This window comes from Panulirus ornatus, chromosome 47, assembly GCF_036320965.1.
Source record: "Panulirus ornatus isolate Po-2019 chromosome 47, ASM3632096v1, whole genome shotgun sequence".
Lineage (NCBI taxonomy): Eukaryota > Metazoa > Arthropoda > Malacostraca > Decapoda > Palinuridae > Panulirus > Panulirus ornatus.
In genome coordinates, this window is record NC_092270.1 from 3,449,635 (window position 1) to 3,577,784 (window position 128,150).

General features: G+C 38.1%; 4 protein-coding genes and 1 long non-coding RNA gene across 13 annotated transcripts in view; 3 read left to right on the forward strand and 2 right to left on the reverse strand.

Moving 5' to 3' along the window:
• Positions 1–23,499: 23,499 nt before the first annotated feature.
• On the reverse strand, positions 23,500–121,684 carry Fcp1 (RNA polymerase II subunit A C-terminal domain phosphatase Fcp1). Of its 2 annotated transcripts, XM_071689478.1 has the most exons (12): positions 121,561–121,684; positions 118,672–118,754; positions 118,341–118,406; positions 50,198–50,355; positions 48,947–49,100; positions 37,219–37,344; positions 36,201–36,442; positions 33,469–33,683; positions 29,948–30,921; positions 27,384–27,546; positions 26,830–26,976; positions 23,500–24,282 (listed from the first exon to the last, which is right to left on the reverse strand). In XM_071689478.1, the coding sequence occupies exons 5-12, from the start codon at positions 49,058–49,060 to the stop codon at positions 23,969–23,971; spliced, it is 2,295 nt and encodes a 764-aa protein (XP_071545579.1). In that variant the 5' UTR covers positions 49,061–49,100; positions 50,198–50,355; positions 118,341–118,406; positions 118,672–118,754; positions 121,561–121,684; the 3' UTR covers positions 23,500–23,968. The 2 variants fall into 2 exon arrangements, with proteins under 2 accessions (XP_071545579.1, XP_071545578.1); XM_071689477.1 differs by lacking the exons at positions 118,341–118,406; positions 118,672–118,754; positions 121,561–121,684 and adding an exon at positions 52,107–52,260.
• On the forward strand, positions 56,858–91,980 carry Tmx3 (Thioredoxin-related transmembrane protein 3). 2 transcript variants are annotated; one of them, XM_071689480.1, is made up of 13 exons: positions 56,858–56,920; positions 60,813–60,901; positions 62,435–62,598; positions 63,973–64,156; positions 66,050–66,127; positions 67,914–67,980; positions 76,351–76,478; positions 78,043–78,113; positions 78,366–78,389; positions 85,064–85,117; positions 86,733–86,925; positions 88,659–88,848; positions 90,644–91,980. In XM_071689480.1, the coding sequence occupies exons 1-13, from the start codon at positions 56,887–56,889 to the stop codon at positions 90,667–90,669; spliced, it is 1,302 nt and encodes a 433-aa protein (XP_071545581.1). In that variant the 5' UTR covers positions 56,858–56,886; the 3' UTR covers positions 90,670–91,980. The 2 variants fall into 2 exon arrangements, with proteins under 2 accessions (XP_071545581.1, XP_071545582.1); XM_071689481.1 differs by lacking the exon at positions 78,366–78,389.
• On the forward strand, positions 93,406–102,309 carry LOC139763442 (uncharacterized). Its single transcript, XR_011716151.1, has 2 exons — positions 93,406–101,015; positions 101,069–102,309. It is a non-coding gene; the product is annotated as an uncharacterized lncRNA (long non-coding RNA).
• mRpS17 (mitochondrial ribosomal protein S17) lies at positions 106,982–113,201 on the reverse strand. Of its 2 annotated transcripts, none has more exons than XM_071689483.1 (5): positions 113,163–113,201; positions 110,352–110,428; positions 108,895–109,011; positions 108,157–108,277; positions 106,982–107,144 (listed from the first exon to the last, which is right to left on the reverse strand). In XM_071689483.1, exons 1-5 carry the CDS (start codon positions 113,184–113,186, stop codon positions 107,076–107,078), a joined length of 408 nt encoding a protein of 135 aa, XP_071545584.1. In that variant the 5' UTR covers positions 113,187–113,201; the 3' UTR covers positions 106,982–107,075. The 2 variants fall into 2 exon arrangements, with proteins under 2 accessions (XP_071545584.1, XP_071545583.1); XM_071689482.1 differs by lacking the exon at positions 113,163–113,201 and adding an exon at positions 112,651–112,866.
• A 4,835-nt stretch (positions 121,685–126,519) lies between the features above and the next one.
• The window catches only part of LOC139763443 (bumetanide-sensitive sodium-(potassium)-chloride cotransporter-like), a 65,276-nt gene continuing 63,645 nt past the window's right edge, over positions 126,520–128,150 (forward strand). For 3 of the 6 annotated variants that reach the window (XM_071689488.1, XM_071689485.1, XM_071689486.1), the window contains exon 1: positions 126,535–127,178. In XM_071689488.1, coding sequence (XP_071545589.1) covers positions 127,055–127,178 — 124 coding nt within the window. In that variant the 5' untranslated portion in view covers positions 126,535–127,054. Of the gene's footprint in view, positions 127,179–128,150 lie in introns of all 6 variants that reach the window. The other 3 variants (XM_071689489.1, XM_071689490.1, XM_071689484.1) reach the window with 2 other exon arrangements.

Here is a 128,150-nt window from a genome sequence, read left to right on the forward strand (position 1 = left end):
TAGATATCCCCCTAAAAAAATCATGCGTATTTTCTAAACCTCAACATCGTCTTCCAGCGCAACTTACAACCCTCGCAAACATCTCCGGGCACACATCAATACCCCGCGCAACCTTTAACGTTGTTTTCCTATGCCACATCATTACCCTGGCCTTCCTCAACATTACCCAGCTTGCACAGACATCTCCCATAGCCTTCACACACCATATCTTGGCCTACATCAACATGGCACACGTCATTCAACCACATTTCCCGGGTATTGCACCACCGCCTTCCAGCCGCCGAGAACACGCACGCACCCCTGCCAGGCCACCATTCACCCTCAAAAGCTTCCCGAGCCCTTGAGTCTCTCTCTCTCTCTCTCTCTCTCTCTCTCTCTCTCTCTCTCTCTCTCTCTCTCTCTCTCTCTCTCTCTCTACAAGGGTCACCTCCGCTCAGCTCGTCAAAACACCATCGCTGACGCACTCGAGTCGATGACAACCCACTCGACAACACCGGAATCAAAACAGCATTCAAGGTCCGGCAGGGTCACCGAGGTGTAAACATGCTCCCTGTTCTCTCGACCTTGGTCACCGTGGGATGTTGATACACGAACCCTGTATCTCTGGTTCAAGTAGCTTATGAGAATGCCTCGATGTCAACAAAGCACATATGGACCCCAGCTCACAGTCGTCCTCGGTCACGCAGTCACATCCAATTCTCGCCTTTATTTCCTACGAGACGAATCAACCCGACTTCGGATCGTAAAATCGCAAATGAACCCAGTCTTCCAGACACACCAGAACATCCGTCTGCCACCGACCAGACACCAAGTAGAGAAACAAAGTTTACGATCGTCTTACCAAAGCAGTGTCGGAGTTCTCGACGGCCCAGCTTACACAGAAGCACAGTCTTCGACCGTCTGAACACGTGAGTGAGTACCTAGTCTTTAAACGCTGGCCCTGGCGCACACGACTCCAGATCTTCTTTCGCCACAGCGAACAAAAACCTAACGTGCAACGGTTCTGGCGCATAAGAACCCAGTCTTCTGTCTTCCAGGCGTACATGAACGCAGTCTTCGTCGTCTAGGAACATCAGAAGCCAGCTTTCTCTCCCAGCACTGAAGAGCTCTTCGCCCAAGTCCGTATATGTGAAACTGGCAGCTTTAACATCAGTTAATCATCATATGTAGGCCACTGGGGTAATTAACATCAAAGAAACACCACGACAATCAGAGCAAACTATATATCTCGTAAATCATTTCTACTTTAGAAATAATCCTTTGTGTATACATCCACCAACACCACTACCTCAACGTGAAGGAGTTTTCGAAAAGTAGAAAACAAATAAAAAAGGGGGGAAAATGAATGCTCCTTTAAGGAGTCACCATGAAAAATGTAGGATGAAAGAAGAAGAGGAAGCAGATGGTTCACTCTGAGAACCCTGGAGCAAAGAAGCACAAATGGACAGCCAGCTGCGACAAAGACAGTGAACCCGGGCTGCTGAGGGAGCAAATACACTAAAACAAAAATCTGTCCGCGGCAGACACGTCGTGCCCGCCCGTGCAAACGTTATCCAGGTCGATCTCTTGAGCACGACAGTGCGACCCGACGCTTCTCCTGCACGGCAGTGCGACCCGACCCTTTACCTGCACGACAATACGACCCCTGAGCACGACGTACCTCACACATGGGTATGGTGACGTGAAATAGATGGATAAAGAGACAGACAGACAGAGAGATGGAAATAGATAGACATATAGATAGATGCAGATAGACACAGATGGTTGAATCGTTCAGCCATAAAGATAAAGACAAATAAAGATGAGGAACAAAGAGATAAACAACCCGGGTTTAGCCACATCAATATACCTCCAGTTCTCGCTAAGACACACACACACACACACACACACACACACACACACACACACACACACACACACACACTTCGTCACTGTGACAATAAAGTCATTTTTCACACGAGACAAAACGCAATATATTCCACGGCCGCAGGGGCGGTGTCCAACGCAAGAACACCCTCTTCTGACAACGGCCACATCTCAATAACACTCACCCAGAATAACCAAGCCAAAGCGTCACGCTGTGCAGTACTCAGTATAGAACTGTTCAGTGTAGCAGCGTTCAGTACAGCAGGGTTCAGTGTAGCACAGTGCTCAGTATGGCAGGGTTCAGTGTAGCACAGTGCTTAGCATAGCAGCGTTCGGTACAGCAGGGTGCTCAGTGTAGCACAGTGCTCAGTATGGCATGGGTCAGTGTAGCACAGTGCTCAGTATAGCAGCGTTCAGTACAGCAGGGTTCAGTGTAGCACACTGCTCAGTATAGCAGCGTCCAGTACAGCAGGGTTCAGTGTAGCACAGTGCTCAGTATAGCAGGGTTCAGTGTAGCAGTGCTCAGTATAGCAGGGCTCAGTATAGCAGGGCTCAGTATGGAAGTGTTGATAGTAACAGTATTCCTCGTCTTGTATACCGTGGGAGAGATGATTCACTGCACACCAGCAGAGCGGGAGGCGGCACAGAGGGAATGAACCAGAGGAGGAAGAGGGGACGAGGGGGAACGACACAGCAATCTATTCCCTACAGTTCTTCTCCATTTTCTCTTTCTCAAATACAATCTGATGCTAAATTTACAATACAACGCAGCCTATAAACATGACAGACTCTTACGACCTATGATATTCCCTTAGAGTCACTTGGCGCCAGAAACCTCCAAGCAAAGATGAGGCGCCAGAAACCTCCAAGCAAAGATGAGGAGCCAGAAACCTCCAAGCAAAGATGACCAATATAGACCACACGGTAGACTGAAATACCTACCTCTGATATACCATTTAAAACAAGACGAAAAAAAAAAGAGGTGGACGAGCCACTGTAAAAAGAAAAGAAAAAAACAAAAGGACGAGCCACTGATTTAAATAAATTCCACCTGGCCTCCATCATCTCCATGATCCTAAAATTTTCCCCAGCCTGGCCGAAACCTCCAGCCATCACCAGTGTGTCTGCCAGCCTCACACCTAATACGGTAACATGACACCCACACTACGTCACGATCTATGAAACTCATACTATATATATTTTTCATACACTTGTATACACGAATAACTTTAGTCCCGCGCCATTATAAGCGGTCTGGACTATGCTAATATTTGCAGTTTTCAACGTGAAATGTGCAATAATAAATTACTGTGTTTAGTTGTCAAACATTCCTCTTAAAACTTCCCCCCTCCCTCCCCCCCGTACAAACATGTCTTCCTGTTATGAAAATACAAGCAAAGATTATAATACGAAAATAATGCTCGATAATTATCTCATGTCTGTGCGTACACCATGATCTTTGCGACAATAGAAACTATGTTACAAAGGGTTAAAAGGAAATCCAAGTGACAGTCAAGTAAGTCTATAAATCCAGGAAAAGGTCTTCGTCACACACACACACACACACACACACACACTCGAGGGCCAACGATAAGACCCCCTGGAAATGATGACGTGACCTTTGACCTGACCCTCGAGGTGTCAATCTGATTTAGATATATGTAAAAAAAAAAAAAAAAGATGAACGAAGAATGACTGGAAAAGGTGTCATACGCGTCAGATGAGTAAAGGTGAGGAAGATGCTGAGAAGATGGAAGGAAGGAGTGGATGCTTTTGAGTTATCACGGCCTGAACCTCCACTACGAGGGTGAGAGAGACGAGTACAGGATAAAGAAAATTGGAGTCATGTGGTATAAAGGGGGCGACGTGCGGTTTAAGGGCTGAAAACGTGGCACGTGAAGCGGTACAGGAAATAAAACCACGGAATGGTCCGTGTGGCTTCGGTACAATAACCATGAGGTCTATTGAGTGCTTATGAGTAAGTTAGACAGCTGTTCGTCTATTCCCGGCGCTATCTCGATAAAAGCGGGAAACAGCGAACAAATACAAAAGAAAAATAGAAATACATATGCAAATGTAAGGGTTCAGGCAAAGATATATATATATACAGCATGTCAATTTCCCTAAGGTACATTTTCATTTGCAACAGTTTGCATTCATTATGTTGAATGGCCACGTATATGCTGTTCAGTGGACAAATCCAACGTTCATTCAACAAGTATAATGTCCGGCGAGAAACGCCATCCAACAATTTTTGTATGACTGGACGTATAGAATGTAAAACGAAAGGTTGGGGGAGGGGAGGATACTTAAACATGTCTAATGGAACGACTCGCGCACGCTCAGTTCTCCAGCGGGAGGGTAGGAGGAGGAGGAGGAGGCAGGGTTGCTGGGCGTTTGATGCATAATGATAATTATTCTGACGCACGTATGATAATGATAAATTGTTTCCATTATCATAAACGAACACATGGTAATTGAATCACATCAGTAAAATAGGAAATGTATTGTGACACGTTAAAAATGAATTTGTATGGCTTATCCACTGATATATATATATATATATATATATATATATATATATATATATATATATATATATATATATATATACACACACACGTGTGTGTGTGTGTAATGTGAGGATAGTCACTGGACCTGGAATCCATCCATTAGAGTCATGATCTTACCACTTCCACATATCTCTTCAACATGTTCACCTCGATCACCAACACAAACGTACCTGAACCAGGTACACATTAACCTACATACAGGGTCAACAAGTTCTCACAGCCTGACCTCAGAATGACGAGAATTCTCCCACTTGAGAAGTAAGTGACTGACTCTTTGTGCAGACGTGTCTTAATCCTTTAACCACACACGAGCGGTACGACCAACGAAACTAAGGGTCGTGCCGTCGTCCTATGTCGTGATGCTCATGGGTCGTACCGTCGTGCTTAAGTAAGCCAAAAGTGGGCTTACAAAACTTGCGGTTATATAAGCAAGACAAGGGACGAGCCAGGATTGCTCTATGACAGCCCCTCAGGCTAAATATCAGGAACAGAAACAACGAGACGCCTTCCCCTGAAAGACTAATATGCACATCACATTCCATTTCCACAACAGAGCACTACTATGAACTGCTGGGTTCGAACCCACCCCCAACCACCATCCTCCCATCCAAACAAAAAATATAAATGATAGTAATAATAATAATAATAATAATAATAATAATAATAATAATAATAATAATAATAATAATGATTAATAATCATTGCAACAAACTATGATATCAAAGAGACGTGTCCTCCTGCCCGAAAACATACTTACAAATCACTGAAGCTGTATGACCTAACCTGAGGTTTACCGTCACCACAATAATTGAACCTCCTCAGCGGAACTTACATTAAAATGATGAACCATCCTCATAAATCCTCATCAAATTAATCCCCTTTCAAATTCACCCTGTTCGAATGTCGATGATCGCCAGTAATGATCACTTCCCAATGTGATTTTTTTTTTTTTTGGAACCCTTGCTGCAGATAACTGTTTGGCTGTCTGGATATATATGTATATGTATATATATATATATATATATATATATATATATATATATATATATATATATATATATATATAAATATATGATGACCAGTTCCATGTTGCCCATGGAGGTAGAAGAGTAAATCAACTGTCAGTGTTCTACGTCAGTTTTAAGAGCCAATCAGCTGGGTCTGTGATCTGCGTGTCCCCACTCATAATCATCTCCTCACACTTCTCTTGACAATACGTCATTAAGGCAATGACGTCCTGACGCGGAATGTGTCTTTAAACCACTTGAGAACAAGAGTAAGACCCTTGAGAACGCCCACACGACACTTTGACCGCGACCGATACCACCCATGAGCACATCACATTGACAACCCTTGGGTATGATGAAGGTCACGTCTTCAAGACGTGAGCCTTGAGGGGCGTCGCATCGCCGTGCTCAAGAGTCGTACAGACGTGCCCCTGGGGGATGCATGATCCTAAGGGACTACAATATTTGGTCTCTGTGCCAAAGGCAGCTCGAAAACCCGGACCTGTAAAGTGCCAGTCAGTCAAGTGGTGTGTGTGCGTGTACCTTGCTGTAGGTCCGGTGTGTGGGCCACTGTCAACAGAACAGTTTTGGAGTTTGATTAAAGCATACGGCGTAAAATATCTGTTCCACAGGCGGTTTTCATATGAAGATTTTTCGCCACTGGATGGCAGAATCTGCATTCAAATGAAAACATAGATCCCAAATGACGTACAAAAAGGGGGCATGGAGGACGTAAACCTTCAGAGAGTTAACAGAAAAGTAGTCCCTACTGAAGGTATACAGAGAGTCGGTGTCACAAGGCCCATTTGCCCTGGTCGGGAGAAGAGGAAGCTAGACAGCTCCATGCACAAACGCCAAAGATTAAACGCTGAAAATTGTATGAGCGGTAATTTTCGAGTGAGATTACAGTGCTCGAGTAATTGTTAGTCCACTCCTCCGTGAGTACTGGCCATCATGCCGGACATAAACTTCCCAAACATCACAGTTTACTATATTTACTGCATGAGGCTGGGGAGGAGAGAGGAGATGGGAGAGTTAAGAAGAGAGATGGGGGACGGGAGAGTGTGACAGTCTAGGCACGTGAAGGGTATAAACGGGAAGTTAAGGTGAGAACCAAAATAATATATCTCACTGTCCCACCTGCGCTGACCAGCACCGTGTGGAGGATACCTGCTACACGTGCCACACCAGGTGACCTCACCCACTCCACCCTCCCCACACTCGCTACACATGCCACACCAGGTGACCTCACCCACTCCACCCTCCCCACACTCGCTACACGTGCCACACCAGGTGACCTCACCCACCCCAGCCTCCCCACACCTGAACACACATCACAAACATTCATCTCTTCTCCCTGCGGCATTCTTAGGTACCTACCTCCGCCTCGCGTTATACCATCCTATTCAAACTCGGGACGTAAATATTTGTTATCTTGAATACAGTCATTTTTCTTGTCATTTAATTATGTTTCCCTGCCTGACTCCACCGTCCTCCACAACCTGCACAACAAACGCCCAGACTCGACTTTGCTTTGACGACAATCTATTTCAAGCTGACCTCAGTTTCCAGCTCCTGTGCAGACTCGAGCAACGAGAAGTATGCACACCACCATCCACAAACACACCAGTCAGTACCTCCCACCAGTTTCCCCCGACATGAGACACGTGCATCACCATGCAGTATGTCTGCACACGTCTCCCAAAGCCTCTGAACACAAGGTCGACCCAGGAGTTCCTACGCATCCTGGTGAGCTTCGTCCCACGGCGGTGTGAGGCACACGGACCCTAACCAACCAGCGTGCCGACACACAATGACCACAAACGCAGCGACACCGCAACTTCGTACACCAACGTAGCGTCACAACAACCGCAAATGCATCGATCCTAACTGCCTTAACCAACGTACCACCACAACAACCACAAACACAAGAGACACCACCTTCCGATCTACAATCCTGTTCCTGCCACAGTTAATATCAGGACTGCAGATACCCCTAGTCATGAACGTTAACTCCCCTGTTATCACTCCTTCCCAACGACCAAATCCTCCACCACTGGACGGGGGTCCCACAAGGCGTCGTCCCGTCACCAAAGCTATTCATAACTCACACCACACTGTGTCTCCCCTGTGCCACCCTCTGGCAAGCTGCTACGTGCTGCTTGCACCTCTTGACTCCCCTCTCCTCATTGCCCGTACTTCTCGAACGACTTCGGTCACAAGGAGAAATAACAGGATAACGCACTGGGTGTAACGCTTCCCTGTGGATTACCACGGGTGATAAACACCAGCGGATATTTGCTACTGCATACGCACGCTGGAGTCAAGGTCTGGAGGACCTGACCTGCTGGCCTCCTCGCTCCGACTCGTATTGATGACAATTTCTACGAAAAAAAAGAATCATAAATGTAAATCTAACAGAAATACACAAACCTACAAAAGACCTACAAAGACACACACATACTTCTCAAAATGAAGTTTGCATATCCTGGTTCATCATGGGTAATGGTTGCTTTAAATATCTAAAAGACAAGTTCCTAACTAAAGCAAATTTTCTATCCGATAAATTGGAAGCTACAAGGGCGGTGGTAAGTCTGTCAAAGTTACACGAAACCTCCAAACTGGACATCTGGAACTAAACGAGTGATTACAAACCCAAATTTCATACAAAGTCCAAAGATTACAGTTCTGTAACCCCTTGAGCACGTCGGTACGACCCCTGAGCACGACGGTGCGACCCTAGAGCACGACGGTGCGACCCCTGAGCACGACGGTGCGACCCTTGAGCACGACGGTACGACCCTTGAGCACGACGGTGCGACCCTTGAGCACGATGGTGCGACCCTTGAGCACGACGGTGCGACCCTTGAGCACGACGGTACGACCCTAGAACACGACGGTACGACCCTTGAGCTCGTACGACGGTCCGATCGCGCTCAAGGAGTTTAAAAGTTTGGATCGCGCACAGGGACACGGAAAAGGAAAATATAGATATACACACGTGAATAGAAGGAAGAACTGTCTGAAAACCATCATATTCCGCCCCGCCGGCGTGACGTAACATCTAATCAAAATATGACACACTCAGACTATTCATCACGGTTTATGATACGTGGCGCAAAACCCGCCCTTGATTATGATAGAAACGGGAGGAGGATGGTGGAGGGAGGGTGTAGGCAATTCATGCGCGGGCTGGGTTTAGTGTTGGCGCGGTGGTAAAGTCGTTGAGAACCCCGGGTTAAATCATTCTTCATCAGTCTGCGTGGTTTGTTTTGGCCTCTGGTCGGTCAAGTCCCATCTCCTTGATTACCTAATTAGCGGGCGCCAAGAATTGGCTAATTGATTAAGATTAGTTTTCCAAAACATTTCCCCTAGAGATTACCGGAGCTGCAGGCCCATGATTGGCTTGTTTCCAACGTGTGACGGTGTGTCGTCTCTCTCTCTCTCTCTCTCTCTCTCTCTCTCTCTCTCTCTCTCTCTCTCTCTCTCTCTCTCTCATGACGTTGCCTGTTGCTAAAGTGACGCTGTAACACCTAATTCCGTAGCCCTAAGACTGCCTGTTGCTCATGTAACGTTGTAACACCTTAGAACTCCAGTTCGTGACGCCCAGCTATTACTCAACGTCACCTCGTAACTGCCTGGCGCTACCGTGACGCTGTTACTTTACCCCCAAAGGGGACGCTGCGCTTATGCCACTGTGTCAGGCGCTGTGACGCGATACCTTGCGTCACATGGTGACGTGATACCTTGCGTCACGTGCATCTAGAAGGCGATGAACATTTTTGCTGGCTTCAGCGCTCCGTTCACTGTCCCTGTTGTCGTTCTTATGATCATCCATCACGGATACGTCCCGTCGAACTCGAGGGCTTTGCTGTTGTGCTCAATAGTCACACTGTCGTACTCAGGGAGCGTACCGACGTGCTCAGGGGTCGCGCCGACGTGCTCAAGGGGCGTACCGACGTGCTCAAGGGTCGTAACGACGTACTCAAGAGTCCTCATACCGTCGCGTTACGTACTGGCAATGGGATATAAGCCCATTAGTGTTGACCTGCCGGTAAAACAACGCGAAAACATTTTCCAAGCGAGACGCACAGTAAATTACAAGAGGAGAGGTCGGCCCACCCAGCAACCGGAGTCCACTACACGACCTCCTTCCCATTAATTCCCTTCCGTCTGACCAACTATCCCGGCTCGATCTATCCCTTCCGTCTGACCAACTATCCCGGCTCGATCTATCCCTTCCGTCTGACCAACCATCCCGGTTCGATCTATCTCCCTCGCGTTATTCCCTTCCCATCCCGGCCACCAGTCCCGTCTCTTTTGCCCTCCTGAGCACGACTTAACCCCTTCAAGCAGAACGAAATAACCCCTTTCATTTCGACGACTTATACCTCCTTCAGCATCGAACTAGAGGAGGAGGAGGAGGAGAAGGAGGAGGAGGAAGAGGAGGAGGAGGGGGGCCTTAAGTCGTCGTACTCAAGGGGGTTGAGTCGTCGTAATTGTCAGAGGGAGGGTTGAGACTGAGGCGGGACACGAGAGAGACAATGTGACCCCACACACACACACACGAGAGAGAGAGAGAGAGAGAGAGAGAGAGAGAGAGAGAGAGAGAGAGAGAGAGAGAGAGAGAGAGAGAGAGAGAGAGAGCAATATCAACCCACATCCCTCCCTCCTACCCATCCCCCATCATCATCCACCCTCCCCCCAAAGCACCGACTCCCGGCCAACAGGCAGAGAAACTTTCCCCGGTAAATTGTTGTTTGAACCCCCCCATCTCCCCCTGTCTGCCCTCCATTCAGCCAGCACGCTAAGTTGATTGAAGTTCGCCGGGAAAAACATCAGTGTCTGACGATTCCCCCTGTCCCTCGACAAGGAAACCGTTTGATGTCTGTTGCTCCGACCCTCTACACACGACACTCTCTCTCTCTCTCTCTCTCTCTCTCTCTCTCTCTCTCTCTCTCTCTCTCTCTCTCTCTCCAAGCTCCTCGTAACCTCTAACACGTCCTTGAAAACTCTCTGCCTCTCCCACAACCCTCAACCAACACCCCTTTAGCCTCCTGAAACTTCCAAACCCTACAACCTCCTACCTACAGAACCCATCACAACCTTCAACCCCTTCCATAACCTCCAACACCTTTCGCAACCTTCAACCTTCCCTGATAACCTGGTGCCTTATGCTTACCTATCCCGTGTCTGCTACAACTAAGATGACAACACTGATAGCCTAGCCACGGGACATCAGGCCACCTGTCAACTGTCCTTCCCATGTTCATCCGCACCTCCTTCCCAACTCCCATTCCTCATATCTTACTACAACTTCCTACCTCTTCCATAGCCCTCACTGTCCCTCCCACATCATGAAACTTCTCTTGGAAAAAATTCCTCGTAACCACTTATACTTCCTACACATTAGTTCCCCTGACTCCAGCCTCGAACAACTGCCTGTCCTACACATCAACTCCAATTTCTTCCTCAACTTTAAAAACCCCTTCATAATTTCCCACCTTTCTTACACCCACACAATGTCTTTCACAACCTCTACCACGTGCAAGCTCGTAGCACGTGACGATAATGTACGATCTGCGAGATTTCGGAAGACACCATAAGATTTATCAATCTTCTTTCTTTTCTTTCATACTATTCGCCATTTCCCGCATTAGCGAGGTAGCGTTGAGAACAGAGGCCTGGGCCCTTGAGGGAATATCCTCACCTGGGCCCCTTCTCTGTTCCCTCTTTTGGAAAATTAAAAAAAAAGTGAGAGGGGAGGATTTCCAGCCCCCCGCTCCCTCCCATTTTAGTCGCCTTCTACGACACGCAGGGAATACGTGGGAAGTATTCTTTCTCCCCTATTCATAATCATCCATAACTAAGCCATAAAAATCTCAAAATTAGATGACCTAAGTGTAAATAAAATCATGAGTACATTATTTGTTTTAGTCATTATCATCATTAATTACTATTATCATTATCATTACTATCAGTGTCATGATTAATATCAATATTTCAACGCAATATATCAATGTTATGGGACCTAGAAATCTAAGCAAATCTAGTTCTCAAGCCCTGCTCCACCACCTCCAACAGATTCCACTTCCAACACTCAATATCCAGCCTACCGCACCCTATTCCACATCTCCCCAAATCTATAACTACCATCTGCTTCCACCAACCTCCTGCCTTAACTTCCAACAACCTGTAGCCCCTCATAAAACGTTATTCTCCTCCCCTCCACAAACTCAAACCTCTCCAGAGATTTCAATGCTCTTCTCGACCTATTCAACCTCAGACAAAACCTTTTACCTCTCCTTCTCCCTGAAACAAACCCAAACCACCTTTCCAAAACCTTCAGCCTAACCTACGCACTCTTAACATTTAAATTTCTACTCCTTGAATTTAAAACCCTCGTCATCTGCCGACCCCTGGGTGACACAACTTATAAACATCATATGGAAAATGCAGAGCACAATTACCAAGGATTATCTGAATGAACATTCAATGATCACAATGCAATGCCGCATACAAAAGATCAATTTGGATCCATTGAACATTCACAATGAATGCGAAAACCATGAGCTTGTATCTGAACCAACATTACCAATTTACCGAAAACAGCATTATAGAAACTTTATATATATATATATATATATATATATATATATATATATATATATATATATATATATATATATATATATATAAACACTAGCATGCATTGGCATACACCGGGAACAAAACGAAGAAACTCCGTATCCGAACATTCGAACACTAGTGTCGATCATCCACAAAGCCAATTGCCATGTGCGCCATCCGTCCCAAACTAATGACCAGACGCGCATTCGCTGACCCACCATTGTGTGTGTGTGACTGAAAATCAAAACAGTGGACAGTTACCAAGAGTTAATGCCAGACCTAACGACCTCCTGCAGGTCGCTCGCTGTAGATTCATTCGAGGAGGCAGCCGACTGCTAAACGTGGAGGTGAATAATCCCAGAAGAGCTGTGTAGCTACGAGCAGGACACCAAACTTTTAACTGGCGAAGTATCTCAACTACTGTGTTCAGGTATTTGACTGAGGCATATGTTTATTATGACCGTAGACACGGTAAATGAAAAAAAAAAAAAGGTATCTTACCATTGTTTATGTAAAATATAACGAAACCACAGAGAAAGTATTTTGAGAGGAGCCCACTGATCGCCTAGCTTTCATGTTATTGTAATATAACGATTGTTAGCGACATTTCCTGTCACTGCCATAATAAATATCACATTGATTTCATATTTTTATACTTCTACTGAAATAATTATAACGTGGATACGTTGAATTAACAGGAAATGTCTCGTAATCACAGGAAAACGCTAATTTTGTAGCCTATGCACCACGACCATGTACATTAGAGGAATAACATGGTAACGGAGACACACCACCTCTTATACTATTCGGTAACAGGTTCCTGCAAGCCATCCTATATTTGTAGGACAAGTACAAAGTTTCAGGGTTACATCCATATTGTTAGTGTGTAATCTTACGATTTTCTTTAACATCTGAAGGTGTTACTATTGACGAAGAGTTGTTATACCTATGCTCAAACGACCAACGAGTTATCCAAGCGGATAAGCATTCGCACACAGGATACACCGTCAGAATCATATAAAATATGCGTAAAAGGGTTATATAGTCTAACGCTAAATATTCGTGCAAACGCTATATTGTAATAAAGCTATATATTCATATATACTGCCATTGTATCATCCTGTTGTACGATAACATCCTTGGTCAAAATCGTTGCTTTGGTTTATCTCCAGGTAATTCTCGTTTGTCCAGCTTTATGTCAGGCATTCACTATGGTAAATGACGGTCTCTCCAGTGCTTCAATGTAGTTAGAAGGTCGGTCTGGGTGACGTTAGGTCATCAGGAACATCGAGAACTGAGGGTCGTTTCAAGGGTAACGTAATTCTTTTGGGGGTTTAGAATCATGTTTCTGGTGACATAACAAAAACACAAGCGCAACGCCTAAGTCAATACGGCCAAGAATGGGTTTCCTCAGCAGGGAAACCTAGTCGGGGTTTGTAAAATCCTCTCCCAGATAACCTTGGTACTGAGCTGCGATGTGTGTACCCAGGCAGACTTAGACCCCCTCTCAGATTCCAAACCCAGGATTCGGATTCTCTTTCCGAGACCGAAAGGAACTTTTCGGTTCCAAAATCTAAAATATATGTAACATATATGTTTCAGTGCCTCCTTTACAAATAAAAGCTCCTGTACCATATTTCTATAATTTTACTTTTCAATTTTTTTTTTTACAAGCAGCAAAAATGGCATCCTAAATGCCGAATTTCAAAGTTCCGTAAAAAAATATTGTTAACTTTATCATTCTGTAAATGGATATGCATTGTTAAGGGGGACGTGAAAAAGAATTTCGAGTCCATTCACCGCTTATCCCTTTAAGATATTATCTCATTCATCTTCTCACGCAGAGTACATCACATTCAATCACTCTTACACACGAAATATCTCTTCTGTTCACAATGCAATCCTGGAAATAACGCTCTCCTCCATCTTTTCACAGGCACTCGTTCAACTTCTTTTTCTTCAGAAATGAAAACTTTCAAACTAAGTACTCTTATTACTTCTAACACGTTATAGAGTAAAGCGTAATAAGTATTTGATTCCAAAGTTCACCTCTGTCTTGCGAAGCTTCAAATCTTAAATGTCAACATTAACCTAGATGGATACTCGAGTGAGTGTTGTAATATCAAAGAGGCAGGTATGAAAAACTTTCTGTATCAAAGTACGATGACTAGTAGCTTTGCCGAGGGTCATTATCAAGAGAAATTTTATGTCAGTCCCACCACCCCGTCCTAGACTTGATCAATCCCCTTCCCCCACCTTTCAGAGCCCTACATTATCTCCAACCTACTTATCCAAGCCAGCTTGACCTCTCCCCTTTCTAGCCCTCCCTCAGCCTGGCACACTTATTACCTGATTCTCCAGAATCCTTCCCAGCTCTAACCCCTGTAACCCTCTACACCCTAGCCTTGCCCTCGCAACTTTCCTCGAGTTCTATCCAAATTATAAGATATCAAATATATCAAGTATAAGATACCTTCCCTTAATTTCCTAACCTAAGATCTTTTTAGGGCTCCTGCAATGCTCAGAAAGCCAGCCATGTCCATCAAGTGGACCACAGGTCAAGTGGTGATGTATGAATGTCTTGGTATGAATAAAATCTGAACTCTGCTTATTCTTCATAGAATCAAACCTTTACAGTTGAACAATACCCATATTAAAAAGTGAATACTTTCAAAGTTATACGAACCTCAACAAACTTATAAAAAATATCTTCCCAGCATTCTTAAACCAAGACAATGTTTAATGCAAAAGCAACCCAACCACATTAACTTTCTCCAACTGTGCTATTACCAACAGTTTTGAAAATATATTATCTTTTCACTGTAAGATTGTCTGTTTGCTGGTCTTCATGCTGCACACTTGTGCTTTGATTGTAAAGCTTAAATTAACATACACCATATCAGCATGCATCAAAATAAAGCTAATCACATTTCAAATGGAAGATACTTTGACTGTTAATCATACTGTGGTATCAAATATTGCATTGCTGTAATCAAAAGGTGGTGCAACAAAATAAAATGACAAGATTTTAAATGCTCTTGCCAACTTCAAAATGCAATTACCTAATCAAAGTCTGCAACTTGAAAGTTTTCATCTTTATCACAAACAAAAAATACCAAATTTAGTAATAAATCAAGGACTGCAGTGACATCATGAGGACATGCATGATTTGCATCTACTGATAAAACTGATTCTACTGAACAGAAAGCTTAACCTACACCATCTTTTGAAATGCCACCAGCATGATTGTTTATATATCAGAAGTTAAAATGGAGATATGTTCTTCCCTTCCTATAGAAATCAAGATTTCATGTTAAAGACTGCTCCATCAAATATTGTTCCCAAGTAGATGTACATATAGCCTACAAAAACTTTCAACTCGAGCATCTAATGGAGGACTCTTGTAATCAGACATAAGCCAGGCAGGATCTTTCTTGACTGAACGGACTGTCAGTTACGGTAATCAGTGCTAGTTCATTTGTTCGTTTTGGTTTATAAAAGGTGAATTTCTGCTTATTTGTACCTTTCAGGAACAAGACCTCTGTAGATAATGTAATTTTATAGCTAACAGAACATTCCTCCTCCTATGACTGTACATTTTCCATACGCTACTAGCATTTCTATTAAAGACCATTTTAATGAATAACCACTGCAATCCCAAATATTAGGAAAATACAAAAAAATTTCTGCTGTTACTCTATGATGACTGAGGCAAGTAAAGCAGAAGACACATTTTCCCCAATAAGGTACCTTATATTTACCTCTGGTATTTCGTCAGCCACTCTCTACAAGTTTTCTTTACTTCAAAGAATCCTAACAAAAAACAGATGGTTATATAGTCTCTAGCTGTCACGTGTAATGCACCAAAACCACAGCTCCCTATCCACATCCAGGCCCCACAGACCTTTCCATGGTTTACCCCAGACGTTTCACATGCCCTGGTACAGTCCACTGACAGCACATCAACCCCGGTATACCACATCATTCCAATTCACTCTATTCCTTGCACACCTCACCTTCCAGTATGTTCAGACCTTAATCGCTCTAAATCTTTTTCACTCCATCCTTCCATCTCCAATTTAGTCTTTCACTTCTCCTCGTTCCCTCCACCTGACACATATCTCCTCTTTGTCAATCTCTCCTCACTCATTATCTCCATATGTCCAAACCATTTCAACACACCCTCTTCTGCTCTCTCAACCACACACTCGTTACTTCCACACATCTCTCTTACCCTTTCATTACATACTCAATCAAACCACCTCACACCACATACTGTCCTCAAACATTTCATTTTCCAACACATCCACTCTCCTCCATACAACCATATATATAGCCCATGCCTCGCAACCATATAACATTGTTGGAACCACGATTCCTTCAAACATACCCATTTTTGCTCGGAGATAACATTCTCTCCTTCCACACATTCGTCATTGCTCCCAGAACCTTTGCCTCCTTCCCCATCCTGTGACTCACTTCCACTTCCATGGTTCCATCCACTGCTAAGTCCACTCCCAGATATCTAAAACACCACTTCCTCCAATTTTTCTCTTCACACTTACATCCCAATTAACTTGTCCCTCAACCCTACGGAACCTAATAACCTTGCTCTTCACATTTGCTCTCAACTTTCTCCTTTCATACACTTTTCCAAACTATCACCAACTTCCACATTTTCTCACTCAAATCAGCCACTAGAGCTGCATCATCAGTGAACAACAACAGACTCACTTCCCAGGCCCTCTCATCCCCAACAGCCTGCATATTCGCCCTCTCTCCAAAACTCTTGCATTTACTTCCCTAACCATCCCATCCATAAACAAATCAAACAACCATGGAGACATCACACACCCCTGCCATAGATCGACATTCACTGAGAACCAATTACTCTCCTCTCTTCCTACTTATACACATGCCTCAAATCCTTGGCAAAAACTTTTCACTGCTTCTAGCAACTTGCATCCCACACTATATACTCTAAGACCTTAAATAAAGCATCTCTCTCAACCCTATCATATGCCTTCTCCAAACCCATAAATGCTACATACAAATCCATCTGTTTTTCTAAGTATTTCTCGCACATATTCTTCAAAGCAAAAATCTGATCCACACATCCTCTACCACTTCTGAAACCCCACTGCTCTTCCCCTATCTGATGCTCTGTATATGCCTTCATCCCCTCAATCAATACCCTCCCATATGATTTCCCAGGAATACTCTACAAACTTATGCCTTTGTAGTTTGAAAACTCACCTTTATCCCCTTTGCCTTTGTACAATGGCACTATGCATGCATTCTGCTAAAATACAGATAAAAGAAAGAAAAGTAATGGTAAAATACTTTACAGTGTACAGCACTAATCAAATCTGAGAAATACTGCTCTCTTCATGTTAAGGAAGAGAAATGAAAAGAGAATTTTAGTTCAATGAAACAATACTAGTAAGATCAACAGCACTCGTAGAACTGTCAATAGTCTTGAATGCACTTAAGCAAATGAATATTAACACTCGCTGCAGCAATCCTAATATCACAATACTCTACACTGTGTGAGGGAGATTCTCAAATACCTAATAAAATATCTCCTTGTCTTTATGATGATTATTTAGAACAAAATTTTCTTATAATACTGCACACTAATCAACCCAGTGAAACAATGTTTACATATGCTCTATGCTTTTTGACTTACGATGGGTTTATCAGAGCGTAACACCATTGTAAGTCAAGGAGCATCTGTATGAGCAATTTCAGTTGTTCCACTAATAATTTCATGCACAGTAAAATGAGATGTCAGTAACCAACAACATCTGTTCAGTATACGTATGCTGAGTACACTGACAAGTATAATCACCAGTTTTATCTCCCTTCTTTAAAAAGTTCTTGAAAATCATCCCACCACCTTTACCAAAGTAGTAAATGCCGTGTTATACTAACAGAAAACAGTTATCTGGAATCACTTTTGTATACCCAAAGATTCTACGTTCCTCTTCTATGCTCGACATTTGTTTGTGACCTCTATTCATACTGTATTAGATACACTTATTTCCTTTAGTATCACATAACCCCAAGGACCCCTTACCCATGATTCCTGCAGCTTCAAGGCTGTACTGGAATCAGCAAAAGGGAAAGGTTTATTGTGAGTACAAACATAAGACACTCTCTAGCATATGACACAGTCATGGTGAAATACTTGTACATCTGGTCTCTGAGGTTACTGTTTCTAACAGTGTGAGCACCAACAACCCATCCAACTCAGTGTGTCTCAAGCTATCTTGAGGGAAGGATATTCTTTCTCTACTCTTATTGGCTGCCACTTCATTTAGGGAGTTTCACTTCTAGCAGCTATGTTTCTTCTTTCAACCTGTGCTTCGAAATGGTTGGCTCTTACCTTCACAAATTCTCACCTAAAAGCAAGGAAATGTGGGTACACGAGATTTCTAGGCACACAGGGTGCTCAGAACACACAATCAGGAGGCTGCTTCTTGCAACACTTCATCACTGCCTTCCCTCATTCAGATCAAGGCCCTATGGATCCAAAATATAGACCTATAATACCTCAAGTACCTTGCTAATTCCATAGTAAGATATCTGAAGATGGTAATCAGGGCCACAGGAGAGATAAAGAACTAAAATGTTAGTGTGACTGCAACTGAAAATGTTTGGTAAGGTGGACAAGGTTTTTGGCAAACATTGTAATTTGTTTTATCAATCTAAGGGTGTAGGGTCTAGGGTCATCTACCATAAGAATCAATAAATTCATAACCAGCCACTCTGAGATTCACAGAGGAATAACTCGTTTAGACAAAATATTCTGATAATACGGGAAATGTACATATCAACTGCATGTCTTTGTCATGCAGTTTTCACTGTCATCAAAGAATATGGAACTATGCAGTTTAAACAGCCAAATACATATAATTGCATTCATTAATGGGATTGAAATTATTTTTAACAAACATTATTTGCTCCTGGTAACTAGTCAAAACTTTCTTGTCGAAAATTTAATTAGTGTTTGATTCTATCTTAGTATTAAACAATCTTTCAAGAAAAAATGTTTTAAACTACAGGTTATATCTTCCTCTACTAATATATATATATATATATAAAGTTCTGATGTAATACCAGTATCAAAATTTCACTTATGACACACCCGACTGTTGGGTAAAGATATGTGCATTTCATGGGACAGCTGCAAGATTTTTACTCTGAATAAAATGCATGTGTAGAAAAGGTTCTGGGGATCAAGTTCCAATTTTCTTAACCACTAGAAAGAGAAGGTAGCCATGTTTGGTAAATTTAGGTCGGAAACCCTAGACTGAGAAACTCAAGAACAGTATCGGTTCCATACTCTCATATCTGGGTCTGAGTTATCTACCCAAGATGTTCAACTCCTACACATTAAGTGGCCGGAATAAGCATAAAAGTTTGAAAATAATTCTTCTCAAACTAGGTAATGATAGTTTACAAAAACTAATAATCAGGTTATGCACAAATGTCACAGAAAATTATGAAATTAAAATGTAATCAATAACATATAAACTGTAAAGAGCTCTAATATAATAATCCTGGGGTTAAAATGCTACCACCCATGCTATCAGCTGTTACATTCCTTGTACAAGAGAAAGTAAAGTCTAAAAGTATTTCTAGTTGTTACAGTAATTTAGATCCAATCACCAGCAAGAAATTAGCTCTTAATGATACACCAGAAGCACTGCTCTTAAAACTGAAACAAAATATAATGTACCGAGGTACGAGCTCAATAACAGAATTCTTGGTTTGTTCTTCTTAATTTCTCTTCACTAAAGTACAATTAAGCAACAAGATTACCTGCTGCTCACAATGTTGATATACTGTTACCAAACAATTACAACTCACCCGTGGGAATTTTTTTTTTTTTTCACTTCTCTAACACGTCATTCTAGCTCTATAAATCGTACTAAACATGATATTCCAAGAGAATGGTAGATGTTCTCTTATTAACTGGTGCAAACTTAATATGCACGTCAGCTCGCTCTCCTGCGTACGAAGGCAGGAGATCGGCTGACCAGGATTGTATTACAAGTACCGGGAAAGAATCAGGACACGCTATTGTAGGTCCATAATTCCCCCTATTTAAATATAAGAACTCGTTATTCATGGCACCAAATAACTTACCTGTTACTTTTAATTACTTCTTGATACGTCTGTCGGAAGAAAATTAATAGAACTGAGGAGTGGGCGGTGGTCGAGAAAAAACGGTCACACAGTTCTTGCTATTTTGTGACCTAAACTTTAAGTTTTCACTATAAATATTAGTACGAAATTAACTGTGGGTTCATATAAGAACACTGTATCGATGCTCACAAACTGTCTTGGCTTTATTTACGCTTTTTCACTCATCATATACCTCTAAAACAACTCAAACAGGTGTTCATATGAGATTCAGGATGTTTGTCAACAAAATCACTGCGCCTGCCCAACAGCTGATCGCCAGAGCCAGCTGAGCGGCGTTGTGCGCCAGATATACATACATATGCATACATACAACATACAAATACCCATAAATAAAGTCATAGATAAAATCGTTACACAAACTTCAGACAAAGCATACACACAGAACATTAATCTGATAACTAATAAGGATAAATTCATGCGGCGTAACTTAATAGCCCTCAGCTGTTGTATAAATATGTATATATGTATGTAAATGTGTGTATGTATATTTTCTGTATATGTATGACTAAGTACATGTATGTACTTAGTATACGAGTGGATGTGTTTTTGTTCGTCTGTTTTCTGGCGCTACCTCGCTGACGCGGGAAACGGCGATCATGTATAATAGATAATAAATACCACGTAATGCCTTCCAACAGCAAGAATTCGCACCCAGGCATTGTGTTCTACGAAAGTGCGCGTTCATATGGACTATATATATATATATATATATATATATATATATATATATATATATATATTCCTATGAGTCCACAGGGAAAATGAAACACGATAAGTTTCCAAGTGCACTTTCGTGTAATAATCACATCATCGGGGAGACACATGAGAGAAATATAAGTCAGTTGATATATTTGTCTCTTGTCCCTCCACTGGTCCCTCCACTGCTTTCAAGTTATGGACAGGAAATGAAAAATAGCATGACCTCTGCAGTGAAAACTGTGTTCCTAGCCTTGAAGGTATAGCTGTGGTGATGGTACATGACATCAACTGCTGGGGAATGATACTTGTTCATCTAAAAATCTCTCACACAGTTCAAAAGTTATGGAGCAAAACCCAAAAATATAACCCCATATGACTTGGGGGCTGAGCAAGACGCACCATGTGGTGGAGTATCATTTTGGTACATCATTATCTAAATACCCTAACTGGTTCACAAGAGTGTAACAGACACAGATGATTACTTTTGGGCAGCTGATCTTCAAGCAGGGCCCTGATAAAGAGAACTTTTTCAATTCCTTCCCATCTTCTAGCTTGACAATTCTCCATCTTTCATCAAAGAATGTTTCTTCAGATAATGTTTGATGAATGTCCTTCAAATAATGGTGGAAGCAATCAGAGATGTAAATTGACTTTAGTATCTGGAAGATTGCAGTGTATAATGCAATTTTATCATTCTAAATTTGCATTGCATTACTTTCCATCATGATACATACATGGTACTATGAATAAACACCAGTAGTTTTCGATAATGCAAGAAAAATCTGAGGAAGTTAACAGCTTAACAATACCAGGTTTTGGTTCAGTTAATGAGGTTTTGATTCAGTTGGTGAGACATACTGACAAGCTTGTAAATATAAAATCGACTATAATTGAAATTTACTATTGTCCAAACAGGATGTTACAAGTAGACTCTCCAAACACAGTGTACCTAGAAACAATTTTGTGCAGATACAACAAATATAATTTCAGTATTTGCCAAGGAATTTTCAACATTAAGTTTGCTCTCCATCTTTTAGAAAGTGAAATACGTAAAGGGGTTTCCAGTCCCACACTTGCACCCCTCTTAGTCACCTTCTATGACACACAAGGAATACAAGAAAGGAAGAATCCTGTCTCTCATACCCCAGGGATATGAGCAAATGAAGCCATTCAACTGTTCTTGACAACATGGGAAACAGCTAATAGGTATGGAAAAGAAAAGACTTCACTCCATAGATCTGCTGTAAAATGCTAAATACAGATATTGAAGTAAAAAATTAAGATAACTACTGGCATTGTGTCCACAAATGTACAATCTCTCCTTGTCACAAATAACAACACTTGACTCGCACAGCTCATTCTTCGTAAATCTAAATTTTCCTATGGTGAGCACTATGTGCTAGCCCAGCCTTTTGGCAAAATAGCAAGAGCAGTAAATAGAAGTGGTAAATAGGAGCATTCAGGCTGAAGCATTAGGCAGTAGTAGTTGGTAAGAACATTGGTAAGAGGTTGGAACATTAGGAAACACATTAGGTAGTAGTAGTAGTCACTAGATAGGAGCCTCTACAAACTGTTAGACTTGCCCTCTGCCAGAGGCCTGTTAAGGGGGGGAGGCACTGGAGTTCACTGATTATGAAGATGTAATTGCTGTGACCAGCCCCTCTAGGGAGTTTGAGGAGGGAACAGATCTCAGAGATATAGGTAGAAAATTGAGATAACTCAGATAAGAAAAGGTTTAGTTCAGCTACAGTCATAAAATGACATGCTTTTCATATATTTGTCTACATTCAGTGTTATCAACTGTGTTCTGAAAAGGATGTCATAGGTAGAATCTCCCATCAGTAGTATACCACAAACATACATTTGTGCAAATCAAACAAAAATCATCTAATCACTTGCCTAGGAACTCTGAATGTTAATTTTGCACTATCACATGACATAACACATTAAATACAAAATTAAATTGAACATCACAATAACCTTCATACGAAAATAATGCAGTATAAACAGGGAGCAAGAAAAGACAGTATTGAGCAAAAGAATAATCAAGTCTGAAAATGTGAAGCAATGTTCATCTGCTAAATGTTCTTTGTTCAAACTTTGTCATACTGTACCTAACCAAGCCTTTGCTAAACCTTGGTAAGGAACAAGACAGGGAGCAAGAAAAGAGAAAGATGGAGAAAAGCATTATACTAACCGTAAGTCTTGAGAATGTGAAGAAGGCCACTATGTTTGTCTACCAAATGTTTATTCAACCTCAGTCATACCTGATTGAGCCTGGGCTAGAGAAGCAGTTCTAAATACACTTCACAAAACCTTGAATAGGGAAGGGAAGTTATGATTTTTTTAATTTTTAGTTCATTTCATCTATGCAAATAATTCAAGTTTCCCTAAAACAACCCATAAAAAATATTTTTTTTATTTCTAATGTTAAATATTGACACTGAAAAAGTCCTGAAAGGAAAAGGTCAATATTTCCCATAAATCAACAGGTAATCATTAATAAGAAATTTCAATTCAGTAAGAAATTTTCTTTCATTGTTTCAAGGTAAAACAACAAGTCATATAAAAAATTTACTACTTTCCTAAACTACAATCATATTTTCCTTTCAAAAAGAAAAGAAAATACATCTTTTGTTAAGTTACAAAATCAGGCAAAATATGAATTAAGATCAACAACAGCATATACTCTATATGTAAAAATAATGTATCTCTACAATTAAAAAGTATCAGTGAATACCAAGCGCAGGTAATAACTACTTACAACAAAAATGATGTAATTGAATTTTGAAATACTTCGAAGACTGTTCTGTCCAGAAAATGACACAACAAAGTCAAATAATATTTCACAAAAGTTCACCCAATAGAAATAATGATAATCATGTCCCTGAATTTTTGTTAAATCTTTTTTTGAACTTTCAAAGGTTGCGGGCATTTTGTCCCAATAAAGTCATGTATATTTGTACTGTCTTTTTCATGCTAGCTTAATAGGCTTTCAAGGTCAGCACCCATTCTGCTCAAGTCCCCTTCATCATCACTCTCACCATCATCACTATCATCACTTGGCAGACCACCCCCTTGTCTAAAGATAACACTTGGAAGTTCATCATCATTTTCCATTTCTTCTCCCTCTTCCAGCCTTTTAATCCATCTGTCATTGGTACTGCTGTCTTGATCTTCAATCCCTTTAAACTTTTTTCTTCGAGGACCTTCGTCTTCATCCTCATCATAATCATTCTCGTTGGAATTAGAATCAGAACTAGAAACTTCTGCATCCTCTTGATCGGATTCATCTTCATGAAGTACATGAAAAGGAAGAAAATGCCTTTTTCAAAATCAAATATTCAGCAAGAAGCCCATTCATCACAGAATATCTCAGTGCCTGAGAACTCATGAAAGCTTGCATTGTGTCATGATATGAAAGCAAGGGGACAAAAACGAATGCTCAAAATACAGAGGCATATATATGTCTATTACTTATTTTTTGTAAGATGCATGGTTACTGAAAGGAGTGCTAGATATCTCTGGACACATCTGCTTTGAAAAATAAGTGTGAAAGACAAAGAAAAGGATTTGTCTGTGACATTCATAAATCTGCATAAAAGTATGATAGTGTTGAAAGAGATGCCTTGAAGGTGGGGCTAAGAGTATATGCCGTGGGAGGAAAGGTAATAGTTGCAGAGAAGTTTCTCACATGATAACAAGGTATGTGTGCAAGTATGAAGGGGGAGGGGCATGTGGTTCCAAGTGAAAGTGGCTTTGCATCAAGGGTGTGATGTCACCATGGCCATTCAATCTGTTTATGGACGGGATGGTGAGGAACTTAAATTTGGGAGTCTCAGAGGGAGGGGAAAGTCTACAGTATGCTAGGGGTGGGGACCTGAGAGGCAAGTCAGCTGCAGTTTGTAGATGAAACTGCTGTCATGGCAGACCCAAGTTAGAAACTGCAGAGGCTATTTCCTAAGTTTGAGAGTATGTGAAAGGAGAGTATTGCAAGTTCATGTGAATAAAAGTAAGGTTATGAGCATGGGGGCAGACAAGATGGTCTGAGTTTGAGTTTGAAAGCAGAGAACCTGAACATGGCAGCAGATGGAACTTGGGAACTGAAATAAACCATAAGGTGGATGAGAAGGCAAAGGTCCTGAGTGCATTACGAAAAGCAAGGAGGGATAGCTCACTATCCGTAAGGGCAAAGATGGGTATGCTCAAAAGTATACAAGTCCTGCTTGTGTTGTCTGAGTACAAGCCTTGGTCCCTAGAGACAAGAGAATGGAAGTGGATGGATGTGTTGAGAATAAAATGCCTAAGGACAACAAGTGGTGTGAGTAAGGCTGATACTGTAAGAAATGACAGTGAAGAGTGGTGTGGTTGTAAAAGAAAAATACAACTGAGAGCTGAACAGGGTGTGTTGATACTGCTTGGATATATGAGAAGTAGAAGTGAAGGAAGACTGACCAACAAGTAATACGTGTCAGAAGTGTGGGGAGCAGGGAAGGAGAGAGACCTCAGAGGATGCATGGATGGATGAGTGGTTTTGAGTTATGGGAACCTGAATATGCAGGAGGGTAAGACACAAGCATGAGGTAGAGAGACTTGGAGTGATGTATATTGGGTGTGATAAACTGTCAGAAGGAACCAAAGCACATGAAGTGGTAATGAGTAACCATAAAATACTGTGTGGCACTTGGCTGCGGAGGAAGAGCCCTGGTTTCGGTGCATCACACAAGACAGATATGGAGTGAATGTGAAAGTGTGATGCCATTCTTTGTTCCTGGGGCCACTTCACTGATGCAGGAAAGAGCAAACAAATGTGATAAAAATATTAGTTTCTTAAGCAAAAGTATATACTGCAGACATCTTAATAGCAAAAAGCATAGTTTTTATAATTTTGCCGCTAAAGTTTGTACACAAATCATAATTTGGAAGTGCATCTTAGCATATGTATGTGTGTGATTCTGAAACTTTATAAGTCTCCAAACAGCAAATTCTTTTCAACTGGACAGATGCCACGTCTATTCTATGGAAGAAGTGCATATTTTCCTTACAGTTTTGATTATTATAGAATTTTTTGCATTTTAGTAAAATAAAAATGCTAAGTCCTATAACAATGACATTTCCTGTAATTCATAAATGTAAGAGCTATTCAAAATTGGTTTTCATTATATTACACTTAATCTCTGTTTACTGTGTCAGCGAGGTAGCGCCAGGAAACGAAAAGAGTGGCCCATCCATTCATATACACTAAAATGCCCATACACGCATATATACATACATATACATTTCAACATATACATACACAAACATATACATATATACACATGTACATATTCATACTTGCTTTCCTTCATTCATTCCTGTTGCTACCCCGCCACACAGGTAATATCATGCCCCCCCCTTCAGTGAGGTAGTGCCATGAAGACAAAACAAAGGCCACATTCATTCACATTCAAGAATGGTTGTATACATAAAAAGGGGTTTTCCTGAGTAAGAATATTTTCAAGTATCAAAATGGGGCATTTCTATGAAATAGTGAGTATGATTACATAAAACCTTTCCTACTTAACATGTTCCTATCTAAACTTCACCACTACTTTCAAAGAGCTCTATCCACAACAGAAAATCTTTACCTAAGCTAATTATACATTTTTCAATGGATACGCAATTTGCCTATCCTCGGCAGACTTTCTGAGTCACCCTCCATCTTTGTTGAATATCCTACCCATACCAATCTAAGAAAACATAATTCAGTGAAATATAGAAAAAAATTACACTTTACATTTTACTAGAAAAACCCCTTATACTCCACAGTTTACCAGATAACACTATGCTCTACAGCTTACCATCATCATCATCACTTAAAATTTTTTCCACTTCATCAGTCATGTTATTCTTTTCATCTGGACTGAAGAACATTAGAGGATTCACATCCTCCAAAAGCTGTCCACTTTGTGTTCTGGTTCTCCTACTTGGACCAGGATCAGTCTGCTCTGCAATGATAGTTTGAAAATCAGAAACATATGATAACACTTTTGATCACAAGAATTATTACTTTTCTTACTTAGGTTGCATTGACATGTGATAAGGCTGATATATCAGATGAGACACAGCCAAATATCATTTAGTTTTATCCTCATCTGACTAGCATCTGAACTCTGGTACAAAAACAGTCAAGTAATTCACAATGGATTATCATGAAAAAATAATCTCCGAGTCTCTTTCAACAAAAACAAAAAAAATGGAAAAGGGAAAATAAAAGCCACAAAAAGCCTGCTGCAAAGTGGGCCATATAGATATGTTATCTGCAAATGCTGAAGAGTGAATATTTTTGGAAAACATATTTCAAATAAAAGATCAATTACTTTTCACTTAGTGATTTAACTTAAGATTTTCTTACCTGCATCAGAATCATAACTTAACAATGAAGGATCAGGAGAGAAGCAGTGGTGTGGTGGAAGCCGTTGGATTTCCTTCTCTGTTTCCTTGTTCAAAGGAAAAAGGCGCTCTTCTACATGTTCCCATCTCTCAGCACATTTCCACAGCCAGTTTGGAGTGACAATCTATGTTGTAAATGGTAAAATGATATTAAGGAAAGAAACCATGAGTTACTCTGTCTTAAATAAAATATTGTACATGATTAGTAAGTGATGAATAAACACACATTTCTTAATTATCCATCTATATCACATGGGCAATTGACCATTTAATAGCAAATCATATCATGGAATAACTCCTTAAAGTATGCCGGAAAATCTCTACCACCCTATTCACATATCCAAGAATTACACAAACATTGCATGCTTCTACTAATTTCCTACTCGATTTCCATTTCTCCACGCACCAAACTTTGTATTCATTTCCATTGAAATATTCTTAATACTATGTTTTTTCTTCAACAGTGAACAACATGAGTTTTTGTTAATCTAATAACCATTATTTTCACAATACCAATCCTAAATTTCTGATCTTTTCACAGTATCACAGTATTCCACTCAAGTAATAAAACAACAACCTTGCTGAAAATCTTCAAATGCCTGAACTTTACTTATAATTTCAATAATAACTTCCCACACAGTAATTGCATACGATGAAGTGGGATGCATCACTTTCAGCAAAATGTCATCGTAACAACCTCCTCAAATTTACTCTGATTTAATTTTGAAAATTTCAGCAGTGTCTGATTTTCATTTAATACTCACTGTATCTTCAGTGTTCATTCCAATGCCTAATATTACAAAATTTAAACACTATTCTCAGAACATTTATTGGTTTTTTAACTTGTATATATGCTCTGATATGAAACAAAAATTTTTACTTTTAGCACTTGGTTAATTCAATGACAAATTGATACATTCTTCAAAATAATACAATAATGTAAGGATTTTATTTCTTTAGTATTTTCAAACGACACTTTTCAGAAATCACTGAAAATATTAGGAAAATGCTAATAATTTTTTTTACATATTTGTTTACTTCCCACATTAGCAAGATCACCCTAGAAACAAAGAATGACCTCGCATACACCATTCCACACATTATTCCACTCATCTTCATGTGTTTTTAATTGCATAAATGCCTTCCTTTCCTGAAAAAAATTCCACGCTGCTTCTAGTAGCTTTCGTCCTACATCATATAATTTTATAGCACCTTCCACAAGGCCTCTTTGTCAACAGTATCAAGTGTTTTTGTCTGGTTCACAAACAAATCCCTCTCTTTCTCCAAATCTTTTGAGCAAATACCTAGTTCACACATCCTCTACCAACAGTGAATCCACAATGCTGCTCCTGCCTAATGCTCTGTGCATGCCACCATTCTCTTAATCACCACCTTCCCATACAACTTGCCAGGGAAACTCTATACATTTAATCCTCAGTACACTGACAAGTGAAAGTTTAACCCAAGTAAGAAGAATCCAAGTAAGAAGAATGTAATTCGTGAATCTGCAAAACAGAGTAAAGCACATAATTTTGCAAGATAAAGTAGCTAAACAAAATATTAAGGGTAAGATTGGAAGAGAATTTGGAGGAAGTGGAGTGTTTTAGATACCTAGGAACAGATGTGGGCACAAATGGAGCTCAAGTGAGCCATTGGGTGAGCAAAGGGCAAAGGTCTTGGGTGCACTAAGGAATATGTGCAAATAAAAAAGACAAGCGTGTGTTGAACACAATAACAAAGTATGGAATAAGAATGTGTTGGAAATGAAATGTATGAGGACAACATGTGGTGTTAGTAAGTTAGATCCAATAAGAAATGATAGGGTACAAGAGAGTTTGTTACAAGAGTAATATGAATGAGAGAGGATAACTAAAAAAGGATACATGTTAGAAGTGGAGAAAAAAAGAGAAAACACAAGAAGGAAGTGGAAGGATGGAGAGAAAAAATACTTTACATGTCGAAGGCCTAATAATGCAAAAGAAAGTGAGGCATGCACCGGGTTAGAGAGAATTAGAGCGATATGATATAAAAAGGGGAAATGCTGTCAGAGCTGAACCAAAGCAAACAAGCAAATCAGGAGAAAACACAGAAAGGTATGTGGGGTGTGGTTGTGGACAGAGGGCTCTGGTATCAGTACATTATACATGCTAGCTAAAGAGTGGATGTGAGTGAATGAGGCCCAATCTATCTGTTCCTTGTACTACCTCAAAAGTGCAGGAAACTGCAAACAAGTATGAAAAATCAACCTTAAACACTCCTTGCAAACCTCTACATATGATTTAAGTTTACAAGAATCCCTTGTTTCCAATATGCACTGTGGATGGGAGGGATGACAGGAAGAGAAACAATTCCATGATTACCAGTTTGAATATGCATGGCACTAGTTTCAATAAACTTTTGTGCTTTTCTAGTAAGTAATAGGACTACCTTCAACAGTTTCAATACATTTCAGAGAATTCTCCTGCACTTTTCAATCTAACCTTAAGCTAGACCTCAAATGACAAACATTTCATATTACTTTCATACCTTTATATATTTGTGCTTCCGAGCAATATTTACTTTCTCAGTATGAAGGTTTGCAGCAACCATGTGTGTTGTATACATGTTCTTTTTTTCAACATTTTCAGTATCTCCTTTGGCCCTTAAAACTAGTCTCTCAGATACTGATGACCCCAAGCTTGTGGCAATGTGGTAAGCTTTAGAGTCTCTTAACTTCATTTGCTGTGGAACAACTCCTGAGAAGACAATATTGACGCCATTAAAAACCTTCTTTCGAACTGCAGGGACAATTGTCTTTAAGTCAGGCAAGGTTTTCATTACTTGTTGTTGAGATGCATCATACTCGACAAAAAATCTTTTATGAATTTGTTTCAGGATGTCTTCCAGGTACAGTAAATAATCATCACTGTCTACAACATCAAATACCTGACCTTCACCACCTGTTTTTGACTGAGCTATAGTTTTATCTGATGGCTGATTATTGCATTCCATTTCCTCATCTTTTCTCCTGTTGGATTCTCTGATATTTACTGCTTCATTGTCAGTTCTTTTACTATTAACAATTTCATCCACATCTTTCATTTGTATCTCTTCAATGCTGGCATTTTCATTTTTCTTATTCATATTACATTGATCACTTTTTTTATTTGCATTCTGAACATTTTCAATTACCCCATCATTAGTTAAGCCATCCTTTGCCACAGAATCAGGGGACTGTGTACTTTCATATTTTTTTTCATTTTCTTTGTGATCAGGACACTGAACACTGTACATTTCATATGTATTGACTTTTTCATCTTTCCTATTCTCTTTTACATCACAACCAACATCTGAATTGTTACTGTTTTTACACGAATCTAAATCACTACCAGATTTAGTCTCAGGATTCACTTCTTTAGAATCCTTATCACTGTCAGAATCTGAACTGTAATTCTTTTTGTCTTCATCATCATCATCATCTTCATCTTTTTCTGCTACAGTAGTATCTCCAGGTCGAAATCCTGTGAAGAGAAAACGCTTAAAGAAATATTATGAATACCTTTAAAACACTCTACTACATCTTCATAATGGTTACTTTTCATCTCAAGCTATGCCTCGCTTTTTGGTCATGTAAATCATCCAGGACAATGTAAAAAAAAAATAAATATGACCCAGAAATGACCCAGAATAATAAATAAATGACCCAGAACCAATTTCTAAGAAAGAGTCCTTGTGTTACCCAATGATACAGCCTCACCAAAGGAGACTTTCTACCCACATATAACCTCAAGCAGGCAGTAAAAAAAATCTTTTAGGTAGTTCTATACTCTTGTAGTAGAAATAATATTTGAAGGATAGACAGAATGAAAAATAAACATGTGAGGAAGGTACATGATGCAAAGAAATCATTAAAAAGTGCAGCAAAGATTAAAGTCTTTTAGAATGATATGGTCATGTAGAACAAGATCAGAAGATACAAGAGAATGCAGACTGTATAGAGCATGGCCTGTCTTTGTCTGTTCCTGGCACTACCTCACTAACACAGGAAACAGTGACCAAGAGTGAAATACATATATATATTAGGTTCAGCAAAGCTGAGGGACAAGCTAGTTGGCATGTAAGTTTGAAAGGAGAAAAATGGAGGAAGTGAAAGGTTCAGCAAAGTTAAGGTACAAGCTAGTTGGGACGTAAGTTTGAATGGAGAAAAACGGAGGAAGTGAAGAGTTTTAGATAACTGGGTGTGGCTTTGGCAGCAAATGGAAGCAGAAGCGAGTCATAGGGTGGGGGAAAGGGCAAAGGTTCTGGGAACGATGTGGAAAGAGAGAACATTATCTCTGAGCAAAAAGGGGTAAGTTGAAGGAATATAGTTCCAATAATATCATAAGGTCGCAAGGCTTGGGCTATAGATAGAGTTGTGCAGAGGAGGGTGGATGTGTTAGAAATGAAATGTTTGAGGACAATATGTGGCGTGAGGTGGTTTGATCGAGCAAGTAATGAAAGGGGGAAGAGAGATGTGTGGCACTAGGAAGAGTGTAGTTGATAGAGCAAAAGAGGGTGTGTTGAAATAGTTTGGACAAATGGAGAAAAAGAGTGAGGAAAGGTTGACAAAGAGAATATATGTGTCAGAGGTGGAGGGAACAAGAAGCAGGAGACCAAAATGAAGGTGGAAGGATAGAGTTAAAAAAGATTTTGAGAAATTGGGGCCTGAACATTCAGGAGGGTGAAAGGCATGCACAGAATAGAGTGAATATGAACAATGTAGTATAGTGGGGTCACATTGCTGTCAATGGACTGAACCAGGGAATGTGAACATCTGGGGTAAACCATGGAAAGGTCTATGGGTCCTGGATGTGGATAGGGAGCTGTGATTTCGGTGCATTACACATTTCTCCATATGTTTTCTGGCACTACTTGCTTGCCTTGATCCATTCCTGGCGCCAACCTACCCTGCAAGAAACAGCATTGCCAATCCCGTGTCAGCTAGGTAGCACTAGGAAATATACAAAGAAATGCCACATCTCACATTCGTTCTCTCACTGTCACGTGTAATGCACTGAAACTACAGCACCCTATCCAGATCCATAAATGAGATGGCCTAAATTAGGGCATTTAGTTGCCCATGTCATCTGAGCCAACATAATTAAATGTCATCCGATGACTCAACATTGAGTACACAGGGAACTAGATGCTCTTGTATTGTTGAAGATGTTTCCTTCATAACACTCTGTAAATTTTATTCATCTTGTACTTTATTTGTCATTACCTAAGGACTAATTTAAACATAATATAGGGTGTTATCCTGTGCGAAGACATTCCAGGGGAGGAAGAAATCTAATGGAGATACATGGTTCACAGATTGTTGGTTGACAATAAGAAAGGGACTATAATGCACAGATATGGGCACGCATGATGGAAGAATACAAAATGACTCCTAATAAGTATGTATATCATACAGACAGAAGGGACTCCTGGGGCAGAACGTCCATTAGTAAAGATGGAAGGGAATGTGCTACAGGACTAAAAGATAGTTTATCAGATGGCCCACTATGAGAAGCTAAAGACAGAGTATGAGTGAAGGGTAAATTGGTTAAACTCTATTGTAAGGAAACGAAAGATTGAGGGTTGCTCTTGATCAAACATGGTTCATTGTAAATAAAACCAAAAGAAGGAGCTTAGGAAAACCAAATGAGGATATCTTCTTTAAGACCCAGTTTATTCTTGATGCTACTTTGCTAATGGAGGAAATAGTGAACAACTATGAAAGAAATTTCAGTAAAGAAGGAAATTGTGGTAATGTGACTCAAAACAACAAGAAATTAGGAATATAATCAACTGGTTGTGGGCTATTATTAATAAGGCTGAACTTGGGAAGTGACAAGAAGTTTTAAGTAACGTACAACAAAATGCCCATATGGCCAACTTTGACACAAAAGACGAAAGTTATCCAAAAGGCAATTTACCATGTGAAAGTGAAAGTTCTAGTAATTCTTTGCAAATTCTTTGCTAAATATTTCAAACAAGACTGATAAAAAATCATATCTAATATTAGATTTCAGTCAAAAACTTACCAATGGTTTTGATATTTTCTTTTTTTATATCTTTAAAATCTATGCCTTCTCGGTCATCATTTTCTTTCTTCTGAAGACCTTGTGGAGCATTTATATCACCAGTGTGTCGGAAAAAATGGTATGGAAGGACTTGGACAACATTAGGGGAGTAATTCCAAACATCTGTGCGATCATCAATGATGCAAACGAGATTATCTCCACATGGGAAGAGAGAGCTGAGAACAGAATAATACAATTTGATGAAATAAGTATATAAGCATCACTGCAATTTTATACTTTACAGTCAATCCCATTTCCCATCTTTACAAGGAAGCACCTGGAACAAATAAGTGAGCTTTCCTAGAAAAATCCATACTTGGTTCCTGTATGACTTCCAGAAAGTGATATATATATATATATATATATATATATATATATATATTTTTTTTTTTTTATACTTTGTCGCTGTCTCCCGCGTTTGCGAGGTAGCGCAAGGAAACAGACGAAAGAAATGGCCCAACCCACCCCCATACACATGTATATACATACGTCCACACACGCAAATATACATACCTGCACAGCTTTCCATGGTTCACCCCAGACGCTTCACATGCCCTGATTCAATCTACTGACAGCACGTCAATCCCGGTATACCACATCGATCCAATTCACTCTATTCCTTGCCCTCCTTTCACCCTCCTGCATGTTCAGGCCCCGATCACACAAAATCTTTTTCACTCCATCTTTCCACCTCCAATTTGGTCTCCCACTTCTCCTCGTTCCCTCCACCTCCGACACATATATCCTTTTGGTCAATCTTTCCTCACTCATTCTCTCCATGTGCCCAAACCATTTCAAAGCACCCTCTTCTGCTCTCTCAACCACGCTCTTTTTATTTCCACACATCTCTCTTACCCTTACGTTACTTACTTGATCAAACCACCTCACACCACACATTGTCCTCAAACATCTCATTTCCAGCACATCCATCCTCCTGCGCACAACTCTATCCATAGCCCACGCCTCGCAACCATACAAAATTGTTGGAACCACTATTCCTTCAAACATACCCATTTTTGCTTTCCGAGATAATGTTCTCGACTTCCACACATTCTTCAAGGCTCCCAGGATTTTCGCCCCCTCCCCCACCCTATAATCCACTTCCGCTTCCATGGTTCCATCCGCTGCCAGATCCACTCCCAGATATCTAAAACACTTTACTTCCTCCAGTTTTTCTCCATTATATATATATATATATATATATATATATATGGAAGATTTCCAGTTCCTGCTCCTACCCCTCTTAGTTACCTTCAATGACACACAAAGATAAGTAAGCAATAAACACTTTCTCCCTATCCCTATGGATAACATACAGTTATTTATATATATAATCCCAAGACCTCTTTTATGGGGATTCTGCAACTTTAAGGCTGTGCTTTTTATGCTGATGCAGGTAAGTGAGCTCCTATGGGGTGGGAAAGTCTTCAATGACATTGGTTGGTCAACTCTCTCAATCAGACTGGGCTTACTATCATAACTCTCTCTTGCACTCTCATTCCTTACATGATCAAACCACCTTACACCACATTTGTCCTTCAGCACTTCATTTCCAACACATCCATCTTCTTTCCTTTGTTTACATTCAAGGCTCAAGAAACATTTATAAAACACTTTCAAGGCAAGGGATAATACAAAAAAGTTTTTGTTATGGTGAAAAAACTACTTATCTATTTTTGACACTACATATAACTTTCTATGACAACTGGCATTGGAAAAGTTGCACTCAAAAAATGATCAATAACTCAGTAATGGACTTTGGGTTGTTTGACTTTTGATCTTTTTTTTTCTCTATACAGGTTCAACAGTACAAGGGTTTATCTACCTTCTGACACCAAGTCTAAATTTCTGGGATAACTTTCACTTAAACCAGACACTTAATGAACCTGTCTGGGCAAATGTGGGAACTGGGGATCAGGGCATTCAGATTTTTAAGTAGGAAAACAGACTAAAATTGTATATCTTTTAGAGCAGTCTTATCATAGATGGATACACAAAGACAAGCACAGATAAAGCACTTGCAAATCATTTATAAGCTAAGCCAATATACTGGTGTAGCAGTTAGTATTCCTGACCAAGATGCATTCACAGGCCGCCCAGGATCGAGCCCATAGGTTCGAATCCTGGGTGCGGCAGTCAGTCCACGGTCATCCCATCTGTTCATTCACCCCTTGGGGTTGGTTCATAAAATGGGTACATATTAGCCATTTTCCACATTAGCAAGACAGCATTAAGAACAGAGGACTGAGCCTTAGGGGGAATATCCTCACTTGGCCCCTTCTCTGTTCCTTTTTTCTTGGAAAAGTAAAAAAAAATCTATTAAACGAAAATCTACATAAATATTTCATAATAGTGTATACAGCAACCTATTTTACTATTGCGTAAAAGTTATCCTCTTGGTTTAAAACTAGAAAGAAAATATTTTCATTATCACAGTCACTACAATCACAAACTGATAAGGTATCTTTAATAAGACAAAAGTCGGAAAATGAATAAACGGCCAACAAAATCCCTCACTCTATGACATACTTGTTACAATCTTTTAAGAAAATTCTGAAACTAGCATGACATGAATGACACATACCAAACAACATAAAAGGGATATGCCTGGGTTGTCAGTATTAAAAAAAAATGAAGTGGGTCACAATGTATATAAATTTCTTGAATATAATATTAAAATGGCAATATCTTACTCTAAATTTGCCTTTTTTGACATCACATCAAGACATTCATTTCTGGAAAGGATCCGCTGACCAAACAACATCCGATCTGGATCCAAGAAATGGGCTATGTGATGAGCATACTCCCTCACACCAAAGGTACTGATGTGTAGCTCGTAGTACATTGATATCTTCTCCAGAAATTCCTTGGTATGCGGTCGCAGTCTAGCATGATACCATGGGCCTCCATGGCTGATTTGGAAATGGTAAACATCCTGTTAAGAGAAGAAAAAACACACATATATACATATATATATATATATACATGTATATAAATGGCTATAAAGTGGACAACTTTGTCTTATGCCAAATTTGTGAACAGTTTCCTGTCCGGAGTACCAACAGAGTCTTAGCTCCACCTCTCTTATAAAGTAACTGTTCTGAATCTTCTATCTTATTTTTGTATCTTCCCTGAAGTTATAAACTGACACAAAAGTGCACTCAAGTCTTACTGTATTTCATTTTTCGTCAAGGTTATCAGCAAATACTCTATCTCTCTCATCAACATAACCTTACTGCAATACCATACTATATGGTATTTTTTTAATGCTATAATACTGATAATTATTCTTGCATAACAAATAATTCTATAATACAATTATCACTATAAGTCTCAGTGCATGGATAATATATGAAAGGAAAGAAAATATTTCCATCAAAAATCTTGTTTCTAATTTCATTAGAGGATATACACTTACAGCTGTTTCACACAAGACCATAGGGATCCTCAAAACAAATTTACAGTTTCATGAGAAACGGAAAACAGACATAATCATCTCATAATTGCACTAGATCCTTCTGGTACTTAAGTGTGGGAAAGCAAAGTAACAATAACAGACTCCAGTTCAAAGGAAAATTATATGATGAATATATGTTTACTTAAGGAAGTGAGTGAGTTAGTATGCTTCTTTCATTCTGGGAAATTAGTGGTTGATGCTAAAGAAAAATTTCTTGAAAAAATATTCTAAATAGACATTGTACAAAGTCTTACCTTTAAATCAGGTGGAATATTATCATTTGTAGTGTGGATCAGCGTCTGATCTAAATCAACCAGCAGCACCAGTTTCCGTTGCTTCAATAGATTATCTATATCTTCTTTGCCTAGCTTTTGGGCCTCCTGTTATGAAGCAAAAATCTTATTTCCAAATATCACTCTGCTTTCTGACCAAAATATACATGAAATATCAGTATTTACTAGAATCAACTCCCTAACATAAGATATATACTGCATATTATTCTGCTGCACATTATGGCAATTAAAAGCACTCTTTTCTTTCTCAATGTCTCTCTGCATATTTGCATGATTTGTCAACAGATACTAAGATTTCCATTTACACCACCTATCTGGCTTTGAGTTTCTCTGCAAAGCAATATTCACCAATGGAAATTTTAGGTTGTTGACCGGTAAATGAGTAAAATTTGTTAAATCAAGTTCACAGTGAATGACAATAAAACTAAGCAAAATGACTATTGTAAAAAGTGCAATACATTCCAAAAATCATATATCGGCATTATGAAATATCTAAAATTAATAGAAAAATACTATATACAATATGTTTAGGTTTCATCGACTTTCCCTTAAAAGTGTCATTTTCCCATGGATAGGTATGTCTGAATTCGGCCATCTTTCTTGCATGTCCAATTCTAAATAGCTAAAAAGTTTCCTTATCTGGCATTAAAATTTCTAATACAATATTTCCAACAGATATTTACATTTTTTTATGAGAAAATTAGTAAAATTTCATGAAAATGGGGTTTTTAATATATGACAGTAAAGCTGAGCAATAAGTGAAGGAAATGTATTTCAAAAGCATGAATTTCCATTTTCATACAGAATAATAACATTATCAATATAAAGTACATCATGTACTATATAAGTGTCAGTATTAGCAGAAATTCATTCATTTAAAAAAAAAATAATTACTTGCAGAGTCTGGCTTGATGCTTGAAGTATCTTACTATCTCCTCTGCAGTAACATATCTCTTTCTCTACTGACTCAGTCCACAGTCAACCCAGCTGTTCATCCTCCCTTAAGGGATGGTCAATAAACTGGGTACCTGGGATAAACCATGGAAAGGTCTGTGGGGCCTGGATGTGGATAGGCAGCTGTGGTTTCAGTGCATTACACATGACAGATAGAGACTTGATTGTGAACAAATGTAGCGTTTTTTGTCAGTTTTCCTGGCACTACCTCGCTGAAGCAAAGGGTAGTGATGCTGTTTCCTGTGGGGAGGGGTAGTGCCAGGAATGGATGAAGGCAAGCAAGTATTAATATGAATATGTGTATATATGTGTGTGTCTTTGTATGTGTATGTATATATGTATATGTGTGTGTGTGTATATGAGTGGATGGACCATTCTTCGTCTGTTTCCTGGCACTACCTCACTGATGTGGGAAACAGCAATTAAGTATGATAATAATGTGGAGAGAGAGAGAGAGAGAGAGAGAGAGAGAGAGAGAGAGAGAGCATATACGAGACAGCCTTGAATATGGTGTTTAGTTACCCATGTCATCTAAGATACCATATAAAAATTCAAGGGGAAAAATCACACACATCTATTAATTACAAATTCTTTCTATTATCAAATATGCTATATATGTAATAAACTTACACTTTTGATCATAAAAGTACTGTGCACATATCTTACTTATATTCTAATGAAACTATAGAGAAATGTATGCAGTCACAAGAGGTGTTGCTTATTTACATTCACACTTCCCAACTTCCCTAACAGCACTCTGCACTGTTTAGTGGGCATTCAAATGGCTATGTGAGACGTAGTGATTTGAGCAGATTATGAAAACTTTCTGGATGCCACAGGGAAACAGCAATATTTGTAATTAATGATAAAAAAAAATTCTCAATGGCATACATATAATTTTCAAAGCAAATGGGTTAAAAGATTCATCCATGCATCTTTGTAAAGATTTTTCTTACCACACATCCTTAACAAATCCCAAGCATACTATTTACCAATTTATAATGATCTTCTTTTTTCAGATCATTAACTAGATATACACAGCTTTTACATCAATATAAGACATCCAGGACAAGTACTCCATCATGCACGGAATCCTATTACCATCCTCAATGATCATTCTTCTTTCTTTCTTTTCTTTTAAACTATTCGCCATTTCCCGCGTTAGCGAGGTAGCGTTAAGAACAGAGGACTGGGCCTTTTTTGGAATATCCTCACCTGGCCCCACTCTGTTCCTTCTTTTGGAAAATTAAAAAAAAAAAAAAAAAAACGAGAGGGGAGGATTTCCAGCCCCCCGCTCCCTCCCTTTTAGTCGCCTTCTACGACACGCAGGGAATACGTGGGAAGTATTCTTAATCCCCTATCCCCAGGGATAAACTCATTTATTGCTTCTAATTCTTCTCCAACCAAAGTGACATTGCCCTGTAACTGCCCATTTCTATGGAGGAATTTTCCTCTCTCTCTCTCTCTCTCTCTCTCTCTCTCTCTCTCTCTCTCTCTCTCTCTCTCTCTCTCTCTCTCTAGTTGGAGGTTCCAGTCATGGACAAAAGTCCAAATAAAGGCCACGCCTTGACTAAAGTATGGAGACAGTTATGAAAGGGAAAATGAAGAGACAAGGAGAAGCATCTATGAATTTTGGAAGTGAAAAACACAACTTCTAAAATGTGCAAAGTTGTATTTGTTGAAAAAGACATGAGAAGGTAGAGTTCCAAAGCTTCAAAGTGTAGGGAAAGAAAATTTATCAAAATGATCCCCCCCCCTCACATTTACTTTCAACATCCTCCTCCTATACACATCATCAATGCTACCTAGCATCCTTCCAACTCTTCTTACTATTTTAGCCAACAAAACAGCATCATTTACTGAAAACAACAGGGGCCACTTCCATTCTTTCCCATTTTGGTTCCGTAATACATCTCTGTTAGCCTACCTCACTCTCATTTCTCGAAACCCATTAAGAAAATCATATGGCATAAGTAATAAAGCAAATCTATATGGGGCTCCACACAAGGAACACAACAAAGGGAACACCTCCTATGAATAAAGAGTTTATGTGTGAATAGTCTAAAAAGCTTCTATTCCAGGACATTCTTTTGCAAATATCCTTTAAGTAAAATAAACACTGGGGTTTGATTACCTTTGCATAATGTTGCATATGATCCAGCCAGATAAAGGAGGTAAACAAATGACAGCTACATAGTGTATGTGCTACCTCACTAAAGCAGGAAAAAAGTAGGTTTGGGAAAAAAAATCTACCATAGGTAGAACTCATCCACTGATCCAACAATAAAACAGTAACCCATTAAAAACTGAGTCACTCAGTAGTAATGAAGTTAAACAAAATGCCAAGTAAACTCACCACTCACTAACCCTGGAGTCTGTGTCAAGGGCCAGTTACTATCAAGACTCAGGAAATTATTTTGGGGGGAAAGGAAAGCAGGGAAGAAAGAGATGGGAAAACAACTGATGTTCATAGAATTCTGCCTACTGTAAAACAATAGTTTTAGTACTTCAAAGCCTACATTTCTCACCTTACAGAAAAGCTCATCTGCGAGCATATACAAATGAAAAAGATAAGAACTCAAGAAAAAATTCAGGGAAAAAAGAGGAGCCTTAGGAAAAACCTTTAGCAACAACATGGCCTTTGTTATGGATTGTATTCAAGCAAGATCAACCATGTCTTAACATATGTTGCTTAATACAGGTGGTCAAAAACCAAACAATTACTTTAATAATTTCAACATAAAATTCTAACAAAAAGCCAATGCACATACTACTTACCTTACATCATAAAACTAAATTTTGGACCCATCATGAATATTTCTTGCTAATAAAGGCCTAAAGGCATTTGGGAAATCAATCAAATTTCTCATAAGTAACTTCCATGAGACAAGGAAAGCTTATTTCAACAAGAATTTAGATTTAAAAAGATTTACCCTAAAGATGAATTACCTTTAGAAAATTCAGCCTCAACATTGCATGGATTGCATCAACATTTTCTACCCCAACCTCAAAACTATATTCCCAAGAAAACCAACCAACAGGTAAAGACCAAGGACAAAACAGAGCAAAAATTCTCCTCTAGGATCTCAAGTGTCTTTCCCCAACACCCAGAAGTACAAACTCAAGAACCCACAAACAAAGGTTCTTGCAAAGCATTCCTCTATAATGCTAGAGTTCTGGTTTTCCCTTATTATGAAACACTGCTACATAAAAAGCTAACACACTGACTAGGTAAAAACAAAACCTTCAGATTCCCTCAGAAAAGTCTAAATAGATTACAAAACAGACTGGTACAGAATTGCCTCCAAGGGGAAAACAAATAAAAGTAAAAGATCATTTGCCAATCAATCTCCATACAGCTGTTTGAAAAAAGCTAACATGGAAGTCTAAAAACATAAAGTTTTGAACCTGGAAATCCTTTATAAATAAAATAATCCCAAAACCCTTTAATGAGCTCTCTTACTGCTTCAAAGCTGCACTAGATTCAAAATAATCATGGCAATCATATAATTTCCAATAATATGTTCCATTATATGGTATACTGGGGTTGATGAGCTGTCAATGGACTGAACTGGGGCATGTGAAGTGTCCTGGGTAAACCATGGAAAGGTCTGTAGGGTATGGTTGTGGATAGAGAGCTGGGGGTTTAGGTGCATTACATATGACAGCTGGAGAATGGATGTGGTAACTGCAGCCTTTTTTTTTTTCTTTCTTATTTTTGTCTGTTCCTGGTGCTACCTTGCTGAGAAGGGAAACCACAATCAAAGTAAGGAAAAAGTTTCATCATATGTAGAAATTTATATACATCATCCACCTAAGTCTACATATGCTTTTTGCTTTGCAGTACAAAAATGATGTACTATTCTCCACGTCACTCTGATGGTCACTGACAAACTTAGTTCAAAAAACATGAGCAAAGAATGTGAAAACATTGCCTCAGTTACCAGTAATTGATTTCTGTCTCACTACTGCATCCATGACTTTTAAATGACCCAAACCACATACTACACACTCATAGTCAACTGCTGCAAACAACCCATGCCATTTCCAGCATATGAGTACTTAATGGTTAAATATATATTTCATACAACTAGAAAAATTGAGATTCACAGCATTAGAGAGGAGAGCAAACTGAAGAGTTAAGGGATTAAGTTATGATTTGCAGGAATGCATTGCCAACATTAAGCAGGGACCATGTGTACATACTTTTACTTGTCTGCAGTACAAAACATACATTACACTAATTTCCAGGCTGTGAAAATGAGTTATTTGAGAGAAACATGTGGTATGACCAGATGAAATGAAAAAAATGAAGAGGGGTAATAAAAGATATTTGAATTAGCAAGGAATGCAATGGGAATGAATTGTAGAAAGGTAGAGTGGATGAAACAAAATACTCTAAGATAGTTTGGGCATATGGAAAGAATGCAGGATGAGGAGTTTCCAAGGAGAGTGTATGATAGTATGATTAAAGGGGCTGGTGAAAGAGAAAGATCACCAGCATCATGGGAAACAGATCTGAAGAGTACTGGAAGAACAGGAATGTGGGAAGAATGTGTGGAATGATATATGCAAGGGAGGAATGTAAGGACAGGGATAAGTGGTGCCTCTTTGGCCATGGTGCCACCCTGTGACTCACTTCTGCTTCCAAGGTTCCATCCACTGCTAGGTCCACTCCCAGATATCTAAAACACTTCACTTCCTCCAAAATTTTCTCCATTCAAACCTACATCCCAATTAACTTGTCCCTCAACCCTAATGAACCTAATAACCTTGCTCTTCTTCACATTTACTCTAAACTTTCTCCTTTCACACACTTTTCCACTCACCAACCTCTGCAGTTTCTCACACAAATCAGCCACTAGAGCTGTATCATCAGCGAACAACAACTGACTCACTTCCCACTCCCTCTCATCCACAACAGACTGCATACTCGCCCCCTCTCCAAAACTCTTGCATTTCCCTCCCTAGCCACCCCATCCACCTCTGACACATATATCCTCTTTATCAATCTTTCCTCACTCATTCACTCCATGTGACCAAATTGGAGGAGGAAGGATGGAGCAAAAAAGATTTTGAGTGATCAGGGCCTAAACATACAGGAGGGTGAAAGGCATGCAAGGAAGAGAGTGAATTGGAACAATGTGGTATACTGGGGTCGACATGCTGTCAATGGATTGATCCAGGGCATGTGAAGTGTCTGGGGTAAACCATGAAAAGTTTTGTGGGGGGCCTGGATGTAGAAAAGGAGCTGTGGTTTCAGTGCATTACACATGACAGCTAGAGACACTGTGATCAAATGTGGCCTTAGTTGTCCTTTCCTAGTGCTACCTCGCACATACGCAGGGCCAGGGGGTTGCCATTTCATGCGTGGCAGGGTGGCGATGGGAATGGATGAAGGCAGCAAGTATGAATATGTACATGTGCATATACGAATATGTCTGTGTATGTATATGTGTGCATACGTTGAAATGTATAGGTATGTATATGTGCGTGTGTGGGTGTGTATGTATATACATGTGTATTTGGGTGGGTTGGGCCATTCTTTCATCTGTTTCCTTGTGCTACCTTTCTTTTTGTACCTTTTTTTTTTTTTTTTTTTTTTTTTCATACTATTCGCCATTTCCCGCGATAGCGAGGTAGCGTTAAGAACAGAGGACTGGGCCTTTGAGGGAATATCCTCACCTGGACCCCTTCTCTGTTCCTTCTTTTGGAAAATTAAAAAAAAACGAGAGGGGAGGATTTCCAGCCCCCCGCTCCCTTCCCTTTTAGTCGCCTTCTACGACACGCAGGGAATACGTGGGAAGTATTCTTAATCCCCTATCCCCAGGGATATATATATATATATATATATATATATATATATATATATATATATATATATACACATATATATATATATATATATATATATATATACACACATATATATATATATATATATATATATATATATATACACATATACATACATATACACATATATATACATACATATAATATATATATATATATATATTTTTGTACCTATACACCCAAAAAGTTAAATACTTCCTACAATATTGTTGAATGGAAACCTCAAGATGAAACTGGCATCACTTGGTCACTGCCTGTCAGTTTAGATATGCATGTGCACGGTCAACAAATGCAAAGACAGTGTCCATGTTCTCTCACTTCCGCATTTTGTAGTACGAATGCCTGTCTTATTGCAATTAATTATGACATATGAGAGGGTGTCAGTGGTGTACATGCCAAGAGGTCCAAGATCCACCACAGCATTGCTGAGAAGTTGAAAATGAGTGAGCAACATGAGTGTGGGGAGGGTAGCTCACACCTCATGCAGGACTTTGGGCTCAGTAAGAGCATGACTTCCACCCCATTTCAGACAAAGTGATGCAAATGACTCCAGATCCATCCAAGGAGCCACTTGCTTCTGATTCAGAGTAGCCTTTGGTTCAACCTGAACACCTCCAGCCTTGGAGTTACTAAAGAACACCACATCATCATCAGACCAAGGTAAGATTTTACATTCACAGTACATACAACAAACAATACAGTGTAGGAGAGTAATTACCAACTTGAACTGTACAGAAAGGGAGTTACACTTGCAGGGCCCTATCTACTATCAGCTTCTTAAATCTATGTATGCATTCTGCATTAACCATATCCATGTCATCCTCCACTATTATATTATAAAGTATTTCTTTTCATCCTTTTAAACAAAGTTCTGACAATTATATGTTTGGTCCTGCAGTATAGTATCATCATTTACAGTGTTTTCATGTCCCTATCAAATGCTACAGATGACTACCAGACCAGAAATGACTGGATATCATATTAAGTTATTATTTTCCTATTGCCCTAAGGAAAATTTTGGGATGTAATAGAATCCAGCACCTAATTTTCCCTAGATTGGTCTGTCAGAACTACTTATCAATTTACTCTATGTTCTGGCACTTCCCTCCTCAACAAATCAGGACCATGAACTGAACCTTCCAGAAAAAATACTCTCTAATCTTAAGGCCACACAAATCTCTTTTATGAGTAATGGTCATTCTCTATTGTATTCACTGAAACCGTTCTTGTATCTTCCTCTAAAAATGAATATTTGTTAAAAACTCAGTTTCTATGACTATTTCTAAAACTTAATAATATTTGTTTACTAATGTTATAATATAATATCGACCTTCTGAAACTCAGTTAAGGTTTAATCCCTGAATTTCTAAATAAGAATTGGGCAATGTTCATCCCCTTTAAAGCCTTTGAATCAAGATTCCTTTGTCAAACTCATCAAATTTATGAGTTAATGATATCAAGGCACACCCATAGTGGACTACTTTGAAGTAACTCATTTGGGTCTGGAAGCTCCCGAGTGGTTAATGAAACAACTCTTAAATCCTCAAAGTAGAATTTCATAGCAGTTAAGAGAAACTTTTCGACCTTACAATACCTAGAAAAAACCTGCAGAAAGTTTTTAAGCCTGATCAATTACCACTAAGTGCCTTCTCTTAGACTTCTAGATGCCTGGTTGCACTTGGAAAGATGCCTTAAAACAGAAGAGACATAGATTTCCTGCATCTATAGCTTCCTGGATTGCATCAGTAAGATACAGGTTTTACAAAAAGGGCAAAGAACAAAAATTATAACTGTTTCATCTACCTACAAGGCCAGAGCTTCTCTTTAATATTCCCTTCCTCACAGGTCCTTGATATTTGTGGCAGAGAATGCCAACAACTTTTTCTCAAAATTCTAAATTCAATTTAGCACATTCTTCATCACGGGATAAAAACTTACCCTTGGTAAAGATTCCAGCAACACATCCTACAATCTTATATAATGCGAGATAAAAAAAAATAAATAAGACATTCACGTCCCCTGTTGATCAGCCATTCCCCTTATGTCAGCTACTTAGTTAACCAAATCAAAAGAAAATCTTAATCTTTTCTCATAAAGTTGTCAAGATTTTCTTACTAAATTCTCAGCTACCACCAAGAAGAAATCTAGACTAATTTATATACATGACTGTTTACTGTTCCTTCATCTCCCTTCAAAGCTTTTGGAAAAAAAAGTCCAAAAACAGGGCAAACTAAGCCCCCTGCAGAATGATGTCCAATTATAGCATGCTGTTCTCTACGAAACAAAACTGAAAACAGCATATAAAGTATCCAAGTCAAATCTGTGATCCAATTCGATGTTATCAAACCTTGACTCTGAAATCTGGGGCATAAGAGACAACCATATTGCTTTAAAAGGTAGCATGCCCTGGTATGCTAGAATCCTTTCAGGATTCCCAGGAAAAGGCACTCCTGAGGAAAATTCAAGACAAGTTACAAGTTGTTGTCTGACTAAGACTGTCACAGCTGTGATACTTTACTCTTACCAAAACTGGCATCCATTCTGCTACCAACCTGAGGAAGGAAGAGCAAGGAGTGGGCTGCATGCCATCTGCCTGCACCAGGGACTGAACCCTGGCCTGCAGATCTGAAGTCCATAAATAGAGTTATGTTAAAATCCATTCAAATTTACCAAAGTCATCCCACAACCAAAATTAACCAATCCTCTGCAAGATGACCTAATGAACACATACATTTTACTCATCAATGATATCACTTGAAATTAAGTCCATATAAGTCTGCAAATAAAGTTATCCCAAAATCTGTTGAGATTTCTTGAAGTTATTGTTCAAATACATAACTGTCCCTGCCAGATGCACTGTCTCATGAAAAGCTCAACTGACTTTAATTAGTTGAGCAAAAACTTGAGTAAGTCTAAAAAATAACCACCAAAACTTTACAATTACCACTGTGCTTCTGTTTGGTTATACTTTATTTGCTAGTTTCCATAACAGAGTGTGGCATGTGGCTTACACAGTTAGAATAAGAGAATTTTGCAGACAACAGTGCACAAGGGAGTAATGTGATTGGCATGAAATCTGATAACCTTTGATATCCAATCACATGGACCTGGTACCCATTTATTGCTGGATGAACTTGAACACCTTTCAAAATAGGTCTGAGCAGGAATTAAACTTTTAACCTACAGTTTAGTACCTGTATATTCGAATTACTCAAATATAGTGCTGCCATCATATTCTAATTTCTATAATTTTGGCTAAAAAGATTTACAGACCACAGAATACTAATGAATAATTAAACTCAATAAAAATAAATAAATTACAACAATAAATCAGTAATTTCTATCAGATCAATCTCAGCGTATACAAAAATGTCACTGTATGTTTCACAGTTCTAAATGTCAGGGTCACAAGTGGCAGATGATTACAAAAATTAAAGAACTAGTTACAAATAAACATACCATACAAACATCATTTACACAATTCCTGTGTGCAATGTTCGATTTAAATTTCTTGTGTCTTCTAATTTTGGTCTAACACCTACATCATTAGTACCTACAAAATACAAAACTGTATATCTTTATATTCCACATAACTTTACATTGCTCCTATATAGTATATGACATGGCACAAGCAAAATATTTCCCAAACATGGCTATCTCAGATGAAGGGGAAGTAGTGTTTGAGAAAAAGAATGATGAAATAAATCAGACTTCAGGTGTCTGTAAACTGACTCTTTAAGGTAGAATGGTTATAGAAAGAAGGAAAGAAGGTAAAGAATTCCACAGCCTCACTGTTCAACAAAACAAGGAGGTATCATATGCCAGTCTTTGTATGGCTAATTTCCACAGAAGCTATGTGAAGCAACAACTAGGTTCATGCCACAGGTTCAAGCATTAGTGGCAGGGACAACTTAAGACAGCTCATGAGGGCTGTGGCTGACACAGCACCCACAGAACAGAAACATGGCATCAGTATCACAGCAGACAAAAAGGGATAGTTGAAGAGAGGTGACAGATGAAGAATTAATGAGATGAAGGGCTTCTGATTCCACTCTAGCTAAGAGAGAGATGACAGGAAAGCCATCCTAGAAGTGAAAGCAGCACTCCTTATTGGGATGGATAAAACCCCTATAAATAAGGAATAGCTGCTCACAAAGAAAATAGGGCACTTGCACAACAGCCCTAAATTACAGAAAGATTTGTGACATTGATTATATGAGATTTCCATGGCAAGGTATAGGATATGGTTGAGCTCATTATGTTTGTTACAGCAGGAAGAAAGCTGCAATATTCTTTAGTTTAACAAAGAGAAACATGAGATTTAGATAGGGATACATGCAGAAATTGTTTCTGCACAACTCAATTTAAACAAGTTACTGCTTTTCTATTCCAAGATGCTGCAAAGGTCTGAACAAAGAAAGAAGATAGGTCCAGTGCAAGAATGAGAACAAATTTTAGCATTAGGAGTTGAGAAAGTGAGTTGAAGAATGTAGAGTGGAATCATCAGCATATGTGTAAATAAGATTAAGAGGTTGAAGAGAGATCATTCATGGTAAGAATAAAGAGAGGTGATAAGACAAAACCCTGCATGACACTAATGTTGATAGGATAAAAGGAGGGAGTCACTCCATCAACAACTACCACATTGGACCAAATATAAAACAATCTTGATATTAAAGAAATGAGAAGAAACACCACAGCGAGGAAATTTAGGAAGCAAAAACTTATGTCAAACCGTGTCAAATGCTTAAGAGATGTTGGGGGCCACAAGATATTCACCAAATTTCGTGAGAGGAGGACCAGATGTAAGTCACATTGGAAAGATCACCCTCTTGATGTGTTGCCTCTAGATCATGACATACTCACACAGGAAACTTACATTTCTGGCAATCTTTAGGTCAGGTACAGCATGAAGCATACTAACTGCTTCTGTCTTTGGGATGTCTTTTTCTTCGAGAAGAACACCACAGTCACAACAGATATTGCCCATCATAGCAGTGTGGGTACAGGCTTCAAGTTCAAGTATGTCACACCTGAAAGGACATAGAAAGATCATGCGATATATAAAATCAAGGTACTGTATCCATAAATCAATTTTGCAGTTTCTCCTCACTACTTGATGTGCTCTAGCTCTGACAAGTGTCACTACATCATCTCCATATACACCACACTGCTACAATTCGCTCCAACCTTTGCATGCCTCTCACCCTTTTCAATAATTAATCCCCAGCAACCCAAAACCTCTTTCACTCCATCCTTCCACTTCCTCTCGAGTCATTCTCTCCTTTTCTTTCACTCATTTCTGCCATATAGATCCTCTTTTTCAGTCTTAATTCACTAATCCTCTCCATATGTCCAAACCATTTCAGTGCAAACTGTCCAGCTCCCCATCAGACTGTGCTTAATACAACACAATGCTCTTAAAATGTCATTCTTTACTTAATCAACCCTCCTCACACTTCATGTATTTCTCTGACATTTTATTTTGCATTCAAGACCCAGTACTGAAGCACCAACAAGGGGTGGGCAGAAGGGGTCAGTGCTATGGGGCCCAAGGTCTATTGAAAGGCCTAAGCTGAGTTCCACTTTTTTAAATCCCACTTAGTCCTATCTCAAATAACATAAAGAAAACACCTTGATCTCATATGCCAAGCATTAACAAACTGAGCATCTCTAAAGAAGAGTACTCTATAACAATGCAGGACATGCACAAGAGTCTGCAAGAGTAAAATTCAATAAGATGGTTCGAAGATAAACTACAAACTTCAGGTGTTCTATCTCATATCAAGAGAACCATGATCAAAGCAGAATCCTCAAAAGAAATAAAGTGAGTTAGCATAAAATATTTATTAATATGAATGACCAATCTGGAAGTGCTTGTAACAAGCCTACTATGCTAAAGTCTGACATTATGAGCCATGAAAAGTAACCACACCTTTTTGTAATGTTTAATTTCTATGTTATTTTCAATACATTTCTGAGCTACAATATCGATTTTTTTTTATAATAACCATGTTTCTGTACATAAATCTGGGTTTCAAAATGTGCTGTAAAACACATAAGGAGTAAGTACTGCAAATACTACTCAGATACAATTGCATATATACCTCCTGACAAGCTATGAACTTACCCATCTCCAATTTTGTCATCTACTTTCACCAGTACTTGGGTTACAATGCCTGAGTTCTTGGCTTTAATAACAACACGTTCACCAGATCCAGACACAACCTCACAAAGACGCCTTTTAGGGAAGATGTTGGTTCCCTTTTTTGTGTATATCTGAACAACCTGGAATGAAAAGTACCTAATCATTAAGATCATTATCATCATCAGTAATAAGAATACATATGTTCAAACACACTTACATATATACAAGTGTACATACATACATTAAAATCATCATAAAATAATATCATCATTAATATCCCTTCTCCTGGAGTTCCTGGAGCTTCAAGACGGCACTACAATCAGCAGCATGAAAATGTAAACTTCTTCGAAACAAGAAATTCTTTGATAAAACTTTACACCAACAATACAGCTTCATTAAAAGTGGATTTAACTGTTGCTATAGATAGGGTAGTACAGGGAGGGTGGATGTGTTGGAAATGAAATGTTTGAGGACAATATGTGGTGTGAGGTGGTTTGATTGAGTAAGTAATGAAAGGGTAAGAGAGAAGTGTGGAAATAAAAAGTGCAGTTGAGAGAGCAGAAGAGGGTGTGCTGAAATGGTTTGGGCATACAGAGAGAGTGAGTGAGGAAAGACTGACAAAGAGGATATATGTCAGAGGTGAGAGGAACAAGGAGAGGAGATCAAATTGGAGGTGGAAGGATGAAGTGAAAAAGATTTTGAGCGATAGGGGCCTGAACATGCAGGAGGGTGAAAGGCGTGCAAGGAATAGAGTGAATGGAACGATGTGGTATACTGGGGTCAATGTGCTATCATAAACCATGGACAGAGAAGTGAGTCATAAGAAGGGCGAGGGAGGAAAAGTTCTAGGAACGCTGAAGAATGTGTGGAAAGACACCAAAGAGGCCAAAAATAGGTGTTTGAAGGTATGGTAGTCCCAATAGCATCATACAGATGCAAGATGTGGGTTACAGTAAATATGGCTGTGTAAAGGAAGGTGAATGTGTTGAAAACGAAATGTTCAAGGACAATATGTCACATGACGTGGTTTGTTCAAGTAAGAAATGGAAGGGTAAGAGATACATGTGGCAATAAAAACAGTGTGGATGAAAGAGCTGAAGAGGGTCTGCTCAACTTTTTAGAACTACATGCAACCTACAAGGGTGAAGGAAGACGACACTGAAGGAATACCTAAAATAAAATACTAAATATTAAGGTAAGCCTCAACCCAAATATAGGATTTTCAAAAAATCTGATGGTTTCTACCACTATTTTCATTTACTTATACCTCACATTTCACATATTCATCAAAGTCCTTATGTCATTCTTCACAGGGGAAATCTTATATAACAAACCCAGATTCAGGTCACTTTTACCAAATATAAAGAGTCCATTACTATGTTTTATTTGGAAATTAGTGTAATATAATGGGTGTCTGTCATTCGGTATCCTCTCCTAAATCCTTCCCAAAAGATTACTGCAAATTCCGATGCATATGAAATTTAATTCTAATGAGCAAAACCGTCAATTTTTCATTTCACAAATGACAGCGGTACTATTAAAGAGGTTATCCATCATCATATTGAACCGCCAAGTGTCGCGTTAAAGCATTAAAACTTCAAATTTACTTAATTCCCAACCAGACAGCTTCAATCTCAGGCCCCTCAACCCAAATCTACATCAATGTAACCTAGACGTAGAAAATAGCTCGAATACACCGAACTATTGGCGTAAAGGAAAATAAACAGATGTAGACATAACACTGACCAATAAGTCATAATTCATAGATGTGCCAGCCTTTACGAAAACATTATCAAGCTTCTTTATCATCCCCAGCTCAAGCTGTGAATTGGGATCAAAAACCTCACACATGACAGCTCATGTTTTTCATATTCCTACACTCAGGACCTACCTTGTATTCTTGGCCGCAGCTTTTAGTAAGGTCTAGCTCTCTAAAAGTTTCTCTGGTGGGCAACATGGTTGATAATTCACTAACTAGCAATAGTACATGCAAGAAGCTACGCTGTTTGTTTTGCTTTGCTTAGAGTAAGCTGGAATCCACATGAGATTTTTAAAGAATATTTTCTCAGCGTCTACACTTCTTTTTCTGAGAAAACACTCGTTAATTTTCACTTTGATTGGGAGTGTATAAGGATTATAAGCAAATAGAAGTTATAATAAGGATAAGGACGCTGCAATAATTGGCGCGAAATTTTATGGCAGGAACATCAAGGTCCCCCAAGGAATACAGGACCAACGCCGATTGTTATGTAAGAAGATGGCTATGAACAAAACTTTTATTCTTCATGGTAGGCCAGAAGAATAACAATATAGTTAATAATCATGAATAAACCATGATGATTATACATTTGTTTCCTTGACGCTTTCTCGTATGTGATGACCTTCAGATGCGATGGAAAAAGTTACAGAAAAGGGGGGACTAAAATATTTTGATTATTTTTCCTTTTTTCCCCCAGTTATCTTACCAACACTTATGGGTTTCTTCCCACCTTAATCTAGAGTGGTCCTGGATCTTAATGTGCTGCGTATGTGTGTAGTAGAATGCAAATTGGCGGTCTGTCGAACGGCTCTGAGGAGAGCGCCTAGAGCGGTGTACAGTCATTAGAAAATTCGCTAACAAAGGAATATTTTTTATACATTTTGCATGATTAGTTCTGTTCATGTATACAAACCTGCCAAGTTCGTCAGAACACGAAAATATGATACATCCTGCTGAAAACCAAGGGATAGAGGGCTGACGCGGAAGTATGGCTGTGGGTATGGTGACTGTTAGTAGCGACAATACAGACAATACATGCCATCATTAATCTTAAAGACCTGCAGATTCACAATGAAATCTATCGTCATGTCCATGGCTCAAAGGTGCAAATTACAGTAATTTCATTTTGTTCACAAATTCCTATCGTATCATTGATAGACGTTTGCAAGTATGTACGTTCTGACAGTCTGGCGGAGTTCGGAAGTGTGTGTGAAAGGAAGAAGTTGAGAATAAATCAGAATAAAAATAAAGTTGGTAGATTTAGCATGGCAGAGGGACAGGTTATTTAGGGTGTGAGTTTAAATGAAATATGGAAGTAAATGTTTTAGATACCTGGGAGCAGACATTATCTAGCGAGTGGAACCATGAGAACGGAAATGAGTCATAGGGTGGATTACGGGTGATGCCTCTGAGAGGACTGAAGATTGTGTGGAAACAGAGATCGTTATTTGGGGGGAAATGGGCATGTTGAATGTTAGTCCCAACAATGTTATGTGGATGCTAGACATTGGTTATCCAGCATACGAGGATGCGCGGAGGAGAGTGGATGTGTTGGACTATGTTGTGAGAGGGTTTGATCCAGTAAGCAATAAAAGGGTAAAGGAGAGGTGTAGTAATAAGAAGGCTGTGGGTGAGAGAGCTGTAAAGGGTGTAGTGAAATGGCTTGGATATATGGAGGAAACTGAATGAACAGAAGTTGAGAAAGAGGATACGTGTGTCAGAAGTGGAAGGGAAGAGAATGGGCAGACCAAACTGGTAAAGGAGTGATGGAGAGTAAAATATTTTGAGTGGTCGGGGCCTGAACATACACGAGGTGAAAGGTGCGTACGAGATAGAGTGAATTGGAACGATATGGTATATGGGGAGAGACGTGCTACCATTGGACCAAATCAGGACATGTAAAACGGCCGGGTATGTGGGGGTCTGTTTGCTGATAGAGGGCCTTGGTGTCGGTGCATTACACATGACAACTGGAGAATGGATATGAGTGAATGTGGCGTTTCTTCGTCTGTTCTTGCATATATATATATATATATATATATATATATATATATATATATATATATATATATATATATATATATATATATATATATATATCCACGAAGAAAAATAATTTCTTTTATATTAGCTGAGACGGCACTGGCAACTGAAGTCCTAGTCTCATTAACGTTATATATATATATCACATAATGTGTGAGGACATTATGTGATGTCAGATGGTTTGATCGAGAAAATAATTATAGAGTAAGAGAGGTGTGGTAATAAAAGGAGTGTGAATTAGAGAGCTGAAGAGGGTTTACTGAAATTGTTTAGACATTTAGCAGGAGTGAATGAGGAGAGGTTGATAAAGAGGGTATATGTTTCCAAAATGGAGGGGACAAGGAGGAAAGGGAAACCTAAACATGCAGGAAGGTAAAAGGTGTGCATGGGAAGAAGTGAATTGGGACAACATGGTATATGGGGGTCGACATGCCATCAATGGATTGAAACAAGGCATATGAAGCAGCTGTAGGAAACCATGGAAAGATCTATGGGGCATGGTTGTGGATAGGGGCCTTTCTTTGTCTGTTCTTGGCCCTTTCTTTGCTAATGCAGGAATAGCAGTGAAGGATGAAAAAAGTTTAGAATAAGTTTTACTGAGAGTAATTTGCATGCGAATTAATGTTGATGATGGTAGTAGTTCTGACTTTAGAGTATACTGTTAATATGTACTGCAATGTAGATTGTACAGTGGGTAGTCTTATACTTCTCTTTGTGTAGAATAGTTCATGTGAGTTTACACAGTGGCAGAGAAGACAATGTGTAGAGAAGGAGCATATTACAGCTGTAGATGTACTGAATGATATATTTAGTATCTATGATGTTTTATCCCTGGGGATAGGGGAGAAAGAATACTTCCCACGTATTCCCTGCGTGTCGTAGAAGGCGACTAAAAGGGGAGGGAGCGGGGGGCTGGAAATCCTCCCCTCTCGTTTTTTTTTTTTTTTTTTTTTTTTTTTCCAAAAGAAGGAACAGAGAACGAGGCCGGGTGAGGATATTCCCTTAGAGGCCCAGTCCTCTGTTCTTAACGCTACCTTGCTAACGCGGGAAATGGCGAATAGTATGAAAGAAAAAGAAAATGAAAATATATATATATATATATATATATATATATATATATATATATATATATATATATATATATATATATAAATATATATATATATATGTGTGTACAGTTAGCAGTTTTCCTTCCACACCACATATTCTTAACACCTTCTACAAGGTATCTCCATCAACCCCTCATGTGCTATCTCTAAAAATGCCACATACAAATCCTTGTTTCCCGAAATATTTCTCACAAATATTCTTTAAAAAACACCTAACACAAACATCCTCTTCCACCACTGAAACCACATAGTTCCTCCCCAGTGTGGTGCTCTGTACATACCTTTTGCTTGATTATTCTTTTAGACAACCTATTCTTTTAGACAAACTTGCATTGTAGGGGGTTTGTTGTGAAACGTGGGTTCATTACCCGTAGAGCTATGGTTGCGAAGCATTAATTGTAATTCCGTAGACTTGCAGCATCGATTTTTTTTTTGCGAAAAGAATTTTCAGTGGTTTGAAGATTTATAATCAACTTTATGTCAAGATTTAATAGAAATCAATTTAATCTAGATTTGAGAAAACTAAAAATCATGAACCCCCCTACTTTCATAGACACAGCGCTGCTCCTGGTAATTTGTCATCATTTGGTCATAAATACAAAAAAATATCCAGTTATACATATAAAATCAAATTCCTTACAAAACTAAGATATATGTGTTGATCTTGAAAATCCCATTATTCTATACCCATCGGCTGATTATGTCACACATAACGTCACTGAATCTTTCTTGATTACTAATACTAAGAGCTTTAATTTGTCCCCAGGCAATTTTAAAGCCCGTCCTAGCTTTCACCAAATCATTATGAGAGAATTGACAAAACACGAAAATAAAAAAGAAAAGGTGTTCATGACACACACAGCTACCCAGATCAACCCCCGCCACCTGACCCTCCTTAATCACTCTCCCTTACAAGGGTTACGACCAGACATAGCCGACAGTGCTGGGCCTAGATAGATCATTATTGTACGGAAGGAATCAAGTGTGATGTTGGGATTTAAATAACTTTGTTAAGTACTGGCACCTGATGAGGTGGACTGTCTCCACGAAACATGTGCCACATGTACAGAAAAAGCACGTTAAATAGAATTGTATGAACTTCTACTGAAGTGCGATCTCACCTTCATGCGCTATATATATATATATATATATATATATATATATATATATATATATATATATATATATATATATATATATATATATATATATGGCTTCATTAAATTGTTAGAAATCTTCCAAGGGGTAGAACTGGAAGAACACTTTGATCCCAGGGCCATAAAATCATTATTGAGATAAGTGATCATTATATTCATATACCCATAATAGGAGCAGAAAGGACTCGCGAAAGAATATAGGCATAATTCTTTTCCTGTTGCTTCCTTACTAGACGAGATAAGCTGGCAGTCACATATATATATATATATATAATATATATATATATATATATATATATATATATATATATATATATATATATATATATATATATATAAAAGGGAAGGGAGCGGGGGGCTGGAAATCCTCCCCTCTCATTTTTTTTTAATTTTCCAAAAGAAGGAACAGAGAAGGGGCCACGTGAGGATATTCTCTCAAAGGTCCAGTCCTCTGTTCTTAACGCTACCTCGCTAATGCGGGAAATGGCGAATAGTATAAAAGAAAGAAAAGATATATATTGCAAAATGTTTGCTTAAGCAATTTCAGGGAGCGTGTTCAAAATTCCCGTTTTCTGTGGCGGCTGAGCAGCAGAAGATAACAATATGGACGTCTTACGACTCTTGGTTTTCCTATCAGGTAAAGCAATTCAGACTTGTAAATAACATTAGCACTTATTTACGATTTGAAGAATTTAATTGAATATTCTGTAACATCATACTGAAAGATATATGCACGTTGTAGGTAAATTTACCGCATACTGATTGACTGCTTTATGTATCAATTAACCTTGTCTTGAGCTGTCATATATCAAATAAATTCCTCGAGAGAATATCAAGTTTTAATCAGCTGTTCTTATTATATGTATGTATAGATAAGTAAAGTTGTAGTTTGGATCTGCTACCTTATTAAGTGCAATTTGATACCGGTATCTCATGTGATGGTAGGATATATTGTGAGGAGTAAAGTAATTATATTTTCCCGACAAGTTAGCGCAAATGAATCCAATGCAATTTGATGAATTACTGGTTTGTAGGTTCTTCAAAAATCACTTCAAGATTTTCATTAAAACCATATCAGTGGACTCAGTCAGTACCTTGTTACTAAAGGTGACTTAGGCCAAGGGAGCCAGATGTGTTAATATATTTTTCCTTTTATAATTGACATAAGATATATGATGATTATATAGAATATTAAGAATGAATATCTTTAATATAAATAGATAGAAAGGTAAATTAATCCATTTACGAATGCAGGTGTTTAAGTTGATTAATGTTTAATAAAAATGTACCTCTGAATTTCATACAGTACAGAAACCCCTGACAAACCACTTGGGATATGTTCCTGGAAGATCCAATGATTGGAAAAACTGTGGTTGGTAAGGTATAGGGCTTACGGGAAACGATGGACCAGGAGAAAAGCTCTACCAGTGGTTGGCAAGTCATAGGGCCTACGGGAAAGAGGGAATAGGAGAGAAGCTCTACCTAAGTCCTAAAAGGAAAAACCATAATATTGAAAATTGGAAAGCTACATTTCATAATCAACATGCTTATTCCAAACAAGTACAAAAGAATCATGTACAAAACTGTAAAGATGTAATATGAAGTCAGTATGTTAATCATGATGCTATGTCTCCTTATACCTTCAAGCTCCCAACCAACTACATTGCTTTTAATGCTATCCTGATGCTCAACCAAATAACACCAGCTGGTTATGACTCTCCTCCAGCCCCTCCCAAGCAATGGTGGTCTACTGGGCTAGTCTACAAGCAACTAGGTGTTTGGAAAATATTTTGGTGATTTCATGGAAAATCATGATTACTTAAAACTTAATACTGTAGTTGGTGAAATGGTATACATTACTCTTAAGTGTTTATACTCAAAACTGTGGTTGGCAAAACTGTGGTAGGAAAGGGACCTCTATATGGAGACTTGATGTAGAGGGTAGGGTATTAGGTTTAGTACCTCCTACTCAAACAACTTCAAGTTCTTTTGAAGAGGGCAGGGCTTTGAATTAATGGAAAGTTGTGGAACAGAATTACTGTACTTCATCTCCTGTTGAGAATGTGAGAACCTAATAGTACCAACTTCATCAAAACCTGTTAGCCAGAGCAGAAGGGATACATATAGTTCATGAGGACATTCACCAAGTATGGTCTTAAGGATGGTTGAAAAAAAAACTCCACCTAGCTCTTGTTGGAATTCTCTTTGGTTTGTAGGTCAGTACATAAATGGAATGAGGCAATTATACATCAATAAAACTTGCCTAAGGGGTCTAGAGTTCCCTAATTTTTATATTATTGATGCATTGCACAGAATTCTGCCATGCATTGTAACATTTGAATTCATCTAAATCAAAGTTTTTCAGATATGTAGAGGGAACTCAGGTGTCTGTAAAGGTATATGAATTTAATTACTGTTTAAAAGGTCTTCCATACTAAAGATCAAATTTTGATATTTTTATAGACATGAAACCAGCTAGTATTTATCTCCCACACCACATGATCCATGGTGCCACTGAGTGGAGTGCCTATTTATAGATAAGAATGCAATTTCACTAGTAGTAGAACCCAATAATATGTAGTGTAAAAACAGGCAACTTATTTTTGTGTTCTTATTTTCATTGGTATTTTGCATTTCTAGATTACTGTCTGTCCCTACATTTCCCCTTTTCTCTTATAAAATACAACTAATGAATTATTTTATATTGAAATATAGGTTATTAGAATAAAAAAGGAAAATCCCACTCTCTTTGGTCACTCTTCACAATTGCAGTAATAATTCTATAAGAGCAGAGCACAGATCATAAACCTAAATTGATAAATTACAAACAAAAATTTGGAAAACTTTGTCTAACCTCACAAACTCTGGAGCCAAGATTTACCTTAATGTTCAGTATCATAACAGAAATATACTAAGACATGTCATCTTCCTTCTGCCATGTTGGTTACATGCAGTTGGAATTAATCACACTTAGCATTTAACTTCTCAGCAATTGAATGCAAGTTACTTCACAGCATTCACTTTTTTTATTTCAGAAATATAGTAAATTTAGGTTGCCATGGAAAGCTAGGTGAGAAATTTCTATGGGTTCTGCTGACTTTTAGAAAAGGTGCCCTTACTTTAACCCCATAGATTCCCAGATCATCATAGCCTCCCACTATCATTATCTAGCATCATAGCATAAAATATCATGGTCCAGAAGACATTCCCCAATCTAACTCACTCTCTTGAGCATAAGGAGTTCATTGATATGCAGCATGTCCTACATTTCATAGATGGTGTAGGGTTGTTAGAGATATACACACTAAGTCTTTCTCTCTCTCTTACATTCATTGCAACCTTAACACCATCCATCATGTAGTGTGTCCTTTCCTGACTTCCTCATCCCAAATGCATAGTTGTACAATTTTCTTCATTAAATTTCATTAAACACTTGCTGTACTGCTTGCACAGTTTTACTACATCTTCCTGCAAGATCTCACCACTCTCTAAATGTAATACTCTAAACATGTTTTTATCATGAACATTATCTTTATGATTGACTGGACCCCTTTTAGCACTTCATTTACACATATGAGTATCAGGAATAATATAGAACAAAGAACAGATCCCTGTAAGACATTGGTATCAACAATTACCCATACAGATTTCTCTCACACAGTTGTTACCCTTTGCATTCTTTGGGACAAAACTTTTATTAAGGATCCAATCATTACCCTTATACCATATCCCTCCAATTTCAGTATTAGTCTTTGATATGGCGATGTACTGAATGCCATATTTTAATCAAAGTATTTGCAGTCTACATCCTGATGATTGTCTAATGCCTTTTTCCCTTCCTCTAATGTTCACATATCAAAAGTGTATGCAGCAAATAAAAAGTTCTTGGGATAGGGGAAAAAGAATAGTCCTCATGTATCTCTTGGATGTTGTAGAAGATGACTTGAAGGATGAGAATGAGGGGCTTGGAAATCCTCTCTGCTTATATTATTTCTTTCCAAAAGTAGGAGCAGTGCCACCTCACTGGGGTGGGAAACATCTCTTAGACACATACTCATTGCTCACATAACAAGTTATGTGCATCACAGAATCTTGCAAGTTAATCCCATGACTTTCTCACTTGATGATACCAGTCTATGAACTAAAACACGAGGATTTCTTGTATCCTGTATATCTGTTACTTTTTCTTATGTCTACATGTATTTCTCTTGCTTTTTAATCCATAATAATTTTTAGTCTCACATACTATATATATATATATATATATATATATATATATATATATATATATATATATATATATATATATATATATATATAATTTTCCAAAAGAAGGAACAGAGAAGGGGGCCAGATGAGGATATTCCCTCAGTGGCCCAGTTCTCTGTTCTTAACGCTACCTCGCTAACGCGGGAAATGGCGAATAGTTTGAAAAAAAAAAAATATATATATATATATATATATATATATATATATATATATATATATATATATATATATATAATTTTTTTTTCTTTTTTCTTTTTCAGTTCTGGCAAGTGGGAATACTGCCTCTAAGGTATTGGAACTAAGTGACAGATTCCTTGAGCTGCGTGGAGATTCAACATGGTTGATCATGGTAATAAAGTACTACCCATGCTCTACCATTAACTTATTTCTAATATTGATGTGTTTTTAGTTGAGCTTTGATAACATAATGCACACATTTCTTCCCAGATTATATGGTGACTGTAGTGTGAACCAAGATTTTATAGGCATTTCATTCGTATCTGTTTTCATCAGGATTTGAATACATGAGAGGAAATGGTTTGTAGGTAAAGTACGTAAACTTTTTAGCTTGTCTATTTGAAGATGAGAGCTTTTGTAGACACCCTGGCATTGCCATAGATGTCCCTCTGGGTTAAAATTTAGGTATAACTCTTGCTTGAACAGTTAAGCTTTGTTGTCCTATAGCTCTCTCATTGATCTGTTTAAGGAGCCCTATTTCTTTGTAAATCCTTTTCAGGAATTTATTATTGTTGCTTATGTGAACCATGCATATTTGTTTATGAAGAGAACCTTCAGATAAAAATCTTGAAAGGCAACAAGGCTCCTCAGATGGTATTTTTCTGGTAATCCATTTAACCTTATCTGTCTTCATTTTAATAATTTTTGAAGATGGTGAATACATATAATGAAAATGTAGACCACTGATGCTTAGGACTGCAGTAGATTATAGAAGTGGCTTTATCTTCTTTCACAACCTTAAATTGCTTTCAGTGAAACCTGTGACCCAGGCAACCTTATTAGTGAACCTCCCAGGGTTCTTTCACTCTAAGGCTGCAGCCTAAAGTTTTTAGCACTTCCTCTTGATACCTGTTGGACCAGCCTGCTTGCTTGCTCATTCTGATTGTCTTTATGACTTAGATGGCTTCATAGCTACTGATAAAACATATTATTGCATGTATAGTACATAAACTATTTAAAGAAATATCTATAGAACTGCATGCAACAATATGTAAGTGTTAACTGAAACATATTTGAACCCATAAATGGCATTTATTTACATATTTTTTATGTTTATTAGATAACTACAGTAACTGTGAACTAATGAAATAATTTTATTTATTAGGTAATTGTGAACTGTTGTAGTTGGAGTGTGAATTAAAAATACCAAGAACTACTGATAGTCTTCTGTGTAATCCTATTTTCTCATATCCACATCCTTAATACTGTAGTTATATTTAATATTACATCCTATTTTTGATATTAACAGTACCATAGCATATGCAGAAAGTTTTGCAGATATCCTAATTATTCTGTCTACATATACATTATACATTTACCTGTTTTATATATCTGATTCCTCTGTCCTTTTAATCCATTTTTTCTCATTTTTGTTGCAAGGATGCACTCTCCATACCTAAGACTGCATCATTTCTGATCAACTGCAGTGATGAAAAATTTTCATTTAACCTATTCATAAGGAAAGTATCATTAACATCCAACTTTTACTCCCATTCGAATCAGTCAGGTTGACTTTTCATCAGAGTATTATCATAATCCAACTTGCACATGATTGATATAATGAAGAAGCACTTTGTAATGGTTTGATTAGAATAAAATTGGGAATAATTAGAATATAGTCTCACTACATATTCTTGTATTTCAGTTTTATGCTCCATGGTGTGGTCACTGCAAGAAGTTGGAGCCTATTTGGAATCATGTAGCTCATGCCTTGTATGGGACTGATATTCGAGTTGGACGTGTGGACTGCACACGTTTCACTGCAGTGGCAACAGAGTTTGTCATCAAAGGATTCCCAACAATAATGTAGTAAGTACCATGTATTGATATTATGCTTTATCAATAACTATTAGTTTACACCAGTTAATGTAACTGATATGTTGTTTTCACTCTGATATATAGGTATAGTAGTATGTATGATATACATGTACACTGATACTTCATGGATCTCATGCTGGCCAGTCAAACATTCATCTACTTCATTTTAATGACTATATACAAAATAATGAATAAGAAAATATCTCTGAAGCATGAAGGCCAGATATATTTTGTGATTTTTTTATATTGTAAATTTCTCCTGAATATATGCATGCATCATCTGCTCTACAAATTGAAAAAAAAATATTTGGGTGGAATTGAAGTAGCTCTAGAGATATCTTTTTGGGTGGAATTGAAGTAAATGTAGAGATATCTTTATAAGTCTTTTTCTGTTACCTTGCACAAAACTATATATGTGTCAAATTTATTGATTGTTCCTGCAAGCATAAGAATAAAAATCATAGGTCGATAACCATAAGTCAAAGAGTCAAAGCCCTTGACTGGTTGGTCAAGTAGTCAAATTATTGTTCAGTCCCCACAAAATAGATACTGTGATATCAAAATCTGTCCTAAACCCATGTCTTTTATACTGGATATTTGGAAGTTTGCCAAGAATTCTTTTTAGGACTGCCAACTCCTTGACTTTCTCTGAACCAAAACCCTTGGCTTTTTTCAAGGCTTGATCTCAAGCCATTTCCAAGGCCACCATTTAATATTTTGTGAGATTTGTTCCTGTTAGCATATCAGAAATACAGTGAGCTTATAAGCTGTTTTCTTTACCTAAATCTCATAAAAAGGAATTAGAAGCACAAGAGACACTTCTACTAACATTGAATAAAGATTTTTTTATATTTTTCACACACACACACACACACACCTTACTAAGGAGAGTAGTAAAAGAGAATGATAAGGGAAACAAACTGTCATCTGGCAAATATTACAATAGCATTCAAGTACGTGGATAAGAAAATATTCGGCAAGCTGTTCACATTATACATTAGATCAAAACTAGAATATCCTTCTCAAGTTTGTTTATTGCACTAAACTCCTTAATGCTTCATGAAGTTACTTCAGAACTAAATTCTATCCACTTATTTCACTAAAATATATTGTTGAAGTTTTGTATACGTTTCAGGGCGACAGGCTAGAAAGTGCAGGAGTAAGGCCTGAGTGTCACATGGGTTGTTTCTAAACATATTTTACCATTTATTTTACGTACACCGAAAAAAATGAGTATTATTATGTTTTATCTTGTATAATAACTCATCTTGCATCATAGTTAGTGTGGTTCATTGTAATATTTTGGATAGTCATTATTTTGTCATATTAGGAAGAGAAAATTAATGCTTCATTCAACTGTTACAGTGTTAAAGGAGAAACACGCCATATTTACAAAGGTGATCGTGTCAAGGAGGATATTGTAGGGTATGCTATAAGGATGGCAGCACCTCCAGTTCAGCATGTACAATCTTACCGGCACCTAAAGGATGTCATCGATAAAGGAGATCTGTTCTTTTTGTATGTTGGAAACCAGGAAGGAGATTTATGGGTAAGAAACCCATGGCTATCCTGTTCACTACTGTGGTCTCTTTGAAGCTGCTTTGATGGCCCTGGATACAGTATGTTTCAGATTTGCAACAGATTGTTTGAACATTTATTGGAATTTATATGCAACTATATTTTCTTTCAGAATTTTTATTTGCTTCTCTATTCTATTTAGCTTTTCATCTGATTCTGGAGGTAAATTTTCACCCCTTCATTCCTCAGCCATTTTGTCTTTCATTTTTTGTCTATATGTTTTGTCCTAAACCTTCTTTAATGAAAGGCTGACCTACATATTATTACCATATGATCTGTGAGACCCCCTACCAACCCTCTTCTTGACAGCTTATTACACATTACTTGTCAAATTTCTAATTATCAAGAGCAAAAAGTCAAGATTTACTGACAGGAAGTCACAATTTTCATACACTGGCAATCTTAATTTGTTTAAATACATACAGCTTTATGTTTTTGTGATGTCATTGATAATTATATCTCTCATTTTAGCAAGATGATATCTTTTGCAACAATCAGAAAAATTAACCTGAGATTCTGTTATGAAGTATAGTACAGCTCTGCATTTTAATGAGAAAGGAAGTAGATAATACTAAGGTAATGAAAATAGCTATAATATAAAAGAGAAAGTGAAAAACATGGAGTGGGAGGATGGGAGTAGTTGCATTGAAAGTATAAGCGATAACTTCCTATTCATAATAGGCTGCTAGGAAACACTGTATGATAGCACTGTAATGAATGAATGGTCAGAGGAATAAGGTAGAGATACACACTGCAGGAGGTCTACAAAGTTAGTGATTGAGCTGTTGAGGGCTAGGGGTATATTAAGAGTTAATGCCAATTCATTATATGCAGAGGAAGCATATGAATGGATATGCAAAAATTACCTGATGACTTCTTGTACAATGTGGACAAATAGGAAGTTTTAAACATTTGTGTGGAAGATGTCTTACTTTTCAGTGTACATTATGCATTTGATGCCCTCAGTGTAAACAGCATCTGTTTTTTTTTTTTATCATGCCTTTTCCCTCATTTGCAGCACAATATAGACAAGGATTCTTTTTATCCTTTTCAAGAATTGAATGGCTTAATCTGTTGCCCTTGGAAGCAGACATTGTTTAAATTTTGTTCCTGGTGATGATTGCTCTATTTTGTCCTCATAGATATGTAGAGGGAACTTCAGCTAATTTTCTTTTTATTCAAGATGGCCTTGTTTAGACTTTTGCAGTTGTCACTATAAAAAATATGTTACATGCCACAAGATTCTTATTTCATTCATGCAGTACATTTGGACCTTTCAGAAATAAACAAATGCAGTTTCCAGTTGGGACACTTACAGTTCTTTGACTGCATAGTTTTATTGAACATGATTTGAAATATGATAACAAAATGATGATTTTAGTGAAATGTAGCTGTGAGATATATGAGGGCTCATGGAATGGATGGGGAGTGGACAGGGTAAGGAATGATGGAGTTTAAGGGAAATGTGATTTGTTGAAAATAGTTTTTTATTGATTCGAAATTGGTACTGTAAGATGGTATAAGCATATGGAAAGAATTAATTTAGGGGAATTAACAAAGTGCACTAAAGTAGAATGAACAGTAGTAGATATATGGGAGGCAGAGGATAAGTGTGAAAGAAGAGAATCAAGCTCTTAGTGTATACACCAAAGAGAAACAGTTACAGGTATTCAGGAATTTTAGGTAATTAGGGATTTAAGAATCTCAGGCTCTCAGATATTATTTCTGCCCTCACTTTTTCTTTGATCTGGCTGTATGCCTTAGTTGTGTCTGTCTTAAATATCTTTTTTGGTACATTATTACCTGACTTGTACTTAAATAAACATCTGTTTTTGGAATACTTTGGTAATAAATCTTTTTCCAGGATTCCTACAAAGCTTTGGCTGATGAGTATAGGCCACTGAACTACTTCTATGATATTGAATCTGGCTGTCTAGAAGAAGTAAGTTTTCTTGAATTCCTGATTTTTTTCACCATGTTGTTTAAAAAAAGGTTTTCCCTACCTTAGTACAGGTTAACATTATTGATGAGAATGCTCTGAGCAATTTTTGAATGACAAGACATACTGGGATTTTGATGACATTTGTTACTTATGCTGTTTATTATTGATCATTTTGATAACATTCATTACTTATGCTGTTTATTATTTATTAGCAACAAATGTTTGATTGTATGGGAGGGAGATAGAGAGAGGTCATGAAGTTGAAGAGAGCAGTTAAGGTTGAGGAGAGAGAGACTGGTAAGAGTAATGAAAAGGTAAAAGTTGGATGAGGGTGATAAAGGGAGAGGGGAAAGGGCTGTTAAATGGGAGAGAGAGTAGAGGAAGAAGCAGGAAGAATAAAGAGAGAGATAGTATCTTTTTACGAGTACTTAGGAAGATTACAGAGAGGAAGAGAGATATTATCTGTGCACAAGAAGTTTTGTTACAAGATTTTGCTGAAGGCAGGGCTTGTGTGGAGCATTCATCTCATGTATTGTTTGTGTTCAGGTTTTTCTTTTTCATGGCTACACTATTTTTATAGTCATCAATTCTTTGTTGATCCGTATTATCCCTAATTTATCTTTTATCCCTGGGGATGGGGAGGAAAAAATACTACCTACGTATATCCTGTGAAAAATGAACGTGAAATATAGAAAATAAGTAAAATAAAAAACATGTAAATGATATATGTGGGATGTATGAAATCACCCCTTGTAAAAGGAAGTAATGTGTAATGTGTTAAGGTTATTTGTGATGAAATGGGGGAAATCATAACAGTACATAAATTATAAGGATCCATGCAGTCACCAGGGCCTGCTGTTCATCAGTTCACCACTCTTCCACACCAGTGTGAAGAAAATTACACTACTTTTTAGGGTATTTTCTACAATATATTATGAAGAGATTCTTGAAGGGGTAAAAATTGAATTTTATTATATTCCTCATGGGGAACTACCTTTTACAGAAAGAATGCACAGTGAAAAGGTTAAATGTGTCTGCAGTTGTTCTATACATATTTCGTAATTCTCCTGGTTTTGCAATGAATAATCTTTCCAACTTCATATATTTTTGTCAGATGTCATTTTGTTATATTCCAAGGTGTTTTTTTACTTGATAATTCTGTTTTTTTCCTTAATGAGATGCTTAATATCAAGGATGTTCTTGATGCCTTCAAATTGCTCCATGGGTATATAATCATATATGTATTTTTTCTTTTTTTTTTTTTTGAACCTTGAAAGTTTGAGTTCACCTTCAGTGAAGTTAAGGTTTAAATGCACTTTATTATATATGAACTTTGGTGTGGCTGCTGAACTTGCAGAGTAAAGATTGACTGTTGTGAGATTTAAAGCAGGAATGTAAATACAAGTTAAGCTGACAGGTCATTGCTCAGTAGAGTTTGGAGGGAATACCTTTTGAGAAAGCATTATTGTGGGTCATAATCCACTTTTATCTTTCAGGATGAGTTAAGGGAATATTCAGACTTTGTTTCCATAGGTTCTGTCTTGTGTCACCTTTAGTTATCAGCTGATTTGTTGTTAGATCTTTAGGATTATTCTCTGCATGTACCATATATGAGAACTTGACTAAAGTTGATAATATTGATAATTATATGGCAAGAGGGTCTGTTTTTATTAATAGTCTGAATAATGCTATATTCTCAGACTTTGATTTTTAAAACATTATTCTAGAACTGCACGGATTTGGATATTGTAGTATGATATGGAAATAACTTTGGTCTTCATTTCAGCATATGAAACTGCAGTACAGTCCTGCTGTAATGGTGTTCAAGGATAGCATGTACTTCTTTTATCCAGGTAAATCTTTAACTAAGTAGATAAGAAGTTTTCAAAATTTGAATTTTAGTACTTAATGAACAGTATTAGAATATAAATTCATATACTAGTTATTCTGTTTATTTCTTATCTACCAATTCACGTATATCAAGGTTCAGTGGCAAGTTGAGTACACTAGCTTTTAGTTCTTGTATAGGACTTGTTTTAGCACAGTTTTACTCGGCAATTTTCTTCATAAATCAGGTTTAATGTGGGCCCCATCATTAACAACCAAGTGTGATAGTTAACAGCAGAGAGTAAAAAGAAAGTGCCACCCTTATACCAAGGTCTTGTATCTGTTGGCATCAGTGCATTTCAGGTCCTCACTAGTTTTTGGTGGCACAGATTACTTTTCATCCAGATTTACAAAAGTACATACAGAACTGTTATTTATAATCCAGAAGACATCCACATGCCTTTTTTTTTTTTTTTTTTTTTTTTTTTTTATACTTTGTCGCCGTCTCCCGCGTTTGCGAGGTAGCGCAAGGAAACAGACGAAAGAAATGGCCCAACCCCCCCCCCCATACACATGTACATACACACGTCCACACACGCAAATATACATACCTACACAGCTCTCCATGGTTTACCCCAGACGCTTCACATGCCTTGCTTCAATCCACTGACAGCACGTCAACCCCTGTATACCACATGACTCCAATTCACTCTATTTCTTGCCCTCCTTTCACCCTCCTGCATGTTCAGGCCCCGATCACACAAAATCTTTTTCACTCCATCTTTCCACCTCCAATTTGGTCTCCCTCTTCTCCTCGTTCCCTCCACCTCCGACACATATATCCTCTTGGTCAATCTCTCCTCACTCATTCTCTCCATGTGCCCAAACCATTTCAAAACACCCTCTTCTGCTCTCTCAACCACGCTCTTTTTATTTCCACACATCTCTCTTACCCTTACGTTACTTACTCGATCAAACCACCTCACACCACACATTGTCCTCAAACATCTCATTTCCAGCACATCCATCCTCCTGCGCACATCTCTATCCATAGCCCACGCCTCGCAACCATACAACATTGTTGGAACCACTATTCCCTCAAACATACCCATTTTTGCTTTCCGAGATAATGTTCTCGACTTCCACACATTTTTCAAGGCTCCCAAAATTTTCGCCCCCTCCCCCACCCTATGATCCACTTCCGCTTCCATGGTTCCATCCGCTGACAGATCCACTCCCAGATATCTAAAACACTTCACTTCCTCCAGTTTTTCTCCATTCAAACTCACCTCCCAATTGACTTGACCCTCACCCCTACTGTACCTAATAACCTTGCTCTTATTCACATTTACTCTCAACTTTCTTCTTCCACACACTTTACCAAACTCAGTCACCAGCTTCTGCAGTTTCTCACATGAATCAGCCACCAGCGCTGTATCATCAGCGAACAACAACTGACTCACTTCCCAAGCTCTCTCATCCCCAACAGACTTCATACTTGCCCCTCTTTCCAGGACTCTTGCATTTACCTCCCTTACAACCCCATCCATAAACAAATTAAACAACCATGGAGACATCACACACCCCTGCCGCAAACCTACATTCACTGAGAACCAATCACTTTCCTCTCTTCCTACACGTACACATGCCTTACATCCTCGATAAAAACTTTTCACTGCTTCTAACAACTTGCCTCCCACACCATATATTCTTAATACCTTCCACAGAGCATCTCTATCAACTCTTATCATATGCCTTCTCCAGATCCATAAATGCTACATACAAATCCATTTGCTTTTCTAAGTATTTCTCACATACATTCTTCAAAGCAAACACCTGATCCACACATCCTCTACCACTTCTGAAACCGCACTGCTCTTCCCCAATCTGATGCTCTGTACATGCCTTCACCCTCTCAATCAATACCCTCCCATATAATTTACCAGGAATACTCAACAAACTTATACCTCTGTAATTTGAGCACTCACTCTTATCCCCTTTGCCTTTGTACAATGGCACTATGCACGCATTCCGCCAATCCTCAGGCACCTCACCATGAGTCATACATACATTAAATAACCTTACCAACCAGTCAACAATACAGTCACCCCCTTTCTTAATAAATTCCACTGCAATACCATCCAAACCTGCTGCCTTGCCGGCTTTCATCTTCCGCAAAGCTTTTACTACCTCTTCTCTGTTTACCAAATCATTTTCCCTAACCCTCTCACTTTGCACACCACCTCGACCAAAACACCCTATATCTGCCACTCTGTCATCAGACACATTCAACAAACCTTCAAAATACTCATTCCATCTCCTTCTCACATCACCGCTACTTGTTATCACCTCCCCATTTACGCCCTTCACTGAAGTTCCCATTTGCTCCCTTGTCTTACGCACCCTATTTACCTCCTTCCAGAACATCTTTTTATTCTCCCTAAAATTTACTGATAGTCTCTCACCCCAACTCTCATTTGCCCTTTTTTTCACCTCTTGCACCTTTCTCTTGACCTCCTGTCTCTTTCTTTTATACTTCTCCCACTCAATTGCATTTTTTCCCTGCAAACATCGTCCAAATGCCTCTCTCTTCTCTTTCACTAATACTCTTACTTCTTCATCCCACCACTCACTACCCTTTCTAAACAGCCCACCTCCCACTCTTCTCATGCCACAAGCATCTTTTGCGCAATCCATCACTGATTCCCTAAATACATCCCATTCCTCCCCCACTCCCCTTACTTCCATTGTTCTCACCTTTTTCCATTCTGTACACAGTCTCTCCTGGTACTTCCCCACACAGGTCTCCTTCCCAAGCTCACTTACTCTCACCACCTTCTTCACCCCAACATTCACTCCTCTTTTCTGAAAACCCATACTAATCTTCACCTTAGCCTCCACAAGATAATGATCAGACATCCCTCCAGTTGCACCTCTCAGCACATTAACATCCAAAAGTCTCTCTTTCGCACGCCTGTCAATTAACACGTAATCCAATAACGCTCTCTGGCCATCTCTCCTACTTACATAAGTATACTTATGTATATCTCGCTTTTTAAACCAGGTATTCCCAATCATCAGTCCTTTTTCAGCACATAAATCTACAAGCTCTTCACCATTTCCATTTACAACACTGAACACCCCATGCATACCAATTATTCCCTCAACTGCCACATTACTCACCTTTGCATTCAAATCACCCATCACTATAACCCGGTCTCGTGCATCAAAACCGCTAACACACTCATTTAGCTGCTCCCAAAACACTTGCCTCTCATGATCTTTCTTCTCATGCCCAGGTGCATATGCACCAATAATCACCCACCTCTCTCCATCAACTTTCAATTTTACCCATATTAATCGAGAATTTACTTTCTTACATTCTATCACATACTCCCACAACTCCTGTTTCAGGAGTATTGCTACTCCTTCCCTTGCTCTTGTCCTCTCACTAACCCCTGACTTCACTCCCCAGACATTTCCAAACCACTCTTCCCCTTTACCCTTGAGCTTCGTTTCACTCAGAGCCAAAACATCCAGGTTCCTTTCCTCAAACATACTACCTATCTCTCCTTTTTTCACATCTTGGTTACATCCACACACATTTAGGCACCCCACTCTGAGCCTTCGAGGAGGATGATCACTCCCCGCGTGACTCCTTCTTCTGTTTCCCATTTTAGAAAGTTAATACAAGGAGGGGAGGATTTCCGGCCCCCCGCTCCCGTCCCCTCTAGTCGCTTTCTACGACACGCGAGGAATACGTGGGAAGTATTCTTTCACCCCTATCCCCAGGGATAATATACATATATATATACATATACACACACACACACACACACACACATATGCACATACACACACACACACACACACACATATATATACATATGAAAAATGTAAGAAACAATTTAGAAAACAAACTTTTAGCTTGAAATGAATGAAAAAAAATGAATGTCACGACACGCGACAATGCCAAGGTCTGGATCTACAACTCCAGCCCATCCTCAACTACTGGGCTGCAACTCCAGCAAGGACATGGTCACACCCATCGACAACGGTAACCTCCAGAAGACCGATTTCGACGATGAAGGCCTGCTCTGTGGCTGAGAGATTGACTTGAGGAGGCAGAAGTGATATTGTGACAGTGATTGTGTCAGCGTCGCGTCGCCTCGCCGCAGTGTATCGAGACAGACTTCCCCAGAACTTTTAAAGGGGAAGTAAATGTTTATAGTTGTGTTAATGGAGTGATAGTTTTCATGCATGGTGTTTTTGACAAGAAAATAGTGAAGTTGGAGAAAAATGTAGCTTAGACATTGAAGCTTATTGACACAGTGGTGAAATTGATGAAAACTGCTATTGACGTTTGTGTGAATAAATTGTACATTTCCTTTTCCATAGCCAGAGGTTGAACCACATGCCTTATCCTGCTCAAAACATAGTTTAGGATGGTTAGCTGTGGTGTTGTCTTCATGATGCCATATTCTCTATTTAGTTGGAGTTGAGCCTCAGTCAGGTTTTGGACTGTAATACTAGTGCAAATCATGAAGTAAGTGTGCCTCTTACAGAGCAGAATGTTATGATAGATGCAAAGGCACAACCACTGAAAGCACACTTTGGTCAACAGCAGTAGTTAGAACCCTCACTGAGGGATGCACAGCAGAGGGAAACCAATTTCATTTTTAACTTAAAAATTCAGCCAGGACATTACAGATCTACTACTAAAGATCACTTCAGGACATTACAGATCTACTACTAAAGATCACTTCAAAGCAGAATAAGATATTATTGGGTTAAAATCAGTGGCACTGTTTTGGGTGCTTCTTCTAACAAGATACTAATTAATGCAGCCACATTTAGGTGTACTGTGAAGAACTGGACAAAGAACAGCAATGTCAGGAAGGATGATGACAGGCACCTTTCTCCTTAGAGGTAGTCTCTTGTGATTTTTTTTTGTGTTGAGTCCTTGATTGTTGAATATTTAAGAGGGAGATATTTTAGCCAAAAAATATCTCTCAATAGATATTATCCTTGTGGATGTGGTAACCTGTAAATCTCCCATGACTGATTTGGGTCAGCCTCCAAGTTAGTTTGCCATTTGCAGTGTTTTGAGATGTAGTTATAACACAGCACACAGTTGCTACAATTGGTGAAATTAGACAGATAAGTCTTGAAATACAGAGGTACAGCATGTTGCTGTGAATTATGTTGCTACCTGACTATGTTCTAGTTTACCTTCTGGTATTGGCCAGCAGTACCTTAAAGCCCTACACTAGCCCTGAACTAGCATCTAAGACAACTGGATGGTGATCTCTTTTCCCTTGCATGGGTGATTTTTTAATTTGATTTGTGATTATGATTGGTGAAGAGCACTTGTTTAAGACTTGGGTTACAATTTCTTATACCCTATGCTGATGATGATGGTACTTGACTTTTGATGTTAATTATACTAATTAACCCTCTAACCAGACCTCAAGTATATTTATGTTGCCTGATAAAGGGAACCTCACTTAGATGTGTGATTAGTGCTTTTGTTTTAAATCCAGTTTCAGCTGATCTCTGGTGATGGCACGAGATGCCTAAGGCATCTTTACACAACAATTACACATGAGCTCTTCGCTTACCCTTCAGCCATGGCATGGAGTGGATGTTACAGTAGACTGCTAAGAGTAGGTGGCATTGAGTGGAATTTACTCAGTAGTGATAAGAAGTCTAGTGATTCAGATGATGATCTGTTTGATAAAGATCTATATAGGAATGGTGAAGTGAACCAAGTGTATCAAAATACTATAGAAATGAGGTTGTGATCATCAAGATTTGTTGATATCAGTTTGTGTAGCATTTAGCGCTATCTCAGTATATTTTTCTTTCTTTTTTGTTTTTCCAGAGAAAAGTTGAGCCTTAATTCACTTGCTTCTCTGTTGTTTTCTTATTCTCTTGTGAATTTTTTCATTTTATAAGATTTTTTTCCTTTACATGAAAAATACCCATTTCTCATGATCTGAGAATTTCAAATATCTGTTCGAGGAGGTAAACAAGTTTGATTTATATTGCTTTCTGAAGGACAGCCTCACTTCTGATTGTGGATGTAATACATTAGGTTTAATTTTTGAAAATTTAGCATGAGATGCTAATGATTGACTGATTTATGAAAGAGCATGCATACTCAATGATTGAATGATTTATGAAAGAGTATGCATACTTAATGATTGACTTTTTTATGAAGGAGTGTGCATGTGTCAGTACTCTATACAGTGCAAAGTTGACATTGCCTAATCATAATTTAATTGGAGATGAAAAGTTAATGTTTCCTGATTAGACTTTTGTGGGCACTTGCATTAACTTCACAAGTTGGCACTTGCATTAACTTCACAAGTAACTCTGGTAAGGTATTCTCAGGATGTTTTGAATAAATAATACCATTATATCGGAATTTAGTTTTGACAAAGCCACACCCAGTATTTCTTGCTCAATTCACAGCTGTGGTATGTTAACTCATTATTATCTGCTCCAGTAACTATAGCAGGCTATTTAGTTTTATTTTGAGAAAAATATAAAAATGCTTATTTCCATATGAGCTCTTTCATGATATTACTCTAAAGCCAGTTGCTAATTTAGTAATGCTTATATTCGTTTGTTTTATATTGCTGTTTATGATGTTTAACTTATTTTATGGCAATATTCTTGCTGATTGTTTGTAAATGGGTAACTTTCCTTAAATAGTAGGACTGATACTGTCACCACCGTCCATCACCATCTTTGCTTTATCACCTCCACTTTCACTTTATCACAGTATTCCATCACCACCCTGTGGTCATAACACTTTCCCATTAGCTTTTTTTTTTTTTTTGTAAATATCAGTTTACGTATAATTTTTCATATTCTTCTTTAAGATACTCACCCAAGGTGAATACCTTATAATGATCAACTAGAAAGCAACAGACTTATTTCTTATACACCCACCTCCCTTTATGTGGGGATTATGTTCTGCAAAAACTTTGCACAAAAATAAATTCAGTTTAGTGAAACAACAAACTATAGTGAAAAATGGGATGTGTATAGGAGTTTCATGGTCAGCAATGGTGGATTCTTCCATTACCTTCAGGTTATGTAGTTTCTGAGGTCAGATAATCTAATATAGCCATCCTTTACTTGCTTGAAATGGCTCTGGCTCAGCTACTTTGTCTTCTTTACATAAATGCTGATAAATTTTCAGAGCTTTAGACCTGCATTGGTTCTATCTCATGCTTTATACATAACGAGAGCATTTTCTCCATGGGTGGATTTCTGACCCTTGTGGTTACCATGGCAGACAGTGGAGTGGACCACAGCACTTCAAATTTTCTCTTCATTTTTCATATTGCGGACTGTAGATTCACCCAGGTCGAAAGCAAGCTGAAGTGCTGACGCTGCCTTGCAAGCATCAGTATGTCATATGACTTCTAGTTTCGTTTCTAAGGTCAGAGAGGTACTCGTCCATTTAACACTTACACTGCCCGCGAATTCTCATTAAAGTTTTAGCGCACTTTCTACCTCACACACCTGCATTGTAGGGAATTTTGACTGATTACAAAAAAAAGGGACTGGTAGAAGCAGGTTCCTTGCATAATAGCAAAATGACAGTAATCCTACATAAAGTGAGGATTGAGAGTACTGTTTATAAGTACTAAAATTATATTTCGGTAAGATTTATGCCCAGAGTGTCTTGTCAGTTTGATGTCTGAAAAGCTTTCGTTGTTGAAAATGTTTTCAGTGGTCAATTTCTCATTCAGATGATATGCAAATGCTTCTATTTTGAAAATACCTGTAAAATCTCGAGAAATCTTACCAAGTTGTAGTGCAACTGATCATTCACCGTGCTTGCATAAACCTGGAATCAGATGTTAAATACTTAAGATATTTTGATGTGGGGTTTTTATACCAAAGATTCACTTGAAATTGAAGGCTACTAAGACCAAGTAAACTTAAAGGCACTGGACCACAGATTTTGGGAGTTTGTGATTTTTAGAAACATGAATTTTGGATATTCTACCTGTACTGGCATTGTGGAAGATATTTTAACAGTGATTACTAGTTTCACTGATTTAATGATCTGAGAGAAGTTTGATAGAATTGTGTGTCATAAAAGTGGTGAATATATGATTTAGAAATATAAAGGAAGATCAAGATAAATATAGATTTTTGAATGAAGAGAATAGCTTAAGGTGAGAGGATGCACATGTTTGAAAGATGAAAAATATGAAATACATGCTTTTTAGAGGGCAATGTGTAAACTGTGTGAGGATATCAGAGATTAACATTGCCACATGTGAAAGCTTTGTTTTTGTTATTTTAACTGGATGATTAAATATTGAATGTCATAATTAAGAATGCTAATGTTTCCATAAATCTTTCCTTAGTACCTGATGAAAATGAGTTGGTGGAGAACAAAAGCCTCATCAACATCACTCTGTCTGACTGGGTCAACCATGAACGCTTTCCAACGTTTACTAAAGTTACCCATGGAAATCTCCACCAGTTATGGAAGGTGAAGATATTTTAGCACTTGGCATTGTTAAAGTAATTCTTTTACCTCCTTCATCTCTTCACTGATTTTTATCATCCTTCTTCCAGATTTATTCTCATTAGTAATATATACATATATATATATATACATATGCTTAATTGCTCTTTCCCGCATCAGGAAGGTAGTGCCAGGAAACAGATGAAGAATGGCCCATCCTCTCATATACACATATTTATATACATTTCTAGCACTACCCCACCCCACAGGAAACAGCATCACTACCCCCTTCTTCATTAAGGTAGTGCCAAGAAAACAGACAAAAAAGAGCACATTCATTCACTTTCATTCTCTGTCTTTCATGTGTAATGCACAGAAACCACAGCTCCCTATCCTCATCCAGGCCTCACTAACCTTTCCATGATTTACCCCAGACATTTCACATGCCCTGGTTCAGTCCACTGACAGCACATCGACCCCAGTATACCACACAGTATCAATTCACTCTATTCTGTGCATGCCTTTCAACCTCCTGCATGTTCAGGTCCTAATCTTTCAAAATCTTTTTCACTCCATCCTTCCACCTCTAGTTTGGTCTCACTTCTCTTTGTTCCCTCCACCTCTGACACATATATCCTCTTTGTCAGCCATTCCTCACTCATTCTCTCCATATGTCCAAACCACTTCAACACACCCTCATCTGCTCTCTCAGCCACACTCTTTTTATTAAGATAAGATAAGATAAGATACTTTATTCATCAAATTGTTATACAAAATGTAATACAAAATGAAATTCGTTTTGGCTTTAGAGCTCCTTAGTAGTTGTAAAAAAAAAAAAAAAAATAAAATAAAATATTAACAAGAAATATTGCATAGGTTATTTCATATATTTCATATTACCACACATCTCTCTTACCCTTTCATTACTTACTCAATCAAACCACCTCACACCACATATTGTTCTTAAACATTTCATTTCCAACACATCCACCCTCCATACAATCCCATCTATAGCCCATGCCTTGCAACTGTGTAATGTTGTTGGCACTACTATTCCTTCCTTTTTGGTGATCTTTGTACAAGGGAGATGCATCATGCAGTTCCCTGCCTTTACCTTGAAATGCAGTACATGTGACTCACAAATGGACAGATTGGAAAATGGAAGAAATTAGTTGTGAAAGTTTATGGATACATTATACTAGAATTAAGGAAATATGTACAGATCAAGTAATGTTCAACAAGCTATTGGCACCAAATCATTATAGCATTAATAAAATGTTGCTTACTAGATATAGCTTACTTTGATTTCTGTTTAGTAATCTGAAAAATAGGACAAGACATTACTCTGAGTTAATGACTAAAGAGGTACTAGTGTAGAGGTATTTGAGAGTTTTTCTTGCACCAAAATGCGGTTTTCCATTTACTGAAACATGTGCTTTTTCAAATAGGCTTTGGAGATTAAAAAAATATAAGAATACATGTATTCTTAACATGAGCCTTATATAACGGCCCTATTTATTTTAATTTGATTTACATTTAATTACACCGATATTGATATATTTTTAACTTAGAATATTCCTAATTGCAGATCAACAAATATTTGGCCATTACAGTTGTTAAAGAAAGTAAAATTGGACGAATCACTACTGATGAAGATGCGTAAGTTTTTGAATTGTTTTATGAAATAATTAAACATGAAATAATAATAATAATAATAAAAAAAAAGACATACCAGGGAATTTAGACGTTATTGAAAAGCTAAAGGATAAGTAACAAAATTTAGTTTAGGATGTAATTTCACATCTTGCTGTGGGGATTGTTACTGTTTGGCAAAATAGGTTAACTTTTGTGTAAATTTTAAGAGTTGAGGATACTAAATCATAAACTACTAATGTACTCTCCCAATTTCAGAGAAGACTATGTTGATGGGTACAAGTAAGTGGATACCAATGCTGAATATTTACTTGAGGTAGTTCTGAATTTACTATTAGCTTTAGACATTTGCCTCACCCTTTCCTTACATCAACAAATGAGAGATCAAAATAAAATATATACTTGAAGGTTAAAGGATTGTGATTATAGTTTTGGAAGTCAAAAGATATTAGACATATTCTTGTGCCTGTTAAATGCATAAACACCAATTTTGTTCTTACCCAGGACTTGGAGTTTGAATGTTTATAAGTACAAAATTAACTATTCTTTTATGTAATTTATGGTTGTGCACACATTATGGATACTGTTAAATATGGTGACTGCTGATAAGTACATAGTAATGTTGTATTGTTTATTTTCATCTCATTTTTCCTCTTGTGTACTGTTCCCTTGTCTCCTCATTATTTCTGTGTGTAGAGAATGGTTACCTCCAAGGCTGTTGAAAAGTCCACTTTTCTGATTACAGAAATGTACAAGCCAAAAAGGAATTGTCTTTCCCATCACCTACACTCACCTCATCTCCCAGCTTTGGTAGTCAGCATTAACATAAGTGCTGATTCAACACAAACCTTGTGAGCTTATTTTTTCATAAGTAGATTTGGTTTGAAATATGACCAAACATCTTACACAGACAGTGGTCAGTATAACATTCTTCCTATCCCTTGATTTAAGAGTTGGACACAAGGATTTTAAGATTTTTTTACCTGGCATTTTTAAATGTGCAGTTGCCAAAGAATTCAGAGGAAATCATCTTTACTGTTATTGCTGATTTTTTTTTTTTACTGTAAATAAGTATGAAAATGGATCTAAAATAACTAGTAAGCAACCTATCCTTTCTTTATCATCTGGATCCATTTCAGGTATAACAAGACTCTCTTGCCATTTAACCACCTGTATAGATACCAGTGGTCAGTCTTCTTACAGGATATATGATCATGACTCAAAATTATGATCATTGTTATCAAGCATCCCCATTTTACTATCGATTTTAAAGTACTCAAGGATAACATGGGAAGTAACAAACAAGTATGAAAGAAAGAAATATTTGATTTGGTAGCATCTCATGATATTTTTCCATCATTTGGTTCATACTGTAGTTGTTGTGTAAATGGAAGTCTAGATGGACATTAAAATCCCCAGTGGATAAGGAATCTGTTGAGATCCCAGGTCACCATACTGCCATAAACCTATAACACAATATTACCTACAACATAAACCATGGAACACACAGGTTCATAGCAGTATGTGTATGTGTATATGTACACCTGAGTGGATGTGGCCTTTCTTCATCTGTTTCCTGGTGCTACCTCACTAACACAGGAAATGGCAATCAAGTATAGAAAAAAATAATAATGATGATGATGCTGTATTAATCAAATTTGACAAGGGTGATTATCTTGGCAACTTGATTTTGTGGGTTTCAGGCATCTTAAAAATATGTTAAACTGGTTTTTGTACATATCTTCTTTGAAGTTAAAAACTGTGTAACATCCAAACCCACACGAAAAGTACAGTGGTGTAACATACAATACCAGTTTTCCTTTGTTTACTTTTAATTATTGGAAGATGTAGAGTGATTACAGTATTCATAGATTGTGCAAACATCACTATTATTAGAATTTTTGTGTGATGTATCAGATTGAAGAAAAGAAATCTCACTTGGTTGACATTATGCTTAGAGTTAAAGTTTACATATCTGTCAGCACTTATGTTTACAACATTTAGCTTTCATTTGTTTAGTATTATCAGTAAATTCATAAAATTTTCTGTCTTCCACAAGTTCTTCAACTTGTTTGGTCTTCAAAAAGATATTCTTTTTCAAAACCACTATTATACACTAACTGTCCTGAAGATTAAAGAAATTGGTGTTATGTACTCCATATTCTTTTGTACCGTAAGGTGGTATTAGGTTTTCAGTAAGTATCTTTTGGTGACCTGCATTCATGATCAGTTTTAATTTTTCAATAAACCAATGGTTATTCTCAAATATGTTGCAAAAACTTCAGTACAGTAAGTATTATTAATATTACTCTTGCAATTTTTTTTATTTTGTTTTGGATATGTTTAAGGAAGATATTTTATGAAATTTTAATTAATTACAATTGCATCAACATGTGTCCCAGATAATTTGGGGACTGGGGATTTATTAGTTTCACTCTTTCTGGAATTATCTTTTTCACACTGTGATGCATCTTACTTTGGTGCATTATGCGTGACACCTAGAAAATAAACTATAGCAAGAGGTGCCATTTCATCACCAGTGTCTATGCTATTTCACTAGCATAGGAAATAGCAAAAAAGTATGAAAGAAGAAAGATATGATATAATTGATTGGATGGTTCAGGTGTCCTTGGTAGCACTAATAGGATATGTATTTTGTAAAAATACGTGTAAAAGGGAGTAGTAACAATATTTTCCCCCTTTTTTCACTGATTCATTCATTGTTGTCTTCCACACTTGTCATATTTAGTGGCATGTTTTACATCTTCAAAGCAAATTTTTTTCTTATTTTTACATGTTCTCCATGTTTACTTAGTTTCCCCCGATGTTTAAGGTCACCATAATATACTTGGAAAATCATCATTAACTCCCACCATTATCTATATGAAGAATATCCATATCCTTATGCCTTTTTTTTAGTGCTATATGAGTCCTGTCTGTTTATTTATTGTACAATTTCAGGATAGACACCATACTAGATGCACATTTTTGCACGCCTTCCAACTTGGCTAAAGGCTTCTTCAAATGGGGCTCTACAAATATACCATATACCTTATATAGCATCATGTCTCATTATAAGTATTATATATTTTGAATATATCTCCACTCATAAACCTGATTGCTAACTTTATATTAGTCAGTAACACACAAACTGCTTTAACATATTCCCAGTATGTCTGTCAAAAGAATGTTTTTTTTTGTTGTTATTTTTCCAAGAGCTTTGATATAATCTGCTACTTCTAAACTCTCCTTAACTAACTTATAAAATTACTGAGATGTTCCTGATTTCTTTTCTTTGACATTAATTACATGAATTAAACGTCATTATCCTTCTATCCAGTTAGGAGGCTAAAGCATTTAGATCCCTCTACATTGTTTCTAATCACCTGTTTCTTCCATTTATTTTGTATCCTTTACAAAGTTACTAACATATGATCTTATTCCATTTAGTAAATCACTAACATTAGCTGAGAATGACTCATCTTTTTTGAGGCTTTATCATTGTCATTAGAGAAAACATTTCAGTCTCATTAAGGAACATCTTATATCAGAGGAGTTTAGTTTCACCATCACAGAGTGTAGTGCAACCTTGGGCTGCTGGAGCCCCTGGAAAAGGAATCCTGGGTAACACCAGTACCCTTTTGGAAGAGGTCTTAGGTTAATTATAAAGAAATGAACAAATTCTATTACTTTTTTTTTTTTGGATAGCCAGTCTAGTGGGGTCCAGATAGGTGGCACTTCGGTGTATTCTATAATGGCATTTCACCAAGCTCTCAAAAGATATTTCAAGAGCTAGGTTAATTGGGAGATACTTTCAAATAGGATAGTACAGTGGAAAATGAGACAGTATACTGGGTAGGCTTTTTAACTCCAAGGAGATATTAGGAAAAATATATGAGCCATCACATAAGTCAAGTAAGGTATTTTTTGAAGAATGCAAACTGCACACTTTCATACAGGTGAAAGAAAGCTGTTTTACAGTAGAATGTGTGTTCAAATGGAAAATGATGAATTTTCTGAAAGGTTTGGATAGAGCAGAGAAACTAGGAAGAGATGCATAAATATTGAAAGTAAAGTGTTGACTGTAAAAAGTCTGTGAGTAGAATGACCTATAAAGTATGCCTTAAGGAGTGTATTGAAGTGATAGTAGGGCAATTAATGTTAAAACATGAACCATGGAAGAACAGTATTAGGGAGATTTGTGAGAATGATATCGATGAATATTATTTTAAAGAATTGAGACATTTGTTTGAAAAGGATATACATGAGTCACGAGAAGGCATTAAAGTTATAAAAACTTAAATTTATCAATTATTCATGACAGATGCGTTGAAATGAAATGAATTATATTGTTGATACAATGAATTTCTCAATGGAAAATTATACTAGAATACCAATTATTGTATATACTTTAGTAGGCAAGATTTTAATATAATTGCCTTTCGTCTTTAGTTAGGTAGTCAGGAACAAATGAAAAGTGGCCTCACTTGCAAACATCCAGTCTCTAGTAATCATGTATATTGTACTGAGATCGGAGATTACCATCCACAGCCAAGCTCCATTGGCCCTAATTTAGCCCACTGACAGCATATCCATCCCACCCCACCCCTTAATTCAGTGCATGTCTCTTGCCCTCCTGAATATTCAGTCATTGATATCTGAAGGCCTCCTCCATTTCACTCTTCCATCTCCTCCTTGACCTCCCCCTCCCTAATGCTACCATCACTTTGGACATCATTTTTTTTTTTTCCTCCTTGAACATTCCCTCCCCAACGCTCCCATCATTTTGGACATAAATAGATTTTTCAGTCGTTACTTATTCTCTCCACTTGAATGGACGCTAGGCATGTGCAAAGGGGGATGGTGGGGGGTGCTTGTGCCACAGCCCCCATTACTTCATAATATAGAAGTGCCCATTTCATGAGAATTTTTTTCATACCAGTGCCTTTGTTTTTGTGTCACTTTACACATCCTATCAGTATTTATGTTGCTGATGATTAACCTCATATTAAATCCAAAAATAATGTATTTTGTTGAGGTGGTTTGCAGGAGGAAGAGGAGTACCCTTTTTTTTTCTCTCCTGTACCACTGCCTGGTAAATATTCTGTGCATGGCCGTGTTAACCATTGCAGCAATCCCAGGACCCTGTCAGTCAGGCGACCATCACTTCCACCCCTCTCTCAAGAGTGCCAATTTTTACACAGTCATCTCACCATAATGCCACTCATTTCATTTTAGCACATCCACCCATTTCCTTTTATTTGCATTCAAGGCCCAACATTCATATCTATGCAACACTGTCACGACTACTCTACCTTTAGATACTTCCTCACCAGCTTGTGGACTTTTTCTGTGAAGTCTGCCACTAGAGCAGCATCATCAGCAAGTAGCAACTGATTCACTCCCATAACCCCAACCTCGATCATGCTGCAGACCTGCTGTAACTGTAGGATCCTCACATTCATCTCCCTAACCATCCAGTATGTGAACAGGTTAAACAGGCATTGTGACAACATTGATGCATACCCATCTTTACCAGGAACCACTTATGCTCTTTCCTTTTAACTTGCACACATCCTATACTCTCCTCTCTAAAGCTCTTCTTTGAGTTTTTAGAATTTTCCTTTTTCCATATTTTCATAGCACCTTCTATGGTTTATCCCTGTCAACTCTTATCATTTATTTTCTTCTCATACAAAATTCCATATCCAATCTCATTGAATCCCCCAACCCCTATTACCCACATATGGTCATGATTTGAAAATTTTTTGAACTGCCTGTTGCCATTCACCACTCCTGTTTCTGCACAGCTCAACAAGCTTTTGGCTACTATGTTTATCCCTGGGACCCCATTCTCCCCAATTTTACTCTCAATTACCACTTCACCAACCCTTGCATTATGTCCCTTAGAACCAAAATTCAAACCATATAGTCATAACTATAAAAGTACTCACTCAGCTCTTCCCAAAATGTGTTTCTCTATTTGACACTTTCCTCACTACCTGAAACACATGCTCTGACAAGGACCCACTTCTCGTTGTCTGCTTTCATTCAAACACTGAAAAATCTTGTACTCTTTAACACAGTCCCACCACTCATTCCTCATCAGAAGACCCATTGCTTTTTTCACCTTAGTCCTCTCATTAACCTTGACTTTGCCCCCAAAGTATTTCTGAAATGTTCGACCCCATTTCCCCTTTCAGCCTAATTTCACTCATAAGCCAGTACGTACATTCAGGTTTTTCACATCAAACATAGCAACTCTCTTTTTGATTTCATCTTGTTCACAACCATATCCATTCAAACACTTTAGTAAGAGCATTGGCTCCCTCTTATTTTTCCTGTAATTAGAAATTATAGTAAGGGTTTCCAGTTCCCACTCATCCCTTTTAGTTGCCTCATGCAATATGCAAGAGATACATGAGTCTTATTCTTTCTCCTTTATCCTCAGGGATAATTTGATTTGTATATGTAAAGTCTCACCATGCTCAGCCATAATTCCAGTGGTATTTATGATTATTAGAATTAGTTCAAAAAATGTTACTTTGTTTTAATAGTTCTTCTGAGAAAACTCATAAAACATTAAATTTTCTCTTTAAATTCTTGTTCCAATAATTCAAAATGTTGACACATGGACACCTTCACTGTAGGTGAGAGTATGTTATACAGTAATGCTGTACCTGTTTCTCTGTCTTTCTGATTTACTTTCTCAACTTAGCTTTTCCTTGTTGCCACCTGTATTCTCATAAAATATTGGAAATAAATTTAAATAACATGTTTTTTGATGGATTAATCCATTTTTAAAGAATACATGTATAAATGCACATATTAAAGTTTAACTGATTCTGTTCTTCATGAATAAAAATGAGATAACTAGTTTATATTGATACATTTGTCTTTCTAATGTTGATATGGTAAATTTTTAACTGTAACATTATTCTCTGGCTTCTCAACAGGTTTAAAGACATGGTGGAGTCAGTGATTCGCAACAACAGAGAGAAGTATCACATGTGAGTTTTTACTTACAGTTTCATTACATTATCATGGTATGTGGATTGATTAAGTGTCATAATGATTTGTTCCATTACACATGAAAACACTGTAGTAGGTAAAAGAAAAATTGTAGAGAGGAAGGGTCTTCCCATTTTGCCTTGTGTTTTTTTTATACTGCTCTGAAGTATTTTTGACTATATACATTTAGAAAACCTTGCTATTTCCAGGTTTTTGCACCATATCTGCTCTGACTCTGAAGTTGCATACCAGACAGACTATACTAACCGTTATCATACATTAAACATGTTTGAATTAAATAGAATATACAAATTACATGGGGTAAATTAAAGCTATGTTTTATAATATTCTAAAAGGCAAGATTAAACATATTATGGAAAGTTTCAAGGTAGTACTTATAACAGTGCAGTTCAGATGTCCCAGAATATAGCAAGGGATAGAGGGCAAAGAATTTGAAGTAAAAAGCCCTGAGCAGAAAGGTAAAAATTATGGTATATATGAATAAATAGAAATCAAATAAGGATCTTAGAGTGAACAACAGTTTAAAGGAGAATATCAAGCCATTTTGAAGGGAGGGACATGAGAGTTAAAAGAGAGGTTATGTGTAAGATGTAAGAACATATTAGGCAAGTCTTTGAAAATGCCCAAGACTAAGGATGCAGTTTGTTACAATATTTGAAGGAACTGATCAGGAATGATGGTAAAAGAATATATGTATCTGTTAGGACAGTAAGGAAAAAAGGGAAGAGATACATGAGTGAGGAAGACAATACAAAGGAGGAATTAACAAGGGCAATAAGCTCTTACAGAATTCCTCCAGTGGCCTGGACCTTACAGTTACTTTTAATAGTACTATATTTGTTTTTCAAAAAAAAAAATAGGGGAGAAAGAATACTTCCCACGTATTCCCTGTGTGTCGTAGAAGGCGACTAAAAGGGAAGGGAGCGGGAGGCTGGAAATACTCCCCTCTCAATTTTTTTTTTTTTTAATTTTCCAAAAGAAGGAACAGAGAAGGGGGCCAGGTGAGGATATTCCCTAAAAGGCCCAGTCCTCTGTTCTTAACGCTACCTCACTAATGCGGGAAATGGCGACTAGTATGAAAGAAGAAAAGAAAATATTTATTTTTACAACAAGATCTCTTTTTATGAACTTCTCACATCTTACCAGTTTTTATCATAGCCTCAAACAGTTTCATAGAAATTTCAATTTTGTAACATTTGGTCCTCTAAGTCATTGTACTCTGCAAGTAATTCATTAGTGGTCAAGATATTGATTAATCCCATATTAGGAATAACAGCTTAACAAATTTGTTCATTTGATTTTGAGATTACACTTGACTAGCCCACAAAAAAGTTATTGGTATTTGCTAAGACTTCTTTAGTGTAGTTCCTAAGTTTGGGCCCAAATACTTAAAACGGAAAGGACTGTAAACCAGTTTCCTTGAAGTATGTTCTGTCAGAGTGTTAATTGCTCCATTTTTTTCGTCTCAAAGTTTAAGCATTTACTGTAATTTGTCTCTTATAAATGGGAAAGTAAAGTAGGATCATGATCAAAGTGATCATTGATTATATATAGTTAATATATATTTTATTGGAACTAATATCATTGTAATAGCCATTTCCAGTTTGGCTGGACTGGCACACCAGATCTGGCAAACAGTATCGCAATGGAGCGTCTTCCCCTTCCTTCCTTGCTTGTGGTAAATTCAACTACTATGCATCACCACCTTCCCGAAGATCCTCCACAACACCTTACACCAGCTGCCATTGAAATGTTCTTGGACTCAATCATATCTGAAACTGCCCCTGTAAGTCTTTTTTTTTCTTACTTTGGAAAGAAATTATTTATTATGGTTTTTTAGTAGACTCAAAATGCTGTATCAAAATATGCTGTAATGTAACCCATGACATACTAATTTTTTTAACTTCTGTTCACTGTACCACTTTCTCAACATTTTCATATGACCAAAAAATATAGACAAATGAAGAATATAACGGTAATAATAACAGCATTCCAGCTTCTAGTGTCTTATTGCCCCAATAATGGTTAATATTGTAAACTGGGAACGGCAAGAGAATGAATGTGAGCGAATGAGGAGACATTCTTTCATCTGTGACTGGTGGTACCTTCCTCACATGGGAAATAGCAAATAAGTATGAAAAAAGTATATATTCATATACATATCAACATATAAACATATACATACACATATACAGAGACATTTACATATATACTTGCATGCCTTCATCCATACCAGGCACCACCCCGCCCCAAAGGAAACAGCATCGCTAACCCCTGCTTCAGCAGGAAAATAGATAAAAAAGTGGTCACATTCATTCACACTCAATCTCTAGCTGTCATGTGTAATGCACCGAAACCACAGCTTCCTATCCACATCCAGCCTTCACAGACCTTTCCTTGGTTTACCCCAGACACTTCACATGCCCTGGTTCGGTTCACTAACAGTACATCGACCCCAGTATAACACATCATTCCAATTCTCTCTATTCCCTGCATGCCTCTCACCCTCCTGTATGGTCAGGCCCCAATCACTCAAAATCATTTTCACTCCATCTTTCCACTTCTAATTAAGTCTCCTGCTTCTTCTTGTTCCCTCCACCTCTGACACCTTTGTAAATCTTTCCTCACTCATTCTCTCCATATGTCCAACCCATTTCAACACAACCTCATCTGCTCTCTCAACCACACTCTTTTTCTTTCCACGCATCTCTCTTACCTTTCTTTCCACGCATCTCTCTTACCCTTACATTACTTACTTGATCAAACCACCTCACACCACATATTGTCCTCAAACATTTCATTTCCAACACATCCACCCTCCTCTATACAACCCTATCTATAGCCAATGCCTTGTAACTATATAACATTGTTGGAACTAAAATCCTTCAAACATACCCATTTTTGCTCTCCAAGATAACATTCTCTCCTTCCACACGTTTCATCTTTCCCAGAACCTTCACCTCTCCCACCCCGTGACTCACTTCCGCTTCCATGGTTCCATCCGCTGCTAAGTCCACTCCCAGATATCTAAAACACTTCACTTTCTCCAGTTTTTCTCCATTTAAACTTACACCTCAACTGACTAATTTCTCAACCCTACTGAACCTAATAACCTTGCTGTTATTCTAATTTACTTTCAACTTTCTCCTTTTACACTCTTTTTCAAACTTGGTCACCAACTGCAGCTTCTCACATGAATCAGCCACTAGAGCTGTATAATCGGCAAACAACAACCGACTCATTTCCAAGGCCCTCTCATCCACAACAGACTGCATACTCGCCCCTCTCTCCAAAACTCTTGCATTTACCCCCCTAACCACCCCATCCATAAACAAATTACAGCCATAGGGGCATCACCTATATAAATATATCCCTGGGGATGGGGAGAAAGAATATCATCCACTTATTTCCTGCATGTCATAGAAGGTGACTGAGAGAGTGGGAACAGATGGCTGGAAATCCTCCCCTCCTGTATTACTTTCTAAAAGTACAAGTGTAACTATTTTTCTTCTTTGTCAGACTTATGGTGGTGACTCTTGGCCTATAAGAATTTACCGTGCTTATTACAATGCAAGGACTTCCCTAGAAGACATGTGGCAAGGCAATCCCGTGTTAACATCAGTACTTTTTGGTCTTCCACTGGGTTTCCTGTCCCTCATCTGCTATTCCATCTGGTGTTCTGATATTCTGGATGCTGATGAGGAAGAAGGTAAGTTCTTTGTGTCAGTTGCAGATAGTGTTTTTTATGTAAAGTTTTTGAATGAAAAACTGGTAAGAGCATAGTTAATACTATGCAGAGAATGTTAGCACTTCACAGGTCTCCCTCCTCAAGCTTAGATCAGTTTAAAACAGGGTATTCACTGTGGTGTGTCTTGGAGGACACTACCCATCTCTCCAACATTACAAACACATTACAAGATGCAACTTTTATTGTAAAGGCACTTTAACATTCATTTGTCCTACACTCACTCCAGCAAGAGCATGCATGCATACAACACCACTGCAATTTTTGATACGTGGGCCTGCCTAATGCACTTAGGCAGTTGCTTGAGATTTGCAGAAGCTCTGTAGATGGGAATATAGGAAAGGAAGTTAAGGTAAGGTATTTATAGAATAATAACAAAATATTCACAAGAATTTTTCACAATGAATGTTTGAGTTGGTAAGTAGGGCTAGCAGCTGTGGTAACATGTAAGACTCATAATATTTCAGGTAAACCCTTGCTTTATCCAAATTTTTATTTATTTCACCCATGTCACCAGGACTCATACAGAATGTGAATATTCACATGAATAAAAACCTCTGGCAAAATTCACTATTCTTTTAGTCATTTTTTTTTGTTACTCCTAGCTCCACAAACCCTTCTTAGGACTCATTTCTTTCAGTCTACTACCTGCAAACATACACACACACACACACACACACGCACTTATTATTATTATTATTATTTTGCTTTGTCGCAGTCTCCCACATCTGCGAGGTAGCGCAAGGAAACAGACGAAAGAAATGGCCCAACCCACCCCCATACACATGTATATACATACATGTCCACACACGCAAATACACATACCTATATATCTCAATGTACACATATATATACACACACAGACATATACATATATACACATGTACATAATTCATACTGTCTGCCTTTATTCATTCCCATCACCACCTCGCCACACATGGAATAACATCCCCCTCCCCCCTCATGTGTGCGAGGTAGCGCTAGGAAAAGACTACAAAGGCCCCATTCGTTCACACTCAGTCTCTAGCTGTCATGTAATAATGCCCGAAACCACAGCTCCCTTTCCACATCCAGGCCCCACACAACTTTCCATGGTTTACCCCAGACGCTTCACATTCCCTGATTCAATCCATTTACAGCACGTCGACCCTGGTATACCAAATCGATCCAATTCACTCTATTCCTTGCCCGCCTTTCACCCTCCTGCATGTTCAGGCCCCGATCACTCAAAATCTTTTTCACTCCATCCTTCCACCTCCAAATCATCTCTCGCTTCTTGTTCCCTCCCCCTCTGACACATATTTGCCATTTTCCATGTTAGCAAGGTAGTATTCCAGAGCAGATGAATGAGCCTTAAAGGGAAAACTCCTCACTTTACCCCCTTCTTTGTTCCTTTTTTGGAAAATTAAAATTGGAGGGGAGGATTTCCCTCCTTATAGTCATCTTTCACGACACGCAGGGAATACGTGGGAAGTATTCCCTGTGTATTGTCATTACACATGATATGGGTACTATTATACACTTGGATTAAAAACCTTAACAGTGTAACATTCCTATTCCTTTTAGTGATTGCTTTTCCCCATGGCTTTATTCATTCAGTGTGGTTCACCATTTCTGTATGAAAATATTCAAGATGTTCAAAGTACATATTACATAATCAAACTTAGTCACTTACTTGTCATGATGTTGGGGCACTCAATTTGATCATATTGAATTTACCACATATAACTTACTCAAATTTATTTCTGTGTTATTTCAGAGGATCAGCATGAAAAGAAGGAATGATGGAGGATCAAAAGTTGTAAATTGAATTGTTGTAATGGGTGCCATATTGGGTTATATGGATGTTTAGGTAAAATAAAGACTTTAATGTATTATGTTACTTAAATGTTTGAAAAATCAAACATATCTCATGTATCAGTGGGAGCCTCATTCAGTGCAGACAAGATGCAGACTCTTAAATACTGATAGAAATTATAGTTGTATAATTTATGTAAACTAAGAGCTATTTGATTCTTATACATGATTATCATGAGTTAAAGTTGTAAATTCACATTTATACACCTCAACTAGAGACCCTGTACATGCAGCATTGTGATTTAAATAACTATTACTAGCACTTTGCTAATAATCCCACACTGACTAAATATATTAATAAACACTGTTAACCAGATGCACATCATTCCTCACAATGGGTCCTTACTGTTCCAGTGATAAACATGTTACAATAATTCTATATTGAAAATTAACAATCACAAATAGCTTATGTCTTTACCCAGTGTGTCTTGTTTGTGCCAAGTAGTGGCTTTTATTAATGAAAATCTTAACTAGTGAATTTAGTAATCTTGCTTTCAACTGAGCCAGTGTTAGAATTCTTTCATGTTCAAAACTGACCTTATTTACTAGGACCATATGATGACTACAAGGTGGAGCTGGAGCAAACTCTCCTTCTCAGTTTGTGTGTATTATGACCCAGTTTCCTGGTTAGTTCTGAAGTGTTCATATTTGTCATCAGTGATAAATTTGCTTACATACTCCCAAGTAATTATTCAATGTATACATTAATTCTTTAGATGAGACAGTGTCTTGCACTCTGCAATCACTCCCCTTACTTAATATGATATATCCAAATCTTTCAAAGGTTTACTCATAAGCAATCACTGGTTACTAGTACACTGTTTAGTTCTCTTCTCTTGATATTTTGTTTATATATTTTCCCTCAAAGAAACTTATAAAACTGTTCCAGTGCTGTCTTGACTATTTAATGTTTCTTAACACAATCAGCACAAAGTTGTTTCAAAAATTTTTAAAATCAGTAAGATTTGTTTCTTCACATAGTTAACCTGCTCAAGCTGTATTAATAAATGAACAGCAGATCAAAAAAATGCACGAGGGTTTATATATTTGCCACCAAACAAAATGGTATTTTGTAACAATTGCGATGTTTGTTTATGAACTGTCTATCATAAAGAAATAGTGTAGGTGTATCCAGATGTAATGGAAAAGTGATAACAGGATTGTAGCTGGGTCTTTAAAGGGTTCACAGTGCATGAAGAAGAGTACTAAAAAATGCAAATAAAGTCATAGTCACTCTCCCATGCAATTTTCCCCCAAAAAAAGAGCTGTAAGAAGGTTGGGAATGTAGTGAGGTTTTCAGATCAAATGACTTCACCACAGGCCTCACTCTTGTCAGTTAGAATTACTCCCAAAAACCCAGAAATAAAGTTTTGGAAATTGCACTTCCATGTAGGATAAAATGAAAAACTGGAAATAAGGTGTTACTGCAGGGATAGCATTGTTTGCATTGTTACTGATATTATGAAATATATGTTTTAGGTATCTACTAACCTTTATGGTAGTTCTATTCCCATGTATATACATTTTTATTATTATTTTTGTCGCTGTCTCCCGCGTTTGCGAGGTAGCGCAAGGAAACAGACGAAAGAAATGGCCCAACCCACCCCCATACACATGTATATACATACGTCCACACACACAAATATACTTACCTACACAGCTTTCCATGGTTTACCCCAGACGCTTCACATGCCTTGATTCAATCCACTGACAGCACGTCAACCCCGGTATACCACATCGCTCCAATTCACTCTATTCCTTGCCCTCCTTTCACCCTCCTGCATGTTCAGGCCCCGATCACACAAAATCTTTTTCACTCCATCTTTCCACCTCCAATTTGGTCTCCCTCTTCTCCTCGTTCCCTCCACCTCCGACACATATATTCTCTTGGTCAATCTTTCCTCACTCATTCTCTCCATGTGACCAAACCATTTCAAAACACCCTCTTCTGCTCTCTCAACCACACTCTTTTTATTTCCACACATCTCTCTTACCCTTACATTACTTACTCGATCAAACCACCTCACACCACACATTGTCCTCAAACATCTCATTTCCAGCACATCCATCCTCCTGCGCACAACTCTATCCATAGTCCATGCCTCGCAACCATACAACATTGTTGGAACCACTATTCCTTCAAACATACCCATTTTTGCTCTCCGAGATAATGTTCTCGACTTCCACACATTTTTCAAGGCTCCCAGAATTTTCGCCCCCTCCTCCACCCTATGATCCACTTCGGCTTCCATGGTTCCATCTGCTGCCAGATCCACTCCCAGATATCTAAAACACTTCACTTCCTCCAGTTTTTCTCCATTCAAACTCACCTCCCAATTGACTTGACCCTCAACCCTACTGTACCTAATAACCTTGCTCTTATTCACATTTACTCTTAACTTTCTTCTTTCACACACTTTACCAAACTCAGTCACCAGCTTCTGCAGTTTCTCACAAGAATCAGCCACCAGCGCTGTATCATCAGCGAACAACAACTGACTCACTTCCCAAGCTCTCTCATCCCCAACAGACTTCATACTTGCCCCTCTTTCCAAAACTCTTGCATTCACCTCCCTAACAACCCCATCCATAAACAAATTAAACAACCATGGAGACATCACACACCCCTGCCGCAAACCTACATTCACTGAGAACCAATCACTTTCCTCTCTTCCTACACGTACACATGCCTTACATCCTCGATAAAAACTTTTCACTGCTTCTAACAACTTGCCTCCCACACCATATATTCTTAATACCTTCCACAGAGCATCTCTATCAACTCTGTCATATGCCTTCTCCAGATCCATAAATGCTACATACAAATCCATTTGCTTTTCTAAGTATTTCTCACATACATTCTTCAAAGCAAACACCTGATCCACACATCCTCTACCACTTCTGAAACCACACTGCTCTTCCCCAATCTGATGCTCTGTACATGCCTTCACCCTCTCAATCAGTACCCTCCCATATAATTTGCCAGGTATACTCAACAAACTTATACCTCTGTAATTTGAGCACTCACTCTTATCCCCTTTGCCTTTGTACAATGGCACTATGCACGCATTCTGCCAATCCTCAGGCACCTCACCATGAGTCATACATACATTAAATAACCTTACCAACCAGTCAACAATACAGTCACCTCCTTTTTAATAAATTCCACTGCAATACCATCCAAACCTGCTGCCTTGCCGGCTTTCATCTTCCGCAAAGCTTTTACTACCTCTTTACTTTTTACCAAATCATTTTCCCTAACCCTCTCACTTTGCACACCACCTCGACCAAAACACCCTATATCTGCCACTCTATCATCAAACACATTCAACAAACCTTCAAAATACTCACTCCATCTCCTTCTCACATCACCACTACTTGTTATCACCTCCCCATTTGCGCCCTTCACTGAAGTTCCCATTTGCTCCCTTGTCTTACGCACTTTATTTACCTCCTTCCAGAACATCTTTTTATTCTCCCTAAAATTTAATGATACTCTCTCACCCCAACTCTCATTTGCCCTTTTTTTCACCTCTTGCACCTTTCTCTTGACCTCCTGTCTCTTTCTTTTATACGTCTCCCACTCAATTGCATTTTTTCCCTGCAAAAATCGTCCAAATGCCTCTCTCTTCTCTCTCTCTCTCTCTCTCTCTCTCTCTCTCTCTCTCTCTCTCTCTCTCTCTCTATATATATATATATATATATATATATATATTGAGATGGTTTGGTCACATGGAGAGAATGAGTGAGGAAAGATTGACAAAGAGGATATATGTGTCAGAGGTGGAGGGAACAAGAAGTGGGAGACCAAAGGAAAGTTGGAGTGAAAAAGATTTTGAGCGACCGGGGCCTGAACATACGGGAGGGTGAAAGGCGTGCAAGGGATAGAGTGAATTGGAACGATGTAGTATACTGGGGTGGACGTGCTGTCAATGGATTGAACTAGGGCATGTGAAACGTCTTGGGTAAACATGGAAAGTTTTGTGGGGCCTGGATGTGGAAAGGGAGCTGTGGTTTCGGTGCATTACACATGACAGCTGGAGACAATGTGAACAAATGTGGCCTTTGTTGTTTTTTCCTGGCACTACCTTGCACGCATGCAGGGGGAGAGTGGTTGTCATTTCATGTGTGACAGGGTGGTAGCAGGAATGGATGAAGGCAGAATGTATGAATAGTACATGTGTATTTATGTATATGTCTGTGTATGTATATGTATGTATACATTGAAATGTATAGGTATGTATATGTGCATGTGCGGGCATTTATGTATATACATGTGTATGTGGTTGGGTCAGTCCATTCTTTCGTCTGTTTCCTTGAGCTACCTCGCTAACGCAGGAGACTATCAAAGTATAGTAATAGAAATGGTTTGGGCACATGGAGAGAATGAGTGAGGAAAGATTGACCAAGAGGATATATGTGTCGGAGGTGGAGGGAACGAGGAGAAGTGGGAGACCAAATTGGAGGTGGAAAGATGGAGTGAAAAAGATTTTGAGTGATCGGGGCCTGAACATGCAGGAGGGTGAAAGGCAGGCAAGGAATAGAGTGAATTGGATCGATATGGTATACCGGGGTCGACGTGCTGACAGTGGATTGAATCAGGGCATGTGAAGCGTCAGAGGTAAACCATGGAAAGTTGTGTGGGGCCTGGATGTGGAAAGGGAGCTGTGGTTTCGGGCATTATTACATGACAGCTAGAGACTGAGTGTGAACGAATGGGGCCTTTGTTGTCTTTTCCTAGCACTAACTCGCACACATGAGGGGGGAGGGGGATGGTATTCCATGTGTGGCGAGGTGGCGATGGGAATGAATAAAGGCAGACAGTGTGAATTGTGTGCATGGGTATATATGTATGTGTCTGTGTGTGTATATATATATGTATACATTGAGATGTATAGGTATGTATATTTGCGTGTGTGGACGTGTATGTATATACATGTGTATGGGGGTGGGTTGGGCCATTTCTTTCGTCTGTTTCCTTGCGCTACCTTGCAAACGCGGGAGACAGCGACAAAGCAAAATAAATAAAATTAAAAATATATGGATATGTATGAAGATGCATGAGGGGGAGAGGCATGCAAGGAAAAGAGTGAATTGGAACGATGGGGTATACCAGGGTTGTCGTGCTGTCAGTGGACTGAAACAGGACATGTGGGGCATTTGGGGTAAACCATAGAAAGGTCTCTGAGGCCTGGATGTGGATAGGAAGCTGTGGTTTTGGTGAAGGCATGTACAGAGCACTAGATTGGGAAAGAGCCATGTGGTTTCAGAAGTGGCAGAGGATGTGTGGATCATGTGTTTGCTTTGACGAATGTGTGTGAAATACTTAGAAAAACAGATGGATTTATATGTAGCATTCATGGATCTGGAGAAGGCATATTATAGGATTGATAGAGATGCCTTGTGAAAGGTCTTAAGAGTATGTGGAGTGGGAGGTAAGTTGCTAGAAACCGTGAACATTTTTACCAAGGATGTAAGGCATGTGTATGAGTAGGGAGAGCGGAGAGTGAATGGTTCCCAGTGAAGGTCGGTCTGCAGCAGGGAAGTGTGTTGTCCCAATGGTTGTTTAATTTGTGTATGGATGGGATGGTTAGGGAGGTAAATGCAGGAATTTTGGAGAGAGGGGTGAGTATGCAGCCTGTTGCGGATAAGAGGGCCTGGGAAGTCAGTCAGTTGTTGTTCATTGATGATACAGCTCTAGTGGCTGATTCAAGTAGGAAACTGCAGAGATTGGCAACTGAGTTTGGAAAAGTGTGTGAAAGGAGAAAGTTTAGAGTAAATGTGAATAAGAGCAAGATTTTTAGGGTCTGTGGGGTTGAGGGACAAGTTAACTGGGATGCAAGTTTGAATGGAGATAAATTGGAGGAAGTGAAGTGTTTTAGATTTCTGGGAGTGGACTGAGCAGCAGATGGAACCATGGAAGCAGAAATGAGTCACAGGGTGGGGGAGGGGGCAAAGGTTCTGGGAGCAATGAAGAATGTGTAGAAGGAGAGAATGTTATCTCACAGAGCAAAAATGGGTATGTTTGAAGGAACATTAGTTCTAACAATGTTATATGGTTGCGAGGCATGGGCTATAGATAGGATCATATGGAGGAGGATGGATGTGTTGGAAATGAAATGTTTGAGAACAATATGTGGTGCGAGGTAGTTTGATCATGTAAGTAATGAAAGGGTAAGGGAGATGTATGGAAATACTTATTATATGTAGCCTTTAAATAGAAGACAGCTAACCCTCACCTTACAGCAGCGTTACAGTTATAAGTTTTAAAAATTTAGGAATAAATTGTTCTTTTGTAAGCAAACTTCGTCTACCCCGAGGTAACTTGTTTTGTATGAAAAACTATGGCTTAATGTAGAGACATTGCATCAAACAGCAGTCATAAGTCACTTGAGAGAATTGCCCCTCTTATCCCTCAAGTAGAGGAAAAATATAGGAAAAATTTATGAAGGATAGTCAGTATTGTATCTACCTTTTTTATCATCAGCGCCCTTTCCACGTTTACAAATATTTGGTTGGCTCAGGAGGATCACCTTCTGACAACTCAAGTATAGCAAATTCCATTTGATTTCTCCATCAAGACACGGATACTCTTTCAGTCAATCCGTCCTCCTTACTCCAAAACATCTTCCATATTTAGCTGCATCAGTCAAGAGACATTCTTTTTGACAGTATCTGTATATCTTTGTGGCCTTAATACTCCATCATTTACAGTATAAAGAATTACTTATACCAACTTTCCCACCTACAGACAGAGTCTGATGAGCAACTGAGAGAGTAGTAAGGGGTTAGACACCCTTTTACTTGTAAATAAGGTGTGTCTATGAAGATTTACTCCCTACAACCATCATGAAATATATATGGCTAGTAGATATTCACAGGGACTTAACCATACAGCAACCAGCCCAAGTCTGTGAACTCATAGCATGGAGAACAGGGAGCATCAAGAAGCTAGCTCAATTGCTCATTATAGTGCTGTATGGAGTAGGAAGGTGGAATGATTAAAACTTTTGCAATCTTCAGCCTTCTGTCCTGCTGATGTGATCAAGGGGGCTTTAAATTTAACCTTTTGGTGCTATTGGCTTAAGTCTATGCATATGTAGCAAGGTGTTGTTAGCATCAGTCTACAAAAGTAATTTTCCATCATGACTTGAATTTTATGTGCAATTTAAGCTCTGTTGGCTGGCTATAGGTAACAATATATACAAAGGATGAGTGACTGGAGCTGCCTGCAAGCCTCAGGTACCTGTTAGTGACCATGGTGAGCAGTCATGCACATTTTCTTGGGACTAGCCTTGTCTGTTGTGCACAATGCTGCTTACAATGCCCATCACCTGGTGAAACAGTGTATTTCTCCAAAAGATGCTTATCGATAAAAAAATGGTTCCTAAAGTTTTGCTGCACCTAATCACATAAAAAGTGGTGTAGAATTGTGTTTTTAGGATTAGCCAATTTAGTATAGTACCATTCCTAAACTAAATACAATTTAGTCTTGAATCTTAAGGAAGAAGTATTTATCTATCTTTATCTCTGACACCCATTTCCTTTGGGAACTCCCATAAGGGAGTGGCCATGGGCAAAAGTCTCTCCATAACTGGTGAACTCCAGTGCTGCTTCTTAGCCTTTAGTGCCTTCACCAAACAGAATGGCTGCTGGAAAAATCCAGTTTTTCAAAGGTATGCTATGACTTTCTGATGTTTGAAACCATAAGAATAGCATGATTGGTGGAGAAGTCCTTTGTCATGGAAGTGTTTTAAAGAAACACTATACAAGAACTTTGTAAAGTTCAGAACTGGTGATCCAACAAGAAAAATCTACAGAACCCATGATTCTGTGAGCTCCGGAGGACCCACTGATAGTTCTGAATTTGGATAGGGTAGACATATTGTAGAACTAGAATCTTATAGGAGTGCTTTGCTGGAGCATTTGGCTGTAGGATTTGTCAGTGATATCTCTAGCCATGTGTGGAGTAGCTTTTTAAGATCCTTTTTCAGAGGAAACTTGTAGCTTCACCTCAGTCTAATTAGCTGTTGAAAGTTCTAGATTTTTTTTTACTATGTTATCTCACAGGCCTTATGACTCCACTAGCTTTTTAATAACAACCCCTCTATATAAATTTTTTCATTGTAAGGAAGAGTAAGTAAAATTAATGCAATGTCAAGACTCAAAATGTATCGTCGCTTGAAGATCATCTTTTATGGTTGAAGATTAATCACATCCAAAGTTTCTTGTTAAAAATCATATGGTTGAACATGAGATGAGAATAAACCTGTTTCAATATGATCCAAAACTATGTCCCAGTGCAAATCATCCCTTACTATGGCCAGCCAATGCTCTTAACCTTTTAATTGTTCCACCTGTGTACATATATGTTTTAGGCAACCTCTTTACCCTTATATATACAGACTGAGATTTCTCACTAAAATTTCTTGGCAAAGGTCTAGTTAAGGTTAGAAGTGCTGCAAGCCTTCTCAGATCATATGCTGAGGTACTTTATGAGCATGAGAGAGGGAAGTAATATATATTAGGGAGTTTGTGTAGATATTGCCATCACTGACACAAAATTATCAATATTTTCCTTATGTATGTAAAATAGATGACTTTAAGTGTGTTTGGATTAAACCAATTATAATGATAAAACACACATAGTGGCAACAATATCCACTGCTGTATATAATGTTGATGGTGCAGCAGCTTGTTCATCAATGTACAAAGCCAAGTATACTTCTATATTGTTAATGTCCCATTCTGTAAAGGAAAAACAATTCTCACAAGAAAAAATTGTTTCATGCAAGCCTGGGGAGTGAACTTGTAAAGTTAAAGGGTTAAACATTTCCCTAACCTCCACAGAAATTAGTTAGGAGTGTACTGTTTCTTCATTCAAGCTTCTTTGAACTTTTTATCAGCAAGGAACATTTCTGGTTAGATCAAGCTAGTTCTCCCTTTAATATGAATGCTGGATCAAATATCTAGTTCTCCATTTAATAACAGGGCTGCATTCTGAGTCTATGATTTAAGGTTAGTGGTGTCTATCCTGGCTTTAAGGAAACTCTCATTTGATTTTTGAAAAAGGTGACTTTGGCCCTGTTCAGATGTGGTTACCCTATATTTAGTGCTGAAGTACTGTATTTAGTAGAGAGGGCCAACTTTTCCTTTAGGGTAGATTCTTTCTTAAGTTTTTCTTTAATTCCCTCTTATATGTGGGTATGCTTTCAGATGCTCATACAGCTTTTTCATTAGGTTAAAATTGTAGGTCTTGACAGGTCAAAAATATTTTCCTTAGCCAAAGTGGAGCTTAAATATCCTTTATTTTCCCCACACTTTCTCTTTTGAAAACCATTACTTGATTCCTGATTGTAGCAGGCCAGAGGCCCAGCCCACCAATGGTTTGTGAATGAATTTTATCTCTAAATCATGTCAAAGACCTCGGTAGGTGGTTGTATGGTTGGTTTTTGTGTCTGTGAATGAGTATCTGCTGGCCTTGTATATTTGTGATGGCTGAAATGTGTGGATTCTTATGGGTATACCTTATTTTTGTTGTAGTGATTTAACCTCTCCACCAAGCAAATGCTCTCTCAATGCTCATTGACCTCTTCCTTCTCTGGATACTATTCCACCCTTCCAAACCTACATTTTCTCCTTCCTCCCACTGCCCAGGTTTATACATTTCTACTTAAAAAATACCATTCTGTTGAACACAAAAATACCATTCTGTTGTTTACACTTTCCTCTCCATTCTACTAATATTGACCCTTATTTCAGGAGCAAAGCAATTACGACTCCACCACTCCATATTTTTCATATCTGATGGCTTACATTTTTTTTTATTTTCTTGCCTACAACAATGACAGTTAGCATTTTCAAAATTCTCCTTGGTATTTGATCTTCAGGTACACAAGCCTTGGTAAAGTACTACCCAAATCTGGAAACTCCTATAATCCCAATGTGGTCATCCACCTGGACTTCACACTTCCACATTTTTTAATCATTATCACATTCCATGGAAATCCCTATCAAGTGAAATGTATAGAGTATTTAAGTATTCAGTCTTTTATTATTTTACAAATTTAATTCTATTTGAATCTTATTGCAGTAAGACATCAATCGTTATACAGGGTGAGCCAACAGTCACTGTGCTCCTACCATAGACAGTGAGTATTTCTTGTAAGGATGCAGGTGCAACTACTTCAGCATTCTACATGTTGTTATATGAGACTCCCATCTGTTATGTCAATTTACAAATGTACTTTTTCGGGCTTTGCAGTATGCATTATGTTCTCCTCTATTACTACTGCTAGCTTGCAGGATCTTTGCATGTCAGCAACAGATCTAGTTTCACTTAAACTTGGCAATTAACTGTCACACTGCATTGCAATGTGGTACGGGAGAGTTGGGATACTTATCAGCAAACTTCTGTTGCACTCTTATCTGTGTAATGGTCTGCACTACATAACATTTGTTCCATCAAAAACACTCAAGCTTCAAACGGCAATACCATTTTCACATTTACACCTGTTAGCCCCCGGACATGCTTGCAATCAAAGAAACACTAAAGTGACATTGCTCAAGGAAGAACAGGGAGGAGGCAAGTCACTGTACATGCCAAAGGTCATGTAAGCCATTTGTTGTATCAATAAATCCAAGAATTTAGTAGTTTCATTGTCTGTAGTATAACTGCAAAGTGATTTTTGGCTCAGCCTGTCCTATAACTTAAAAATAATTTTTGGTGTTTTTGTATCTATATTTGAGTATGAAAGGATAAGGTAATCTAGATTACTTGTGATTTTTCTGCTGTAAATCCAGAGGCATTTACCAAATGCTTTGAGAATACATTGCATTATCCCTTCCCATTATAAATGTAAGACATACCCTTTTTAAGTATAGGTCTTCTAATTGTTGCTGCTTTATTGTTTCCATAATGTAAACACCATTTTATTTAAAAGATGATTTGCATCTAGAAGACTTGAAAGAGTTATTATTGTATAATCCACTGCATTGTGTGGTTACAGAATTTTCTTACAATCATTAAATTTTTTCAATGCTGTGGTAGTGAATCATCATATATGATGACCCAAGATTCATTTGTTATTTGTAGTTGGTTTAAATCAATATTTTGGAACCTTTCAACTTTATTATATATTTCTTAAGTATAGTCATATTACTTTTGGGAAATATATATATATTTTCTGAATTTTGATGTGTTGATTTTGCATACAGAAGTTATTATAACAGAGTACAGTATTGTTAGTGAAATGTGTAATATTTATGCTGTATTTCTTAGGAAAGTATGTTTAAAATTTTATAGATATGTATTTTATCTTGACTGCTATTCTGCACAGTGTATTTGTTTTTATATAGATAATAATTGATTTGTTGAATCATTGCCTAGCTTTGTGAAAAAAAATTGAAATGAAAGAAAAGAGCAGTTAGTCCTTGAACTCTAGTCATATATATTTGACATAGACTCTAGACAGTATATATATTTATTTTGTATGTAGATTCCTACTGATAATGGTTCATCATTGTACTGTGGTATCAAGATTGAAATGATATTAAATAGTCTCAGAATTTTACTATTATTATCACTGCATCTCTAAAACTGTATGTTTACAGGGGTAGAGAGGATTTTGAACTAATATATCCCAGGGGATAGAGGGAGAAAGAATACTTTCCACGTATTCCCCACGTCATAAAAGGCGACTAAAGGGGATGGGAGTGGGGGGGCTGGAAATCCTTCCCTCCTTGTATTTCAATTTCTAAAAGGGGGAAACAGAACAAGGAGTCAAGCAGGGAGTGCTCATCCTCCTCAAAGGCTCAGATTAGGGGTGTGTGAATGTGTGTGGATGTAACCAAGATGAGAAGAAAGGAGAGATGGGTAGTATTTTTGAGGAAAGAAACCTGGATGTCCTGGCTCAGAATGAAACAAAGCTCAAGAGTAAAGGGGAAGAGCAGTTTGGAAAGGTCTTAGGATTAAAGTCAGGGGTTGGTGAGAGGACAAGAGCTAAGAAAGGAAGTTTTCATTAAGGATGTAAGGCATGTGTACAAGTAGGAAGAAAAGAGAGTGATTGGTTCCCAATGAAGGTGGGTCTGCAGCAGGGATGTGTGATGTCCCCATGGTTGTTTAATTTGTTTATGGATAGGGTGGTTAGGGAGGTAAGTGCAAGAGTTTTGCAGAGGTGGGGTGGCGATGGGAATGGATGAAGGCATTAAATATGAATATATTCATGTGTATATATGTATTTGTCTGCACATATATATGTTGAAATGTATAGGTATGTATATGTGTGTGAGGGCATTTATGTATATACATGTGTATGTGGGTGGGTTGGGCCATTCCTCGTCTGTTCCCTTGCACTACCTCGCTAACGTGGGAGACGGCGGTTAAGTATAATAAAAAATATAATATAATTGTGTGTATATGAGGGGATGAGCCATTCTTCGTCTGTTTCCTGGTGTCACCTCGCTGACAAAGAAAATGGCGATCAAGTATAACAAAAAGAAATAAAAAAATCCTTCACTCCCTTTACATTTGCTTCCGATATGATTTTGTATTGCTTAACATATGCTGACAATAGTAATGACTTGACAGAAACTTGTGAATAAAGATGATATCAAAGACTCGATAGAAACTTGTGAATGAAATTTCACCGTCCTGAGATAAAGAATTTGACAAAGCAAGTGAGCTAAAACCTGTACATGTGGACTAACATGCAGATTCCTTGATAAAAAAAATTACAATGGAACCATATTACTTTTATTTATACATACCTGCACTCTCACATTCATGCATGCATATGCACTGGCACACTAGATGGAACACAGGAGTAGCTGGAAAAGGTCCAGCAAGAACAAATATTAATCAAGAAATAAGGAGATGAGCTATGGGGAGAAGCTATTGGCCATGGAGATACCCACTCAGGGCAAAAGAAGGGCAACATTTGATTATAAATTTTCTGGACATGTATACCCGATTTCAAAAAAAGTGATATACATATGTGGATAAGTGATGTAAATGGTCATCATAGGAGTATGTCCTACTTGATAAGCATGCTAAAGAGAGATTTATGGAAGTAGATGTGCTGAAGGACTAGCGGCTGGGATGTCTGATTACTTCTTGTTGGAAGCAAGGGTGATAGATTATAGAGGCTTTAAGAAAAGACAAGGATATAGGTGGGAAGACAAAAGTGAAAGTGACTGAGCTTGGAAAAGAGGCTTTTGTAAGGAGAGACTGGGTGAAGAATGGGAGGTATTCAAGGAGGCAGTGCTTACCCATGCGACAGAAATGTGTGGCATGCCAACAGTGAAATGTGGGCATGAAAAAAAGGGTAGGGAATGGTGGGATGAGAAGTTATTACAGAGGAAGAAGTGTATGGGCATTACCTGTAGGGGAATGTGAATGATTAGACGAGGAAGAGACCAATATGAAGATGCAGGGGCTGAAAGAAATGGCAAATGAGAGGTGGGGTAACAGTATCAGCGTATTTCAGGAAGAATTAAAAATGTTTTGGAAGGTTAACAGTAGCAGTAAATGGGAACATTTACACAGTGGGATTAGGTAAATGTAGGTGGTAGGAACATTAGGCAGGAGCCTCTGCAAACACTTCTGGAGTTGCCCTGTGCCAGTGGCCTGTTAAAGGTGAGGCACTAACACCCCCCCCCCAAAGGGATTCCAGTTGGGAACGCATCAGAGATATAGACAGGCAGATAGGCGAATAGTGAGGACGACAAAAAACATGGGAGCAGATAGGGAAGTGGTAACAAGCAATGAAGAGGTGGAGTGAGTATTTTAAAGGATAAATAAATGTCTTAAATGACAGGGTATGAGATGTGGGGTGCTTGTAACATGAAGGTAAGTAAAACAAGAATCATGGGTAATGGTTTGGTGAAAATTGGTGGTGAATGCCATGCATAATATGAATGTGAGGAGTCAACAGGATTGTGGTTGAATTTCTCAAGAGGTGAAAATGTTATCGACTAGTTAGTTGAAATTTTTAATATAAGTATGGCTCAACTGAAGCAGGAGGTAGCGATGCTGTTTCCTGTGGGGCGGGGTAAAGCCAGAAATGGAAGAAGGCAAGCAAGTATGGATATGTACACGTGTATATATGTATATGTCTGTGTATGCATCCATAACCCTTCCAGCTCAAGACTCAGTGGCCTTTTTTGTCTGTTTTCTTGGTGCTACCTTGCTAAAACAGGGGTAGCGATGCTATTTCCAGTGGGGCAGGGTAGCACCAGGAATGGATGAAGGAAAGTATGAATATGTACATGTGTATATATGTATATGTCTGTGTATGTATATGTATACACTGATACGTATATATATGTATATGGTCAAGTATGGGCGTTTAAGTATATTATGTGTATACGAGTGGGTGGGCCTTTGTCTATTTCCTGGTGGTACCTCGCTGACGTAGGAAACAGTGATCAAGTATAAAAATAAAAAAGTGTACGTATATGTGCATATGTTGATATATGTATGTGCATGTATGGGTGTTTATGTGTATATATATGTGTATACAAGTGGATGGGCCATTATTTGTATGGCTCAAGATAGGTGATTGAGTTTTGGTAAAATGCCACTGTATAAAAGCAATGAGGACAAAAGTAAATGTTTGCACTATAGGTATATGGCCATAGGTCTCTCATCTGCCCTATGGCTTACTTCAGCTTACATGGTCCATCCACTGCCATGTCTACTCCTAGGTACTCTATGTAAAAGATCCACTTCCTCCAAGTTCTCTCCACTCAAATTTACTCTCCAAACTTCTCATTTCTTTACCCTTGCTAAGCTTTATAACTTTTATTTAGATTGTCTCGATTTTCTTTCACACACTTCCAAACTCAGACAGCAAAACAGCAACAGGAGCAAAGAACAGCTTCATGTATTCACATCTATTTTAAAAGAAAAATATTAAAATATCCTGAAATTATTATTATAGGAAAAAAATTCATACAATACTAATATTTTGTTCATTCATTTTTGTCATTTCCCACTTTATCATGAGAGTACCAGAAACAACGATAAACCCACATTAATTCACATTTACCCTCTAGTTGTCATGTGTAATGCACTGAAATTAGTCACCTCTCCAGATACCTTTCCGTGGTTTTCCCTGGCTGATTCAAATGCCCTGTTTCAGTCCACTGCCAGCACAGTGACACCTGTATTCTACATCACTCCCATTCTCTAACCTGTGCATGCTTTTCACCCTTGTGCATGTTCAGGCAGCAAGCACTCAAAATCTTGCTCACACCATCTTTCAATCTTCAAATTAGTGTCCCCTTCTTGTCCCTTTCACTCCAGACACATATATCTTCTTTGTCAACCTCTCCTCAAATCATTTTCTCCATATGTCCAAACTATTTCAGCACACCCTCTTTACCTCTCTCAACCATACTCATCTTTTTACCCCACCTCTCTCTTACCATATTTCTTACTTAATTAACCCTCCTCATGCCACATTCTCAAACATTTCATTTCCGACACATTTACACTCTTCCATATATTCTCATCTACAGTCCATGCCTCACATCAGGACTACTATCCTTCAAACATACTTATCTTCATCCTCCCAGATAGTGACCACCTCTTTCCACAAATTCCTCAATGCTCCCACGATGTTCAACCCCTTACCCAACTTATGACACCTCACTGCCCACTGATGTGTTGCATGTTGTTAGCTTATTAAACCCTAATTCCCAACTGTTGCAGTGTGAAATATTGCTATTCAAGCTACTGTCATATATGCATAATCAGTATCAATTTTCCAAACTCAGTAATAATTTCAACCAATCGTTTACCTATCACAAGTCTTTTAACACAATCAAATACATGTTATGCATGATTTTACTCATGTGTTTGCATTCTTTTTACCATCCCTTACAAATTAAAACAAATATCTCCACTTGCTTGTGATTCTGCCACATGTGAAAAGTCACCTACGGCGAGGCCATGTAATCATCTGTTGACTAAAGGGATGACAGTCTCATGTACCAACTTCTCATTCAATAAAATGTCCATTATTTCCTGACTATTGGTAGTAGTATAGACTTGAAACCAAAAGAGGCCCTTCAAAGAAAGGGATCCTGGGTTATAAGAAAAATAATTCCTTACAACTGCATTTACCTTTTGTCATAATGCAGATTTTCATTCCTTTTGCATCACCTCAAATGTAATATATAAGGGTTTCCATTTGCAAGTATATATGCATGCACTTACATGGTCAAGCAGTGACAATAATTTTGCAAAATTTATTTCCACTTATCATACAAGACAGGTTCTACATAATGAAGAACAAGTTTTAACAAATTACTGATCAGATTTTGAAGGTTTAGCTAGCAACAGGATCATTGTGAAGTGGGTGACCTGGCTCAAACTCATGCCATTTTTTATAGCCAACCTGGAAGACAATTGAAAATAAAGTTAAAAATAAAAGAGCACTGGTATATAAATACATATATATATATATATATATAACACTAATGAACAGATTGGCAAACTTCAGAAAGATAACAAGAATTATTGTTTGTAATCAATCCCTTTTATATTACTTTTGTAATCTGATGTGCATCCCTGTATCCCATTCATGAGACACCCTTCTCCTGGTGATGAAGCCGAGATGCTCCGTTAGCTATGCAAGCTTAAGCAACTTTGAAACTAATGTTAGACTTGCTACATGAGCAGAAAAAATATAACCCTCATTCAAAAACCCTCCAGCAATTGGAAAAAAAAGATTAACAGAAGTTGTAGCCATAAATCTACATAAAATGGGTTAGGGCTATAACTGTACAGCCTTACCATGAAGGCAAGAAGGTCAACTGAAGCAAACTAAGTGACTAATGAACCCATTTCAAAGTGATCACCCCTGAGGATGTTTGCAAAAGTACCCTACCCTCACAGGCTACCCTGTGTTAATTTGGAGAGATGATTACAATTATGAATAACACCTTCACTTTACCAGTTACCAATATTACAAATTTATGGATCTGCTGCAACCTTCCTTTAAAGAATACCAGAAGCTTCAAATTGTAAGGGAGATGAAGATGAGAAAGAAATTTATGAAGCAAGGAAAATTAATAACACCAGAGAAAAAAGTTTAAGCTACAGGAACATAAAAGATTACGAGGAATGGGTAAGAAATATTAGTTATGTAGAAGTATACTGAAAGAGTGAATGAAAAGTGAAAGATAACTGGAGTATAAGGATGGACTAAAAAAAAGTCTTGGCAAAAGGAATCATTTAAAGCAAGATCAGGTTCAGTAACTTTGCAAATATACAAAATCATACAATCAGAATACTCAACAGAAAGCAAACCCATTTCAAAGGAAAAGTTTTTTATAACCAAGGTATGATAAAATAAACAGTCAAAAGAAAAACAACAGTGTGGTTTCATTCAGATTTCTATGTGGTACCTTGTGACTGAAGTCCTTTCTGCCCTCCTGCCAGCCTCGCTCTGGTGCTTCATTATAATCAAAACCACCCGAGCCATCCTCAGCCACTCCAAACATCTCATCACGTTCCATGATTTGGTCCCTAGAGAAATGTTAATGCATGATTTACTATTATATGAACAGAAAACAGGGTCAGATTCTTATATATAAAAAAGAATTCTACAGAGCAGAAGGCTTCTCATTAAGGATGTATCTGGGGGCAAATATATATCATGAAAAGGAAGAAAGAACTGAAAGTCACCCAAAGTTACAAGGACAGAGTGGAGTCAATATGTAAAAAAATCTCTACGAAGATTACTTCATGGACATGGCCAAAGAAATCACTATCAAAATTAAAGAAGCTCCTTTATTTTCGTAAGGCAGTAATACCTATGACTTTTTATTCTATTCATCTATACTCTTGTATTTTCGAAAAAAGATTAAAAAATGCTCAAGTAAATAAACCAAAATTATCGTTCTCCTTGTAAAAATACTCTAGCAATTAGATGAAACCAACATAGTATAATAACATATAAACTTGACAATAACCAATACAGTTATCACAAATCATATACTGTACATTAAATACCTTACATCATACAGATTCATGATCTGAATGGCTTACAATAAAACACAGAGCTACTGACAATTAAAGAACGTCACAATTATTTTGGGTTGTATTTACATGGCAACAATCTTCAGCAGCAAGAAAACACTTACCTATATTTACCAGAGATGACTTTCTTGCCTGTGATGGGGTCTGTAACATCACCATATTTGTAAACTTGCTTAATTAAGGAGTGGGTGATCAACTTTGTCCTGTTTTCAGGAAGTTTCCTAGGAAAATAATAAAAAAAACAATCTAATCATTTTAGTAAACCACATTATGTCAGCAGAACTAAATACTAAATGCTGAAAGGTTCAAAATAACCATTAAACTTTCATCAGCTCTGCAAAGCTTTCATCGACTGCAGTCATCAAAGCAAGATCAAAAACAAATTTGATGTGTATCACAAGATGAATAGTTCTTTAATAAATTTACTAAAGACATATGTCAATTTGCCCCAGGCATTCATAAATCAATAACCATGTTTAACCTCTTCTTGCTTCATTTGCCAAGCATAAAGATACTATACATTAATCAACAATAGACAAAATATCAAGTCAATTTATGGATCACAGTTGCCTAACTAGAATCTCTGCGAGACTGGAAAAATAAAATTTTTATTTATAGCAAGGTCCCTATGGGGATAAAAAACCTATTTTTCCCAGACTAATTCTGATTTCCCTTGGTAGTTAAAAGAAAACTTATGTGGCCTCCAACATCCCCTTAAAGCCACATCTTCATACCTTTAACTTTAAATAAGAGTTAGAACTAAACATGACTTGCATTTTCTCTGCATAATGACCCTGTCAATAAACAGCTGAAACCCTTCACATAATTACATACACAAAATTAAACATTTTACATGAAGCTGAAGGGGGTTACTTAATGGAAATCGAGGTTACCCAATACTGCAAATCTATTGCAAACAGATACAGAGATAGGATAGAATTTATCAAGATGGTAATCCCTAGAAATGCCAGTATTTATAGTTTGGGCTTCACAAAATTTTAGGCTTCTTGACAAATTCCCTGGTTTTCATTAGTTTCCTATATGTTCAAACCCCCTGATTTTTCTCTGAATATTTTTCATCATTTTTCCATTTATGCTAGCTTATAGGGACTCTGCTGTACACATCAAAATAAACTTGGTCAGAGCATAAAATGCAAAGAATTTTTTCTTTGACCTAACTATTCTGTACATGTAAAATGAAAATGTGTTACTGACAATTACAAGTAAGGGAATAACCCCAATTCTATCTGCACATGGTGGGAGATATATAACTGGCATTAATACACCCTAAATCAATGAACTTGTACTCAAATTTTCACAGTTCACCAAATGCAAAAAGGGAACCAAAACTAATGTCAGTCTAATGTAAGTCTTATTCTTCAAGCCACACTGTCAAAAAGAGTAAGTGCAACTAGTTCATAAATCTTATTTGTATCTAAATTATTAAATCATTTCAGTGGTTATTTCATTACCTGCCTATGTTTTCTATACATTAGTTATAAATCAACTGTCCTATTATCATGGATTAGTCAAACTGTGCATAAATAAAAGTATATCTTACTTGATCAGCACAATGTCTCCAACTTTGCACTGTTCCTCAGGATCATAGGCAAAGAAGTTCTTATGGCTTGAAAAGTACTGAAAATAGAAAAAGAATCAAGTTCAATGATGTAGAAACTATAATGGTGGGTAATCAATTTTAGTGTGCAGTACCTCTCTCGGTTAGGAAACTTTTATCAACAGGATTCCAGACAATAGAACATGTTTAAAGGGAATTTCATATCTAGAAAATATTCAAAAACACTCATTATGAGAATGAAATAATAGTTGCTAACACATGAAATAGCAATCAAGTATGGAAAAAAAGGAGTGAATTATATGAAACCACACGACAGAAATAAGACATGCACAAAGGAAAATGAGAAGTTATCTAATGTAGAAGTAGGTATGTAATACACTAGTAAAAAATCAAAAGAGCCTAAAAACCTCACCTAGTTTTCAAACCTTTAGAAAAATGTAGCAACATTAAATTGGTCTTCCGCTGGGACTGCATGGCCATTCACCAAGTTGTAACATGATGGGGGAGAGAGAGAGAGAGAGAGAGAGAGAGAGAGAGAGAGAGAGAAACTGGTCTCCAACTGGGGATAGCTTAGCTATTAATTGTGCTGTGCTTGTTAACATTCAGAACTTGATTTAAAGTATGACTGACATATTATGATTAAAATATAACATATCTCCTGACGGCTAGGGAAATTACAAAAGGTTACCATAAGTTCTAATGAATTCTAACAAGTGTATTACTTATTTTTACATTACTTCATCCAATAGTTTCCTCATGTAATGCTAATGGCTTACTCAATAATGTTCAATGAAAAATAATGCTCAGATTCATGCTGTGCAACTGTTACTTTTGTTCTCTAACTACTACATAAGCATTACAGGATAAAATCAATCCCACAGCTAATAGCAATGCAGAGCTAAAACAGACTTTCCCCATCACATAATTTATAAATATGTGATTAGATTAGTTTGTTTTCCAACAATTTGATTAAGGAAATCATACTCGTCAATTAGAGGTAACATTATTTTTTTCGTAATTGTATAGTGTATCTAAAGGGACTGTTGTTTTATGATAAATCACCTGTGGGTAGGGATTTAGAAATTGGGGAAACTTTGAGTTAAACATAAAAGTAGGAGCAAACCGTCTAGAAATCAATAACGCAAACAAACCTTTTCAAAATTTGTCAAAATATACTATTATTAATGTCACCTGTTGAATCTCTCCATAAGGGAATGGCTATTTGCTTGAATTATTTTCCACACTGGGATGAATTTGTGTCCGAATTCTCAGTACACAAACAAAGGGTAAAATTACGAGGTATAATAGCATACCTTTCCTATATACCACCGACAAGGCAAAAATGTTAGCAGTTAAAGAAAATTAGGCATAAATTTGTAAATTCTACTGATTTTTAGAAAAATATCTTCCTAACATTTACACTGATTAGTCCCATATTTTCCCTGGTCTTCACATCCTTCTCCACCATCGTTTATATTATGACATATAAAAGCAGGTTAGATACAATATAAACAGTATAAAGATGTCGAATAAATACATATTAATGAACTTATAACTAGTAGAAATGCTCTCTACTAGTTTTCACCACAAAACCTAATTTCGAATTAGTTTTTATCCTATAACGAAGTAATGATAGCGGGGAGGGCTAAAAAATCATTCCTACCTTCCCTTGGCAACCTACGTTTATGGTTTATAAGATTATGAAAATAAAAATAAGTAATATTTGAATTCCGATGATGGAAAGAGTGTTCACTGTGAGTGTTTAGGCTCACCAAGTGCATGTACTAAATTCAATCACATATAACCAATATACCAGAGGAATGATGACAATGTGTGTGGAACATAGCTACTACTATATTAACCATAGAGGCATATTTCGGCCTCTTATGTGGATCTTAGGAATGTTTCTGCAAGTCTTGATTTATGCTATTGTTTCACCCACTTCAACCTCATGATCTATTATTCTCTTGGAACTGAAAAATTAGTAATCCTAGTTTTAATCACATTTATCAAACATATGTCAACTGATATGAGTTTTATCCAAATCCAGTATTTATTTGTGTTACCCTTAATGTTCTAAATCACGTTTCCCATCAACTTCACTTTCACCACGAAAACATTCATATATGTATCATTTATGTTATTCATTTCCTGTAGTAAGCCTAAATTGGAATTTTTCCACAATTATCAACTGGTTTCTCGTCCCTGCATGTTATTATCCTAATGATAAGGTGTTGTATAGGCTCTAAGAAGCAGTAGTAGCTACAAAGTTACCACTCACCATATTCAAGTTTTTGTCAAATTTCAAACGTTTTACTCGGACCTTAGCAGCATTTGGCGTATTATGTGCAATACACTGACCAATCAATAAAACATTGCGTGCTGCACTGGCTGCCATTTGATCTTAAGTTGTGTTATTACTAGTCGAGATATGGGAAAATTTATTTCAGCAGACGATGTTCCGCCGGTGTAGTGTTTATACTTGAGAATGGAACCTTACGATAATGTGTAACGCAGGAACTTTTATTTCTTTAATTCTACAGATGGCGTTATCTTATATATATATATATATATATATATATATATATATATATATATATATATATATATATATATATATATATAATTCATTTACATACTTGATCGCCGTTTCTCGCATCACTAAAATAGCGCCAGGAAACCGGCTAAAAATGGCCCACCATTCATATGCACATATATACACATAAACGCCCACACACGCACATATACATATGCATACATATCAAATATACGTACATATACACATGTACATACATATTCATACTTGTCTCCAACCATTCCCGGAGCTACCCCTGCTTCAGCGAGGTAGCGTTCACAATCAGTCGCTCGCTGTCATGTGTAATGCTATGAAAACACAGCTCCCTACAGACCTTCACATGTATTACCCCAGACCTTTCACATGCCCTGGTTCAATCCATTGACAGAACATCGACCCCGGGAAACCACATCGTTCCAATTCACTCTATTCCTTGCACGCCACTCGCCCTCCTTTATGTTCAAGCCCCAATCGCTCAAAATCTTTTTCACTTCATCTTTCCACCTCCAATTTGGTCTCCCGCTTCTCATTCTTTCCTCCTTTGACACATCTGTTTTGTCAACATGTTCTTACTCATTATCTAAACACGTCCATACTATCTCAACACACCCTCTTCTGCTCTCTATCTATCTATATGAAGGTGAAATCGCACTTCAGTAAGAGTTCACATAATTCTATCATACATGAATTTTTTCTATTCATGTAGCACGACATGTTTTGTGGAGATAATCCACCTCATCAGGTGCCAGCACTTAAAGTTATTCAAATCCCAAAATCACACTCGATTCCCGCAGTTCGACACCAATCTTTCTAAGCATTGTGCTTGGCCTAGAAAGATTGTTGTTGGACGGCGGGAACCAATTGTGATGTTGGGATTTAAATAATTTTGCAAGGTACTGGCACCTGATGAGGTAGATTGTCTTCACGAAACATGTCGTGCCACATGTATAGAAAAATTGTTAATCAAAACTGCATGAACTACTGAAGTGCGATTTCACCATACTATCATCATCGACAGGTGTGATCATATATATATCTTTCTTTTCTTTCATACTATTCGCCATTTCCCGCGATAGCGAGGTAGCGTTAAGAGCAGAGGACTGGGCCTTTGAGTGAATATCCTCACCTGGCCCCCTTCTCTGTTCCTTCTTTTGGAAAATAAAGATATATATATATATATATATATATATATATATATATATATATATATATATATATATATATATATATATAAAGATATATATATATATTCTTCCACTGCACATAGGGGTAACAATTTATGACAAATATACATTTGCAATCAACAAAGTAAAGTCTTCATCCTATCAAGGTGTTATATATGAAGTATTGTATTACCTGAAATTAAGACTGACGAAGCAATCGCTGCTATTGTAAAGCCCGTTGACTTTGTTTCAGTAGAAGCAGAAAGTGGATACGTTCACATTCATTATATGCTACTATACTTTTTCCTTTGAAGAACAAGGGCTGTTATATCTAGTTAGTTCATTGTAAATTGTGGGTTATCTATTTACGTCGAATGTTGATAATACAACGTTTTTGGGGTGTCCATACACTTTCATACTGTATTCAAAGTGAAACGGGTTGACAGTGCGACGACTTAAGTTTACCATTATTTTCTCAGCAAGAAATTTATAAAAGATAATGCTCTCATTTCAGTCATAAAACACCGTTCAGTTCTGGTCACTACACTTCATCAGAGAATACCTAGGGAAGATACAAAGAGCGATAAAACTAATTTGTCACTCAAATATACGGCACGAAGAAAGATATTTTAAATCATTTCCACAAAAAGAGTTCAGACTTCTCGGAGAGATAATGGGTAAGTACCAAATAATTTCGACTTCCTTCGCATTACAATGAATCGGGATAACGGCATGTTGTTGCAGGGAAAGAAATGCAAAACAAATGTAGGCAATATCTTTTCGCCTGTAAAGTTGTAGAATACTGGAATAATTCAGGGCCAAATCCAGCCAGACCTCATATTTGACAGATTCAGTTTTCATACTTATTAATATCGGTACATCTTGAAAACTTATTTTTTTCACGAAGTACATCGCACTGGGATGGTTCATAGATTAATGTGAAAGGCAAATGAAAGAAGGGAGCAAACACAGACAACAAAGATACAACTAACTACAAACACACATCTAAAAACAGAAAATTACTTACAGCTACAAACACAATCTAAAAACTTGAAAATATATAGATAGTTACCTTATAATTCTATGTCTGCTAGTTCCATGCTCCGGGGACGTATCCTAACAAACTTGTCCATGATGGCACATCAGGTTCCACTGCTTAACGTTCTTAAATTGCATGAAAGAACAGTGGCACTTATGATGCACAAATGGGGGAAACTGAGCTGGTGACGACAACGAAGATACACAAGGAATCATATCGTCGAATGGCATATATGCATCTAAGACCGTCTGGAATGAGTTTATTCATGCACTTCGAGAACACATTCAGACTTAGCTGGTAAAATGCTTCAGAAAACACTTTTTCCTCTATCCTGGTGGATGAAACCACGGAAGGCAGCAATATATGGTGACTGAGTTTGGTAAAGTGTGTGAAAGAAGAAAGTTAAGGGTAAATGTGAATAAGAGCAAGGTTATTAGGTACAGTAGGGTTGAGGGTCAAGTCAATTGGGAGGTAAGATTGAATGGAGAAAAACTGGAGGAAGTAAAGTGTTTTAGATATCTGGGAGTGGATCTGGCAGCGGATGGAACCATGGAAGCGGAAGTGAATCATAGGGTGGGGGAGGGGGCGAAAATCCTGGGAGCCTTGAAGAATGTGTGGAAGTCGAGAACATTATCTCGGAAAGCAAAAATGGGTATGTTTGAAGGAATAGTGGTTCCAACAATGTTGTATGGTTGCGAGGCGTGGGCTATGGATAGAGTTGTGCGCAGGAGGGTGGATGTGCTGGAAATGAGATGTCTGAAGACAATGTGTGGTGTGAGGTGGTTTGATCGAGTACGTAATGTAAGGGTAAGAGAGATGTGTGGAAATAAAAAGAGCATGGTTGAGAGAGCAGAAGAGGGTGTTTTGAAATGGTTTGGGCACATGGAGAGAATGAGTGAGGAAAGATTGACTAAGAGGATATATGTGTCGGAGGTGGAGGGAACGAGAAGTGGGAGACCAAATTGGAGGTGGAAAGATGGAGTGAAAAAGATTTTGTGTGATCGGGGCCTGAACATGCAGGAGGGTGAAAGGCGGGCAAGGAATAGAGTGAATTGGATCGATGTGGTATACCGGGGTTGACGTGCTGTCAGTGGATTGAATCAGGGCATGTGAAGCGTCTGGGGTAAACCATGGAAAGTTGTGTGGGGCCTGGATGTGGAAAGGGGGCTGTGGTTTCGGGCATTATTGCGTGACAGCTGGAGACTGAGTGTGAACGAATTGGGCCTTTGTTGTCTTTTCCTAGTGCTACCTCGCACACATGAGGGGAGAGGTGGATGGTATTCCATGTGGCGAGGTGGCGATGGGAATGAATAAGGGCAGTGTGAATTGTGTGCAGGGGTATATATGTATGTGTCTGTGTGTATATATATGTGTACATTGAGATGTATAGGTATGTATATTTGCGTGTGTGGGCGTGTGTGTGTGTACATTGTGTATGGGGGTGGGTTATGCCATTTCTTTCGTCTGTTTCCTTGCGCTACCTCGCAAACGCGGGAGACAGCGACAAAGCAAAATAAAAAAAAATATATAATATATATATATATATATATATATATATATATATATATATATATATATATATATATATATACATATGTGTGTGTGTGTGTGTGTGTGTGAAAATAATCTTTAAGAAAAATATTTCTATTTCTATATACATACCGAGCTCGTGTGTACAGATTTTGCAAGTCTGGTTACGCCTATGAATCATGTTATGAGGAAAAAAAGTAATTAGGTATATATTAGCAAATTTCATCATCATATATATTCAAATCACTCACTGAAATGACACGTTAACTTATTTCATGAAAGTTTGTTTATAATAGATTTATACTCACGTTGGCTTTTCGAAGTAAATATCTCTTCTCGCTTACGTTTCACAGGAATTGTTGACAGTACAACTGCTGGTGGAGGAAGGTGAGGCATTCATAGTCTGGATGTTGATGTTCCTGATATGACCCCGGACTTGAAGGTTAGTCGTATACAAAATTTCCGATAAACCACGGCCAAAAGCTCGCACGAAACTAAACATGTTGAAATGTGACCGATCCCTGTATCAAAATTTGGGAAGGAGGCGACTAGTGAACGATTAAAGCGAAAACTTTCCCGTGACCGATCAACGTACAGCATAGTCATCAGCCCCATCTCCAAGTCCCGCTCCTATTCTCTCCTTACCTTGCGGACGGCCAACTGGCAGATGAAGATAATTCTGCCAAGCTGAGAGTTGACGGTTACTATTAAAGGCTGGTGGGCAGCACGCTGCACAGTTTATCTTTGCGGACAGTATTCTGTTATGTCGATCAAAACATTACACATTGATGACAGTTTTGGTGTGGTTACGAGTCTGACACCAGGTTTATCGAATAACCTTCAGCGTGACAGCTGGTCTGATGGTCAGTTTTGCGACTGTAACACTGCACCGTCCATCTCTGTGGACAGGACTGTCAAAAAATCTTAAAATGAAGCAACTTAAGTGTGGTAGCTGGTCTGACGGTCAGTTTTGTGACATTAACAATGCACTGTCCATCCGTGGACAGTACTTATGTAATGTCAATGAAAACCATTATAAAATGATGCAATCTTCTGTGCGGAAGCTGGTCTGATGGTCAGTTTACTGACATTAACATTGCACTGTTCAGCTCTGTGAACAGTACCTCCGTAATGTCAACCAAAAACATAAAATGAAGCATCTTTTGTGTGGTAGCTGGTCTGATGGTCAGCTTACTGACATTAACATTGCATTGCCCATCTCTGTGGACAGTACCTCTAATATTTTTATTATACTAGATTGCCGTTTCGCGCCCATACACGCAAATATACATACATATGCATATCAACATATATACATAAACATAGACATATACATATATAAACATGTACATATTCATATTTGCTTGCCTTCATCCATTTTCGGAGCAACCCCGCCCCACATGGATACAGCATCGATATCCCCCGCTTCAGCGAGGGAGCGCCAGGAAAACACAAAAAAGGCCACATTCGTTTACACTCAGTCTCTAGCTGTCATGTGTAATGTACCAAAACCACAGCTCCCTATCCACAACCAGGCCCCACAGACCTTTCCTTGGTTTACCCCAGACGTTTCACATGCCCTGGTTCAGTCCATTAACAGCACGTCGACCCCGGTAATGTCACATAAAAAAAAAAAATAAAAATGAAATAAAAAGTGTACTTACCACACAAGAAGCGGCGTCATGGCCCCCGATGTCGATGCGGTCCCTCGATGATGTTTAATCATTTACCTGCAAAGTATAGTAGATGTATATAAGATCAACAATCTTCTTCACTAAATGCAAGGGAATTAAATGAAGACTCGACTCCTCAACAATTTTCCAAGCTTTGTTAAGTTTGTGTTTGGTTAGGTTAAGGTACAAATTTAACCGAGATACACGTTGGGGTCGAATCTACAGGTGATCCGAAGCAAGTCTTCACAATATAAAAGCCAAGTATCTCCATTATAACTGCCTTTTACATGAGTGGTGATGTAAAGCATAACTGCTGGCTCACCTTATCATGGCGGAAGAGGAAACCTTGGCGTCACTCCTGGTGAAGTCCTACTCGGAAGGACCATTCACCGGGGACTACACTGCCTGCAATACGAAAAACGTTACTCTGTTTTCTGCTTTCCTATTTGTAATGTGTTACATTAGAAATATAAAAAATGCATCAGAAAAGTTGATTTTTTACTGGCAATATCCATATATTTGAAACTCTGACCATGTTTTTATACATAGGCACTCTGACCGTAAGGTATTTTATGACCCACAATTAAGTATGGTACTGTAAAAGGAAATTGCAACTGACGAAAGCAAAATAACAGCCAATACGAAAACATGCATTAATTTGCTCTTCTCAGTCTAAAGGCCCTGCATCTGACCACTCAAAACATTTGATACGACCTGAAGGATTTTGTTTTAATATCTATTTTGGAAGGAATGTTCCTCGATTCTTAGCTTTCTAGTAGCTAATACATACATACATATTATATATATATATATATATATATATATATATATATATATATATATATTCGTTTTTTTTTCCCAAAAGAAGGAACAGAGAAGGGGGTCAGGTGAGGATACTCCCTCAAAGGCCCAGTCCTCTGTTCTTAACGCTACCTCGCTATCGCGGGAAATAGCGAATAGTATGAAAAAAAAAAAAATATATATATAATTTTGCCTTCATCCATCACATCATCCATCCTGGCGCCATCCAGCCCCAGAGGAAACAGTGCCGCGTCACTCACTACCCACCGCTTCAGCGAGGTAGCGACCAGGAAAACTGACTTTTGTACATTTACATCAGGGAAACTTATATCTTCCAATATCACGTTCTGCGTTAAATCCATAAGTTGTGTGAAGAACTAGATTTTCCGTTTATACATTAGAACTTCTAAATAATCGGATCATACGCAGGTCCAAGAACCTACTTATATACAAAATCGAAAAAAAAAAACTAGCCATCTTAGGCAAACTGCATGAACAGTGAAACAAAATATTTTATGACGAACCAATGTTTCCGCAAATTTTCAGTCGCTGTGATGTTTGAAAACCCTCCCTATTGTCTAACATCACCTTTCAAAATATTCACATCAAAAGTACCTTTGAGAAACCATATTTAGCACGAGCACTCATTACTGGATATCATTATTCAAATATCTAACCGTTAAACGGTGCTGTACCAATGTAAAACTCCTCGTTATGCATGGATGACAATCATTATCACCGAAAAGAAAAAACTGTGATCGCTTTCCCTGTGATCCATAAACAGCAAATATGGAAAATGAACAGTATTCAACATATGACACGCGAAAAATAACGATATACTCGCGTCACTGACAAAACCCAGTGTTCAGCTTAAGACTTTGTAAATTAATTAAACAAGTGCACCTTACACTTACAATCACCTACTGTTACAACAAATATTACAGGCACCAGTCTGAGCCTTGGACAAAAGTGGAAAACCCAACCATTCCTCTAATTAGGCGCGGCTTCTCCCCATGCCCTCTTCCAGTGCAGCATAAAGAAAAAAAATTATCGCCTGGGATAAGTTGCCACTTCGCATCATAGGCGTAAACACGCTTAGGCAGGGATCATCGTCTTGACGGGAAACATACAGACCAAGAATCCGTCTCGCATCTGATGGACAATTACGTTTGAGCGGTAAGTCTGACATTCTCGCATGTTACAATAAACACCTACTGTAGCCATTTCGTATCGTGTACACGATGACGTTAAGGCGGGAAATTGCCTACACGTATGAGCTGCAATCTCTTTTATCACTTTGGCGACTGGGGAGAAGTTTAACAAAAAGTGAAATGAGCTGCCATCAAAGATCATATGCAAATACGGTTTTTGGAAAGTAAATGGGCCTGAAACGATCTTATTTATTCCACCAAAACTTCACATTGCCAAACAATGGCCTTCGGTGGGTTGGCCATGAGACACAATGTTAATGCCCTAACACTTTGTAAAGTAGTAACTAAAAGATCAGATTAGCTCATCCTAGGTTGTTTGGCGAGTTTTACTAATTTATGTGGGTTCAATTAGGCTGGTTAGGATCAATTAGTCTGGTTAGGTCGGTTGTGTTGGCTGTTACCCTGGCTAGGGTAAGTGACCATTATTTGGGTATTTTGACGTTTTCACACGATTCCTAACCCGCACAATCGATTCCTACTACGAACAAGTAAGCATACATATAAACAATGCATTAATTGATAGTTCCTATTCCTTACTAGATAATTTCTCTTGACACAGGAACTTCTCGTGTTAATTTACCATACTCTAAGTCTTGCTAGGTATAAGGAGGGATTGGTAATCTATTGTACTCTAAGTCTTGCTAGGGATAAGGAGGGATTGCTACCCATTCATTACCAGCGTTACGTAAAAGGTGACTAAAGGGCAAGAGGGTGGTGGAGCTGGAAAGTCTCTTCTTAACTACTACTTCCAAGATTTGTAAAACCTAAACGAAGAAACTTTCCTAAAATGACTAGTCAATTGTTATCGCAAAAGGCATATAAATACTATTCAACATAAAAATCTGCAAATTCTGAAAAAAAAAAAAACATTTAGAGAAATCAACAGCACATAACGCGGGAAGAAATATTCACATAGTGCAACGAAGGTGCCTGTCTCCATGGCTGAAGCAGTTCATATGCAACATCTTTAAATATTCCAAGTACCATAAGTTTACCTCCTTACAACTACAAAATGAAGAGCATAGTAAGAGTGATAAGCAAACAGATGTGCAACAACATGCATGTATCTAAATGAATGAAGTCCGTCATCACAGTCAACTTACCCGACTCCCATAGAGTATATCATTCCACTCAAAAACAATACCTTACATTCAAAAACAACTTTCAGTTCTACTTAGCGTCTACTGTTACTGACTTACCTTTCCAGTGGTCGAATCCAACGTTAGCAGCATTCCCAACATGGCACAATTACACTATACAGGATCATTTCAGTTCGAGTGAGGAAGTTCACGCCTTAACGGACGCTGCTGAGGACAAAATCCCGCGCTCCAGCAAAGGTTTTTGTCTGATTACCTGAGCGCGACTTTGAAAACTTTTTTGGATACCTTTTTTTGAAAATTTCTATACCTGAATATTATTGCATTCATAGAAATATTTCTTAAATCATTCGTATCAAATAAAATTGGAAATCAACTTTGTTAGATTTACATAAAGTTAATCTTTTAAGCACAAGTCAGTGTCAATTCTAATCCCGGAATCACCTAGAATATGAAGAAATTAGGCAAATTAGGAATTATCAAGCAATCTGACATACTGTATGAATAGCTATCATAATCATGATTAAAGTTAATTGCTAGACCTCAGGAAGGAAACAATATCATATTCCAGGGGAACTGAAAGATCTGGGAGGGTAGGATCCCGACGCGTCTCAAATTAGGATCTATGTTTTTTAAGGTGAATTAAAAATATGTTCCACTTATTCATTCATCAGTGCTAAGAAAAGACGCATAAGAATGATCAATAATCTTTATGGTATGTTCATTATTTATTCTGTCCTATGATGGATAAGTTTGGATGTATCTGGTTAAGGTTGACATGACTTTTTGGCGGGAACTTGGCACCCAAGGGTACGCAAAGTGTAAACTGTGAAACAACTAATTTTCTAAGTGTGGTGGAATTTTTGCCGTTATCTAAGCAGGTATGTGGCTAAGTTATGCGTAGAGAATCATAGATTGCTGTGGTGGTATGGGAAATTCCCGGTAGTGAGGATATTGTGGATTTTTGACAGGAATCTGAAGTGTTGATGACTCGGCATCCTTTGAGGGACTATGGCCGTATAAAGTACAATACCTTTTATTGTACAGTAGGTTATGGCCTGCTCCGATATGTCATGGAAGACTGTAATTAGGTCAGAGGATCCCCTTGGGAGGAGAAACTTGCTAGATTAAATCTACCCGGTTCTGTGGAGGGCATGAAATATTTCAAGCTGGAGCTACTGTGCGGATATCGGTGTTAAGCTGGAGGACAAATGTGGGTGCGAGGAAGGGTCGGTTTGACTTAAGTACTCAGGTTGGGTTCTAAAATTGAATTACACAGTAGGGTGATGAGGCAGATTATTGTCGCGAAGTTAAATTTGGAGCAGGACTTAGTGTGACATAGTGGTGCTGGAGTTTAGGGTTAATGTATAAAGTTCATGAATTAGGATAAAAGTGTGTGAAATATTCAACTGACTGACATTACAAGGTTTAGCCACATTGGCCTAAAAGGGTTGTAATGTAAATTAAGAGTCACTGGACATTGTGTTTGTAGCGAACACCCTGGATGTGAGCAGTTTCTAAACTTTGGTTATCTGGACTTTATCAACTGCCAGGGTCATCAGTGCCATCAACGTCAAGTTATCACCTCCAACTGAAAACCACCTTTAGGTATCAAAGATTAAAACTTTCCATTCTCACCGTGTAACCCATAAGAAGGGAAAGATGAAAATAAAAGGAAAACTATTCTGATGGGAAATTCATCTATGCACGCGTAAGACTCGACTGATTTGGCACAGGATCTTGTTAATGACGACCGGCTCACTGGGGTGCCATAACTGGCACAGACCGGGTGTGCGTATTCGGGGTGCCATAACTGGCCCAGACCGGGTGTGCGTATTCGGGGTTCCATTACTGGCATGGAGCATACCGTTTGTAACTAGTATAAAGGGCTTCTTCCAATGTACGTTTTAAAAGCTTTCCAAACGTAAGACTGCAGAGTTATAATTCCTACCTTTGCGTAGAGAATTTTCAGTGTCGAGATTTGATTCATCAATCCTTCAGTGAAAAAATATTAAAGATTTCTGTAAACTCTAAGAACTTAATCTGTCTTAGTAAGGATATGTACAAGATAACCGTCACTTTACAAGTTTTCAAATGTTTCACAGCTGCTGACATGATGTGCATTATCAAGATCTTTCTGTTATGGTGCCTTAGGCTACTGTATATAACGTGGGAGAATTTGTGTAAATATTTCGTTGACCCTAGAGAGGAGGCTGATGTATTTCTATGGTAACCCCCGGTTAGGTGACTAGTTAATGAGGTAGAAGAATGCTTGAGGAAATGTCTGTATCTCACCTGCAACGGCGAGGCTGGCCTCATGTTTCTCAATATTGACCTCTTCAACTTGACGCTGTGATCCTTGAGCACGGCGGTAATATCCTTTACGATGGTACCACCCTTAATTATGTTGGCCTGGCCTTTGACCTCTCCCTTGATCAAGGGAAACTGGCCATCACATCCAAAGGTCGTATCACCATGTTTAAGGGTCATACTGACGTGATCAAGGGTTGTACCGTCGTGCTCAAGGATCGAACCGTCGTGCTTGAGGGTTGAAAAGTTGTGTTAAAGGATCTAATCAATGATCACTCACGTAACGGCGCGCGCGCGTTAGTGTGCGTGCTCGTTTGAATGCCCATTATGGCGTTCGTATGCTGTCATCCGCCTTTATATGCAATAAACACGGGCAATGGTCACACGGAATAAGAATTAAACGTATAGATATCTGCAATCAATCGAATATTTGTACGAAAAAAGTACTGTAGTGCACAAGTAGTGTTGATTGCGTTAACCTGCTTGAATACCGTTATTTGTCGACTGTGATGAATAAAATCATTTTTAGGTATGAGGAAATTAAGATGATTTAGCCATATCGAGGTTCTACAAGATAATTGAATGAAAGAATCTATGATAATATTGATATTACTAATAACTAATAATGATGATAGTAATGATAATCTTGGTTTATTTACAACAAAAGTAGTTGGGGAGAGTTTAGTTATATACATAATGCATGTTTTCCACACTGATTGGGATAACCGTATCGTAACCCATGTGAGGTAACGTGGATTACATGGTAAGTGCAGCGTCATAGTGCACAACTTAGGCCTTCCCTGGATAATACCTGCTCACTCTGGAAGACGTGGCTGTACTGAGGAATTGAGTTAACGTCGAGAAGTCGACGGGATCGATCTGGTTTGAGCCGGCCACCGTACTCACCAGCGGCCTCTCGCGAGTATTATTTTTTTCCCACTCGGACGTGAAGGATGTCTTGTTTCTTAAAATCAGACGTTCATTTGTAAGCCTCATTAGCTTAAACCAAACTTACGTAACATTTCATACCCAAAGTTAACGTAATCTAAATAAGGTTTCGAAATTATTCTTGATAAAAGAAAATAGCTTGTGTTGAATTCACATTAGGAAACAACTCAGGGTAAGGGAAAAATAGCCAGTTAAATGCATATTAGGAAAGAGCTCAAAACAATTAAAACCAGGATAACCAAGGCAAGTATAAAATCATTTTAATACTATTTCGGTCTGCAGTTGTCCTTGTTACTCCTGGGGGAAAACGTCTGCGAAGGAAGGGCGTAGGCCCCGCAGCACGTGAAAGACATGTGAAATACTAACATGATCTTTAAGGAGGCCGTCAAGCCAACGAAAGATATGGAGGGGAAGAATAAGTAGGAATAAAGTAAGATATTGTTATATGTATGCGACGGGGACGCTTAATTGTGCAATGTGTGTTCGTATGTCTGTGTGCGTGTAACTGAAGCGGAACAGTGAGACGTCAGGCGCAGGATGCTGTTTTAGGAGCTTCTAGTTTCACCTCCATAACACAAACAGCACGCAGAGGAGACATAAATGTAAACTACATTTATCCATCCTTCAATGTTTTTCGACATTGCCAACCATCATGGATTTTTTTTTCTTTTTTTTTAAATTGATATTTGGCGAGTGGCAGCATCTTCGAAGTCATGACGATTTTGTTAATGGAACGAAGGTTGCGCATATGAGTCTTGAATTTTTTTTTTTTTTTCGAAGGATTTTAGTGAGCAGCATTTCTACGATTTATGTGCACGTGTGTGTGTGTATGTGTGTTAGCGTATTCAAAGCCTTTGTGTTAGTCTTTAAAGTTCATCTCAAGTATATCGAAGTAAAGCGTTTAAGGGCAACGATTTTTTTTTATATTAGCAAGGTTATGACAAAAATTTAAGTCGTCTAGTTAAGAATCTGCATACTTAACTGTTTGTATCATTATTTTTTATCATTTTCTCTAGGGTGTTAAAGTATATCACAAACTATACATCTATGAATATTAGGTAATAAACACTAAATCTGGTTTTTAATGATTTACTATTTCATCGGCCTTCTCATTTAACGAAACATTCAGCACGCATGAACTTACTTGATCTGACGTTTCTGAATGTTGGTGTTCATAGGTCAACCTTCATAACTGGTATCTCTAAAACACGGAAAAATCTTTAGTGGATTTGCGTCATGAATTATAAAGCCATGATTCATATGTAGATTGGATTCGGAATTAAGAAAAAAAAAATTCCCTGAAGAATCAGCTTTCAACGACGATTCAGATTTCATGATCAAGTATTGGGCAGTAAGGGAATAACCTCAGCATTACTCGGGTTGATTGGATAGCAGGGTTAACTACATTATCCCCCCCCCCCCCCCCTTGCCCCTTGCTACACACAAGACGAGATATTTCACGGGTTCACACGCAACCTTCTTGAAGGCATAAGACTGCCAAACATATAATCAGACTCATCCTGACGTCACCAGTATAATCCAGGACGGTTTGGGTTCTGTGGAGTTAGACAGTGGCAGAATTCTTGTGTATATAATCGATCCATGAGAAAGTACACGTGTCCAAGCCTCACAAAAGCTAACAGAAACTTATCTGCATTTGGTTGTATTTGCTTTGAGTCAGATGTGATTCGTTTTACCAAGAATGTAAGATCTTGTGTCGTAGGAAAAGCGCCAAGCGGTCGGCCATGGGTAGACGAGCCGAGGCCTCGACTATAAAGCGCGGGTGGGCCGAGTCGCGGACTTAGTGTGGCCCAGACTGGCGGGAGTTAGGTTGTTGTGTGCCATCGTGGACTGGAGATGATCGACCCTGTTGCTCCTGAAGGTAAAATTGGAATTGTTGATACACATATTTAGTGGAAGAAGCGATTGACACCAGTCCCAAGTTGTTAATTGACACACTATGTATGTCTTTACGCAAGTTTTTTAGAAACTTGATATTAGTGATAATTATATTGGGACATGGTTGAAATATGAAATCGAAGAAAAACATTTTTGTGGAAAAAATTACCGTGTGCTGGCCAACAATTGTAGTCAAAATGTGTTTAGGAAAGAATAGTAAGAAGAGAGAAGTACAAGAATTTGGTGATAATATAAGTGATTCTTTTCTGTAGATGTTCAAATAATGTTTAATAACCTTAAATAACTTACAATGCCTCCTGGACTTCATGTTATAGTTGTTGTAAATACTACATAGGTAAGGTATTTACTACATGCAAGGTACAACTGTAGCCCCTTGCAAATGGTGTTGGTTTGAAGCTGTTCCCGAGTGAGCTGCATCATGAAGCCGGTGGTGAGCGAGGATAAGAGGCAACGGTTCCTTGTCAACCGGGTCGACACAGAGGAACTGTGTAGTGCGATTGAGACCAGCAACGCTCGCACTTCTAACTCTCCGCCCAGTCCAGGTTACTAACATTTACTAACGCTTCCACCCTATCTTATTACCTTCGTTTCCCCGCTTATAAGGTGTGCCTGCTCTACAGTTACTAATATCTACTAACGCGACTGCTCCTGCTTATCAAGTTTCAGTTTGTCAAATCCGCTTAGCCTAGCCAGGCTGTACTACATTGACTCTCTTCATTTTCCTTAATTGGTTGCCCTCAGTTCATCAGCTAGCTTATTACATTCGCCCAGAACACTTTACCAACCTGCCTTTTTCATAATCGAACTGCCTGTCCCAGTAGACACCTGCCAATCCCAACCCTTTAACCATTCCATGTTATCCGCTTGTTGGCCATTTCCATCCACTACAGCTTTCTAACATGTGCCTAGATTACTGACGAATTCACGGGAGCTTATCAACCCAGCCGCTTAGATCCCTGCCATGACCATTCTAGCTTTATCAGTTGTCGCAAGTTTGTAAGTCCGTGTACTCCAACCTGTTGATTCCTTCTCTCTAGCTCTATGTCTTATCTAACACGTTCCTGTGAGTATTGTTTAATGCTAGCCGGCCTGCTGCCATCATCACAAGTCGATCAGCTTATCACATTTCGCTGGCCGCAAAGCTTTTCATTCTGTCACCATCACAAGTCATTGAGCTCAGCAGCGATGCTCCGTACCATCACAGTGACCCATTGCTTGATTGACTTGCCCAGGACTCCCAGCTGCTACCACCGCGTATCATCAGTCCTACAGCTCTACCCGCCACCATCAAACGTCATTTAGTTAACTGATATTATATCTAAGCTTATTGCTGATCTCCGCCTCTAAAGATCTCTAAGCTTAGTTTCTCTCAGTCACGTGTTGAGAAGTTTCATACTATCTTTTGTCACCCGTCACTGGTAACGTTTGTTACCAACCCCATCCGCTACAAATACACGATGATAAGCTTGATGTTACTTCCACCACTACTGGTCACTAAGTCTATTGCTTGCGCC

Excerpts from the sequence above, each read along its gene's own strand:
- mRpS17 (XM_071689482.1), bottom strand. The coding sequence starts at position 112,767 with ATGGCAGCCAGTGCAGCACGCAATGTTTTATTGATTGGTCAGTGTATT. Across the intron at positions 110,429-112,650 it reads TTGACAAAAACTTGAATATG|TACTTTTCAAGCCATAAGAA; the intron begins GTGAGTGGTAAC and ends TTCTATTTTCAG. Across the intron at positions 108,278-108,894 it reads GTCATCTCTGGTAAATATAG|GGACCAAATCATGGAACGTG; the intron begins GTAAGTGTTTTC and ends ACATTTCTCTAG.
- Fcp1 (XM_071689477.1), bottom strand. The coding sequence starts at position 52,172 with ATGTTGCCCACCAGAGAAACTTTTAGAGAGCTAGACCTTACTAAAAGC. Across the intron at positions 33,684-36,200 it reads TCAAAAAAGGCAAATTTAGA|CTCTCTCTTCCCATGTGGAG; the intron begins GTAAGATATTGC and ends TTCTGTTCTCAG. Across the intron at positions 27,547-29,947 it reads GGAAGCACAAATATATAAAG|ATTGTCACTCCAAACTGGCT; the intron begins GTATGAAAGTAA and ends TTTACAACATAG.
- Tmx3 (XM_071689480.1), top strand. The coding sequence starts at position 56,887 with ATGGACGTCTTACGACTCTTGGTTTTCCTATCAG. Across the intron at positions 78,390-85,063 it reads GACTATGTTGATGGGTACAA|GTTTAAAGACATGGTGGAGT; the intron begins GTAAGTGGATAC and ends GCTTCTCAACAG. Across the intron at positions 86,926-88,658 it reads TCATATCTGAAACTGCCCCT|ACTTATGGTGGTGACTCTTG; the intron begins GTAAGTCTTTTT and ends CTTCTTTGTCAG.